The sequence below is a fragment of the Spermophilus citellus genome (genome assembly GCF_964194105.1).
Source record: "Spermophilus citellus genome assembly, chromosome: 2".
Taxonomy (NCBI): Eukaryota; Metazoa; Chordata; class Mammalia; order Rodentia; family Sciuridae; genus Spermophilus; species Spermophilus citellus.
The window spans coordinates 95,920,382-96,064,560 of record NC_138183.1 but is presented as its reverse complement, the minus strand read 5'-3'; the positions used below and the strand labels follow the sequence as shown (position 1 = coordinate 96,064,560).

At 39.8% G+C, this 144,179-nt stretch overlaps 1 protein-coding gene across 1 annotated transcript; it reads right to left on the bottom strand.

Moving 5' to 3' along the window:
* Positions 1-78,130: 78,130 nt before the first annotated feature.
* On the bottom strand, positions 78,131-139,332 carry LOC308641561 (RING finger protein 17-like; the record flags this gene model as incomplete). Its single annotated transcript, XM_081280245.1, is given in 19 exon segments — positions 78,131-78,283; positions 79,419-79,509; positions 85,392-85,510; positions 85,659-85,809; positions 86,809-87,036; positions 94,468-94,588; positions 97,370-97,490; positions 98,769-98,884; positions 101,776-101,925; positions 106,610-106,768; positions 108,168-108,257; positions 109,507-109,808; positions 114,157-114,231; positions 115,205-115,281; positions 117,342-117,431; positions 117,433-117,514; positions 136,549-136,649; positions 138,278-138,358; positions 139,327-139,332. Coding segments are annotated over 19 exon segments (2,313 nt in total).
* Between the last annotated feature and the right edge of the window lie 4,847 nt (positions 139,333-144,179).

The window sequence follows — 144,179 nt, the reverse complement described above, 5'->3', positions numbered from 1 at the left end:
AAGATGCCTGTACATAGAAGGGTCTGCTGGCTGCACCATGTCAGTCACAAGCCATTTGGAAGCCAATGGCAGATCCACATGGCCCCACCACAGATGTTTTATCCCACACCTGCACAGCACTGCTCTAGGCCCTCTACTCAGCAGGCCCCAACTTACTGGCATCTCTGTTTTACACCATTTTCATGAAACCCAGTCAATCAAGGCACTGTCTGGTACACTCATGATCAGCAACAGGACATCCAAAGGTTCTCCAGTGCCACCTGGTCATGGGAATTTCAAAAATTTCATGGTATGTATTTAAAGGATGAAGTTGGAGGCACTGTGGGTTTCCATTCCTTCAGGAACCATTAAATGGTGAGGAAGCTCATTTCAATGAAAGCTCTGGAGAACTCTCACAAACAAGGCTTCCCAAAGAGTGGCCAAAAGGTCACATGAAGCCAGGCCCATTGAGGTCTACAATGTGAGGTCCACGTGTGTTTGGACTCTCAACTATGGCTGCCAGGTCTTTAAGAATAAAATCATGTGATATCCGGGCTGAGATTCCCAGTGCTCTGTGGAAATCCAGCCTGGGCCTAGATCTCGGTTTCCAAGGGCGACTCTCATGCGTGGCCTCCTAAAATCCCAACACAATTCACGGCAATACTTCTCTGAGGTCAGTTCCAGAACTCAGTCTCCAAGGGGAATCACACCAGAGTCCAAGCCCAGGTGGACCCAGTCATCTCTTCCCACCGCCACACCAATGACCACAATTCAAACCAAAACACTGCCACATGGCCCTCATCTTCTTCCATATAGACACTCATCCTAACCTCTGGCTGGAGGTTTCCATGAGGGGCACAGCCCAAGACAGTGTCCACAATAAGCTCCCTTGCCTCTCATTTGCCTAATGTCAGGGTGGACTGGACACCCTTCCTGTGAACCTGGAGTGATCAAATAGGCCTGCTGTTAATACTGCTCTACTTCTCCAATTGGAGGCCTACTGACTGCCGGGTATAGATTCTTTGTGTGAACTGGAGTCATGAGAAAACCCAAGCACCTATGGGCTAGCCTCTGCAGGGCTTTGAAGAACTCCTTTGACACAAAGGATCCCTATTCTCACTTGATGGAGGTCAGGAACCTTACAGAGGAAGGCGAGAGACTTCATCCACAATGACTGCTTTGGTGCCACTTTGGCTTCGGATGCACACATGGGATCTTTCTTTGGATCCATCAGGTGCTGACAGTCTAAGCCACAGCCTCACACAGGGCCAAGAGGCTGATTCAGACACATCCCTTTGCAAAGCAATTAAGCAAAGAGCCACAGGTGATGCCCACTCATTTCCATTTGAAAACTGTTTTCTTCAGGCTTCCCAAAGGGGTGCCCTGAGGCAAAGGCCTTCCTGACATTCAGGGCAACAGAACAAAGGCCCAAAGCAGGGTTTCTCCAGGGAGACTTTACTGGTCACACTGATATCTGAGTTTTCTGAGATGCTCACCATTCCTTTCAACTATCCAGTACATGGCCATGTCACCGAGCTTGGAGGTGGTACATATCTTGGACACAAAACCATGAGCCTATTCTGGAGAGTGGCCAGAATTCAGGAAGAAAACAGGAACTTAGGAAGATAGTAGGTGTTGCCCATCCATAAGGCAAGCCGCAGTCCATTCATAAATTGGGCAGGATGAATGCTGGGAAGCTTTCTACTAGACAGGACACATCCATTGATGCATTCTCTTTTCTAATGTCTACAACCAGGGACACAGTGGGATACACAAACATAGAAACACTCGCCTTGTCAAAAGCCTTACTAGAAACAGTCCACTCCAAACCAAACAAACCGCCTTTCCTACCTATTCTCAGAACATGAGGCAAAACCACACACTCACACCCACACCCACAAAGGCACCTCCTTCCAAGTTGGTCTGTGACTACCCAGAGTGTCATCTGACTGGTGGGCCATACTATGTTCCCCCGAAAGGGCCTGTCCTGTCTCACATCTGGCCTCCTTGGCCAACTCTGTGAAGTTGTCAGGAGCCAGCGGTGAGCCACTACCTGCTTTCTCAGGAAAGGCCCCTCTGCAGAGCATTCCTGGCATTTGGCCATCCTCACATCAGTAGCTACCAAGAAAGACTGACTCTGTCCTTGGCAAATCCAAACAAGTGAGCCCACTGGGACTGGGACTGGGACTGGGACTGGCTCTGGGTGCCTGGCTTCCTGGATCCCAAGTTCAGAGAGTTCCATCACCAAGGAAGTGAGGTGAGGTCACTTCCTTCAGGAACTGAATGAGGTCACTGCCTTGGCAACCACTGTGTCCTAACAGTTGCTTCCAAGGCTCCCATGAGATGGAGGCTGCCCCTCCTTCCTGTGACACTTTCACAAGTTAGAATGGAATATCAACCATAGGCACCAAGGAACAGCTCTCCACACAGGCCTGCTTTGGTCCATCTTGTCTACATTAAGAAGAGAGAGGCTCATTCAGACACATCCCTTCATCCTGACCAGGTTGTTTGCCATGGAAGATGACTTCTGCTCTCTCAGGTCCTTCATAGCTGCCTACATCTTCTCCAGGGATCACTTCTGCATGGACCTTTGAGGTTCTCAGCAGGTGGAAGATCCCCCACATTCCTGTATTGTAAGACCAACTCTGTCCCTGCTCTTCTGTAAAGTTAGATTGAGGGAACAGTGTATGGTTAGGGTTAAGAACCTGTTTGATTTGGGTGAGGAATCACTCTGCTGGATGAAGAATGGTATTGGGAACCTGCGATATTTATAATAATATATAGGTGAAATATATGTATGAAAACAGAAATCCAAGTAAGAAAGATTTGAAGGCCAGAAGGGCATTGGGCCCTTGATTGGGATACTTAGCTTTGCATGACTTTCTGCACAGATGTCTCAGATAAATCGATATACAATGGCATAGGACCTTGTACCTTGGATGATTGAATGTAGAAGAGAACATCCAGTCCAAAAGGGATAGTAGGTAGGATTAGGAAGATAGTTGGTAGGTTTAGGAAGAAGAGTGAGTATACAATTTGGACCAAAAGTTCTTTAGCAATAGGGTGTCGGTTAGAGAGTGAATGTAAATGTCAGCACATGTGAAGAGTCAGTCACAATGATGAACTGGGGATCATATGTAGGAAAGCAGACATCAATAGAGACATGAGGAAATCAGGCAAAGTATAAAGTGAGTGAGAGGATTAGACATTTTCAACAGGGTTGAGGTGGAATATATCATCTTAGGAAGAAACAAATGTGTAGTCACCAATAGGATTGACATTTGAGAGCATTAGGCAACCTGGACAAGGATGTTTTTAGTAATCCATGCTCACTTTCCAATGAGGCTTTGGTACAATCATAAGTGTGACCTCTGCATTTTGTGTCCAGAATATCACTGTGATAAAATGTATGTGGAGATCAGGTGACATGAGTATTTCTTCCACCATTTCTGGGAGTAATATGTTGAAGACATATAAATTAGCCTTTGGGGGTACAAATAGGTGTACCCTGGGTCTATGAATACAGAGATAATGCATGAATAGACCATACTGTGAATCGATATTATAACAGGTTCCAATTTAAATAATGGATTGAGTTGATATCTGAAAATATATAGGAAATCTAATATTGATACACAACCATTCATTCCAACCAGTTATACATCTAATGGTGATATTAGGGTTATGGTTTACCATGAAGGGGGTGTGAGTCTTGCTTCACAAGGGATTATGGAAATGGAAAAGAATGTGTTTGGAAAGAAGACTCCTGAAAAGACCAGTCAAGAAACGTGGAGGAATGCATGTGTTCTGAAGCAGGAAGTGATTGAAAGGGAACCAAATGCCTAGAAATTTGTGAACTTGAGGATGAAATACATATCCTATGATGTGCATCAACTGAAGAAATAGTAATGTACCAGTGTTGAATAAAAATGAACGTCAAGATACACATCATGTCCCATAGGAATCAACTTGCATTGATGTTAAACTGGGTCAGTTACTGTAGAAACATTAGGATTTCAGCACTAGGAAACAAATATGTATTTCAGGTGGATGAATATTTCTGAGAATAATCTTGTGAAAGGTTGATTATAAATCCACATATATGAACATGAATGAATTTAGGGAGTGTATAATAAGACACATACATTTCAGATTTTGAAAAATCTGGAGAGTGTGTGTATGTGTGTATATATATATATATATATATACACACACACATATACACACACACACAGACATTAAAGAGTAGAAATATATATGCCAATCGAAATTCATCATGAAATATTTATCATCCACAGATCCAAAAATATTTATATTACTGAACATGTATTTATGTATCATGTTGTTCATGTAGGAAGCTCACCTGGAGGTTGAATTTTCAGTTCCAACAGCGTTTAGGAGGAGTGATCTCTTCTCACAATTTGTATCTGCCAAGTCAGCCACCTCACACGAATGTACGTGGGATAGGAGGTAGGATTCTGTATGTGCATGTAAAAATGCATGTTGCTGAATAGGCTACAGAGAAAGGGAGACAGGAATTCACATATTTGTTAACGTTCAAAACACATGGAGAACTATTTCTATTAAATTGGGCTAGATTTATAACACCTACCCTTTATACTGCAAAAGGCAAGTCCAACTATACACCAGGCCTCCTCTGAACTGCCTGTATTTCTATTCTGTTTGAGTTATTTTTCTCCATCATATTACTATTCATAGTCACAATCTAGTAGGGTATGGGTTAGTGTCAGGGATTCAGTATTTCGAATGGAAAATAGGAAAATGAATCCAATGTGTAGGCAAATATGTGCTACACAAAAATCTTCCCACTCTCATCCAGAACAATGCCTTGACATTACCTTCGCAGTAAGTAAGACACAATTTGAGGAGAAGAGTTAGAAAAGCTGTGAATACGTATGTGGAATGGAAAATGCTCAGGAGTTCACCACCTTGGAGGTGGTGGAGGAGTTTCCATGAGTAAGGGACAGGGTCAACACTCCACAAACATGGAGCTCTGCTGGCCTAAAGACTTTGTGAGAAACTGCCTCTGAGGTTGGGCACTTGAAATATATGTTGTTGTCAGGAGCTTTAGCTTCCTTTGTAGTGAGACCATCAAACCTGGTCTGCATCTATGTGACCTGGAGGACATGGTTTCTGATTTTCCAATGAACATGAGGCAGAAGTGCTGAATTCTCTCTTTGCAGGTAAACTGTGGCCACTGGGATCTAAGTGTCTCCCTGTGTGGACTGTGAAGCCATTTGGTGATCCTCCACTTTTCGTGGTGTTTCTTGCTGCCGCACTGGGAGTTTGGAATTTGCTTCAGGAAATACAAGGAGTTCAACTGGGACACAGTGCTGGAGGGAGTTCTGTCACGTGTGGTGGGTCAGGGACCTAGGAGAATGCACCAGCCAGGCTTCTATCCCACAGAGCTTGCCCCCTTGACCATAGCAACCTGATTCTGAACATTGCCCTGAAACCTCTCCATATAACAAGATGCCTGTACATAGAAGGGTCTGCTCGCTGCACCATGTCAGTCACAAGTCATTTGGAAGCCAATGGCAGATCCACATGGCCCCACCACAGATGTTTTATCCCACACCTGCACAGCACTGCTCTAGGCCCTCTACTCAGCAGGCCCCAACTTACTGGCATCTCTGTTTTACACCATTTTCATGAAACCCAGTCAATCAAGGCACTGTCTGGTACACTCATGATCAGCAACAGGACATCCAAAGGTTCTCCAGTGCCACCTGGTCATGGGAATTTCAAAAATTTCACGGTATTTATCTAGCTAGCCATTTTTAAAGGATGAAGTTGGAGGCACTGTGGGTTTCCATTCCTTCAGGAACCATTAAATGGTGAGGAAGCTCATTTCAATGAAAGCTCTGGAGAACTCTCACAAACAAGGCTTCCCAAAGAGTGGCCAAAAGGTCACATGAAGCCAGGCCCATTGAGGTCTACAATGTGAGGTCCACGTGTGTTTGGACTCTCAACTATGGCTGCCAGGTCTTTAAGAATAAAATCATGTGATATCCGGGCTGAGATTCCCAGTGCTCTGTGGAAAGCCAGCCTGGGCCTAGATCTCGGTTTCCAAGGGCGACTCTCATGCGTGGCCTCCTAAAATCCCAACACAATTCACGGCAATACTTCTCTGAGGTCAGTTCCAGAACTCAGTCTCCAAGGGGAATCACACCAGAGTCCAAGCCCAGGTGGACCCAGTCATCTCTTCCCACCGCCACACCAATGACCACAATTCAAACCAAAACACTGCCACATGGCCCTCATCTTCTTCCATATAGACACTCATCCTAACCTCTGGCTGGAGGTTTCCATGAGGGGCACAGCCCATGACAGTGTCCACAATAAGCTCCCTTGCCTCTCATTAGCCTAATGTCAGGGTGGACTGGACACCCTTCCTGTGAACCTGGAGTGATCAAATAGGCCTGCCGTTAATACTGCTCTACTTCTCCAATTGGAGGCCTACTGACTGTTGGGTATAGATTCTTTGTGTGAACTGGAGTCATGAGAAAACCCAAGCACCTATGGGCTAGCCTCTGCAGGGCTTTGAAGAACTCCTTTGACACAAAGGATCCCTATTCTCACTTGATGGAGGTCAGGAACCTTACAGAGGAAGGCGAGAGACTTCATCCACAATGACTGCTTTGGTGCCACTTTGGCTTCGGATGCACACATGGGATCTTTCTTTGGATCCATCAGGTGCTGACAGTCTAAGCCACAGCCTCACACAGGGCCAAGAGGCTGATTCAGACACATCCCTTTGCAAAGCAATTAAGCAAAGAGCCACAGGTGATGCCCACTTATTTCCATTTGAAAACTGTTTTCTTCAGGCTTCCCAAAGGGGTGCCCTGAGGCAAAGGCCTTCCTGACATTCAGGGCAACAGAACAAAGGCCCAAAGCAGGGTTTCTCCAGGGAGACTTTACTGGTCACACTGATATCTGAGTTTTCTGAGATCCTCACCATTCCTTTCAACTATCCAGTACATGGCCATGTCACCGAGCTTGGAGGTGGTACATATCTTGGACACAAAACCATGAGCCTATTCTGGAGAGTGGCCAGAATTCAGGAAGAAAACAGGAACTTAGGAAGATAGTAGGTGTTGCCCATCCATAAGGCAAGCCGCAGTCCATTCATAAATTGGGCAGGATGAATGCTGGGAAGCTTTCTACTAGACAGGACACATCCATTGATGCATTCTCTTTTCTAATGTCTACAACCAGGGACACAGTGGGATACACAAACATAGAAACACTCGCCTTGTCAAAAGCCTTACTAGAAACAGTCCACTCCAAACCAAACAAACCGCCTTTCCTACCTATTCTCAGAACATGAGGCAAAACCACACACTCACACCCACACCCACAAAGGCACCTCCTTCCAAGTTGGTCTGTGACTACCCAGAGTGTCATCTGACTGGTGGGCCATACTATGTTCCCCCGAAAGGGCCTGTCCTGTCTCACATCTGGCCTCCTTGGCCAACTCTGTGAAGTTGTCAGGAGCCAGCGGTGAGCCACTACCTGCTTTCTCAGGAAAGGCCCCTCTGCAGAGCTTTCCTGGCATTTGGCCATCCTCACATCAGTAGCTACCAAGAAAGACTGACTCTATCCTTGGCAAATCCAAACAAGTGAGCCCACTGGGACTGGGACTGGGACTGGGACTGGCTCTGGGTGCCTGGCTTCCTGGATCCCAAGTTCAGAGAGTTCCATCACCAAGGAAGTGAGGTGAGGTCACTTCCTTCAGGAACTGAATGAGGTCACTGCCTTGGCAACCACTGTGTCCTAACAGTTGCTTCCAAGGCTCCCATGAGATGGAGGCTGCCCCTCCTTCCTGTGACACTTTCACAAGTTAGAATGGAATATCAACCATAGGCACCAAGGAACAGCTCTCCACACAGGCCTGCTTTGGTCCATCTTGTCTACATTAAGAAGAGAGAGGCTCATTCAGACACATCCCTTCATCCTGACCAGGTTGTTTGCCATGGAAGATGACTTCTGCTCTCTCAGGTCCTTCATAGCTGCCTACATCTTCTCCAGGGATCACTTCTGCATGGACCTTTGAGGTTCTCAGCAGGTGGAAGATCCCCCACATTCCTGTATTGTAAGACCAACTCTGTCCCTGCTCTTCTGTAAAGTTAGATTGAGGGAACAGTGTATGGTTAGGGTTAAGAACCTGTTTGATTTGGGTGAGGAATCACTCTGCTGGATGAAGAATGGTATTGGGAACCTGCGATATTTATAATAATATATAGGTGAAATATATGTATGAAAACAGAAATCCAAGTAAGAAAGATTTGAAGGCCAGAAGGGCATTGGGCCCTTGATTGGGATACTTAGCTTTGCATGACTTTCTGCACAGATGTCTCAGATAAATCGATATACAATGGCATAGGACCTTGTACCTTGGATGATTGAATGTAGAAGAGAACATCCAGTCCAAAAGGGATAGTAGGTAGGATTAGGAAGATAGTTGGTAGGTTTAGGAAGAAGAGTGAGTATACAATTTGGACCAAAAGTTCTTTAGCAATAGGGTGTCGGTTAGAGAGTGAATGTAAATGTCAGCACATGTGAAGAGTCAGTCACAATGATGAACTGGGGATCATATGTAGGAAAGCAGACATCAATAGAGACATGAGGAAATCAGGCAAAGTATAAAGTGAGTGAGAGGATTAGACATTTTCAACAGGGTTGAGGTGGAATATATCATCTTAGGAAGAAACAAATGTGTAGTCACCAATAGGATTGACATTTGAGAGCATTAGGCAACCTGGACAAGGATGTTTTTAGTAATCCATGCTCACTTTCCAATGAGGCTTTGGTACAATCATAAGTGTGACCTCTGCATTTTGTGTCCAGAATATCACTGTGATAAAATGTATGTGGAGATCAGGTGACATGAGTATTTCTTCCACCATTTCTGGGAGTAATATGTTGAAGACATATAAATTAGCCTTTGGGGGTACAAATAGGTGTACCCTGGGTCTATGAATACAGAGATAATGCATGAATAGACCATACTGTGAATCGATATTATAACAGGTTCCAATTTAAATAATGGATTGAGTTGATATCTGAAAATATATAGGAAATCTAATATTGATACACAACCATTCATTCCAACCAGTTATACATCTAATGGTGATATTAGGGTTATGGTTTACCACGAAGGGGGTGTGAGTCTTGCTTCACAAGGGATTATGGAAATGGAAAAGAGTGTGTTTGGAAAGAAGACTCATGAAAAGACCAGTCAAGAAACGTGGAGGAATGCATGTGTTCTGAAGCAGGAAGTGATTGAAAGGGAACCAAATGCCTAGAAATTTGTGAACTTGAGGATGAAATACATATCCTATGATGTGCATCAACTGAAGAAATAGTAATGTACCAGTGTTGAATAAAAATGAACGTCAAGATACACATCATGTCCCATAGGAATCTACTTGCATTGATGTTAAACTGGGTCAGTTACTGTAGAAACATTAGGATTTCAGCACTAGGAAACAAATATGTATTTCAGGTGGATGAATATTTCTGAGAATAATCTTGTGAAAAGTTGATTATAAATCCACATATATGAACATGAATGAATTTAGGGAGTGTATAATAAGACACATACATTTCAGATTTTGAAAAATCTGGAGAGTGTGTGTATGTGTGTATATATATATATATATATATATACACACACATATACACACACACACAGACATTAAAGAGTAGAAATATATATGCCAATCGAAATTCATCATGAAATATTTATCATCCACAGATCCAAATATATTTATATTACTGAACATGTATTTATGTATCATGTTGTTCATGTAGGAAGCTCACCTGGAGGTTGAATTTTCAGTTCCAACAGCGTTTAGGAGGAGTGATCTCTTCTCACAATTTGTATCTGCCAAGTCAGCCACCTCACACGAATGTACGTGGGATAGGAGGTAGGATTCTGTATGTGCATGTAAAAATGCATGTTGCTGAATAGGCTACAGAGAAAGGGAGACAGGAATTCACATATTTGTTAACGTTCAAAACACATGGAGAACTATTTCTATTAAATTGGGCTAGATTTATAACACCTACCCTTTATACTGCAAAAGGCAAGTCCAACTATACACCAGGCCTCCTCTGAACTGCCTGTATTTCTATTCTGTTTGAGTTATTTTTCTCCATCATATTACTATTCATAGTCACAATCTAGTAGGGTATGGGTTAGTGTCAGGGATTCAGTATTTCGAATGGAAAATAGGAAAATGAATCCAATGTGTAGGCAAATATGTGCTACACAAAAATCTTCCCACTCTCATCCAGAACAATGCCTTGACATTACCTTCGCAGTAAGTAAGACACAATTTGAGGAGAAGAGTTAGAAAAGCTGTGAATACGTATGTGGAATGGAAAATGCTCAGGAGTTCACCACCTTGGAGGTGGTGGAGGAGTTTCCATGAGTAAGGGACAGGGTCAACACTCCACAAACATGGAGCTCTGCTGGCCTAAAGACTTTGTGAGAAACTGCCTCTGAGGTTGGGCACTTGAAATATATGTTGTTGTCAGGAGCTTTAGCTTCCTTTGTAGTGAGACCATCAAACCTGGTCTGCATCTATGTGACCTGGAGGACATGGTTTCTGATTTTCCAATGAACATGAGGCAGAAGTGCTGAATTCTCTCTTTGCAGGTAAACTGTGGCCACTGGGATCTAAGTGTCTCCCTGTGTGGACTGTGAAGCCATTTGGTGATCCTCCACTTTTCGTGGTGTTTCTTGCTGCTGCACTGGGAGTTTGGAATTTGCTTCAGGAAATACAAGGAGTTCAACTGGGACACAGTGCTGGAGGGAGTTCTGTCACGTGTGGTGGGTCAGGGACCTAGGAGAATGCACCAGCCAGGCTTCTATCCCACAGAGCTTGCCCCCTTGACCATAGCAACCTGATTCTGAACATTGCCCTGAAACCTCTCCATATAACAAGATGCCTGTACATAGAAGGGTCTGCTCGCTGCACCATGTCAGTCACAAGCCATTTGGAAGCCAATGGCAGATCCACATGGCCCCACCACAGATGTTTTATCCCACACCTGCACAGCACTGCTCTAGGCCCTCTACTCAGCAGGCCCCAACTTACTGGCATCTCTGTTTTACACCATTTTCATGAAACCCAGTCAATCGAGGAACTGTCTGGTACACTCATGATCAGCAACAGGACATCCAAAGGTTCTCCAGTGCCACCTGGTCATGGGAATTTCAAAAATTTCATGGTATGTATTTAAAGGATGAAGTTGGAGGCACTGTGGGTTTCCATTGCTTCAGGAACCATTAAATGGTGAGGAAGCTCATTTCAATGAAAGCTCTGGAGAACTCTCACAAACAAGGCTTCCCAAAGAGTGGCCAAAAGGTCACATGAAGCCAGGCCCATTGAGGTCTACAATGTGAGGTCCACGTGTGTTTGGACTCTCAACTATGGCTGCCAGGTCTTTAAGAATAAAATCATGTGATATCCGGGCTGAGATTCCCAGTGCTCTGTGGAAAGCCAGCCTGGGCCTAGATCTCGGTTTCCAAGGGCGACTCTCATGCGTGGCCTCCTAAAATCCCAACACAATTCACGGCAATACTTCTCTGAGGTCAGTTCCAGAACTCAGTCTCCAAGGGGAATCACACCAGAGTTCAAGCCCAGGTGGACCCAGTCATCTCTTCCCACCGCCACACCAATGACCACAATTCAAACCAAAACACTGCCACATGGCCCTCATCTTCTTCCATATAGACACTCATCCTAACCTCTGGCTGGAGGTTTCCATGAGGGGCACAGCCCAAGACAGTGTCCACAATAAGCTCCCTTGCCTCTCATTTGCCTAATGTCAGGGTGGACTGGACACCCTTCCTGTGAACCTGGAGTGATCAAATAGGCCTGCCGTTAATACTGCTCTACTTCTCCAATTGGAGGCCTACTGACTGCCGGGTATAGATTCTTTGTGTGAACTGGAGTCATGAGAAAACCCAAGCACCTATGGGCTAGCCTCTGCAGGGCTTTGAAGAACTCCTTTGACACAAAGGATCCCTATTCTCACTTGATGGAGGTCAGAAACCTTACAGAGGAAGGCGAGAGACTTCATCCACAATGACTGCCTTTGTGCCAATTTGGCTTCGGATGCACACATGGGATCTTTCTTTGGATCCATCAGGTGCTGACAATCTAAGCCACAGCCTCACACAGGGCCAAGAGGCTGATTCAGACACATCCCTTTGCAAAGCAATTAAGCAAAGAGCCACAGGTGATGCCCATTCATTTCCATTTGAAAACTGTTTTCTTCAGGCTTCACAAAGGGGTGCCCTGAGGCAAAGGCCTTCCTGACATTCAGGGCAACAGAACAAAGGCCCAAAGCAGGGTTTCTCCAGGGAGACTTTACTGGTCACACTGATATCTGAGTTTTCTGAGATACCCGCCATTCCTTTCAACTATCCAGTACATGGCCATGTCACCGAGCTTGGAGGTGGTACATATCTTGGACACAAAACCATGAGCCTATTCTGGAGAGTGGCCAGAATTCAGGAAGAAAACAGGAACTTAGGAAGATAGTAGGTGTTGCCCATCCATAAGGCAAGCCGCAGTCCATTCATAAATTGGGCAGGATGAATGCTGGGAAGCTTTCTACTAGACAGGACACATGCATTGATGCATTCTCTTTTCTAATGTCTACAACCAGGGACACAGTGGGATACACAAACATAGAAACACTCGCCTTGTCAAAAGCCTTACTAGAAACAGTCCACTCCAAACCAAACAAACCGCCTTTCCAACCTATTCTCAGAACATGAGGCAAAACCACACACTCACACCCACACCCACAAAGGCACCTCCTTCCAAGTTGGTCTGTGACTACCCAGAGTGTCATCTGACTGGTGGGCCATACTATGTTCCCCCGAAAGGGCCTGTCCTGTCTCACATCTGGCCTCCTTGGCCAACTCTGTGAAGTTGTCAGGAGCCAGCGGTGAGCCACTACCTGCTTTCTCAGGAAAGGCCCCTCTGCAGAGCTTTCCTGGCATTTGGCCATCCTCACATCAGTAGCTACCAAGAAAGACTGACTCTGTCCTTGGCAAATCCAAACAAGTGAGCCCACTGGGACTGGGACTGGGACTGGCTCTGGGTGCCTGGCTTCCTGGATCCCAAGTTCAGAGAGTTCCATCACCAAGGAAGTGAGGTGAGGTCACTTCCTTCAGGAACTGAATGAGGTCACTGCCTTGGCAACCACTGTGTCCTAACAGTTGCTTCCAAGGCTCCCATGAGATGGAGGCTTCCCCTCCTTCCTGTGACACTTTCACAAGTTAGAATGGAATATCAACCATAGGCACCAAGGAACAGCTCTCCACACAGGCCTGCTTTGGTCCATCTTGTCTACATTAAGAAGAGAGAGGCTCATTCAGACACATCCCTTCATCCTGACCAGGTTGTTTGCCATGGAAGATGACTTCTGCTCTCTCAGGTCCTTCATAGCTGCCTACATCTTCTCCAGGGATCATTTCTGCATGGACCTTTGGGGTTCTCAGCAGGTGGAAGATCCCCCACATTCCTGTATTGTAAGACCAACTCTGTCCCTGCTCTTCTGTAAAGTTAGATTGAGGGAACAGTGTATGGTTAGGGTTAAGAACCTGTTTGATTTGGGTGAGGAATCACTCTGCTGGATGAAGAATGGTATTGGGAACCTGCAATATTTATAATAATAAATAGGTGAAATATATGTATGAAAACAGAAATCCAAGTAAGTTAGATTTGAAGGCCAGAAGGGCATTGGGCCCTTGATTGGGATACTTAGCTTTGCATGACTTTCTGCACAGATGTCTCAGATAAATCGATATACAATGGCATAGGACCTTGTACCTTGGATGATTGAATGTAGAAGAGAACATCCAGTCCAAAAGGGATAGTAGGTAGGATTAGGAAGATAGTTGGTTGGTTTAGGAAGAAGAGTGAGTATACAATTTGGACCAAAAGTTCTTTAGCAATAGGGTGTCGGTTAGAGAGTGAATGTAAATGTCAGCACATGTGAAGAGTCAGTCACAATGATGAACTGGGGAACATATGTAGGAAAGCAGATATCAATAGGGACATGAGGAAATCAGGCAAAGTATAAAGTGAGTGAGAGGATTAGACATTTTCAACAGGGTTGAGGTGGAATATATCATCTTAGGAAGAAACAAATGTGTAGTCACCAATAGGATTGACATTTGAGAGCATTAGGCAACCTGGACAAGGATGTTTTTAGTAATCCATGCTCACTTTCCAATGAGGCTTTGGTACAATCATAAGTGTGACCTCTGCATTTTGTGTCCAGAATATCACTGTGATAAAATGTATGTGGAGATCAGGTGACATGAGTATTTCTTCCACCATTTCTGGGAGTAATATGTTGAAGACATATAAATTAGCCTTTGGGGGTACAAATAGGTGTACCCTGGGTCTATGAATACAGAGATAATGCATGAATAGACCATACTGTGAATCAATATTATAACAGGTTCCAATTTAAATAATGGATTGAGTTGATATCTGAAAATATATAGGAAATCTAATATTGATACACAACCATTCATTCCAACCAGTTATACATCTAATGGTGATATTAGGGTTATGGTTTACCATGAAGGGGGTGTGAGTCTTGCTTCACAAGGGATTATGGAAATGGAAAAGAATGTGTTTGGAAAGAAGACTCATGAAAAGACCAGTCAAGAAACGTGGAGGAATGCATGTGTTCTGAAGCAGGAAGTGATTGAAAGGGAACCAAATGCCTAGAAATTTGTGAACTTGAGGATGAAATACATATCCTATGATGTGCATCAACTGAAGAAATAGTAATGTACCAGTGTTGAATAAAAATGAACGTCAAGATACACATCATGTCCCATAGGAATCTACTTGCATTGATGTTAAACTGGGTCAGTTACTGTAGAAATATTAGGATTTCAGCACTAGGAAACAAATATGTATTTCAGGTGGATGAATATTTCTGAGAATAATCTTGTGAAAAGTTGATTATAAATCCACATATATGAACATGAATGAATTTAGGGAGTGTATAATAAGACACATACATTTCAGATTTTGAAAAATCTGGAGAGTGTGTGTATGTATATATGTATATATATATATATATATATATATACACACACACATACACACACACACACACACACACAAAACACACACACACAGACATTAAAGAGTAGAAATATATATGCCAATCGAAATTCATCATGAAATATTTATCATCCACAGATCCAAAAATATTTATATTACTGAACATGTATTTATGTATCATGTTGTTCAGGTGGGAAGCTCACCTGGAGGTTGAATTTTCAGTTCCAACAGCATTTAGGAGGAGTGATCTCTTCTCACAATTTGTATCTGCCAAGTCAGCCACCTCACAAGAATGTACGTGGGATAGGAGGTAGGATTCTGTATGTGCATGTAAAAATGCATGTTGCTGAATAGGCTACAGAGAAAGGGAGACAGGAATTCACATATTTGTTAACGTTCAAAACACATGGAGAACTATTTCTATTAAATTGGGCTAGATTTATAACACCTACCCTTTATAATGCAAAAGGCAAGTCCAACTATACACCAGGCCTCCTCTGAACTGCCTGTATTTCTATTCTGTTTGAGTTATTTTTCTCCATCATATTACTATTCATAGTCACAATCTAGTAGGGTATGGGTTAGTGTCAGGGATTCAGTATTTCGAATGGAAAATAGGAAAATGAATCCAATGTGTAGGCAAATATGGGCTACACAAAAATCTTCCCACTCTCATCCAGAACAATGCCTTGACATTACCTTCGCAGTAAGTAAGACACAATTTGAGGAGAAGAGTTAGAAAAGCTGTGAATACGTATGTGGAATGGAAAATGCTCAGGAGTTCACCACCTTGGAGGTGGTGGAGGAGTTTCCATGAGTAAGGGACAGGGTCAACACTCCACAAACATGGAGCTCTGCTGGCCTAAAGACTTTGTGAGAAACTGCCTCTGAGGTTGGGCACTTGAAATATATGTTGTTGTCAGGAGCTTTAGCTTCCTTTGTAGTGAGACCATCAAACCTGGTCTGCATCTATGTGACCTGGAGGACATGGTTTCTGATTTTCCAATGAACATGAGGCAGAAGTGCTGAATTCTCTCTTTGCAGGTAAACTGTGGCCACTGGGATCTAAGTGTCTCCCTGTGTGGACTGTGAAGCCATTTGGTGATCCTCCACTTTCCGTGGTGTTTCTTGCTGCCGCACTGGGAGTTTGGAATTTGCCTCAGGAAATACAAGGAGTTCAACTGGGACACAGTGCTGGAGGGAGTTCTGTCACGTGTGGTGGGTCAGGGACCTAGGAGAATGCACCAGCCAGGCTTCTATCCCACAGAGCTTGCCCCCTTGACCATAGCAACCTGATTCTGAACATTGCCCTGAAACCTCTCCATATAACAAGATGCCTGTACATAGAAGGGTCTGCTGGCTGCACCATGTCAGTCACAAGCCATTTGGAAGCCAATGGCAGATCCACATGGCCCCACCACAGATGTTTTATCCCACACCTGCACAGCACTGCTCTAGGCCCTCTACTCAGCAGGCCCCAACTTACTGGCATCTCTGTTTTACACCATTTTCATGAAACCCAGTCAATCAAGGCACTGTCTGGTACACTCATGATCAGCAACAGGACATCCAAAGGTTCTCCAGTGCCACCTGGTCATGGGAATTTCAAAAATTTCATGGTATGTATTTAAAGGATGAAGTTGGAGGCACTGTGGGTTTCCATTCCTTCAGGAACCATTAAATGGTGAGGAAGCTCATTTCAATGAAAGCTCTGGAGAACTCTCACAAACAAGGCTTCCCAAAGAGTGGCCAAAAGGTCACATGAAGCCAGGCCCATTGAGGTCTACAATGTGAGGTCCACGTGTGTTTGGACTCTCAACTATGGCTGCCAGGTCTTTAAGAATAAAATCATGTGATATCCGGGCTGAGATTCCCAGTGCTCTGTGGAAAGCCAGCCTGGGCCTAGATCTCGGTTTCCAAGGGCGACTCTCATGCGTGGCCTCCTAAAATCCCAACACAATTCACGGCAATACTTCTCTGAGGTCAGTTCCAGAACTCAGTCTCCAAGGGGAATCACACCAGAGTCCAAGCCCAGGTGGACCCAGTCATCTCTTCCCACCGCCACACCAATGACCACAATTCAAACCAAAACACTGCCACATGGCCCTCATCTTCTTCCATATAGACACTCATCCTAACCTCTGGCTGGAGGTTTCCATGAGGGGCACAGCCCAAGACAGTGTCCACAATAAGCTCCCTTGCCTCTCATTTGCCTAATGTCAGGGTGGACTGGACACCCTTCCTGTGAACCTGGAGTGATCAAATAGGCCTGCCGTTAATACTGCTCTACTTCTCCAATTGGAGGCCTACTGACTGCCGGGTATAGATTCTTTGTGTGAACTGGAGTCATGAGAAAACCCAAGCACCTATGGGCTAGCCTCTGCAGGGCTTTGAAGAACTCCTTTGACACAAAGGATCCCTATTCTCACTTGATGGAGGTCAGGAACCTTACAGAGGAAGGCGAGAGACTTCATCCACAATGACTGCTTTGGTGCCACTTTGGCTTCAGATGCACACATGGGATTTTTCTTTGGATCCATCAGGTGCTGACAGTCTAAGCCACAGCCTCACACAGGGCCAAGAGGCTGATTCAGACACATCCCTTTGCAAAGCAATTAAGCAAAGAGCCACAGGTGATGCCCACTCATTTCCATTTGAAAACTGTTTTCTTCAGGCTTCCCAAAGGGGTGCCCTGAGGCAAAGGCCTTCCTGACATTCAGGGCAACAGAACAAAGGCCCAAAGCAGGGTTTCTCCAGGGAGACTTTACTGGTCACACTGATATCTGAGTTTTCTGAGATGCTCACCATTCCTTTCAACTATCCAGTACATGGCCATGTCACCGAGCTTGGAGGTGGTACATATCTTGGACACAAAACCATGAGCCTATTCTGGAGAGTGGCCAGAATTCAGGAAGAAAACAGGAACTTAGGAAGATAGTAGGTGTTGCCCATCCATAAGGCAAGCCGCAGTCCATTCATAAATTGGGCAGGATGAATGCTGGGAAGCTTTCTACTAGACAGGACACATCCATTGATGCATTCTCTTTTCTAATGTCTACAACCAGGGACACAGTGGGATACACAAACATAGAAACACTCGCCTTGTCAAAAGCCTTACTAGAAACAGTCCACTCCAAACCAAACAAACCGCCTTTCCTACCTATTCTCAGAACATGAGGCAAAACCACACACTCACACCCACACCCACAAAGGCACCTCCTTCCAAGTTGGTCTGTGACTACCCAGAGTGTCATCTGACTGGTGGGCCATACTATGTTCCCCCGAAAGGGCCTGTCCTGTCTCACATCTGGCCTCCTTGGCCAACTCTGTGAAGTTGTCAGGAGCCAGCGGTGAGCCACTACCTGCTTTCTCAGGAAAGGCCCCTCTGCAGAGCTTTCCTGGCATTTGGCCATCCTCACATCAGTAGCTACCAAGAAAGACTGACTCTGTCCTTGGCAAATCCAAACAAGTGAGCCCACTGGGACTGGGACTGGGACTGGGACTGGCTCTGGGTGCCTGGCTTCCTGGATCCCAAGTTCAGAGAGTTCCATCACCAAGGAAGTGAGGTGAGGTCACTTCCTTCAGGAACTGAATGAGGTCACTGCCTTGGCAACCACTGTGTCCTAACAGTTGCTTCCAAGGCTCCCATGAGATGGAGGCTGCCCCTCCTTCCTGTGACAATTTCACAAGTTAGAATGGAATATCAACCATAGGCACCAAGGAACAGCTCTCCACACAGGCCTGCTTTGGTCCATCTTGTCTACATTAAGAAGAGAGAGGCTCATTCAGACACATCCCTTCATCCTGACCAGGTTGTTTGCCATGGAAGATGACTTCTGCTCTCTCAGGTCCTTCATAGCTGCCTACATCTTCTCCAGGGATCACTTCTGCATGGACCTTTGAGGTTCTCAGCAGGTGGAAGATCCCCCACATTCCTGTATTGTAAGACCAACTCTGTCCCTGCTCTTCTGTAAAGTTAGATTGAGGGAACAGTGTATGGTTAGGGTTAAGAACCTGTTTGATTTGGGTGAGGAATCACTCTGCTGGATGAAGAATGGTATTGGGAACCTGCGATATTTATAATAATATATAGGTGAAATATATGTATGAAAACAGAAATCCAAGTAAGAAAGATTTGAAGGCCAGAAGGGCATTGGGCCCTTGATTGGGATACTTAGCTTTGCATGACTTTCTGCACAGATGTCTCAGATAAATCGATATACAATGGCATAGGACCTTGTACCTTGGATGATTGAATGTAGAAGAGAACATCCAGTCCAAAAGGGATAGTAGGTAGGATTAGGAAGATAGTTGGTAGGTTTAGGAAGAAGAGTGAGTATACAATTTGGACCAAAAGTTCTTTAGCAATAGGGTGTCGGTTAGAGAGTGAATGTAAATGTCAGCACATGTGAAGAGTCAGTCACAATGATGAACTGGGGATCATATGTAGGAAAGCAGACATCAATAGAGACATGAGGAAATCAGGCAAAGTATAAAGTGAGTGAGAGGATTAGACATTTTCAACAGGGTTGAGGTGGAATATATCATCTTAGGAAGAAACAAATGTGTAGTCACCAATAGGATTGACATTTGAGAGCATTAGGCAACCTGGACAAGGATGTTTTTAGTAATCCATGCTCACTTTCCAATGAGGCTTTGGTACAATCATAAGTGTGACCTCTGCATTTTGTGTCCAGAATATCACTGTGATAAAATGTATGTGGAGATCAGGTGACATGAGTATTTCTTCCACCATTTCTGGGAGTAATATGTTGAAGACATATAAATTAGCCTTTGGGGGTACAAATAGGTGTACCCTGGGTCTATGAATACAGAGATAATGCATGAATAGACCATACTGTGAATCGATATTATAACAGGTTCCAATTTAAATAATGGATTGAGTTGATATCTGAAAATATATAGGAAATCTAATATTGATACACAACCATTCATTCCAACCAGTTATACATCTAATGGTGATATTAGGGTTATGGTTTACCATGAAGGGGGTGTGAGTCTTGCTTCACAAGGGATTATGGAAATGGAAAAGAATGTGTTTGGAAAGAAGACTCATGAAAAGACTAGTCAAGAAACGTGGAGGAATGCATGTGTTCTGAAGCAGGAAGTGATTGAAAGGGAACCAAATGCCTAGAAATTTGTGAACTTGAGGATGAAATACATATCCTATGATGTGCATCAACTGAAGAAATAGTAATGTACCAGTGTTGAATAAAAATGAACGTCAAGATACACATCATGTCCCATAGGAATCTACTTGCATTGATGTTAAACTGGGTCAGTTACTGTAGAAACATTAGGATTTCAGCACTAGGAAACAAATATGTATTTCAGGTGGATGAATATTTCTGAGAATAATCTTGTGAAAAGTTGATTATAAATCCACATATATGAACATGAATGAATTTAGGGAGTGTATAATAAGACACATACATTTCAGATTTTGAAAAATCTGGAGAGTGTGTGTATATGTGTGTATATATATATATATATATATATATATATATATATATATATATATATAAATATATATATATATATATATATATATATATATTTATATATATATATATATATATATATACACACACACATATACACACACACACAGACATTAAAGGGTAGAAATATATATGCCAATCGAAATTCATCATGAAATATTTATCATCCACAGATCCAAAAATATTTATATTACTGAACATGTATTTATGTATCATGTTGTTCATGTAGGAAGCTCACCTGGAGGTTGAATTTTCAGTTCCAACAGCGTTTAGGAGGAGTGATCTCTTCTCACAATTTGTATCTGCCAAGTCAGCCACCTCACACGAATGTACGTGGGATAGGAGGTAGGATTCTGTATGTGCATGTAAAAATGCATGTTGCTGAATAGGCTACAGAGAAAGGGAGACAGGAATTCACATATTTGTTAACGTTCAAAACACATGGAGAACTATTTCTATTAAATTGGGCTAGATTTATAACACCTACCCTTTATACTGCAAAAGGCAAGTCCAACTATACACCAGGCCTCCTCTGAACTGCCTGTATTTCTATTCTGTTTGAGTTATTTTTCTCCATCATATTACTATTCATAGTCACAATCTAGTAGGGTATGGGTTAGTGTCAGGGATTCAGTATTTCGAATGGAAAATAGGAAAATGAATCCAATGTGTAGGCAAATATGTGCTACACAAAAATCTTCCCACTCTCATCCAGAACAATGCCTTGACATTACCTTCGCAGTAAGTAAGACACAATTTGAGGAGAAGAGTTAGAAAAGCTGTGAATATGTATGTGGAATGGAAAATGCTCAGGAGTTCACCACCTTGGAGGTGGTGGAGGAGTTTCCATGAGTAAGGGACAGGGTCAACACTCCACAAACATGGAGCTCTGCTGGCCTAAAGACTTTGTGAGAAACTGCCTCTGAGGTTGGGCACTTGAAATATATGTTGTTGTCAGGAGCTTTAGCTTCCTTTGTAGTGAGACCATCAAACCTGGTCTGCATCTATGTGACCTGGAGGACATGGTTTCTGATTTTCCAATGAACATGAGGCAGAAGTGCTGAATTCTCTCTTTGCAGGTAAACTGTGGCCACTGGGATCTAAGTGTCTCCCTGTGTGGACTGTGAAGCCATTTGGTGATCCTCCACTTTCCGTGGTGTTTCTTGCTGCCGCACTGGGAGTTTGGAATTTTCCTCAGGAAATACAAGGAGTTCAACTGGGACACAGTCCTGGAGGGAGTTCTGTCACGTGTGGTGGGTCAGGGACCTAGGAGAATGCACCAGCCAGGCTTCTATCCCACAGAGCTTGCCCCCTTGACCATAGCAACCTGATTCTGAACATTGCCCTGAAACCTCTCCATATAACAAGATGCCTGTACATAGAAGGGTCTGCTCGCTGCACCATGTCAGTCACAAGCCATTTGGAAGCCAATGGCAGATCCACATGGCCCCACCACAGATGTTTTATCCCACACCTGCACAGCACTGCTCTAGGCCCTCTACTCAGCAGGCCCCAACTTACTGGCATCTCTGTTTTACACCATTTTCATGAAACCCAGTCAATCAAGGCACTGTCTGGTACACTCATGATCAGCAACAGGACATCCAAAGGTTCTCCAGTGCCACCTGGTCATGGGAATTTCAAAAATTTCATGGTATGTATTTAAAGGATGAAGTTGGAGGCACTGTGGGTTTCCATTCCTTCAGGAACCATTAAATGGTGAGGAAGCTCATTTCAATGAAAGCTCTGGAGAACTCTCACAAACAAGGCTTCCCAAAGAGTGGCCAAAAGGTCACATGAAGCCAGGCCCATTGAGGTCTACAATGTGAGGTCCACGTGTGTTTGGACTCTCAACTATGGCTGCCAGGTCTTTAAGAATAAAATCATGTGATATCCGGGCTGAGATTCCCAGTGCTCTGTGGAAAGCCAGCCTGGGCCTAGATCTCGGTTTCCAAGGGCGACTCTCATGCGTGGCCTCCTAAAATCCCAACACAATTCACGGCAATACTTCTCTGAGGTCAGTTCCAGAACTCAGTCTCCAAGGGGAATCACACCAGAGTCCAAGCCCAGGTGGACCCAGTCATCTCTTCCCACCGCCACACCAATGACCACAATTCAAACCAAAACACTGCCACATGGCCCTCATCTTCTTCCATATAGACACTCATCCTAACCTCTGGCTGGAGGTTTCCATGAGGGGCACAGCCCAAGACAGTGTCCACAATAAGCTCTCTTGCCTCTCATTTGCCTAATGTCAGGGTGGACTGGACACCCTTCCTGTGAACCTGGAGTGATCAAATAGGCCTGCCGTTAATACTGCTCTACTTCTCCAATTGGAGGCCTACTGACTGCCGGGTATAGATTCTTTGTGTGAACTGGAGTCATGAGAAAACCCAAGCACCTATGGGCTAGCCTCTGCAGGGCTTTGAAGAACTCCTTTGACACAAAGGATCCCTATTCTCACTTGATGGAGGTCAGGAACCTTACAGAGGAAGGCGAGAGACTTCATCCACAATGACTGCTTTGGTGCCACTTTGGCTTCGGATGCACACATGGGATCTTTCTTTGGATCCATCAGGTGCTGACAGTCTAAGCCACAGCCTCACACAGGGCCAAGAGGCTGATTCAGACACATCCCTTTGCAAAGCAATTAAGCAAAGAGCCACAGGTGATGCCCACTCATTTCCATTTGAAAACTGTTTTCTTCAGGCTTCCCAAAGGGGTGCCCTGAGGCAAAGGCCTTCCTGACATTCAGGGCAACAGAACAAAGGCCCAAAGCAGGGTTTCTCCAGGGAGACTTTACTGGTCACACTGATATCTGAGTTTTCTGAGATGCTCACCATTCCTTTCAACTATCCAGTACATGGCCATGTCACCGAGCTTGGAGGTGGTACATATCTTGGACACAAAACCATGAGCCTATTCTGGAGAGTGGCCAGAATTCAGGAAGAAAACAGGAACTTAGGAAGATAGCAGGTGTTGCCCATCCATAAGGCAAGCCGCAGTCCATTCATAAATTGGGCAGGATGAATGCTGGGAAGCTTTCTACTAGACAGGACACATCCATTGATGCATTCTCTTTTCTAATGTCTACAACCAGGGACACAGTGGGATACACAAACATAGAAACACTCGCCTTGTCAAAAGCCTTACTAGAAACAGTCCACTCCAAACCAAACAAACCGCCTTTCCTACCTATTCTCAGAACATGAGGCAAAACCACACACTCACACCCACACCCACAAAGGCACCTCCTTCCAAGTTGGTCTGTGACTACCCAGAGTGTCATCTGACTGGTGGGCCATACTATGTTCCCCCGAAAGGGCCTGTCCTGTCTCACATCTGGCCTCCTTGGCCAACTCTGTGAAGTTGTCAGGAGCCAGCGGTGAGCCACTACCTGCTTTCTCAGGAAAGGCCCCTCTGCAGAGCTTTCCTGGCATTTGGCCATCCTCACATCAGTAGCTACCAAGAAAGACTGACTCTGTCCTTGGCAAATCCAAACAAGTGAGCCCACTGGGACTGGGACTGGGACTGGGACTGGCTCTGGGTGCCTGGCTTCCTGGATCCCAAGTTCAGAGAGTTCCATCACCAAGGAAGTGAGGTGAGGTCACTTCCTTCAGGAACTGAATGAGGTCACTGCCTTGGCAACCACTGTGTCCTAACAGTTGCTTCCAAGGCTCCCATGAGATGGAGGCTGCCCCTCCTTCCTGTGACACTTTCACAAGTTAGAATGGAATATCAACCATAGGCACCAAGGAACAGCTCTCCACACAGGCCTGCTTTGGTCCATCTTGTCTACATTAAGAAGAGAGAGGCTCATTCAGACACATCCCTTCATCCTGACCAGGTTGTTTGCCATGGAAGATGACTTCTGCTCTCTCAGGTCCTTCATAGCTGCCTACATCTTCTCCAGGGATCACTTCTGCATGGACCTTTGAGGTTCTCAGCAGGTGGAAGATCCCCCACATTCCTGTATTGTAAGACCAACTCTGTCCCTGCTCTTCTGTAAAGTTAGATTGAGGGAACAGTGTATGGTTAGGGTTAAGAACCTGTTTGATTTGGGTGAGGAATCACTCTGCTGGATGAAGAATGGTATTGGGAACCTGCGATATTTATAATAATATATAGGTGAAATATATGTATGAAAACAGAAATCCAAGTAAGAAAGATTTGAAGGCCAGAAGGGCATTGGGCCCTTGATTGGGATACTTAGCTTTGCATGACTTTCTGCACAGATGTCTCAGATAAATCGATATACAATGGCATAGGACCTTGTACCTTGGATGATTGAATGTAGAAGAGAACATCCAGTCCAAAAGGGATAGTAGGTAGGATTAGGAAGATAGTTGGTAGGTTTAGGAAGAAGAGTGAGTATACAATTTGGACCAAAAGTTCTTTAGCAATAGGGTGTCGGTTAGAGAGTGAATGTAAATGTCAGCACGTGTGAAGAGTCAGTCACAATGATGAACTGGGGATCATATGTAGGAAAGCAGACATCAATAGAGACATGAGGAAATCAGGCAAAGTATAAAGTGAGTGAGAGGATTAGACATTTTCAACAGGGTTGAGGTGGAATATATCATCTTAGGAAGAAACAAATGTGTAGTCACCAATAGGATTGACATTTGAGAGCATTAGGCAACCTGGACAAGGATGTTTTTAGTAATCCATGCTCACTTTCCAATGAGGCTTTGGTACAATCATAAGTGTGACCTCTGCATTTTGTGTCCAGAATATCACTGTGATAAAATGTATGTGGAGATCAGGTGACATGAGTATTTCTTCCACCATTTCTGGGAGTAATATGTTGAAGACATATAAATTAGCCTTTGGGGGTACAAATAGGTGTACCCTGGGTCTATGAATACAGAGATAATGCATGAATAGACCATACTGTGAATCGATATTATAACAGGTTCCAATTTAAATAATGGATTGAGTTGATATCTGAAAATATATAGGAAATCTAATATTGATACACAACCATTCATTCCAACCAGTTATACATCTAATGGTGATATTAGGGTTATGGTTTACCACGAAGGGGGTGTGAGTCTTGCTTCACAAGGGATTATGGAAATGGAAAAGAATGTGTTTGGAAAGAAGACTCATGAAAAGACCAGTCAAGAAACGTGGAGGAATGCATGTGTTCTGAAGCAGGAAGTGATTGAAAGGGAACCAAATGCCTAGAAATTTGTGAACTTGAGGATGAAATACATATCCTATGATGTGCATCAACTGAAGAAATAGTAATGTACCAGTGTTGAATAAAAATGAACGTCAAGATACACATCATGTCCCATAGGAATCTACTTGCATTGATGTTAAACTGGGTCAGTTACTGTAGAAATATTAGGATTTCAGCACTAGGAAACAAATATGTATTTCAGGTGGATGAATATTTCTGAGAATAATCTTGTGAAAAGTTGATTATAAATCCACATATATGAACATGAATGAATTTAGGGAGTGTATAATAAGACACATACATTTCAGATTTTGAAAACTCTGGAAAGTGTGTGTATGTGTGTGTATATATATATATATATATATATATATATATATATATATATACACACACACATATACACACACACACAGACATTAAAGAGTAGAAATATATATGCCAATCGAAATTCATCATGAAATATTTATCATCCACAGATCCAAAAATATTTATATTACTGAACATGTATTTATGTATCATGTTGCTCATGTAGGAAGCTCACCTGGAGGTTGAATTTTCAGTTCCAACAGCGTTTAGGAGGAGTGATCTCTTCTCACAATTTGTATCTGCCAAGTCAGCCACCTCACACGAATGTACGTGGGATAGGAGGTAGGATTCTGTATGTGCATGTAAAAATGCATGTTGCTGAATAGGCTACAGAGAAAGGGAGACAGGAATTCACATATTTGTTAACGTTCAAAACACATGGAGAACTATTTCTATTAAATTGGGCTAGATTTATAACACCTACCCTTTATACTGCAAAAGGCAAGTCCAACTATACACCAGGCCTCCTCTGAACTGCCTGTATTTCTATTCTGTTTGAGTTATTTTTCTCCATCATATTACTATTCATAGTCACAATCTAGTAGGGTATGGGTTAGTGTCAGGGATTCAGTATTTCGAATGGAAAATAGGAAAATGAATCCAATGTGTAGGCAAATATGTGCTACACAAAAATCTTCCCACTCTCATCCAGAACAATGCCTTGACATTACCTTCGCAGTAAGTAAGACACAATTTGAGGAGAAGAGTTAGAAAAGCTGTGAATACGTATGTGGAATGGAAAATGCTCAGGAGTTCACCACCTTGGAGGTGGTGGAGGAGTTTCCATGAGTAAGGGACAGGGTCAACACTCCACAAACATGGAGCTCTGCTGGCCTAAAGACTTTGTGAGAAACTGCCTCTGAGGTTGGGCACTTGAAATATATGTTGTTGTCAGGAGCTTTAGCTTCCTTTGTAGTGAGACCATCAAACCTGGTCTGCATCTATGTGACCTGGAGGACATGGTTTCTGATTTTCCAATGAACATGAGGCAGAAGTGCTGAATTCTCTCTTTGCAGGTAAACTGTGGCCACTGGGATCTAAGTGTCTCCCTGTGTGGACTGTGAAGCCATTTGGTGATCCTCCACTTTTCGTGGTGTTTCTTGCTGCCGCACTGGGAGTTTGGAATTTGCTTCAGGAAATACAAGGAGTTCAACTGGGACACAGTGCTGGAGGGAGTTCTGTCACGTGTGGTGGGTCAGGGACCTAGGAGAATGCACCAGCCAGGCTTCTATCCCACAGAGCTTGCCCCCTTGACCATAGCAACCTGATTCTGAACATTGCCCTGAAACCTCTCCATATAACAAGATGCCTGTACATAGAAGGGTCTGCTGGCTGCACCATGTCAGTCACAAGCCATTTGGAAGCCAATGGCAGATCCACATGGCCCCACCACAGATGTTTTATCCCACACCTGCACAGCACTGCTCTAGGCCCTCTACTCAGCAGGCCCCAACTTACTGGCATCTCTGTTTTACACCATTTTCATGAAACCCAGTCAATCAAGGCACTGTCTGGTACACTCATGATCAGCAACAGGACATCCAAAGGTTCTCCAGTGCCACCTGGTCATGGGAATTTCAAAAATTTCATGGTATGTATTTAAAGGATGAAGTTGGAGGCACTGTGGGTTTCCATTCCTTCAGGAACCATTAAATGGTGAGGAAGCTCATTTCAATGAAAGCTCTGGAGAACTCTCACAAACAAGGCTTCCCAAAGAGTGGCCAAAAGGTCACATGAAGCCAGGCCCATTGAGGTCTACAATGTGAGGTCCACGTGTGTTTGGACTCTCAACTATGGCTGCCAGGTCTTTAAGAATAAAATCATGTGATATCCGGGCTGAGATTCCCAGTGCTCTGTGGAAAGCCAGCCTGGGCCTAGATCTCGGTTTCCAAGGGCGACTCTCATGCGTGGCCTCCTAAAATCCCAACACAATTCACGGCAATACTTCTCTGAGGTCAGTTCCAGAACTCAGTCTCCAAGGGGAATCACACCAGAGTCCAAGCCCAGGTGGACCCAGTCATCTCTTCCCACCGCCACACCAATGACCACAATTCAAACCAAAACACTGCCACATGGCCCTCATCTTCTTCCATATAGACACTCATCCTAACCTCTGGCTGGAGGTTTCCATGAGGGGCACAGCCCAAGACAGTGTCCACAATAAGCTCCCTTGCCTCTCATTTGCCTAATGTCAGGGTGGACTGGACACCCTTCCTGTGAACCTGGAGTGATCAAATAGGCCTGCCGTTAATACTGCTCTACTTCTCCAATTGGAGGCCTACTGACTGCCGGGTATAGATTCTTTGTGTGAACTGGAGTCATGAGAAAACCCAAGCACCTATGGGCTAGCCTCTGCAGGGCTTTGAAGAACTCCTTTGACACAAAGGATCCCTATTCTCACTTGATGGAGGTCAGGAACCTTACAGAGGAAGGCGAGAGACTTCATCCACAATGACTGCTTTGGTGCCACTTTGGCTTCGGATGCACACATGGGATCTTTCTTTGGATCCATCAGGTGCTGACAGTCTAAGCCACAGCCTCACACAGGGCCAAGAGGCTGATTCAGACACATCCCTTTGCAAAGCAATTAAGCAAAGAGCCACAGGTGATGCCCACTCATTTCCATTTGAAAACTGTTTTCTTCAGGCTTCCCAAAGGGGTGCCCTGAGGCAAAGGCCTTCCTGACATTCAGGGCAACAGAACAAAGGCCCAAAGCAGGGTTTCTCCAGGGAGACTTTACTGGTCACACTGATATCTGAGTTTTCTGAGATGCTCACCATTCCTTTCAACTATCCAGTACATGGCCATGTCACCGAGCTTGGAGGTGGTACATATCTTGGACACAAAACCATGAGCCTATTCTGGAGAGTGGCCAGAATTCAGGAAGAAAACAGGAACTTAGGAAGATAGCAGGTGTTGCCCATCCATAAGGCAAGCCGCAGTCCATTCATAAATTGGGCAGGATGAATGCTGGGAAGCTTTCTACTAGACAGGACACATCCATTGATGCATTCTCTTTTCTAATGTCTACAACCAGGGACACAGTGGGATACACAAACATAGAAACACTCGCCTTGTCAAAAGCCTTACTAGAAACAGTCCACTCCAAACCAAACAAACCGCCTTTCCTACCTATTCTCAGAACATGAGGCAAAACCACACACTCACACCCACACCCACAAAGGCACCTCCTTCCAAGTTGGTCTGTGACTACCCAGAGTGTCATCTGACTGGTGGGCCATACTATGTTCCCCCGAAAGGGCCTGTCCTGTCTCACATCTGGCCTCCTTGGCCAACTCTGTGAAGTTGTCAGGAGCCAGCGGTGAGCCACTACCTGCTTTCTCAGGAAAGGCCCCTCTGCAGAGCTTTCCTGGCATTTGGCCATCCTCACATCAGTAGCTACCAAGAAAGACTGACTCTGTCCTTGGCAAATCCAAACAAGTGAGCCCACTGGGACTGGGACTGGGACTGGGACTGGCTCTGGGTGCCTGGCTTCCTGGATCCCAAGTTCAGAGAGTTCCATCACCAAGGAAGTGAGGTGAGGTCACTTCCTTCAGGAACTGAATGAGGTCACTGCCTTGGCAACCACTGTGTCCTAACAGTTGCTTCCAAGGCTCCCATGAGATGGAGGCTGCGCCTCCTTCCTGTGACACTTTCACAAGTTAGAATGGAATATCAACCATAGGCACCAAGGAACAGCTCTCCACACAGGCCTGCTTTGGTCCATCTTGTCTACATTAAGAAGAGAGAGGCTCATTCAGACACATCCCTTCATCCTGACCAGGTTGTTTGCCATGGAAGATGACTTCTGCTCTCTCAGGTCCTTCATAGCTGCCTACATCTTCTCCAGGGATCACTTCTGCATGGACCTTTGAGGTTCTCAGCAGGTGGAAGATCCCCCACATTCCTGTATTGTAAGACCAACTCTGTCCCTGCTCTTCTGTAAAGTTAGATTGAGGGAACAGTGTATGGTTAGGGTTAAGAACCTGTTTGATTTGGGTGAGGAATCACTCTGCTGGATGAAGAATGGTATTGGGAACCTGCGATATTTATAATAATATATAGGTGAAATATATGTATGAAAACAGAAATCCAAGTAAGAAAGATTTGAAGGCCAGAAGGGCATTGGGCCCTTGATTGGGATACTTAGCTTTGCATGACTTTCTGCACAGATGTCTCAGATAAATCGATATACAATGGCATAGGACCTTGTACCTTGGATGATTGAATGTAGAAGAGAACATCCAGTCCAAAAGGGATAGTAGGTAGGATTAGGAAGATAGTTGGTAGGTTTAGGAAGAAGAGTGAGTATACAATTTGGACCAAAAGTTCTTTAGCAATAGGGTGTCGGTTAGAGAGTGAATGTAAATGTCAGCACGTGTGAAGAGTCAGTCACAATGATGAACTGGGGATCATATGTAGGAAAGCAGACATCAATAGAGACATGAGGAAATCAGGCAAAGTATAAAGTGAGTGAGAGGATTAGACATTTTCAACAGGGTTGAGGTGGAATATATCATCTTAGGAAGAAACAAATGTGTAGTCACCAATAGGATTGACATTTGAGAGCATTAGGCAACCTGGACAAGGATGTTTTTAGTAATCCATGCTCACTTTCCAATGAGGCTTTGGTACAATCATAAGTGTGACCTCTGCATTTTGTGTCCAGAATATCACTGTGATAAAATGTATGTGGAGATCAGGTGACATGAGTATTTCTTCCACCATTTCTGGGAGTAATATGTTGAAGACATATAAATTAGCCTTTGGGGGTACAAATAGGTGTACCCTGGGTCTATGAATACAGAGATAATGCATGAATAGACCATACTGTGAATCGATATTATAACAGGTTCCAATTTAAATAATGGATTGAGTTGATATCTGAAAATATATAGGAAATCTAATATTGATACACAACCATTCATTCCAACCAGTTATACATCTAATGGTGATATTAGGGTTATGGTTTACCACGAAGGGGGTGTGAGTCTTGCTTCACAAGGGATTATGGAAATGGAAAAGAATGTGTTTGGAAAGAAGACTCATGAAAAGACCAGTCAAGAAACGTGGAGGAATGCATGTGTTCTGAAGCAGGAAGTGATTGAAAGGGAACCAAATGCCTAGAAATTTGTGAACTTGAGGATGAAATACATATCCTATGATGTGCATCAACTGAAGAAATAGTAATGTACCAGTGTTGAATAAAAATGAACGTCAAGATACACATCATGTCCCATAGGAATCTACTTGCATTGATGTTAAACTGGGTCAGTTACTGTAGAAATATTAGGATTTCAGCACTAGGAAACAAATATGTATTTCAGGTGGATGAATATTTCTGAGAATAATCTTGTGAAAAGTTGATTATAAATCCACATATATGAACATGAATGAATTTAGGGAGTGTATAATAAGACACATACATTTCAGATTTTGAAAACTCTGGAAAGTGTGTGTATGTGTGTGTATATATATATATATATATATATATATATATATATATATATATATATATATACACACACACATATACACACACACACAGACATTAAAGAGTAGAAATATATATGCCAATCGAAATTCATCATGAAATATTTATCATCCACAGATCCAAAAATATTTATATTACTGAACATGTATTTATGTATCATGTTGCTCATGTAGGAAGCTCACCTGGAGGTTGAATTTTCAGTTCCAACAGCGTTTAGGAGGAGTGATCTCTTCTCACAATTTGTATCTGCCAAGTCAGCCACCTCACACGAATGTACGTGGGATAGGAGGTAGGATTCTGTATGTGCATGTAAAAATGCATGTTGCTGAATAGGCTACAGAGAAAGGGAGACAGGAATTCACATATTTGTTAACGTTCAAAACACATGGAGAACTATTTCTATTAAATTGGGCTAGATTTATAACACCTACCCTTTATACTGCAAAAGGCAAGTCCAACTATACACCAGGCCTCCTCTGAACTGCCTGTATTTCTATTCTGTTTGAGTTATTTTTCTCCATCATATTACTATTCATAGTCACAATCTAGTAGGGTATGGGTTAGTGTCAGGGATTCAGTATTTCGAATGGAAAATAGGAAAATGAATCCAATGTGTAGGCAAATATGTGCTACACAAAAATCTTCCCACTCTCATCCAGAACAATGCCTTGACATTACCTTCGCAGTAAGTAAGACACAATTTGAGGAGAAGAGTTAGAAAAGCTGTGAATACGTATGTGGAATGGAAAATGCTCAGGAGTTCACCACCTTGGAGGTGGTGGAGGAGTTTCCATGAGTAAGGGACAGGGTCAACACTCCACAAACATGGAGCTCTGCTGGCCTAAAGACTTTGTGAGAAACTGCCTCTGAGGTTGGGCACTTGAAATATATGTTGTTGTCAGGAGCTTTAGCTTCCTTTGTAGTGAGACCATCAAACCTGGTCTGCATCTATGTGACCTGGAGGACATGGTTTCTGATTTTCCAATGAACATGAGGCAGAAGTGCTGAATTCTCTCTTTGCAGGTAAACTGTGGCCACTGGGATCTAAGTGTCTCCCTGTGTGGACTGTGAAGCCATTTGGTGATCCTCCACTTTTCGTGGTGTTTCTTGCTGCCGCACTGGGAGTTTGGAATTTGCTTCAGGAAATACAAGGAGTTCAACTGGGACACAGTGCTGGAGGGAGTTCTGTCACGTGTGGTGGGTCAGGGACCTAGGAGAATGCACCAGCCAGGCTTCTATCCCACAGAGCTTGCCCCCTTGACCATAGCAACCTGATTCTGAACATTGCCCTGAAACCTCTCCATATAACAAGATGCCTGTACATAGAAGGGTCTGCTGGCTGCACCATGTCAGTCACAAGCCATTTGGAAGCCAATGGCAGATCCACATGGCCCCACCACAGATGTTTTATCCCACACCTGCACAGCACTGCTCTAGGCCCTCTACTCAGCAGGCCCCAACTTACTGGCATCTCTGTTTTACACCATTTTCATGAAACCCAGTCAATCAAGGCACTGTCTGGTACACTCATGATCAGCAACAGGACATCCAAAGGTTCTCCAGTGCCACCTGGTCATGGGAATTTCAAAAATTTCATGGTATGTATTTAAAGGATGAAGTTGGAGGCACTGTGGGTTTCCATTCCTTCAGGAACCATTAAATGGTGAGGAAGCTCATTTCAATGAAAGCTCTGGAGAACTCTCACAAACAAGGCTTCCCAAAGAGTGGCCAAAAGGTCACATGAAGCCAGGCCCATTGAGGTCTACAATGTGAGGTCCACGTGTGTTTGGACTCTCAACTATGGCTGCCAGGTCTTTAAGAATAAAATCATGTGATATCCGGGCTGAGATTCCCAGTGCTCTGTGGAAAGCCAGCCTGGGCCTAGATCTCGGTTTCCAAGGGCGACTCTCATGCGTGGCCTCCTAAAATCCCAACACAATTCACGGCAATACTTCTCTGAGGTCAGTTCCAGAACTCAGTCTCCAAGGGGAATCACACCAGAGTCCAAGCCCAGGTGGACCCAGTCATCTCTTCCCACCGCCACACCAATGACCACAATTCAAACCAAAACACTGCCACATGGCCCTCATCTTCTTCCATATAGACACTCATCCTAACCTCTGGCTGGAGGTTTCCATGAGGGGCACAGCCCAAGACAGTGTCCACAATAAGCTCCCTTGCCTCTCATTTGCCTAATGTCAGGGTGGACTGGACACCCTTCCTGTGAACCTGGAGTGATCAAATAGGCCTGCCGTTAATACTGCTCTACTTCTCCAATTGGAGGCCTACTGACTGCCGGGTATAGATTCTTTGTGTGAACTGGAGTCATGAGAAAACCCAAGCACCTATGGGCTAGCCTCTGCAGGGCTTTGAAGAACTCCTTTGACACAAAGGATCCCTATTCTCACTTGATGGAGGTCAGGAACCTTACAGAGGAAGGCGAGAGACTTCATCCACAATGACTGCTTTGGTGCCACTTTGGCTTCGGATGCACACATGGGATCTTTCTTTGGATCCATCAGGTGCTGACAGTCTAAGCCACAGCCTCACACAGGGCCAAGAGGCTGATTCAGACACATCCCTTTGCAAAGCAATTAAGCAAAGAGCCACAGGTGATGCCCACTCATTTCCATTTGAAAACTGTTTTCTTCAGGCTTCCCAAAGGGGTGCCCTGAGGCAAAGGCCTTCCTGACATTCAGGGCAACAGAACAAAGGCCCAAAGCAGGGTTTCTCCAGGGAGACTTTACTGGTCACACTGATATCTGAGTTTTCTGAGATGCTCACCATTCCTTTCAACTATCCAGTACATGGCCATGTCACCGAGCTTGGAGGTGGTACATATCTTGGACACAAAACCATGAGCCTATTCTGGAGAGTGGCCAGAATTCAGGAAGAAAACAGGAACTTAGGAAGATAGCAGGTGTTGCCCATCCATAAGGCAAGCCGCAGTCCATTCATAAATTGGGCAGGATGAATGCTGGGAAGCTTTCTACTAGACAGGACACATCCATTGATGCATTCTCTTTTCTAATGTCTACAACCAGGGACACAGTGGGATACACAAACATAGAAACACTCGCCTTGTCAAAAGCCTTACTAGAAACAGTCCACTCCAAACCAAACAAACCGCCTTTCCTACCTATTCTCAGAACATGAGGCAAAACCACACACTCACACCCACACCCACAAAGGCACCTCCTTCCAAGTTGGTCTGTGACTACCCAGAGTGTCATCTGACTGGTGGGCCATACTATGTTCCCCCGAAAGGGCCTGTCCTGTCTCACATCTGGCCTCCTTGGCCAACTCTGTGAAGTTGTCAGGAGCCAGCGGTGAGCCACTACCTGCTTTCTCAGGAAAGGCCCCTCTGCAGAGCTTTCCTGGCATTTGGCCATCCTCACATCAGTAGCTACCAAGAAAGACTGACTCTGTCCTTGGCAAATCCAAACAAGTGAGCCCACTGGGACTGGGACTGGGACTGGGACTGGCTCTGGGTGCCTGGCTTCCTGGATCCCAAGTTCAGAGAGTTCCATCACCAAGGAAGTGAGGTGAGGTCACTTCCTTCAGGAACTGAATGAGGTCACTGCCTTGGCAACCACTGTGTCCTAACAGTTGCTTCCAAGGCTCCCATGAGATGGAGGCTGCGCCTCCTTCCTGTGACACTTTCACAAGTTAGAATGGAATATCAACCATAGGCACCAAGGAACAGCTCTCCACACAGGCCTGCTTTGGTCCATCTTGTCTACATTAAGAAGAGAGAGGCTCATTCAGACACATCCCTTCATCCTGACCAGGTTGTTTGCCATGGAAGATGACTTCTGCTCTCTCAGGTCCTTCATAGCTGCCTACATCTTCTCCAGGGATCACTTCTGCATGGACCTTTGAGGTTCTCAGCAGGTGGAAGATCCCCCACATTCCTGTATTGTAAGACCAACTCTGTCCCTGCTCTTCTGTAAAGTTAGATTGAGGGAACAGTGTATGGTTAGGGTTAAGAACCTGTTTGATTTGGGTGAGGAATCACTCTGCTGGATGAAGAATGGTATTGGGAACCTGCGATATTTATAATAATATATAGGTGAAATATATGTATGAAATCAGAAATCCAAGTAAGAAAGATTTGAAGGCCAGAAGGGCATTGGGCCCTTGATTGGGATACTTAGCTTTGCATGACTTTCTGCACAGATGTCTCAGATAAATCGATATACAATGGCATAGGACCTTGTACCTTGGATGATTGAATGTAGAAGAGAACATCCAGTCCAAAAGGGATAGTAGGTAGGATTAGGAAGATAGTTGGTAGGTTTAGGAAGAAGAGTGAGTATACAATTTGGACCAAAAGTTCTTTAGCAATAGGGTGTCGGTTAGAGAGTGAATGTAAATGTCAGCACGTGTGAAGAGTCAGTCACAATGATGAACTGGGGATCATATGTAGGAAAGCAGACATCAATAGAGACATGAGGAAATCAGGCAAAGTATAAAGTGAGTGAGAGGATTAGACATTTTCAACAGGGTTGAGGTGGAATATATCATCTTAGGAAGAAACAAATGTGTAGTCACCAATAGGATTGACATTTGAGAGCATTAGGCAACCTGGACAAGGATGTTTTTAGTAATCCATGCTCACTTTCCAATGAGGCTTTGGTACAATCATAAGTGTGACCTCTGCATTTTGTGTCCAGAATATCACTGTGATAAAATGTATGTGGAGATCAGGTGACATGAGTATTTCTTCCACCATTTCTGGGAGTAATATGTTGAAGACATATAAATTAGCCTTTGGGGGTACAAATAGGTGTACCCTGGGTCTATGAATACAGAGATAATGCATGAATAGACCATACTGTGAATCGATATTATAACAGGTTCCAATTTAAATAATGGATTGAGTTGATATCTGAAAATATATAGGAAATCTAATATTGATACACAACCATTCATTCCAACCAGTTATACATCTAATGGTGATATTAGGGTTATGGTTTACCATGAAGGGGGTGTGAGTCTTGCTTCACAAGGGATTATGGAAATGGAAAAGAATGTGTTTGGAAAGAAGACTCATGAAAAGACCAGTCAAGAAACGTGGAGGAATGCATGTGTTCTGAAGCAGGAAGTGATTGAAAGGGAACCAAATGCCTAGAAATTTGTGAACTTGAGGATGAAATACATATCCTATGATGTGCATCAACTGAAGAAATAGTAATGTACCAGTGTTGAATAAAAATGAACGTCAAGATACACATCATGTCCCATAGGAATCTACTTGCATTGATGTTAAACTGGGTCAGTTACTGTAGAAACATTAGGATTTCAGCACTAGGAAACAAATATGTATTTCAGGTGGATGAATATTTCTGAGAATAATCTTGTGAAAAGTTGATTATAAATCCACATATATGAACATGAATGAATTTAGGGAGTGTATAATAAGACACATACATTTCAGATTTTGAAAAATCTGGAGAGTGTGTGTATGTGTGTGTGTATATATATATATATATATATATATATATATATACATATATATATATGTATATATATATATACACACATATACACACACACACAGACATTAAAGAGTAGAAATATATATGCCAATCGAAATTCATCATGAAATATTTATCATCCACAGATCCAAAAATATTTATATTACTGAACATGTATTTATGTATCATGTTGTTCATGTAGGAAGCTCACCTGGAGGTTGAATTTTCAGTTCCAACAGCGTTTAGGAGGAGTGATCTCTTCTCACAATTTGTATCTGCCAAGTCAGCCACCTCACACGAATGTACGTGGGATAGGAGGTAGGATTCTGTATGTGCATGTAAAAATGCATGTTGCTGAATAGGCTACAGAGAAAGGGAGACAGGAATTCACATATTTGTTAACGTTCAAAACACATGGAGAACTATTTCTATTAAATTGGGCTAGATTTATAACACCTACCCTTTATACTGCAAAAGGCAAGTCCAACTATACACCAGGCCTCCTCTGAACTGCCTGTATTTCTATTCTGTTTGAGTTATTTTTCTCCATCATATTACTATTCATAGTCACAATCTAGTAGGGTATGGGTGAGTGTCAGGGATTCAGTATTTCGAATGGAAAATAGGAAAATGAATCCAATGTGTAGGCAAATATGTGCTACACAAAAATCTTCCCACTCTCATCCAGAACAATGCCTTGACATTACCTTCGCAGTAAGTAAGACACAATTTGAGGAGAAGAGTTAGAAAAGCTGTGAATATGTATGTGGAATGGAAAATGCTCAGGAGTTCACCACCTTGGAGGTGGTGGAGGAGTTTCCATGAGTAAGGGACAGGGTCAACACTCCACAAACATGGAGCTCTGCTGGCCTAAAGACTTTGTGAGAAACTGCCTCTGAGGTTGGGCACTTGAAATATATGTTGTTGTCAGGAGCTTTAGCTTCCTTTGTAGTGAGACCATCAAACCTGGTCTGCATCTATGTGACCTGGAGGACATGGTTTCTGATTTTCCAATGAACATGAGGCAGAAGTGCTGAATTCTCTCTTTGCAGGTAAACTGTGGCCACTGGGATCTAAGTGTCTCCCTGTGTGGACTGTGAAGCCATTTGGTGATCCTCCACTTTCCGTGGTGTTTCTTGCTGCCGCATTGGGAGTTTGGAATTTGCCTCAGGAAATACAAGGAGTTCAACTGGGACACAGTCCTGGAGGGAGTTCTGTCACGTGTGGTGGGTCAGGGACCTAGGAGAATGCACCAGCCAGGCTTCTATCCCACAGAGCTTGCCCCCTTGACCATAGCAACCTGATTCTGAACATTGCCCTGAAACCTCTCCATATAACAAGATGCCTGTACATAGAAGGGTCTGCTCGCTGCACCATGTCAGTCACAAGCCATTTGGAAGCCAATGGCAGATCCACATGGCCCCACCACAGATGTTTTATCCCACACCTGCACAGCACTGCTCTAGGCCCTCTACTCAGCAGGCCCCAACTTACTGGCATCTCTGTTTTACACCATTTTCATGAAACCCAGTCAATCAAGGCACTGTCTGGTACACTCATGATCAGCAACAGGACATCCAAAGGTTCTCCAGTGCCACCTGGTCATGGGAATTTCAAAAATTTCATGGTATGTATTTAAAGGATGAAGTTGGAGGCACTGTGGGTTTCCATTCCTTCAGGAACCATTAAATGGTGAGGAAGCTCATTTCAATGAAAGCTCTGGAGAACTCTCACAAACAAGGCTTCCCAAAGAGTGGCCAAAAGGTCACATGAAGCCAGGCCCATTGAGGTCTACAATGTGAGGTCCACGTGTGTTTGGACTCTCAACTATGGCTGCCAGGTCTTTAAGAATAAAATCATGTGATATCCGGGCTGAGATTCCCAGTGCTCTGTGGAAAGCCAGCCTGGGCCTAGATCTCGGTTTCCAAGGGCGACTCTCATGCGTGGCCTCCTAAAATCCCAACACAATTCACGGCAATACTTCTCTGAGGTCAGTTCCAGAACTCAGTCTCCAAGGGGAATCACACCAGAGTCCAAGCCCAGGTGGACCCAGTCATCTCTTCCCACCGCCACACCAATGACCACAATTCAAACCAAAACACTGCCACATGGCCCTCATCTTCTTCCATATAGACACTCATCCTAACCTCTGGCTGGAGGTTTCCATGAGGGGCACAGCCCAAGACAGTGTCCACAATAAGCTCCCTTGCCTCTCATTTGCCTAATGTCAGGGTGGACTGGACACCCTTCCTGTGAACCTGGAGTGATCAAATAGGCCTGCCGTTAATACTGCTCTACTTCTCCAATTGGAGGCCTACTGACTGCCGGGTATAGATTCTTTGTGTGAACTGGAGTCATGAGAAAACCCAAGCACCTATGGGCTAGCCTCTGCAGGGCTTTGAAGAACTCCTTTGACACAAAGGATCCCTATTCTCACTTGATGGAGGTCAGGAACCTTACAGAGGAAGGCGAGAGACTTCATCCACAATGACTGCTTTGGTGCCACTTTGGCTTCGGATGCACACATGGGATCTTTCTTTGGATCCATCAGGTGCTGACAGTCTAAGCCACAGCCTCACACAGGGCCAAGAGGCTGATTCAGACACATCCCTTTGCAAAGCAATTAAGCAAAGAGCCACAGGTGATGCCCACTCATTTCCATTTGAAAACTGTTTTCTTCAGGCTTCCCAAAGGGGTGCCCTGAGGCAAAGGCCTTCCTGACATTCAGGGCAACAGAACAAAGGCCCAAAGCAGGGTTTCTCCAGGGAGACTTTACTGGTCACACTGATATCTGAGTTTTCTGAGATGCTCACCATTCCTTTCAACTATCCAGTACATGGCCATGTCACCGAGCTTGGAGGTGGTACATATCTTGGACACAAAACCATGAGCCTATTCTGGAGAGTGGCCAGAATTCAGGAAGAAAACAGGAACTTAGGAAGATAGCAGGTGTTGCCCATCCATAAGGCAAGCCGCAGTCCATTCATAAATTGGGCAGGATGAATGCTGGGAAGCTTTCTACTAGACAGGACACATCCATTGATGCATTCTCTTTTCTAATGTCTACAACCAGGGACACAGTGGGATACACAAACATAGAAACACTCGCCTTGTCAAAAGCCTTACTAGAAACAGTCCACTCCAAACCAAACAAACCGCCTTTCCTACCTATTCTCAGAACATGAGGCAAAACCACACACTCACACCCACACCCACAAAGGCACCTCCTTCCAAGTTGGTCTGTGACTACCCAGAGTGTCATCTGACTGGTGGGCCATACTATGTTCCCCCGAAAGGGCCTGTCCTGTCTCACATCTGGCCTCCTTGGCCAACTCTGTGAAGTTGTCAGGAGCCAGCGGTGAGCCACTACCTGCTTTCTCAGGAAAGGCCCCTCTGCAGAGCTTTCCTGGCATTTGGCCATCCTCACATCAGTAGCTACCAAGAAAGACTGACTCTGTCCTTGGCAAATCCAAACAAGTGAGCCCACTGGGACTGGGACTGGGACTGGGACTGGCTCTGGGTGCCTGGCTTCCTGGATCCCAAGTTCAGAGAGTTCCATCACCAAGGAAGTGAGGTGAGGTCACTTCCTTCAGGAACTGAATGAGGTCACTGCCTTGGCAACCACTGTGTCCTAACAGTTGCTTCCAAGGCTCCCATGAGATGGAGGCTGCCCCTCCTTCCTGTGACACTTTCACAAGTTAGAATGGAATATCAACCATAGGCACCAAGGAACAGCTCTCCACACAGGCCTGCTTTGGTCCATCTTGTCTACATTAAGAAGAGAGAGGCTCATTCAGACACATCCCTTCATCCTGACCAGGTTGTTTGCCATGGAAGATGACTTCTGCTCTCTCAGGTCCTTCATAGCTGCCTACATCTTCTCCAGGGATCACTTCTGCATGGACCTTTGAGGTTCTCAGCAGGTGGAAGATCCCCCACATTCCTGTATTGTAAGACCAACTCTGTCCCTGCTCTTCTGTAAAGTTAGATTGAGGGAACAGTGTATGGTTAGGGTTAAGAACCTGTTTGATTTGGGTGAGGAATCACTCTGCTGGATGAAGAATGGTATTGGGAACCTGCGATATTTATAATAATATATAGGTGAAATATATGTATGAAAACAGAAATCCAAGTAAGAAAGATTTGAAGGCCAGAAGGGCATTGGGCCCTTGATTGGGATACTTAGCTTTGCATGACTTTCTGCACAGATGTCTCAGATAAATCGATATACAATGGCATAGGACCTTGTACCTTGGATGATTGAATGTAGAAGAGAACATCCAGTCCAAAAGGGATAGTAGGTAGGATTAGGAAGATAGTTGGTAGGTTTAGGAAGAAGAGTGAGTATACAATTTGGACCAAAAGTTCTTTAGCAATAGGGTGTCGGTTAGAGAGTGAATGTAAATGTCAGCACGTGTGAAGAGTCAGTCACAATGATGAACTGGGGATCATATGTAGGAAAGCAGACATCAATAGAGACATGAGGAAATCAGGCAAAGTATAAAGTGAGTGAGAGGATTAGACATTTTCAACAGGGTTGAGGTGGAATATATCATCTTAGGAAGAAACAAATGTGTAGTCACCAATAGGATTGACATTTGAGAGCATTAGGCAACCTGGACAAGGATGTTTTTAGTAATCCATGCTCACTTTCCAATGAGGCTTTGGTACAATCATAAGTGTGACCTCTGCATTTTGTGTCCAGAATATCACTGTGATAAAATGTATGTGGAGATCAGGTGACATGAGTATTTCTTCCACCATTTCTGGGAGTAATATGTTGAAGACATATAAATTAGCCTTTGGGGGTACAAATAGGTGTACCCTGGGTCTATGAATACAGAGATAATGCATGAATAGACCATACTGTGAATCGATATTATAACAGGTTCCAATTTAAATAATGGATTGAGTTGATATCTGAAAATATATAGGAAATCTAATATTGATACACAACCATTCATTCCAACCAGTTATACATCTAATGGTGATATTAGGGTTATGGTTTACCACGAAGGGGGTGTGAGTCTTGCTTCACAAGGGATTATGGAAATGGAAAAGAATGTGTTTGGAAAGAAGACTCATGAAAAGACCAGTCAAGAAACGTGGAGGAATGCATGTGTTCTGAAGCAGGAAGTGATTGAAAGGGAACCAAATGCCTAGAAATTTGTGAACTTGAGGATGAAATACATATCCTATGATGTGCATCAACTGAAGAAATAGTAATGTACCAGTGTTGAATAAAAATGAACGTCAAGATACACATCATGTCCCATAGGAATCTACTTGCATTGATGTTAAACTGGGTCAGTTACTGTAGAAATATTAGGATTTCAGCACTAGGAAACAAATATGTATTTCAGGTGGATGAATATTTCTGAGAATAATCTTGTGAAAAGTTGATTATAAATCCACATATATGAACATGAATGAATTTAGGGAGTGTATAATAAGACACATACATTTCAGATTTTGAAAACTCTGGAAAGTGTGTGTATGTGTGTGTATATATATATATATATATATATATATATATATATATATATACACACACACATATACACACACACACAGACATTAAAGAGTAGAAATATATATGCCAATCGAAATTCATCATGAAATATTTATCATCCACAGATCCAAAAATATTTATATTACTGAACATGTATTTATGTATCATGTTGCTCATGTAGGAAGCTCACCTGGAGGTTGAATTTTCAGTTCCAACAGCGTTTAGGAGGAGTGATCTCTTCTCACAATTTGTATCTGCCAAGTCAGCCACCTCACACGAATGTACGTGGGATAGGAGGTAGGATTCTGTATGTGCATGTAAAAATGCATGTTGCTGAATAGGCTACAGAGAAAGGGAGACAGGAATTCACATATTTGTTAACGTTCAAAACACATGGAGAACTATTTCTATTAAATTGGGCTAGATTTATAACACCTACCCTTTATACTGCAAAAGGCAAGTCCAACTATACACCAGGCCTCCTCTGAACTGCCTGTATTTCTATTCTGTTTGAGTTATTTTTCTCCATCATATTACTATTCATAGTCACAATCTAGTAGGGTATGGGTTAGTGTCAGGGATTCAGTATTTCGAATGGAAAATAGGAAAATGAATCCAATGTGTAGGCAAATATGTGCTACACAAAAATCTTCCCACTCTCATCCAGAACAATGCCTTGACATTACCTTCGCAGTAAGTAAGACACAATTTGAGGAGAAGAGTTAGAAAAGCTGTGAATACGTATGTGGAATGGAAAATGCTCAGGAGTTCACCACCTTGGAGGTGGTGGAGGAGTTTCCATGAGTAAGGGACAGGGTCAACACTCCACAAACATGGAGCTCTGCTGGCCTAAAGACTTTGTGAGAAACTGCCTCTGAGGTTGGGCACTTGAAATATATGTTGTTGTCAGGAGCTTTAGCTTCCTTTGTAGTGAGACCATCAAACCTGGTCTGCATCTATGTGACTTGGAGGACATGGTTTCTGATTTTCCAATGAACATGAGGCAGAAGTGCTGAATTCTCTCTTTGCAGGTAAACTGTGGCCACTGGGATCTAAGTGTCTCCCTGTGTGGACTGTGAAGCCATTTGGTGATCCTCCACTTTTCGTGGTGTTTCTTGCTGCCGCACTGGGAGTTTGGAATTTGCTTCAGGAAATACAAGGAGTTCAACTGGGACACAGTGCTGGAGGGAGTTCTGTCACGTGTGGTGGGTCAGGGACCTAGGAGAATGCACCAGCCAGGCTTCTATCCCACAGAGCTTGCCCCCTTGACCATAGCAACCTGATTCTGAACATTGCCCTGAAACCTCTCCATATAACAAGATGCCTGTACATAGAAGGGTCTGCTGGCTGCACCATGTCAGTCACAAGCCATTTGGAAGCCAATGGCAGATCCACATGGCCCCACCACAGATGTTTTATCCCACACCTGCACAGCACTGCTCTAGGCCCTCTACTCAGCAGGCCCCAACTTACTGGCATCTCTGTTTTACACCATTTTCATGAAACCCAGTCAATCAAGGCACTGTCTGGTACACTCATGATCAGCAACAGGACATCCAAAGGTTCTCCAGTGCCACCTGGTCATGGGAATTTCAAAAATTTCATGGTATGTATTTAAAGGATGAAGTTGGAGGCACTGTGGGTTTCCATTCCTTCAGGAACCATTAAATGGTGAGGAAGCTCATTTCAATGAAAGCTCTGGAGAACTCTCACAAACAAGGCTTCCCAAAGAGTGGCCAAAAGGTCACATGAAGCCAGGCCCATTGAGGTCTACAATGTGAGGTCCACGTGTGTTTGGACTCTCAACTATGGCTGCCAGGTCTTTAAGAATAAAATCATGTGATATCCGGGCTGAGATTCCCAGTGCTCTGTGGAAAGCCAGCCTGGGCCTAGATCTCGGTTTCCAAGGGCGACTCTCATGCGTGGCCTCCTAAAATCCCAACACAATTCACGGCAATACTTCTCTGAGGTCAGTTCCAGAACTCAGTCTCCAAGGGGAATCACACCAGAGTCCAAGCCCAGGTGGACCCAGTCATCTCTTCCCACCGCCACACCAATGACCACAATTCAAACCAAAACACTGCCACATGGCCCTCATCTTCTTCCATATAGACACTCATCCTAACCTCTGGCTGGAGGTTTCCATGAGGGGCACAGCCCAAGACAGTGTCCACAATAAGCTCCCTTGCCTCTCATTTGCCTAATGTCAGGGTGGACTGGACACCCTTCCTGTGAACCTGGAGTGATCAAATAGGCCTGCCGTTAATACTGCTCTACTTCTCCAATTGGAGGCCTACTGACTGCCGGGTATAGATTCTTTGTGTGAACTGGAGTCATGAGAAAACCCAAGCACCTATGGGCTAGCCTCTGCAGGGCTTTGAAGAACTCCTTTGACACAAAGGATCCCTATTATCACTTGATGGAGGTCAGGAACCTTACAGAGGAAGGCGAGAGACTTCATCCACAATGACTGCTTTGGTGCCACTTTGGCTTCAGATGCACACATGGGATCTTTCTTTGGATCCATCAGGTGCTGACAGTCTAAGCCACAGCCTCACACAGGGCCAAGAGGCTGATTCAGACACATCCCTTTGCAAAGCAATTAAGCAAAGAGCCACAGGTGATTCCCACTCATTTCCATTTGAAAACTGTTTTCTTCAGGCTTCCCAAAGGGGTGCCCTGAGGCAAAGTCCTTCCTGACATTCAGGGCAACAGAACAAAGGCCCAAAGCAGGGTTTCTCCAGGGAGACTTTACTGGTCACACTGATATCTGAGTTTTCTGAGATGCTCACCATTCCTTTCAACTATCCAGTACATGGCCATGTCACCGAGCTTGGAGGTGGTACATATCTTGGACACAAAACCATGAGCCTATTCTGGAGAGTGGCCAGAATTCAGGAAGAAAACAGGAACTTAGGAAGATAGTAGGTGTTGCCCATCCATAAGGCAAGCCGCAGTCCATTCATAAATTGGGCAGGATGAATGCTGGGAAGCTTTCTACTAGACAGGACACATCCATTGATGCATTCTCTTTTCTAATGTCTACAACCAGGGACACAGTGGGATACACAAACATAGAAACACTCGCCTTGTCAAAAGCCTTACTAGAAACAGTCCACTCCAAACCAAACAAACCGCCTTTCCTACCTATTCTCAGAACATGAGGCAAAACCACACACTCACACCCAAACCCACAAAGGCACCTCCTTCCAAGTTGGTCTGTGACTACCCAGAGTGTCATCTGACTGGTGGGCCATACTATGTTCCCCCGAAAGGGCCTGTCCTGTCTCACATCTGGCCTCCTTGGCCAACTCTGTGAAGTTGTCAGGAGCCAGCGGTGAGCCACTACCTGCTTTCTCAGGAAAGGCCCCTCTGCAGAGCTTTCCTGGCATTTGGCCATCCTCACATCAGTAGCTACCAAGAAAGACTGACTCTGTCCTTGGCAAATCCAAACAAGTGAGCCCACTGGGACTGGGACTGGGACTGGGACTGGCTCTGGGTGCCTGGCTTCCTGGATCCCAAGTTCAGAGAGTTCCATCACCAAGGAAGTGAGGTGAGGTCACTTCCTTCAGGAACTGAATGAGGTCACTGCCTTGGCAACCACTGTGTCCTAACAGTTGCTTCCAAGGCTCCCATGAGATGGAGGCTGCGCCTCCTTCCTGTGACACTTTCACAAGTTAGAATGGAATATCAACCATAGGCACCAAGGAACAGCTCTCCACACAGGCCTGCTTTGGTCCATCTTGTCTACATTAAGAAGAGAGAGGCTCATTCAGACACATCCCTTCATCCTGACCAGGTTGTTTGCCATGGAAGATGACTTCTGCTCTCTCAGGTCCTTCATAGCTGCCTACATCTTCTCCAGGGATCACTTCTGCATGGACCTTTGAGGTTCTCAGCAGGTGGAAGATCCCCCACATTCCTGTATTGTAAGACCAACTCTGTCCCTGCTCTTCTGTAAAGTTAGATTGAGGGAACAGTGTATGGTTAGGGTTAAGAACCTGTTTGATTTGGGTGAGGAATCACTCTGCTGGATGAAGAATGGTATTGGGAACCTGCGATATTTATAATAATATATAGGTGAAATATATGTATGAAATCAGAAATCCAAGTAAGAAAGATTTGAAGGCCAGAAGGGCATTGGGCCCTTGATTGGGATACTTAGCTTTGCATGACTTTCTGCACAGATGTCTCAGATAAATCGATATACAATGGCATAGGACCTTGTACCTTGGATGATTGAATGTAGAAGAGAACATCCAGTCCAAAAGGGATAGTAGGTAGGATTAGGAAGATAGTTGGTAGGTTTAGGAAGAAGAGTGAGTATACAATTTGGACCAAAAGTTCTTTAGCAATAGGGTGTCGGTTAGAGAGTGAATGTAAATGTCAGCACGTGTGAAGAGTCAGTCACAATGATGAACTGGGGATCATATGTAGGAAAGCAGACATCAATAGAGACATGAGGAAATCAGGCAAAGTATAAAGTGAGTGAGAGGATTAGACATTTTCAACAGGGTTGAGGTGGAATATATCATCTTAGGAAGAAACAAATGTGTAGTCACCAATAGGATTGACATTTGAGAGCATTAGGCAACCTGGACAAGGATGTTTTTAGTAATCCATGCTCACTTTCCAATGAGGCTTTGGTACAATCATAAGTGTGACCTCTGCATTTTGTGTCCAGAATATCACTGTGATAAAATGTATGTGGAGATCAGGTGACATGAGTATTTCTTCCACCATTTCTGGGAGTAATATGTTGAAGACATATAAATTAGCCTTTGGGGGTACAAATAGGTGTACCCTGGGTCTATGAATACAGAGATAATGCATGAATAGACCATACTGTGAATCGATATTATAACAGGTTCCAATTTAAATAATGGATTGAGTTGATATCTGAAAATATATAGGAAATCTAATATTGATACACAACCATTCATTCCAACCAGTTATACATCTAATGGTGATATTAGGGTTATGGTTTACCATGAAGGGGGTGTGAGTCTTGCTTCACAAGGGATTATGGAAATGGAAAAGAATGTGTTTGGAAAGAAGACTCATGAAAAGACCAGTCAAGAAACGTGGAGGAATGCATGTGTTCTGAAGCAGGAAGTGATTGAAAGGGAACCAAATGCCTAGAAATTTGTGAACTTGAGGATGAAATACATATCCTATGATGTGCATCAACTGAAGAAATAGTAATGTACCAGTGTTGAATAAAAATGAACGTCAAGATACACATCATGTCCCATAGGAATCTACTTGCATTGATGTTAAACTGGGTCAGTTACTGTAGAAACATTAGGATTTCAGCACTAGGAAACAAATATGTATTTCAGGTGGATGAATATTTCTGAGAATAATCTTGTGAAAAGTTGATTATAAATCCACATATATGAACATGAATGAATTTAGGGAATTTAATAAGACACATACATTTCAGATTTTGAAAAATCTGGAGAGTGTGTGTATGTGTGTGTGTATATATATATATATATATATATATATATATATATATATATATATACATATATATATATATGTATATATATATATACACACATATACACACACACACAGACATTAAAGAGTAGAAATATATATGCCAATCGAAATTCATCATGAAATATTTATCATCCACAGATCCAAAAATATTTATATTACTGAACATGTATTTATGTATCATGTTGTTCATGTAGGAAGCTCACCTGGAGGTTGAATTTTCAGTTCCAACAGCGTTTAGGAGGAGTGATCTCTTCTCACAATTTGTATCTGCCAAGTCAGCCACCTCACACGAATGTACGTGGGATAGGAGGTAGGATTCTGTATGTGCATGTAAAAATGCATGTTGCTGAATAGGCTACAGAGAAAGGGAGACAGGAATTCACATATCTGTTAACGTTCAAAACACATGGAGAACTATTTCTATTAAATTCGGCTAGATTTATAACACCTACCCTTTATACTGCAAAAGGCAAGTCCAACTATACACCAGGCCTCCTCTGAACTGCCTGTATTTCTATTCTGTTTGAGTTATTTTTCTCCATCATATTACTATTCATAGTCACAATCTAGTAGGGTATGGGTTAGTGTCAGGGATTCAGTATTTCGAATGGAAAATAGGAAAATGAATCCAATGTGTAGGCAAATATGTGCTACACAAAAATCTTCCCACTCTCATCCAGAACAATGCCTTGACATTACCTTCGCAGTAAGTAAGACACAATTTGAGGAGAAGAGTTAGAAAAGCTGTGAATACGTATGTGGAATGGAAAATGCTCAGGAGTTCACCACCTTGGAGGTGGTGGAGGAGTTTCCATGAGTAAGGGACAGGGTCAACACTCCACAAACATGGAGCTCTGCTGGCCTAAAGACTTTGTGAGAAACTGCCTCTGAGGTTGGGCACTTGAAATATATGTTGTTGTCAGGAGCTTTAGCTTCCTTTGTAGTGAGACCATCAAACCTGGTCTGCATCTATGTGACCTGGAGGATGTGGTTTCTGATTTTCCAATGAACATGAGGCAGAAGTGCTGAATTCTCTCTTTGCAGGTAAACTGTGGCCACTGGGATCTAAGTGTCTCCCTGTGTGGACTGTGAAGCCATTTGGTGATCCTCCACTTTTCATGGTGTTTCTTGCTGCTGCACTGGGAGTTTGGAATTTGCTTCAGGAAATACAAGGAGTTCAACTGGGACACAGTGCTGGAGGGAGTTCTGTCACGTGTGGTGGGTCAGGGACCAAGGAGAATGCACCAGCCAGGCTTCTATCCCACAGAGCTTGCCCCCTTGACCATAGCAACCTGATTCTGAACATTGCCCTGAAACCTCTCCATATAACAAGATGCCTGTACATAGAAGGGTCTGCTCGCTGCACCATGTCAGTCACAAGCCATTTGGAAGCCAATGGCAGATCCACATGGCCCCACCACAGATGTTTTATCCCACACCTGCACAGCACTGCTCTAGGCCCTCTACTCAGCAGGCCCCAACTTACTGGCATCTCTGTTTTACACCATTTTCATGAAACCCAGTCAATCAAGGCACTGTCTGGTACACTCATGATCAGCAACAGGACATCCAAAGGTTCTCCAGTGCCACCTGGTCATGGGAATTTCAAAAATTTCACGGTATTTATCTAGCTAGCCATTTTTAAAGGATGAAGTTGGAGGCACTGTGGGTTTCCATTCCTTCAGGAACCATTAAATGGTGAGGAAGCTCATTTCAATGAAAGCTCTGGAGAACTCTCACAAACAAGGCTTCCCAAAGAGTGGCCAAAAGGTCACATGAAGCCAGGCCCATTGAGGTCTACAATGTGAGGTCCACGTGTGTTTGGACTCTCAACTATGGCTGCCAGGTCTTTAAGAATAAAATCATGTGATATCCGGGCTGAGATTCCCAGTGCTCTGTGGAAAGCCAGCCTGGGCCTAGATCTCGGTTTCCAAGGGCGACTCTCATGCGTGGCCTCCTAAAATCCCAACACAATTCACGGCAATACTTCTCTGAGGTCAGTTCCAGAACTCAGTCTCCAAGGGGAATCACACCAGAGTCCAAGCCCAGGTGGACCCAGTCATCTCTTCCCACCGCCACACCAATGACCACAATTCAAACCAAAACACTGCCACATGGCCCTCATCTTCTTCCATATAGACACTCATCCTAACCTCTGGCTGGAGGTTTCCATGAGGGGCACAGCCCAAGACAGTGTCCACAATAAGCTCCCTTGCCTCTCATTTGCCTAATGTCAGGGTGGACTGGACACCCTTCCTGTGAACCTGGAGTGATCAAATAGGCCTGCCGTTAATACTGCTCTACTTCTCCAATTGGAGGCCTACTGACTGCCGGGTATAGATTCTTTGTGTGAACTGGAGTCATGAGAAAACCCAAGCACCTATGGGCTAGCCTCTGCAGGGCTTTGAAGAACTCCTTTGACACAAAGGATCCCTATTCTCACTTGATGGAGGTCAGGAACCTTACAGAGGAAGGCGAGAGACTTCATCCACAATGACTGCTTTTGTGCCAATTTGGCTTCGGATGCACACATGGGATCTTTCTTTGGATCCATCAGGTGCTGACAATCTAAGCCACAGCCTCACACAGGGCCAAGAGGCTGATTCAGACACATCCCTTTGCAAAGCAATTAAGCAAAGAGCCACAGGTGATGCCCATTCATTTCCATTTGAAAACTGTTTTCTTCAGGCTTCCCAAAGGGGTGCCCTGAGGCAAAGGCCTTCCTGACATTCAGGGCAACAGAACAATAGGTAAGCCAAAGGCCCAAAGCAGGGTTTCTCCAGGGAGACTTTACTGGTCACACTGATATCTGAGTTTTCTGAGATGCTCACCATTCCTTTCAACTATCCAGTACATGGCCATGTCACCGAGCTTGGAGGTGGTACATATCTTGGACACAAAACCATGAGCCTATTCTGGAGAGTGGCCAGAATTCAGGAAGAAAACAGGAACTTAGGAAGATAGTAGTGTAAAGGTAGAATTTCTAAGCTGATTCTAAGCTGCAAAAGTCTATGTTAAAGTGTAAAAGACTAGGGCATTGTAAAGCTTCTAGATTACAAGGCCTGGGCTAAAAGGTAAAAGTCTATTGTTACAATTCCCCTGCTATCCCAGGAACCTTTTAATCTATGTAAAGTTGTTAGGACAATGCGGGAACTGCTCAGTAAATATCTCCATTGATCCCCTGGTTGTTTAATAGCTAAGGGCTCCAGGTAGCATAGCACGTAGGCATCCAGGCCCCAAAACCAATCAGTTTGAATGTGTACCCCCCTTAGAAGTGACCAATCACCCCTGCCCAAAGTGTTCCTGCCAATGAATGTACTAATCAAGTCTACGAATTATTGTTTGATTTTCCCGTGCCTCATGATGATTTGTTCTGATGTATGCAAAGCCCACCGCCCTCTCCAAAAAGTGTACTTAAGCTCTGCTTGACCTCTGCTCTAGGCTCTGGGCTGCTCTCCCTTCTTGAGTGAGCACAGAGCCCTAGCATGCTGGAACGGGTCCCTAATAAATCCCCCTTGCCATTGCATGAAGTTAGTCTTGTGTGGTCTCTCCTTCTCCGATGCTTCGCCGGACCCTTACATTTGGTGCGTTGGCCGGGAACTGCGCATCGCTGGACGGGGAGACCCAACGAAACTGCTTCGGGGGTAAGTAAGGCGCCTTTCTCTCTCTTTCTCTCTCTTTCCCCTCCTTCTTCTCCTTTTCTCCCCTTTGTTCTTCTTTCGCGCTCAGGTTCTGTCTCTGGCGGCTCTCAGAGCCTCAGGTGGGGTTGGCAGTATGTGTGTGTGGCTATCAGTGGAGAGCATAAGCTCCCCCTGGCGGTGACAGGCAGAAGTGCCTCTGGAGTCACAAGCCACCCCTCCGAAGAATGCTTTGGAGGGTTCGTGGGGACAAGAGTGCTCCCCATCAGGTAGAGGGGCGGATGAACCCTTGTCGGTGTATTTTGCTGCCAACCCGTCTGGTTTTGCCGGCAACTCTTTCTGTTGAATTTCCTGTCTGTCTGTAATTTTTGCTTCTGAACTTGTGTTAAATGTCTTACTGTGTGTCTGTGATTGCGTCTCGTTGCGTCTCATTTGTATTGTCTCGTCTCGGTCTCTGTTCAAGTAACTCCCAGTATGGGACAAAGCCATTCCACACCTCTGTCCCTGACCTTTGATCATTGGACGGATGTTCACTCAAGGGCCCAGAATCTCTCTTTTTCAGTGAAACGCAGGACCTGGCAGACACTCTGCACCTCAGAATGGCCCACCCTCGGAGTTGAGTGGCCTCCAGAAGGGTCTTTCCACCTCCCTTTAATCCGTAAAGTCAGAGATTCTGTTTTTCAGCCGGGGCCGTGTGGCCATCCAGACCAACAGCCATATGTTTTAACCTGGCAGGACCTCTGCGAGTTTCCTCCTATGTGGGTCAAGCCTTTTCTTATTCCTACGCCGGTTCCAATCTCTTCCCCTTCAATCCTTTCCCTCAAATCTTCTGCTCCTCCCCTTCGTCCCTTTGTTTTCCCTGAGTCGCAGGATTTAACTTTACTGGACACCACCCCCCCTCCTTATCCTTTACCCATGCTCCCAACTCCCCAATTTGCCCTAGGTGACCCTCCTGCCGCTGACTCGATCACCCCGCAGTTAGAGGTGACAGGGCCAGATCCAAGCCTGCCCGGGGACTTTCCCACGCCAGCTCCAGCGATGGCAGCAGCAGCAGCCCCTCCCCTACCGGAGGAATCCTGACCGGCTAAAGGAACCCAGACGGCAGATAATGGAAAACTTGGAAGCCCCGGTGATGCTTCCTCTTAGTCCCTATGGGCCCACAATAGATGATGGGCACGGGGGAGAGATGCAGGCTTATCAGTACTGGCCTTTCTCTTCCTCAGATCTTTACAACTGGAAAAATAACAATCCTCCTTTTTCTGAGGACCCCACTCGGCTTACAGGTCTAGTTGAGTTGCTGATGTTCTCGCACCAGCCCACTTGGGATGACTGCCAGCAGCTTTTGGGGACTCTCTTCACAACAGAGGAACGAGAGAGAATCCTCTTGGAAGCCAGAAAGAATATTCTTGGAGCAGACGGGAGACCAACCCAACTTCCTAACATCATCGAAGCTGGCTTCCCCTTAAACCGACCCAACTGGGACCCTAACACCTTTGAAGGTAGGAAGCATCTGTCCACCTATCGCCGGGCTCTTGTGGTGGGTCTCCGAGCGGCTGCTAGGCGGCCAACTAATTTGGCCAAGGTAAAAGAGATTATTCAGGGACCCAATGAATCTCCCTCCATGTTTCTGGAGAGGATTATGGAAGCATATAGGAGATATACTCCCTTTGATCCTCAGGCAGAGGACCAAAAGGCATCTGTTGCAATGGCTTTTATTGGGCAGGCTGCCCTAGATATTAAGAAAAAGTTACAACGTTTAGATGGATTACAAGATATGACCTTAAGAGATTTGGTCAAAGAGGCTGAGAAAGTATATTATAAGAGAGAAACTGAGGAAGAAAAGGAACAGAGGAGGGAGAAGGAAAGGGAACACAGGGAGGAAGAGAGAAACAGAAGGTAGACTAAAGCATTGGCTAAGGTCCTGGTCACAGCCACAAATAGGCCAAAAGCTGGAAGGCAGGGAGATAGAAAGGGATACCTGGGCCCACGCCAAAGGCTGCCCCTGGCCTCAGATCAATGTGCCTACTGCAAGGAAAAGGGACACTGGGCTAAGGAGTGCCCCAAAAAGAAACAGATGCGCCGGCCTGCCATGCTGACTCTAGAAGATGACTAAGAAAGTCGGGGCTCGGATCCCCTCCCCGAGCTCAGGGTAACTTTTGAAGTGGAGGGGACCCCAGTGAACTTTGAAGTAGATACAGGAGCAGTATATTCAGCCCTCAAGGCCCCACTGGGCCCTCTATCTAATAAAAGATCCTTAGTTCAAGGGGCTAATGGCAGTAAATATCGGGCTTGGACAACAAAGAGGACAATGGACCTAGGAAGGGGAAAAGTCCACCACTCTTTCCTAGTAATCCCAGAATGCCCGGCCCCATTAATGGGCAGGGACCTACTCACCAAGCTCCGGGCTAAAATAAACTTTAACCCTGATGGCCCCCAAGTGGAGTTTCTAAACCCTTCAGTAAAGGCCCCTATAGTCACGGCTCTGACTATGTCAGTAGAAGATGAACATCAACTCTTCACGGTCTCTGGGACTGATCAAACAGGTAGACTACCCCAGAGATGGATAAAGGATTATCCTGATGCCTGGGCAGAAACTGCTGGGTTAGGACTGGCTGTAAAACAACCTCCAATAGTAATAGAATTAAAAGCCTCTGCCTCTCCAATCAGTGTTGAGCAATATCCTCTGAGCAAAGAAGCCAGGGATGGGATAAGACCCCATATTGAGAAATACCTGGCTCTGGGGGTCCTCAGGCCCTGTCAATCGGCCTGGAACACCCCCGTTACCAGTAAGAAAGCCAGGAACTGGGGACTACCGTCCTGTTCAAGACCTGAGAGAGATCAACAACAGAGTGCAGGACATTCACCCCATGCTGCCTAATCCATACAATTTGCTTAGCACTCTGAATCCGGAGCGGATATGGTACACAGTGCTGGACTTAAAAGATGCTTTCTTCTGTTTGCCCCTACATAAGGACAGTCAGTTGTTGTTTCCTTTCGAATGGATAGACCCAGAAATAGGAACATCTGGCCAACTAACCTGGACTAGACTCCCACAGGGGTTCAAAAACTCCCCCACTCTCTTTGATGAAGCTCTCCACAGGGACCTCAACGGCTTCAGAACTGCACACCCCGAAGTCACCCTACTCCAATATGTGGATGATCTGCTGCTGGCAGCCAACACCAAGGAGAACTGTGAGTCTGGGACCCAAGCACTATTATCGGAGCTTGCTCGGCTCGGATATAGGGCTTCTGCCAAAAAGGCCCAAATTTGTCAACAAGAAGTAATCTTCCTGGGTTATTCTCTTAGGGGTGGAAAACGATGGCTTACTGAGTCTAGAAAACGAACTGTTGTGCAGATACCGCCCCCATCTGATAAGAGACAGCTCAGAGAGTTTCTTGGGACTGCCGGCTTTTGTAGGTTATGAATTCCTGAGTATGCGTCTTTGGCGGCCCCTTTATACCCACTGATAAAGGGAGATGTCCAATTCCAATGGACTCCTGAGCACCAACAGGCTTTTGATAATATCAAAAACGCGCTGTTATCTGCCCAGCCTTGGCACTCAAAGACGTAGAAAAACCCTTCACTCTCTACATCGAAGAAAAGAAAGGAATAGCGTGGGGAGTGCTCACTCACTCAGACTTTGGGACCCTGGAAAAGGCCGTTGGCATGCTTATCAAAGAAACTGGACCCAGTGGCTAGCGGATGGCCCCACTGTCTAAGGGCTATAGCAGCAGTAGCCCTTCTACTAAAGGATGCTGATAAATTAACATTGGGACAGAAGCTAACCATCATAGCCACCCATGCCTTGGAAAATATCATCCATCAGCCTCCAGACAGGTGGTTGTCAAATTCAAGAATAACTCATTACAAAAGTCACTTGCTTGACAAAGACAGAATAACGCTGGGACCCCCTGCTCCACTTTACCCAGCTACACTGCTGCCGGAAGAATCATCAGGACCTGTTGCTCATGATTGTCAACATATACTGGCAGAAGAGACCAGTGTACGCCAAGACCTAAAGAATCAGCCACTGCCCAACCCTGAGGTCGTATGGTTTACAGACTGAAGCAGCTTCCTCCAGGAAGGTAAGCAGCAGGCTGGAGCAGCAGTAGTTAGCAAAACTAATGTTATCTGGTCCTCTAGCCTCCCAGAAGGAACATCAGCTCAAAAAGCAGAACTAATTGCCCTGACGAAAGCACTGGAGCTAGCCTCAGGCAAAAGAGCCACCATATACACTGATAGCCGTCAAAATACACATCATGTCCCATAGGAATCTACTTGCATTGATGTTAAACTGGGTCAGTTACTGTAGAAATATTAGGATTTCTATGCACCATTCTCTGAAGTTAGTTTTCAGCACTAGGAAACAAATATGTATTTCAGGTGGATGAATATTTCTGAGAATAACCTTGTGAAAAGTTGATTATAAATCCACATATATGAACATGGATGAATTTAGGGAGTGTATAATAAGACACATATATTTCATATTTTAAAAATCTGGAGAGTTTGTGTATATTGTGTGTATATACACACACACACACACACACACACAAAACACACACAGACATTAAAAAGTAGAAATGTATATGCCAATCGAAATTCATCATGAAATATATATCATCTACAGATCCAAAAATATTTATTTTACTGAACATGGATTTATGTATCATGTTGTTCAATTAGGAAGCTCACCCGTAGGTTGAATTTTCAGTTCCAACAGCGTTTAGGAGGAGTGATCTCTTCTCACAATTTGTATCTGCCAAGTCAGCCACCTGACAAGAATGGACGTGGGATAGCAGGTAGGATTCTATATGTGCATGTAAAAATACATGTTGCTGAATAGGCTACAAAGAAAGGGAGACAGGAATTCACATATTTGTTAACTTTAAAAACACATGGAAAACTATTAATATTAAATTGGACAAGATTTATAACACCTACCCTTTATAATGCAATAGGCAAGTCCAACTATACATCATGCCTCCTCTGAACTGCCTGTATTTCTATTCTGTTTGGGTTATTTTTCTCCATCATATTCGGATTCGTAGTCAGAATCTAGTAGGGTATGGGTTAGTGTCAGGGATTCAGTATTTCGAACGGAAAATAGGAAAATGAATCCAATGTGTAGGCAAATATGTGCTACACAAAAATCTTCCCACTCTCATCCAGAACAATGCCTTGACATTACCTTCGCAAAAAGTAAGACGCAATTCGAGGAGAAGAGCTAGAAAAGCTGTGAATACGTATGTGGAATGGAAAATGCTCAGGAGTTCACAACCTTGGAGGTAGTAGAGGAGTTTCCATAAGTAAGGGACAGGGTAAACACTCCACAAACATGGAGCTCTGCTGGCCTAAAGACTTTGTGAGAAACTGCCTCTGAGGTTGGGCACTTGAAATATATGTTGTTGTCAGGATCTTTAGCTTCCTTTGTAGTGAGACCATCAAACCTGGTCTGCATCTAGGTGACCTGGAGGACATGGTTTCTGATTTTCCAATGAACATGAGGCAGAAGTGCTGAATTCTCTCTTTGCAGGTAAACTGTGGCCACTGGTGTCTAAATGTCTCCCTGTGTGGACTGTGAAGCCATTTGGTCATCCTCCACTTTTCGTGGTGATTCTTGCTGCGGCACTGGGAGTTTGGAATTTGCTTCAGAAATACAAGGAGTTCAATTGGGACACAGTGCTGGAGGGAGTTCTGTCTCGTGTGGTGGGACAAGGTCCTAGGAGAATGCACGAGCCAGGCTTCTATCCCACAGAGCTTGCCCCCTTGACCATAGCAACCTGATTCTGAACATTGCCCTGAAACCTCTCCATATAACAAGATGCCTTTACATAGAAGGGTCTGCTCACTGCACCATGTCAGTCACAAGCCATTTGGAAGCCAGTGGCAGATCCACATGGCCCCACCACAGATGTTTTATCACACACCTGCACACCACTGCTCTAGGCCCGCTACTCAGCAGGCCCCAACTTACTGGCATCTCTGTTTTACACCATTTTCATGAAACCCAGTCAATCAAGGCACTGTCTGGTACACTCATGATCAGCAACAGGACATCCAAAGGTTCTCCAGTGCCACCTGGTCATGGGAATTTCAAAAATTTCATAGTATTTATCTAGCTAGCCATTTTTAAAGGATGAAGTTGGAGGCACTGTGGTTTCCATTCCTTCAGGAACCATTAAATGGTGAGGAAGCTCATTTCAATGAAAGCTCTGGAGAACTCTCACAAACAAGGCTTCCCAAAGAGTGGCCAAAAGGTCACATGAAGCCAGGCCCATTGAGGTCTACAAATGTGAGGTCCATGTGTGTTTTGACTCTCAACTATGGCTGCCAGGCCTTTAAGAATAAAATCATGTGATATCCGGGCTGAGATTCCCAGTGCTCTGTGGAATTCCACTGACTGCCGGTTATAGATTCTTTGTGTGAACTGGAGTCATGAGAAAACCCAAGCACCTATGGGCTAGCCTCTGCAGGGCTTTGAAGAACTCCTTTGACACAAAGGATCCCTATTCTCACTTGATGGAGGTCAGGAACCTTACAGAGGAAGGCGAGAGACTTCATCCACAATGATTGCTTTTGTGCCAATTTGGCTTTGGATGCACACATGGGATCTTTCTTTGGATCCATCAGGTGCTGACAGTCTAAGCCACAGCCTCACACAGGGCCAAGAGGCTGATTCAGACACATCCATTTGCAAAGCAATTAAGCAAAGAGCCACAGGTGATGCCCATTCATTTCCATTTGAAAACTCTTTTCTTCAGGCTTCACAAAGGGGTGCCCTGAGGCAAAGGCCTTCCTGACATTCAGGGCAACAGAACAATAGGTAAGCCAAAGGCCCAAAGCAGGGTTTCTCCAGGGAGACTTTACTGGTCACATTGATATCTGAGTTTTCTGAGATGCTCACCATTCCTTTCAGCTATCCAGTAAATGGCCATGTCACCAAGCTTGGAGCTTTAGCATTACAAAGGGTAGGTGTTATAAATCTTGTCCAATTTAATAGAAGTAGTTCTCCATGTGTTTTGAAAGTTAACAAATATGTGAATTCCTGTCTCCCTTTCTCTGTAGCCTATTCAGCAACATGGATTTTTACATGCACATATAGAATCCTACCTGCTATCACAGGTACATTCTTGTGAGGTGGCCGACTTGGCAGATACAAATTGTGAGAAGAGATCACTCCTCCTAAACGCTGATGGAACTGAAAATTCAACCTCCAGGTGAGCTTCCTACATGAACAACATGATACATAAATCCATGTTCAGTAAAATAAATATTTTTGGATCTGGGGAAGATATATATTTCATAATGAATTTCAATTAGCATATATATTTCTACTTTTTAACGTCTGTGTGTTTTGTGTGTATGTGTGTATATATATATATATATATATATATATATATATATATATATATACATATATATATATATACACAAACACACACAATATACACAAACTCTCCAGATTTTTCAAAATATGAAATATATGTGTCTTATTATACACTCCCTAAATTCATTCATGTTTATATATGTGGATTTATAATCAACTTTTCACAAGATTATTCTCAGAAATATTCATCCACCTGAAATACATATTTGTTACCTAGTGCTGAAAACTAACTTCAGATAATGGTGCATAGAAATCCTAATATTTCTACAGTAACTGACCCAGTTTAACATCAATGCAAGTAGATTCCTATGGGACATGATGTGTATCTTGACGTTCATTTTTATTCAACACTGGTACATTACTATTTCTTCAGTTGATGCACATCATAGGATATGTATTTCATCCTCAAGGTCACAAATTTCTAGGCATTTGGTTCCCTTTCCATCACTTCCTGCTTCAGAACACATGTATTCCTCCACGTTTCTTGACTGGTCTTTCATGAGACTTCTTCCCAAACACATTATTTTCCTTTTCCATAATCCCTTGTGAAGCAAGACTCACACCCCCTTCATGGTAAACCATAACCCTAATATCACCATTAGATGTATAACTGGTTGGAATGAATGGTTGTGTATCAATATTAGATTTCCTATATATTTCCAGTTATCAATTCAATCCATTATTTAAATTGGAACCTGTTATAATATTTATTCACAGTATGGTCTATTCCTGCATTATCTCTATATTCATAGACCCAGGGTACACCTATTTGTACCCCCAAAGGCTAATTTATATGTCTTCAACATATTACTCCCAGAAATGGTGGAAGAAATACTCATGTCACCTGATCTCCACATACATTTTATCACAGTGATATTCTGGACACAAAATGCAAAGGTCACACTTCTGATTGTACCAAAGCCTCATTGGAAAGTGAGCATGGATTACTAAAAACATCCTTGTCCAGGTTGCCTAATGCTCTCAAATGTCAATCCTATTGGTGACTACACATTTGTTTCTTCCTAAGATGATATATTCCACCTCAACCCTGTTGAAAATGTCTAATCCTCTCACTCACTTTATACTTTGCCTGATTTCCTAATGTCTCTATTGATATCTGCTTTCCTACATATGTTCCCCAGTTCATCATGGTGACTGACTCTTCACATGTGCTGACATTTACATTCACTCTCTAACCGACACCCTATTGCTAAAGAACTTTTGGTCCAAATTTTATACTCACTCTTCTTCCTAAGGGGGAGTTGGGTCCAGGGAAGCAGGGCCCAGGAAGAGCAGAACCAGGGGGAGAAAGCCGTGGGTAGCAGGACTGGAGGGAGTAGGGCCCAGGGGAGCAAGGCCAGGGTGAGTGGGGCCAGGGGGACCATGGCCATTGGGAGCATGGCCCAAGGGAGCAGGGTCCAGGGAAGCAGGACTCAGGGGGAACAGGGCCAAGGGGAAGCAGGGCCCAGGGGGAGCAGAGCCCAGGGGGAGCAGAGCCCAGGGTGAAGCAGGGTCTGTGGAAGCATGGCAAGGAGGAGCAGAGCCCAGAGGGAGCAGGATCAGAGGGAGCATGGCCCAGGGGAGCAGGGCCAGGTGTAGCAGGACACAGGGGAAGGAGGGCCAGGGGATGCAGGGCCAGGGGGAGCAGGTCCTAGAGGAGCAGGGCCCAGGGGAGCAGAGCCAGTGGGAGCTGAGCTAGGGAGAAAAGGGCTAGGGGGAGCAGGGCTAGGTGGAGAAGGGCCCAAGGAGAGTGGAACCAGGGGGTGCAGGGCCTGGGGGAGCTGTCCCAGGGGAAGCAGGGCAAGGGGATGAAGGGCCAGGGGGAGCAGGGCCCAGGAGAAAAAGGGACAGGGGGAGAAGGGCCTGGGGGAGCAGGGCCCATGGGGAGCAAGTCCATGGGGAGCACGCTCAGGGAAAGAAGGGCCCAGCGGGAATAGGGCCCAGGAATACAGGGCCAAGGGGAACAGTGCCAGGGGAAGCAAGGCCAAGGAGAGCAAGGCACAGGGAAGCAGGACCAGGGGGAGCAGGGCTGAGGGGGAGCTGGGCCCAGTGGGAAGGGAGCCCAGGGGGAGCAGAACCAGGGGGAGGAAGTCCTGTGGGAGCAGGATCAGCGGGGAGCACGATGAGAGGGAGCAGGGCCTGGAGGAGAGGGTCCATTGTAATGCCTCAGGAAAATCTATTTGTTGTTTTCACATAACAAAGGGCTAGAGAAGTATTCCTGTTTCTTCACCCACATAGGTTCCTATTAAGGCATTATTTTATTTGCAGTTAGGGTGGGGGGGTCTAATGGGGATTGAACTTGACCACATCCCCGTCCGTATTTTGTATTTTTTAGAGATAGGTTCTCACATTGTTGAGTGCCTTGCTTTTGCTCAAGCCGGCTTTTTACTTGTGATCCTCCTGCATCAGCCTCCTGAGCCACTGGGATAACAGGCATTTGCCACCATGCTTGGCAACATTATTTGTCTTTTTCTTCTTCTTTTTTTTGTAGTTGCACCCAACACCTGTATTTTATTTATGTATTTTTATGGGTGCTCAGGATTGAACCCAGTGCCTTGCACGAGCTAGGCAAGCACTACTGCTGAGACACAACCCCAGCTGACATTATTTGTTTTCTTGGTTGCCATTCTTTTTTTTTTCTTGATTTTTTAAAAAAATAAATGACAATGGAATGCATTACAATTATTATTACACGTATACAGCACAATTGTTTATATCTCTGGTTGTATATAAAGTATGTTGACACCAATTTGTGTCTTCATACACAGACTTTGGATAATGATGTCTATCACATTCCAATGTCCTTGGTAATCCGCTGCCCCCTCCCTTTCCCTCTCACCCCTGTGCCCTATCTAGAATTTATCTATTCCTCCCATGCTCCACCTCCCTACTTCACTGTGAGTAAACCTCCTTATTTCAGAAAAAAACACTGGGCATTTTTTCTTTGGGGGGGTGGAGATTCACTAACTTCAATTAACATTATCTTCTCCAAATCCATCCATTTACCTGCAAATGCCAGGATTTTATTCTCTTTTATTGCTGAGTAAAATTCTATTGTGTATATTTGCCACATTTTTTTATCCATTCATCCACTGAAGGGCATCTAGGTTGGCTCCACAATTAAGATATTGTGAATTTTGCTGCTATAAACATTGATGTGGCTGTGTCGCTGTAGAATGCTGTTTTTTGTCTTTTAAGTATAGACTGAGGAGAGGTTGGTTGGTTCAAATGGTGGTTCCGTTCCCAGATTTCCAAGGAATCTCCATACTGCTTTCCATATTGGCTGAACCAATTTGCAGATCTACCAGCAAACTATGAGAGTGCCTTTTCCCCCACATTTTCAGCAACACTTATTGTTGTTTATCTTCATAATAGCTGCCATTCTGACTGGAGTGATACGATATCTTAGAGTAGTATAAGTTTTGAAAATGATTTCCAATTATCCTTTGTATTTCTGCAGTGTCTCTTATGATACTACCTTTTGCATTTCTCTAACTGCTAGAGATGATGAACATTTTTTCATATATTTGTTGGTCGATTGTATATCCTCTTCTGGGAAACGTCTGTTTAGGTCCTTATTGATTGGGTTATTTTTATTTTTTATTATTATTATTATTATTATTATTATTATTATTATTATTATTTTGTGTGTGTGTGTTTGTGTGTGCTTAGCATTTTGAGTTCTTTATATACCCTAGAGATTAGTGCTCTCTCTGCTGTGAGGGGTAAAAATTTACTCCCAGGTTGAAGGCTCTCTGTTCACCTCACAAATTGTTTTTTTCTTTCTGAGAAGAAACTTTTTTAGTTTGATTCCATCCCATTTATTGATTGGTTTTAATTCTTGTGCCATAGTAGTCTTACTAAGGAAATTGAGGCCTAATCCAACATGATAAATATTAGGGCCTACATTTTCTTCTGTTAGACACAGAATCTCTTGTTTAATTCCTAGGTTCTCGATCCACTTTGAGTTGAGTTTTGTGCATGGTGAGTGATAGGGGTTTAATTTCATTTTGTTACATATGGATTTCCAGTTTTCCTAGCACCATTTGCTGAAGATGGTATCTTTTCTCCAATGCTTGATTTTGGCACCTTTATCTAATATAATTTTAATTTTGTGGGATAGTCTCTGTGTCCTCTATTCTGTCCCATTGTTCTACCAGTCTATTTTGGTTCCATTACCATGCTGTTTTTGTTAGTATTGCTCTTTAGTATAGTTTAAGATCTGGTATTGCAATGCCACCTGCTTCACTCTTCCTGCTAAGGATTGCTTTACCTATTTTGGGTCTCTTATTTTTTTCAGAAAAAAAATTAATGATTGCTTTTTCTATTTCTATGAGGAGTGTCATTGGGATTTTGATCAGAATTGCATTAAATCTCTATAGTGCTTTTGGTAGTATAGTCATTTTGATAATATTAATTCTGCCTATACAAGAGCAAAATAGGCCTTTCCATATTCTTAGGTCTTCTTTGATTTCTTTGTTTAGGGTTCTGTAGTTTTCATTGTATAGATCTTTCACCTCTTCATTAAGTTGATACACAAGTATTTCATTTATTTATTTATTTTTTGAGGCTATTGTAAATGGGGCAGTTTCCCTCACTTCCCTTTCTGAGGATTTGTCACTGATATAAAGAAATGCCTTTGATTTATGGGTGTTGATTTTATATTCTGTTACTTCGCTGAATCCATTTACTCGTTCTAGAAGTTTTGTGGTGGAGCTTTATGGGTCTTCTAGGTATAGAATAATGTCTTCAGCAAATACTGCTAATTTAAGTTTTTCCTTTCCTGTACATAACCCTTTAATTTCTTTCATCTCTCTAATCACTTTAGCCTATGTTTCAAGAACTATGTTGAATAGAAGTGGTGAAAGAGGGCATACCTGTCTTGTTCCTGTTTCTGGAGGGAATGCCTTTAATTTTTTTTTCCCCATTTAGAATGTTGTTAGCCTGAGGCTTATCGTAGATAGCCTTTACAATATTGAGATATGTTCCTGTTATCCCTAGTTTTTCTAGTGTTTTGAACATAAAAGGGTGCTGTATTTTGTCAAATGCTTTTTCTGCATCTATTGAGATGATCATATGATTCTTATTTAAGAGTCTATTGATCTGTTGAATTACATTTATTAATTTCAGTCTGTTGAACCAACCTTGCGTCCCTGGGATGAATCCCACTTATTTGTAATGCATGATCTTTTTGATATGTTTTGTGTTCGATTTGCAACAATTTTATTGAGAATTTTTGCATCTATGTTCAATAGAGATATTGATCTGAAGTTTTCTTTCCTTGGTGTATCATTGCCTGATTTTAGAATCAGAGTGATATTGGCCTCAGAATGAGTTTGCAAGTGCTGCCTCTCTTTCTATTTTCTGAAACAAATTGAAGAGTATTGGTGTTAGTTCTTCTTTAAAGGTCTTGTAGAACTTGGCTGTGTATCCATCCTGTCCTGGTCATTTCTTGGTTGGTAGTCTTCTGATGGTGTCTTCTATTTAATCTTGGGAGATACAAATTGTGAGAAGAGATCACTCCTCCTGAACGCAGTTGGAACTGAAAATTCAACTTATGGGTGAGCTTCCTAGATGAACAACACTATACATAAATCCATGTTCAGTAAAATATATATTTATGGATCTGTGGATAATATATATTTCATGATGAATTTTTTTTTGTTTCTCTTGTCCTATTTTTTAGCCAAAGGATGTAATTTTTATTTTATTTATTTTTATTGTTGGTTGTTCAAAACATTACATAGTTCTTGATATATCATATTTCACACTTTGATTCAAGTGGGTTATGAACTCCCATTTTTACCCCGTATACAGATTGCAGAATCACATCAGTTACACTTCCATTGATTTACGTATTGACATACTCATGTCTGTTGTATTCTGCTGCCTTTCCTATCCTCTACTATCACCCCTCCCCTCCCCTCTTCTCTCTCTACCCCCTCTACTGTAATTCATTCCTCCCCCTTGTATTATTTTTCCCTTTCCCCTCACTTCCTCTTGTATGTAATTTTGTATAACCATGAGGGTCTCCTTGCATTTCCATGCAATTTCCCTTCTCTCTCCCTTACCCTCCCCCCTCTCATCCTTGTTTAATGTTGGTCTTCTTCTCGTGCTCTTCTTCCCTAGTCTGTTCTTAGTTACTCTCCTTATATCAAAGAAGACATTTGGCATTTGTTTTTTAGGGCTTGGCTAGCTTCACTTAGCATAATCTGCTCTAATGCCATCCATTTCCCTCCAAATTCTATGATTTTGTCATTTCTTAATGCAGAGTAATACTCCATTGTGTATAAATGCCACATTTTTTTATCCATTCGTCTATTGAAGGGCATCTAGGTTGGTTCCACAGTCTTGCTATTGTGAATTGTGCTGCTATGAACATCGATGTAGCAGTGTCCCTGTAGCATGCTCTTTGTAGGTCTTTAGGGAATAGACAGAGAAGGGGAATAGCTGGGTCAAATGGTGGTTCCATTCCCAGCTTTCCCAGAAATCTCCATACTGCTTTCCAAATTGGCTGCACCAATTTGCAATCCCACCAACAATGTACATGTGTACCCTTTTCCCCATATCCTCGCCAGCAGTTGTTGTTGTTTGACTTCATAATGGCTACCAATCTTACTGGAGTGACATGGTATCTTAGGGTGGTTTTGATTTGCATTTCTCTGACTGCTAGAGATGGTGAGCATTTTTCCATGTACTTGTTGATTGATTGTATGTCCTCCTCTGAGAAGTGTCTGTTCAGGTCCTTGGCCCATTTGTTGATTGTGTTATTTGTTATCTTATTGTCTAATTTTTTGAGTTCTTTATATACTCTGGATATTAGGGCTCTATCTGAAGTGTGAGGAGTAAAGATTTGTTCCCATGATGTAGGCTCCCTATTTACCTCTCTTATTGTTACTTTTGCTGAGAAAAAAACTTTTTAGTTTGAGTAAGTCCCATTTGTTGATTCTAGATGTTAACTCTTGTGCTATGGGTGTCCTATTGAGGAATTTGGAGCCCGACCCCACAGTATGTAGGTTGTAGCCAACTTTTTCTTCTATCAGATGCCGTGTCTCTGATTTGATTTCAAGCTCCTTGATCCATTTTGAGTTAACTTTTGTGCATGGCGAGAGAAAGGGATTCAGTTTCATTTTGTTGCATATGGATTTCCAGTTTTCCCAGCAATATTTGTTGAAGATGCTATCCTTCCTCCATTGCATGCTTTTAGCCCCTTTATCAAATATAAGAAAGTTGTAGTTTTGTGGGTTGGTTTCTGTGTCCTCTATTCTGTACCATTGGTCCACCCGCCTGTTTTGGTACCAATACCATGCTGTTTTGCTCTGTAATATAGTTTGAAATCTGGTATCGCTATACCACCGATTCACACTTCCTGCTTAGCATTGTTTTTGCTATTCTGGGTCTTTTATTTTTCCATATGAATTTCATGATTGCTTTCTCTATTTCTACAAGAAATGCCATTGGGATTTTGATTGGCATTGCATTAAACCTATAGAGAACTTTTGGTAATATCGCCATTTTGATGATGTTAGTTCTGCCTATTCATGAACAGGGTATATTTTTCCATCTTCTAAGATCTTCTTCAATTTCTCTCTTTAGGGTTCTGTAGTTTTCATTGTATAAGTCTTTCACCTCTTTTGTTAGGTTGATTACCAAGTATTTTATTGTTTTTGAGGATATTATGAATGGAGTGGTTGTCCTCATTTCCATTTCAGAGGATTTGTGGCTGATATACAGGAATGCCTTTGATTTATGCATGTTGATTTTATATCCTGCCACTTTGCTGAATTCATTTATTAGCTCTAATAGTTTATTTGTTGACACTTTTGGGTCTGCTAGGTATAGAATCATGTCGTCTGCAAATAGTGATAATTTAAGTTCTTCTTTTCCTATTTTTATGCCTTTAATGTCTTTCGACTGTCTAATTGCTCTGGCCAGTGTTTCGAGAACTATGTTGAACAGAAGTGGTGAGAGAGGGCATCCCTGTCTTGTTCCAGATTTTAGAGGGAATGCCTTCAATTTTTCTCCATTCAGAATGATGCTAGCCTGAGGCTTAGCATAGATTGCTTTTACAATGTTGAGGTATGTTCCTGTTATCCCTAGTTTTTCAAGAGTTTTGAACATAAAGGGATGCTGTACTTTGTCGAATGCTTTTTCCGCATCTATCGAGATGATCATATGGTTCTTATTTTTAAGTCTATTGATGTGGTGAATAACATTTATTGATTTCCGTATGTTGAACCAGCCTTGCATCCCAGGGATGAATCCTACTTGATCATGGTACACAATTTTTTTGATATGTTTTTGTATCCGATTCGCCAGAATTTTATTGAGGATTTTTGCATCTAGATTCATTAGAGATATTGGTCTGTAGTTTTCTTTCTTTGAAGTGTCTTTGTTTGGTTTAGGAATCAGGGTGATGTTGGCCTCGTAGAATGAATCTGGAAGTTCTCCCTCTTTTTCTCTTTCCTCAAATAGCTTGAAAATTGTTGGTATTAGTTTCTCTTTAAAGGTTTTGTAAAACTCTGCTGTATACCCATCCGGTCCTGGGTTTTTCATAGATGGTAATCTTTTGATGGTTTCTTCTATTTCCTCAATTGATATTGGTCTGTTTAGGTTGTCTATATCCTCCTGACTCAATCTGGGCAGATTATATGACTTAAGAAATTTATCGATGCCTTCACTATCTTCTATTTTATTGGAGTATAAGGATTCAAAATAATTTCTGATTATCTTCTGTATTCCTGAAGTGTCTGTTGTGATATTGCCTTTTTCATCCCGTATGCTAGTAATTTGAGTTCTCTCTCTTCTTCTCTTCATTAGCATGGCTAAGGGTCTGTTGATTTTATTTATTTTTTCAAAGAACCAACTTTTAGTTTTGTCAATTTTTTCAATTGTTCTTTTGTTTCAATTTCATTAATTTCAGCTCTGATTTTAATTATTTCTTGCCTTCTACTTCTTTTGCTGTTGTTTTGCTCTTCTTTTTCTAGGATTTTGAGATGAAGTATGAGATCATTTATTTGTTGGTTTTTTTCTTTTTTTAAGGAATGAACTCCAAGCAATGAGTTTTCCTCTTAGAACTGCTTTCAACATGTCCCATAGATTCCGATATGTTGTCTCTGTGTTTTCATTTGCCTCTAAGAAGTTTTTAATTTCCTCCTTGATGTCTTCTAAAACGCATTGATCATTCAGTAACCTATTGTTCATTCTCCAAGTGATGCATGATTTTTCCTTCCTTCTTTTATCGTTGATTTTCAGTTTCATTCCATTATGATCAGATAAGATGCATGGTATTATCTCTACTCCTTTATATTGTCTAAGAGTTGCCCTGTGACATAATATATGATCTATTTTTGAGAAGGATCCATGTGCTGCTGAGAAGAAAGTATAACTGCTTGATGTTGGGTGGTATATTCTATATATGTCAATTAAGTCTAGGTTGTTAATTGTGTTATTGAGTTCTATAGTTTCCTTATTCAACTTTTGTTTGGAAGATCTGTCCAGTGGTGAGAGAGGTGTGTTGAAGTCTCCCATGATTATTGTATGGAGGTCTATTAGACTCTTGAACTTGAGAAGAGTTTGCTTGATGAACATAGCAGCACCATTGTTTGGGACATATATATTTATGATTGTTATGTCTTGTTGGTGTATGGTTCCTTTCAGCAGTATGTAGTGTCCCTCTTTATCCCTTTTGATTAACTTTGGCTTGAAATCTATTTTATTTGATATGAGTATGGACACTCCTGCTTGTTTCCGCAGTCCATATGAGTGATATGATTTTTCCCAACCTTTCACCTTCAGTCTATGTATATCTTTTCCTATCAAATGCGTCTCCTGTAGGCAGCATATTGTTGGGTCTTCTTTTGTGATCCATTCAACTAGCCTGTGTCTCTTAATTGGTGAGTTTAAGCCTTTAACATTTAGGGTTATTATTGAGATATGGTTTGTTCTTCCAGCCATATTTGTCTATTAATGTTACTAAACCTGATTTGTTTTCCTCTTTGATTATTTTCCCCCGTTTACTGTCCTACCTCCCACTGTTGGTTTTCATTGTTATTTTGCATTTCCTCTTCCTGTAATGTTTTGCCAATGATTTTTTGAAGAGATGGTTTTCTAGCTGCAAATTCTTTTAACTTTTGTTTATCATGGAAGGTTTTAATTTCATCTTCCATCCTGAAGTTTAATTTCGCCGGATACACGATTTTTGGTTGGAACCCACTTTCTTTCAGTGTTTGAAATATGTTATTCCAGAATCTTCTAGCTTTCAGAGTCTGTGTTGAAAGATCAGCTGTTATCCTGATTGGTTTACCCCTAAATGTAATCTGCTTCCTTTCTCTTGTAGCTTTTAAAATTCTCTCCTTATTCTGTATGTTGGGCATCTTCATTATAATGTGTCTAGCTGTGGATCTCTTATGATTTTGCACATTCGGTGTCCTATAGGCTTCTAGGATTTGGGATTCTGTCTCATTCTTCAAGTCTGGGAAGTTTTCTCGTATTATTTCATTTAATAGATTGTTTATTCCTTTGGTTTGGACCTCTATGACTTCCTGTATCCCAATGACTCTTAAGTTTGCTCTCTTTATGTTATCCCATATTTCTTGGATGTTCTGCTCATGATTTCTTAACAGTCTTGCTGAGCTGTCTATGTTCTTTTCAAGTTGAAATACTTTGTCTTCATTGTCTGATGTTCTATCTTCTAAGTGTTCTACTATGCAGGTAGTATTCTGAATTGAATTTTTAAGTTTGTTTAATGCTTCCTGCATTTCTAGACTTCTATTTGTTTGTTTTTTATTACCTCTATCTCCCTTTGTAATTGATCTTTTGCTTCTTGGATTTGTTAACGTAATTCATTGTCAGAGTGATCTTTCATTGTCTGATTTTGCTGTCTGATGTCTTCCTTGAGACTCCAGATCATCTGAAGCATGTATATCCTGAATTCATTATTCTAACATTCCATCTCGCCTCGTCAAAAGACTTACTAGAAACAGTCCACTCCAAACCAAACAAACCACCTTTCCTACCTATTCTCAGAACATGAGACAAAACCACAAACTCACACCCACACCCACAAAGGCACCTCCTTCTTCCAAGTTGGTCTGTGACTACCCGGAGTGTCGTCTGACTGGTGGGCCATACTATGTTCCCCCGAAAGGGCCTGTCCTGTCTCACATCTGGCCTCCTTGGCCAACTCTGTGAAGTTGTCAGGAGCCAGCGGTGAGCCACTACCTGCTTTCTCAGGAAAGGCCCCTCTTCAGAGCTTTACTGGCATTTGGCCATCCTCACATCAGTAGCTACCAAGAAAGACTGACTCTGTCCTTGGCAAATCCAAACAAGTGAGCCCACTGGGACTGGGACTGGGACTGGGACTGGCTCTGGGTGCCTGGCTTCCTGGATCCCAAGTTCAGAGAGTTCCATCACCAAGGAAGTGAGGTGAGGTCACTTCCTTCAGGAACTGAATGAGGTCACTGCCTTGGCAACCACTGTGTCCTAACAGTTGCTTCCAAGGCTCCCATGAGATGGAGGCTGCCCCTCCTTCCTGTGACACTTTCACAAGTTAGAATGGAATATCAACCATAGGCACCAAGGAACAGCTCTCCACACAGGCCTGCTTTGGTCCATCTTGTCTACATTAAGAAGAGAGAGGCTCATTCAGACACATCCCTTCATCCTGACCAGGTTGTTTGCCATGGAAGATGACTTCTGCTCTCTCAGGTCCTTCATAGCTGCCTACATCTTCTCCAGGGATCACTTCTGCATGGACCTTTGAGGTTCTCAGCAGGTGGAAGATCCCCCATATTCCTGTATTGTAAGACCAACTCTGTCCCTGCTCTTCTGTAAAGTTAGATTGAGGGAACAGTGTATGGTTAGGGTTAAGAACCTGTTTGATTTGGGTGAGGAATCACTCTGCTGGATGAAGAATGGTATTGGGAACCTGCGATATTTATAATAATATATAGGTGAAATATATGTATGAAAACAGAAATCCAAGTAAGAAAGATTTGAAGGCCAGAAGGGCATTGGGCCCTTGATTGGGATACTTAGCTTTGAATGACTTTCTGCACAGATGTCTCAGATAAATCGATATACAATGGCATAGGACCTTGTACCTTGGATGATCGAATGTAGAAGAGAACATCCAGTCCAAAAGGGATAGTAGGTAGGATTAGGAAGATAGTTGGTAGGTTTAGGAAGAAGAGTGAGTATACAATTTGGACCAAAAGTTCTTTAGCAATAGGGTGTCGGTTAGAGAGTGAATGTAAATGTCAGCACATGTGAAGAGTCAGTCACCATGATGAACTGGGGAACATATGTAGGAAAGCAGATATCAATAGAGACATGAGGAAATCAGGCAAAGTATAAAGTGAGTGAGAGGATTAGACATTTTCAATAGGGTTGAGGTGGAATATATCATCTTAGGAAGAAACAAATGTGTAGTCACCAATAGGATTGACATTTGAGACCATTAGGCAACTTGGACAAGGATGTTTTTAGTAATCCATGCTCACTTTCCAATGAGGCTTTGGTACAATCATAAGTGTGACCTTTGCATTTTGTGTCCAGAATATCACTGTGATAAAATGTATATGTAGATCAGGTGACATGAGTATTTCTTCCACCATTTCTGGGAGTACTATGTAGAAGACGTATAAATTAGCCTTTGGGGGTACAAATAGGTGTACCCTGGGTCTATGAATATAGAGATAATGCATGAATAGACCATACTGTGAATAAATATTATAACTGTTTCCAATTTAAATAATGGATTGAATTGATATCTGAAAATATATAGGAAATCTAATATTGATACACAACCATTCATTCCAACCAGTTATACATCTAATGGTGATATTAGGGTTTTGGTTTACCATGAAGGGGGTGTGAGTTTTGCTTCACAAGGGATTATGGAAAAGGAAAATAATGTGTGTGGGAAGAAGTCTCATGAAAAGACCACTCAAGAAACGTGGAGGAATACATGTGTTCTGAAGCAGGAAGTGATGGAAAGTGAACCAAATACCTAGAATATGTGAACTTGATGATGAAATACATATCCTATGATGTGCATCAACTGAAGAAATAGTAATGTACTAGTGTTGAATAAAAATGAACGTCAAAATACACACCATGTCCCATAGGAATCTACTTGCATTGATGTTAAACTGGGTCAGTTACTGTAGAAATATTAGGATTTCTATGCACCATTCTCTGAAGTTAGTTTTCAGCACTAGGAAACATATGTATTTCAGGTGGATGAATATTTCTGAGAATAATCTTGTGAAAATTTGATTATAAACCCACATATATGAACATGAATGAATTTAGAGAGTGCATAATAAGACACATATATTTCATATTTTGAAAAATCTGGAGAGTTTGTGTATATTGAGTGTGTGTGTGTATGTGTGTGTGTGTGTATATATATATACACACACACACACACACACACACACAAAACACACACACAGATGTTAAAAAGTAGAAATATATATGCCAATCGAAATTCATCATGAAATATATATCATCCACAGATCCAAAAATATTTATTTTACTGAACATGGATTTATGTATCATGTTGTTCAAGTAGGAAGCTCACCTGGACGTTGAATTTTCAGTTCCAACAGCGTTTAGGAGGAGTGATCTCTTCTCACAATTTGTATCTGCCAAGTCAGCCACCTCACAAGAATGTACGTGGGATAGCAGGTAGGATTCTATATGTGCATGTAAAAATACATGTTGCTGAATGGGCTTCAGAGAAAGGGAGACAGGAATTCACATATTTGTCAACTTTCAAAACACATGGAGAACTACTTCTATTAAACTGGACAAGATTTATAACACCTACCCTTTGTAATGCTAAAGGCAAGTCCAACTATATACCATGCCTCCTCTGAACTGCCTGTATTTCTATTCTGTTTGGGTTATTTTTCTCCATCATATTAGGATTCGTAGTCAGAATCTAGTAGGGTATGGGTTAGTGTCAGGGATTCAGTATTTCAAATGGAAAATAGGAAAATGAATCCAATGTGTAGGCAAATATGTGCTACACAAAAATCTTCCCACTCTCATCCAGAACAATGCCTTGACATTACCTTCGCAACAAGTAAGACACAATTCGAGGAGAAGAGTTAGAAAAGCTGTGAATACGGATGTGGAATGGAAATGGTCATGAGTTTACAACCTTGGAGGTGGTAGAGGAGTTTCCATAAGTAAGGGACAGGGTAAACACTCCACAAACATGGAGCTCTGCTGGCCTAAAGACTTCGTGAGAAACTGCCTCTGAGGTTGGGCACTTGAAATATATGTTGTTGTCAGGAGCTTTAGCTTCCTTTGTAGTGAGACCATCAAACCTGGGTCTGCATCTATGTGACCTGGAGGACATGGTATCTGATTTTCCAATGAACATGAGGCAGAAGTGCTGAATTCTCTCTTTGCAGGTAAACTGTGGCCACTGGGGTCTAAGTGTCTCCCTGTGTGGACTGTGAAGCCATTTGGTCATCCTCGACTTTTCGTGCTCCATTTGGCCCTCCTCCCTCTGGCTGTGCTCCCCCTAGCCCTGCTCCCCTGGGCCCTGCTCACCTAGGCCCTGCTCCCTCTGGTCCTGCTTTCCTGGGCCTTGCTCCCTCAGGCCCTTCTCCCTTGGGCCATGCTCTCCTGGGCCTGCTTCTCCTGGACCTGCTCTGCTGGGCCCTGCTTCTGCTGAGCCCTGCTCTTCTGAGCCCTGCTCCCCCTGGTCCCTTCTCTCCCTGGGCCCTGCTCCCCCAGGCCCTTAACCCCTTACTCTGCTTCTCCAGGGCCCTGTTCCCCCTGGCCCTGCTCCCCCTGGCCCTGCTCCCCCTTTCCCTGCTTCTCCTGGGCCTGCTTCCCCAGGCCTTGGTCCCCTTGGAAGTGCTCTCCCTGGGACCTTCTCCTCTGACCCTGCTCCCCCTGTCCCTTGTATCCCTGGCTCTACTCCCTCTGGTTCTGCTCCCCTGGACCCTGCTCCTCTGCAACCTGCTCGCCCTGTCCCTGCTACCCTGGGCCCTGCTCCCCCTGAGTATTTCTCCCCCTGGCCCTGCACCCCTGTGCCCAGCAACTCCTGTGTCCTGCTTCCCCTGTCCCTGCTCCCCATGGGCCCTGCTCTTCCTGGCCCTAATCCCCTGGCCCTGCTCGCCCTCGCCCTGCTCTCCTGGGCCCTGCTTCCCCTGTCCCTGCTCCCCTGGGCCATGCTCCTTCTGGGCCCTGCTTCCCTGTGCCCTACTCCCCATGGACCCTTCTTCCCTTGGGCCCTTCTCCCCCGGTCTTGCTCCTCATGGGCCCTGCTCACCGGGCCCTGTTCCCCCTGGCCCTGGTCCCTGGGCCTTAATCCCCTGTGCCGTCCTCCCCACCGCCCCCCCCAGCACTACTCCTCTGGGCCATGTTCCCTCTTATCCTGCTCCCCCCTCGGCCTTGCTCCTCTGGGCCCTGCTCCCGTCTGTGCTCCACTCCCTCTCGGTGCTGCTCCCCCTTGATCCTGTTCCCCGTGGCTCTGTTCCCCTGGGCCATGATTCCTCTGGTCTTTCTTTCCTGGGCCCTGCTCCCCCTGGCCCTGCTCCCTGTGAGCCCTGCTCTTCCTGGCCCTAATCCTCTGGCCATTCTCCCCTGGGCCTTGCTCCCCTGGGTGCTTGTCTACTGATCCCTGCTTCCCCTGGGCCTGCTCTGCTGGGCCCTGCTCCCCATCGGTTCTGCTCTTCTGCGCCCTGATCCCCCTAGGCCCTTATACCCCTGGGCCCTGTTCCCGCTGGTCTTGCTCCCCATGGGCCCTGCTCCCGTGGGCCCTTCTCCCCATGTTCCCTGTTTCTCCTTTCCCTGATACCCCTGTCCTTGCTCCCCCTTTCCCTGAATCTATGGGCCTGCTCCTTGAGACCTGCTCCCACTGGTACTGCTCTCACTGGGTCCTTGTCCCCTGGTCTGCTCCCCCTGGCCCTTTCCTCCATGACTCTGCTCCCCCTGGCTCTAATTCCCTGGACACTGCTCCTCTGTGACCTGCTTTCCCTGGCCCTACTCCCTGTGGGCCCTGCTACCCCTAGTCCACCTATCCTGGGCCCTGCTCCCCCCTGGATTTCCTTTCCCTGGGCCCTGCTCCACCTGGTCCTTCTCCTCCCCAGCCCTGCTCTCCCTGTCCCTGTTACCCTGGGCCCAACTCCCCCCAGTCTGCTCGCCTGGGCCCTGCACGCCTGCTCCCTTGTGCCCTGTTCTCCTGGACCCTGCTCTCCTGGGCCCTGCTCCCCTCGCCCTTCTCCCCTGGGCTCTGCTCCCACTGGCCCTGATCCCCCTGGTCCTTTTCTCCTGGCACTGCTACCCCTGTCTCTGCTGCCTTGGGCCCTGCTCCCCTGGGACCTGCTCTCCCTTGTCCTGATCCCTTGGGCCCTGTTCCCCCTATCTGGTCTCCTTGGCCTTGCTCGCCTGAGCCCTGCTCCCACTGTGTCCTGCTCCCCCTGGCCCTGCTACCCTGGGATGTTCTCCTTCTGGTCCTGCTCCCCATGGGCACTGCACCTCCTGGCCCTGCTACCCTGGGCCATGCTCTCCCTCTGGTCCTGCTTTCCTGGGCCTTGCTCCCCCTGGCACTGCTCCCCATGGGCCCTACTCCCCCTGTCCCTAATCCCCTGGTCCTGCTCTCCTTGGGCCCTGCTCCACCTAGTCCTGCTACCCATGGCCCTGCTCCCCTGGGCCCTGCTCATGCTGGACCCAGCTCCACGGCACCCTGCTTCCCCTGGGCCCTTCCCCCCCTGGGCCCTGCTCCACATGGGCCGTGCTACCCTGGGCCCAGCTCCCCCTGTTCTCTGTTTCTCCTGGGCCCTGCTCCCCCTGACCCTGCTACCCCTTTCCCTGCTTCCCCTGTGCCTACTTCCCCGGGTTCTGCTCTCCCTGAAACTGCTCTCCCTGGGCCCTGCTCCCACTGTGTCCTGCTCCCCTGGGACCTGCTTCCCTGAGCCATGCACCCATGTGTCCTACCCCCCTTGGTCCTCATCCCCTGAGTCCTGCTCCCCCATGGCCGTGCTCCTTGGGCCCTGCTTCCATGGTTCTGCTCCGCCTGGGCCCTGGTTTCACTTTGCCTCTCTCCCCCTGGGCCCGGCTCCCCTTAGGCCCTGCTCACCCTGGTTCTGTACCCATGGGCCCTGCTCGCTGGCCCTGCTGCCCCGGCTTTACTCCCTGTGGGTTCTGCTCCTCCTATCCTTGCTCTCCTGGGCCCTTCTCCCCTTAGGCCTCCTGTCCTTTGGCCCTGCTGCTCCTGGTCCTGCTCCTCCTTGGCCCTGCTCCTCTGGGGCCTACTCACCTAGTCCTGCTAACCTGGGCCCTACTCCCCCTAGCCCTGCTCCCCTGGGTCCTGCTTCCCCTGGCCCTGCTCTCCCTGGCCCTTTTCTCCTTGCTCTGCTCCCCTGGGAACTACTCTCCCTGGCCCTGCTCCCCTGGGCCCTACGCCCTGTGTGCCCTTCTCCCCCGGCCCTGCTCTACCTGGCCCTGCTCCCCTGGGCTGTTCTCCCTCTGGTCCTGCTCCCCCAGGGCTCTGTTCCATCTGGCCATGCTCTCCTGGGCCCTGCTCCCCCATGGGCTCTGCTAGCCCAGAGCCCTGTTCCCACTTGGCCCTGCTCCCCCTGGTCCTACTTCCCCAGGACCCACTCCCTCTGGCCCTGCTTCCCCTGGACCTGTTCCTCCTGGCTCTGCTCACCTGGGTCTTGCTCCCCTGGGCCCTTCTCTCTCTGGTCCTGCTTCCCTGGGCCCTGCTCCTCCTAGCCCTGCTCTCCTGGGCCCTACTCCCTCCTGGCCCTGCTCCCTGGGCCCTGCTCCCCCATGGCCCTACTCCCCTGGGTCCTGTTCCTCTAGGCTGTGTTCCCTCTGGTCTTGCTTTCTTGGTCCCTGCTCCCCATGGCACTGCTCCCTATGGGCTCTGCTCCCTGTGGCCCTAATACCTTTCCTGCTCTCCTTGTGACCTGCTCCCCCTGGCCCTAATCCCCTTTCCTGCTCTCCTTGGGACCTGCTCCACCTGGTCCTGATAACCATGGCCCTGTTCCCCATGGGCCCTGCTCCCCCTTTCCCTGCTTCTCCTGGGCCTGCTTCCCCGGGCCCTGCTCCCCCTGGTACTGCTCACCCTGGGCCCTTCTCCCCCTGGCCCTGCTCCCTCTGGCCCTTTTCTCTCTGGATCTGCTCCCCTGGCTCTGCTTCCTTGGGTGTTGCTCCTCTGGCATCTTATCTCCCTGGTCCTACTACACTGGGCCCTGCTCCCACTGTGTACTCTTCCCCCTGTACCTACTCTATGTATGGCACAAAAGTGGCTGCTTGAAACATATCTGCAATTTCGACCTACTTCCACAACTGGAAGGAAGATAAAGGAATAAGCTAGGGTTGTAGTAATATCCCAATCCTTCTCCCTGTGACCCAAAGTTGCTTAAACCTCAAACTTAGACCCAAAAGGATCTTTAAATGTAAATGTTGTTCAATTACTTTTTTGCTATTTGTTTCTATTTTACATAAATATATATTGTATATACCTACTACCACTTCTAACACAAAGCTCAAAGATTTCTGTCTAACCAAAGCATGCCAAGGGGCTCAGTCAGATCTGGTACCTACTATATTTTTGTTCCCTTTTCCTTTGGTTTAGAATGTAAATATCAAAGAAAAAGAGAAAGTACAAAAGCCAGAACATATGCAAGCTGTTTGACCTGAATAGAGAAATAAATAATTCTGAAGAAATTGTTGTCTCCTCAGAGATTAATTTTTAAATTATCTTTAAGAGCAAATAAGATACAATTTAGATTTCTATTTTTCTGAACTAGGGATTGAACCCAGGCCCTTGCACATGCTAGGCTAGTGCTCTACTACTGAGTTACATCCACAGCCCTGCAATTCATATTTGAAAGCACACCTATATAAAAACTTACACAGGTAAATAAGAAGTATCTATCACAAACTGATATCAAAAATTTGAAAAAGTCTGTACCTTCTTTCTCTCAAAGCCAAACCTTTTTTAATCAGATATTTAGAAACATCGACACGCTCTCCTTTTTCATCTCTGCAGAAAATTTTCACAGGTAATGGCCATGTTGTGTTGCTTTCCTGTAGTGATTTAAGAGTACAGTAAATAAAAGACACAAAGAAAAATATTTTGATAAATAGTGTACTTTTCTCAGGCATTTCTTCTATTTTTCTCTAAGCAAGCCAAAGAAGTTTCTGAACTGAGTAAAGATATGTTGATATCTAAATATATCGAGGAAAAATAGCATGGGAAAGATCAATGGGGACAGATATTTGTTTTATGAAATATATGAGGAATATAAATTTTACTGCCAAGGTAAAATTTAACTAAAGAAATGAAAAAAAAAGAGAAACAAAATGAAAAAAAAATTTTCCAACTCAAACGAGGGGGAAAGACACCACCACTTAAAATGTTTTTATATTCCCCTAAACTCTTTGTCAATTATAGAATTAAAATATACTTTCCAAGGTGTGCCTTTTTTCCTACAGAAAGCAAAATATCTACAAGCCATAAATTCTGTTTCATATGGAAAAAGTTATAAAAATGAGGGAATTAGGAGCTCTGTAATTCCAGCAGTTCGGTAGGCTGAGGCAGTAGGATCACAGGTTCAAAGCCAGCCTCAGCAAAAGCAAGGTGCTAAGCAACTCGGACTCTGTCTCTAAATAAAATACAAAATAGGGCTGGGGATAGGGCTCAGTGGTCTGTCAATCCCTGGTACTCCACAAAAAATTATACACAGAAAAAGTTAACATGGAAAAATGATAAAATTCTGATAATTAATGCAGCAAAACATTTAAATTAGAAAAAAGAAGGGAATACAAAGAATATTTTTAAGTATTCTGAAAAAATAAGTGCTTATTCTCAATTCCATACTCAAAAATATATATTTTATGACTTACAGTGAATTTTGACTTATCTAGAAGCCCGATTTTCCACTTTAATAAAATATTAGAAGACTTCAGAAATATGCTCTAGCATAAACATGTTATATTTTATCATGCAAATTATCAACTTAATATTACTTTAGAAATATCTTGATTTATTTATATAATCATTTGTGTATATCTACTATCAAATAGGCATTGTACCTTGAAATAAGACCAACAAAGTTCACTACAAAATCCAAAAAAGCATTTTCTCAAGAAAATTGATGAAAACATTAATGAAATGATTAATCAATATATATCCATTGTAACTGTTAACCTTACTACCCACCTGTAAAGTTATGGTTGCTATTGCTCCAGTGAGGTACAATGAAAGACAGTCACAAGCTGTTGCTGTCCACTTGTCACTCCCACCAGTTGGTCTAAAACAAAAATTAATGACAACTTGTTTTATAATAGTATACAATATTGATATATACAAGAAATATTATACATAAGCACATAGTTTGAACCAACTGAATATGTAGTAAGAAATAAATTTGAACATGGATTCATATTATCTTCACAATTATTTTCCCTATTTTCATAGCCTTTTGTTCATCCCTCTACTTAGAATCCATGCTACATGCTAACTTATTTTTGTATACCTGGTTCTACAGTTTAACTGAAGATATCTAAAAGTCGATAACATTTTAAATATTCTTCATCATTAAATATTCAGGTGTGTGAACTAGATGAGACATCAGGGATGGTGTACTCTTCCATCATATTCCCTAACATCTAGCACAGTGCCTGGCACACAGAAAGTGCTCTGGAAATATTTAATAAAACAAAAACAAAAACATTCCTTTGCAATGATGATTATGCTGTCCACTTTGGGAAGTATTCTGTAATTCAGTTTGAATCACTACCCATAAATATGAACCTCAACAGTTTATAAAATTTTACTTTTAATCGCAGTTTTTAATTGTTGACTTATTGATTCAACAAAATTACTCAAATTGATATAGTCATGCAATTTCGAATGACTAGAAATATCATAATTTTGGACATAAATGGCAAAATAATGTATACTAAAATATGCTCAATAACGTTTTAGCAAATAAATGAAAAGCAGGGTATATAACATCATCACTCATTTTAGTTTGCAGAATTAAAACTGAGTGACTTTTGAAGTTTCTAACCATCAAGTCTACCCCCAAGAATAAGGAAGAGATTATATGTAAATCAGGCAGGATCCTAAACATAGTTTCTAAATCCAGAATCTCAATGAACTGAACTTAGTTGATGAATTGAGTAAATAACATGGTCAGTTTTATCATGGTAAATGGTTTATAAAAGTGAACTCACCCGTCAACTGGACATGGGGCTTTATAAAATTGGAGTTGGTAAGTATGCCAACACTTAATTTATTAAGACCAACCAGTGTTATGAGCTAAGAAGCTTAAACTATTAGTAACTCCCAGAATTAGTTATGTTTTAATATTTACAATTGCACTGCCAGGAACAGTGGTGCATGCCTGTAAGCCTGGTGAATTGGTAGGCTTAGGCAGGAGGATCACGTTTGTGGCCAGCCTCAGCAATTTAGCAAGATCCTGTCTCAAAAAATAATAAGGGCTGGGGATGTCACTCAATGATAAAAGCACCCCTGGGTTCAATCAATCCCAAGTACTGCCCCTTGCTATTCATGGGGGGTTGATTCCAGGACTCCTGCAGAAACCAAAACCCTAGAGACCACAGCTCCACTTCTTTACGCCATCTTTTAACCTCTGGTTCTAGAAACCCTAATTAAAAATCAATTCTGTGTTTTGTAGTAAATCTGACAGTAATTCTATCTCCAGTGGCAGTGGCAAGATGAATAGTATGCACAAGCCTCTTATGTCAAATGGTATATTATCTAACATACCCCCATATTTACTTTAAACATCTCAAGATGACTTAAAATAGCAATGTATAATGTAAATGTTATGCAGCTGTTAGACTGTATTGTTTAGGGAATGAAAAGAAAAAAATCTGTACATGTTCTGTATAGATACTATTTTTTTATAACATTTCAATCTGAAGTTGTGGAACCTGCAGATATGCAGGGCCAACTCTATTATTATTAATATATATATATATATATATATATATATATATATATATATATATATATATATAAAATCAGTGTATTATTAAGGTTTTCCTATTATTTTTTTAATGTTAATTTTTTAGTTATAGGCGGACACAATATCTTTATATTTATGTGGTTGCTGAGGATCAAACCCAGTGCCTCACGAATGCTAGGCTCTACCTCTGAGCCACAACCCCAGCCCCTATTATTATTATTATTTTTAATGTATTTTTTAGTTGTAGATGGACACAATACCATTATTTATTTATTAATTTTTATGTGCTGAGGATCGAGCCCAGTGCCTCACATGTGCTAGGCAAGCACCCTACCACTGAGCCATAACCCCAGCCCACAACACCTTTATTTTTATGTGGTGCTGGGGATTGAAACCAGTGTCTCACAAGTACTCTACCACCGAGCCACAACCCAGCCCTATTATTTATTTATTTATTTATTTTTTAAAAGATAGAGAGAGAGAGAGAGTTTTTTTTTTTTTTAGAGAGAGAGAGAGAGAGAGAGAGAAAGGGAGAATTTTTTAATATTTATTTTTTAGTTCTCGGTGGACACAACATCTTTGTTTGTATGTGGTGCTGAGGATCGAACCCGGGCCGCACGCATACCAGGCGAGCACGCTACCACTTGAGCCACATCCCCAGCCCTATTATTTATTATTGATACACATAAATATTAGCTTTTGAACATCTGAAGGTATTTACTATAATACTTAAAAAAAGTAGGGATGTGGAATTTCATTTGGGGAAGACAAAAATTTTCAGGAGATGGATGGTGATAAAAGTTATACAGCAATGTGAATTTTAAGATTAGAAAACTGTACACTTAAAAATGGTAAAAAGGGCAAATTTTATGTGATGCCATTTTATTACAATTTAAAAAAACTACAGAAAAAATATTTCTTGGAATAGCAGCAAAACATAGTGGGGCCAGAGTTTCAGTTCTAAATCAGATCCTGTTTATAATTCTAGCTCAACAATTGAATTGATGTTTTAATTGGATAATAAAATATTTAACCTCTGAAGATTTGATTTCCTTATCTATAGTTTAAGGTGTGTTGTCAACAATCACTAGAATTCTCAATGATAACATTATTCTATCCAAGTCCATAAGATATTATTAAAAGGTATGTCAGGAACTGTCTATAAGATTAGGTACAATCAGGAGATTGCTAGAATTCTGTTCAATAACAATATTCTAATTGAACCTAATTTAAGGGAGAAGTGAAAACTAGTAATAGGATTTATATACTATGTAGTCTTGAGTTTTCCAATCCAGGATATTGAAAAAACTTGTAGATATATAATTGTATAGCCACTACCAGTAAATACATAAAATAGAAGTGCTCATAAGATTGAAGAAATACTCTGTGCAGACAGGTGGACTATAGAAACTATTACTAATAAACTCTTCAAGAACATTAAACATGATGGTCCATGAGTAATCAGAACAGAAAGGGTCACTAGGGTACCTTATTCTAATCTCAATTTTAAATATCAGGTTTTAAAACATACTAAACCAATTTAGACTTATAGATTAACTTTCGACAAGTAACTTAATTTCTTGGTGTCAGTTGCTTCAATTATAATGTAGGAATAATAATAGTTCCCATGTCAGTTTTGTGAGAACTAAATGAACCAGTATGTGTAAAGCACATTATAAATGTAGACAATGCTGATGTATAGTAACTATACTTCACATATATCTATAATATATCTATATATGTATGTATGTATCTATCTATCTATCTAATACCCAAGGTTTTTGCATGAGGTCCTTGTGGGTAAGATCATAGGCAAGGGAAACCAATATAATTTATTCATTAAAAAAAATCAGATGGGTACAGTGGACATGCCTATGATCCCAGTGACTTGGGAGGCTGAGGCAGGAGGACTGCAAGTTCAAGGCCAGCCTCAGCAACTTAGTGAGACCCTAAGCAACATAGTGAAACCTTGTTTCAAAATAAAAAATAAAAAAATTAAATATCACAGAGTTCATTGAAGTTTTTATAGTAATGCTAAAAGGATCTTTAGTTTTTTTAAGTTTTGTGAACAAATTTTTATTATTCCTATTTATATCAATGTCTGTAAAATCTATACACATATATGTGCTTATATGTATACATACATCTTTTAGCCAAATAGTAAGCAAGTGGCTTCAAATTAGGGAGTAAATTCAATACAGTACAAAATTATAAGCTGTCTTAAGTGATTTGGTTAATTTTGAGTAGCACAAAAAAATCACAGGAATTGATGTTAGTAGGTTTCATTAATGATGGAGCTGCTACTCATATGTAAAATGATATCCAGTATTCTAAAGTGAATAGGAGCTAAGATTTATTTAATACAGGTTGTAGACTATTTTGAACTTCCAGAGGGAAGGCCAATTGTTTTTGGCAGCACTATTTCTTCAGTGATTAGTTACTGTGATTTTTGACAAAAGTCAGAAATTCAAGTTTTAATGTGACATCTATGGTTTAAAAATGCAAATATTTCAAAATTTAAAAATGATGCTATCAGCCAAATATATGGTTGGATTTAGCCTACACACAGTGGACACAGAAGTATGCTTTCAAATTTACAAATACAAATTTTTACATTATTAGAGTACTACCTAGGTGCTGAATAATATCAGTATTTGAATTTCAAAACCAATTAGATGAAACATGACAAGAAGAACTATAAATTCTATATTTAGGTAAAAAAAATCAATTATCTGTGTACATAAAATAGGTTCAAATGAAAAATAGCAAACGCCACTGAGTGGAAGCCCTTCTGAGTAAAAATGCTTAGGAAGGACACTGGGCTTACATTGTTCCTCCAGTTCAGGGCTGGAGCTTTGGCTGCAAATGCTAATCTGTTTCACCTGGCAATACCTTCTTCTCTGGGGGTACATGAGGCAAGATAATTCTAGTACAGTCAACAAGTGGACTGATATGCCTGGGCTCTTTTAAAGAATTATCCTTTAGGGCTGGGGATGTGGCTCAAGCGGTAGCGCGCTAGCCTGGCATGCGTGTGGCCCGGGTTGGATCCTCAGCACCACATACAAACAAAGATGTGTGTCCGCCGAAAACTGAAAAATATTAAAATTCTCTCCCTCTCTCTCTCTAAAAAAAAAAAAAAGAATTATCCTTTAGTAAACTGAAAATTCAATGGCATTAAGAGCTGAGATCACTATATTTTTAACTTTTATAATGTGCAGAAGCTTAATGGGAGTTCAATGTGAGATGTTGTCCCTTTGCTCCATGATTCAATCTGGATCTTTTCTTTCCTTTGCTGCTGTCTTGCTCAAATTAAACTCTAGGCCCAGCAGCTTCTCCTCAGTGTATGGTATGGAAAGAAATGTCAGTTTACTCTAAAGAGTTATACGGTTAAAAAAGGGAACTATGACACATCATAGACTTCTTGATTTTAGTTATGAATTCCACCCTGTATTACTTCCCTTCTCAGATTAGCTTGCATGCTCCCATTAAATACTCTTGCAGATTTCTATTCTTAGAACCTTCAGAATCCCAGTCTGCCTTTCCTCTATCTCCTCCCATACAAACTGATTACTGAAGGTCTTGGTGCATAGAATTTCCCACTTGCTGATATTTGGGAGGTCATAGGAGTCATTTGTCACCACCTTTTTTTTTCAGATAATCAGTATTCACAGTATTTAGTTTTACTATCCAAGCTGCACTACTTGTACTGTAGGATTCTAGATTAAAAAATTATACTATGACATTTTTCCAGAATCTTCTATAATCTACTTTTTTGGTAATATATTTTTAGCTTTCCTTGCAATTCTAAATTTACAAAGTATATTTATTTCTATTTGCTTTTGTTGTTCCTCAAAGCTTTTTATATTTGCAGTTTGATTTCTACCTAGATACCATTCATACTCACCTATAATATATTTCCTTAATGTCACTAAATTTATGTGCTCCAAATAGTTATCTTTCCTCCTGTTGACACCTGAGTTAGCTAGATTTTATAAAAATTTCAGGACATGTTAACTAATTTAATACTGATAAGAACCCATTCAAAAAAGAGAAATATTTATTTATTTATTTTTTGTGGTGCTGGGGATTGGTCCCAGGGCCTTATGCATGCAAGACAAGCACCCTACCAACTGAGGAGAAATATTTAAAATGATAACATTCAATGGATAAAATGAATTTATTCAGCTAAAAACTACCTTATATCGACTAGAGAGCATTCCAAAGATAATCTTCCCATTGTCTTTAGATTTTCTTGAAGTTCTCTTAAACAGTTAATATTCACTACTAGTTCAACACCCACGTCATACAGCAATACCTATGAAAACAGCAATTTTAATATGGAAAGACAACATTTCAAAAACATTTTTGCAAATATTGAAAGCATAACAAAAACTGGATTAAATAACTGCAGTAAAAGTCCAAAAACGCATTCATTTTCACAATTTATTTATAATTGCATTTACCTCTACTAGTGTGTCTGTGATCATCCTGATGATCTGGCCTCTTCGCCACTGATTTTTATCTGGGACCTTAACAGCACAGTGCATATCATTTTCCCATTTAATAGGTTCCCATTCTTTGTTTTCATAAGCAGTTATCATCTTTTCTTCTAAACTATATAAGAATTAAAAATGTTTGACTTTCAAAAGTTAAAAACATTTTTTTTCTCTGACAACATGTTTTCTACTGTCCCCCTTGGTCATTCCACTTCAGCCAAACTGTTCTTCCCTAAATATACCAAGCATATTTCCACCTCGGGCCACGTAACTAGCTCTTCCCTTTGCCTCAGATAAACTTTCCTTAGATTTTTAGGGGGTTATTCCCTCCTACCTCTTTCAAGGCCCATTTCAAAAGTGAATTTCATGCATCTTTGAGGTTTTCCTTTTAAAAATTACCTTGCTCCCCAAATGCTTTATTTTCTCTATCACCTGTAACATACTTGCAATACTAAGTTTTATTTGTTCATCATCTCTCCCTCTGTTATAATTTAAGCTCCATGACAGCAAAGACCTATATTCTTTACCACTGTTATCCCCAACTTCTATATGCACACTGCCATGAGTAGGTGCTCAATAATTTGTGGGGTAAATAAATCCTAATATAGTAAAAATAATTAACAAATATACTATTAAAATTTTTAGTTTACTTTAGTTCAAATAATTTTGCTATTTTAATGAAACCATGTCATTTGCAGAAAAATGGACAGAACTAGAGACCATTATGTTAAGTGAAATAAGTCAAACTCAGAAGATCAATGGTCAATTATTTCCTCTTATATGTGGAAGCTAGAGATGAAAAAGAAAAAGGAGGTGGTGGGGATGATCTCATTAAAATCAAAGGGAGCTCAATAGAGGAAAGGGACCAAGGGGTGTAGAGTGGGCAGGCAAGTACTGGAAAATGATACCAAACAAATTATACTGTTATACTGTGTGCATGTACAAACATGTGACAACAAATTCCATCATTAATACAACTTTAGTGCACCAATAAAAAATGTGAAAAAAATTAAAATTAAGTAGATAAAAAAATTTTGCTATTTTAAAAATTCTACATTTAAAACTTCTGTTATCTTTGAAACAGTATAGGAAGAATGTTTTCCATATAATAGTATACCTATTAAGTAAGTTTTCTGTTAACAACCACTGAACATAAATCTTCTCAGGAGGTATTACATTACAGATATGCACAGGCAATTCCTTATTATAAAGTGACTGGAAATTCTCATTAGGTAGAGATTTTACAGACATAGGACTTAAGTTGTTTACTTCATTTGAAATAATTTCTTCTGGAGAAGGATCCCATACTTCTATATGCTTTTTAGAATTATCTTTGAGGGTATATCTGAAAAATAACAAATGTCAGCAAAAAGAATATAGCAAAACATTCATGTTTGCATTTGCTTAGGCTTAGAGATGAATAAGTTTTAGCAACTTCCAGTTTTGATATTAATAATAACTAAATTTAGTCATTTAAAAAATGTTCTGAACCAACACCAAAGTAAGTACAAGAAGAAAACAAAAACTAAAAATTAAATTTTCTATTTTTAAACACACGGTTATAAATAACAACTTTGCTTATAAGTTCAATGCTTGGCACTGATATTCTGCACTCCAAAGGAACAGAAGAATTCATACTTTGACAACTTGAATATTTATCTTTGACTAAAATATATCAATCCATTTACCATGAAGAATACAAGTTGGAAAATAATTACTATTATCAAAGTACTAAGAAGCAAAATCACTGAATGAAGTGATTTTGAAGTAATGTTTAAAAGATCAGACTAACTGTAGATGACTAGATGTTGTTTTTATCTGAATAAACATTGAATTTTTTTCACCATAAGCTAAGATTACACTCACCAAGGTTACTAACAATGTTTGTTGTTAAATCCAATGGACAGTTTTCAGTTCTTTCTTGAACTCTCAGCACTAGCTACTCTTTCCCTTCTTTAAATATTATTTTCTTTTGGTTCCTTGTTGTACTTCAGCTTCAAGCTCTTTTGGACCTCTCTTTCTTTCCCATAAGTGATCATTTACATGCTGCACTCCTCCACTTAAATTACATAACCAGGTTTGTCTTCTGAACTCCAGATTGACAGATTTATTTCCTCCATTCAGCTAATATTTATTGGATATGTACTGTGAGCCAGCAAGCATAGTGCTAGGTATGGCAGTGAAGAAAATAGATAGGGTTCTTATCCTCAGAAGATTATAGTTGTCATGCCATATCCTAGGTGGAAATGTTTCAAGCCCCCAATGGATGGTACCAAGCCAAATATATACTGAATTATAATTTGTGAATTTAAATAACAAAATAGAATTTTAATAATATAATAAATTTATTTAAAACATATTATTTCTCAAAGTTTCTGTTTAATACTTTCAGACTGCAGTTAACCACAGGTTAACAAACCATGGAAAGCAAAACCATGGATGGGGGGACTACTGTATGGTGTTACTAAAAAATTAAGTAAATAAGAAATTTTATATAATACAAACAAGAGTTACAAAGGAAAAGAACAAGAACACGGGCCAACAAAATCTAATGTAGTGTAAGAGTTGGGACTGATTATCTGATATATCAGCTGAGACTTAAAATAAGTAGGAGTTAGCTAGGTATTCCAGGAACTGAAAGAAAACATGTAGTTTTGATATAGTAAGTAAAAAAAAAATGGTGTGGGATTTGTAGTAGGCAGGGGTCAGACTATTTAGGGAACATTACTTTTATTTTATAAAGGATGGTGGGCATGATATGGTTAAGTGTAGGGAGGCTAAGGCAGGAGTATTGCCAAATTCAAGGCCAACTTCAGCAATTTACAAGACTCTCAATTAAAAAATAAAAAGGACCAGGGATGTAGCTCCATGGATGAGCACCCTTAAGTTCAATTGAAAGGAAGAAAGAGTAGTAGGTTGTGGAAATTCTTTTTCTTTTGTTCTCAGTCCTCAGGCTATCAGGAAAGTCACTCATCAAGGGAAACTCATGTTTTAATTTGAGCATGGGCAATAGACACAGTAAAAACAGTGGGTCAGATAACAGAAATCTGGGTTTGTGAGGGCACTGGGAGTTGTTGGGGTTGCTGGAGCACCAGAGGTAGATTTACTCAAATGGAATTTAAGCTTCTGGACCATGAGTGCCCTGGGACGGGCCAAAGCAATGTTTTTTGTTTTTTTTTTTTTTTTTTTGAAAAATTTCCCAAAGAATAAAAATTTAATTATCTTTCCAATTTTTAAAACTGTTCTAAATGTGTAAAATCTAAAATTTACTATCATAACCATTTTAAATGTACATTTCAGGTCATTAAGTAGGTGTATTATTTTGCATCCATCACCACCATCTCTCTTTTTACTTTGCAAAGCTGAAACTCCTCTATTTATACTCACTAAACACTAACTCACTTCCCATTTCTTCCTACCTCCACAGTCACTGGCAACAACCATTATTTCTGTCTTAAACTACTATAATCATTCCTTATAAATGGCAACATATAGTATTTGTATTTTATGTGATGGCTTATTTTAATATAACAAAGGTTCATCCAGTATGGTACCGTATATCAGAATTTTTTTTTCTTTTTTGTGGTAATAGGATTGAACCTTGGGAGCTTTACCACTGAGCTATATCCCCAATCTGTTTTAATTTTTGAGACATGGTCTTGCTACATTGCTGAGGCTGGCCTCAAACTTGTGATCCTCCTGCCTCAGCCTCCTGAGTTGTTGGGATTACACCTGGTTGTCTCTTTTTTTTAATTTATTTAGTTGTAAATACATATAGTATCTTATTTATTTTTATGTGGTGCTGAGGATCAAACCCAATGCCTCACACATGTCAGGCAAATGCTCTACCACTGAGCTACAGCCCCAGCTCCTAGCTCTTTTTAATTGCTGAATAATATTCTATTTTATTACAAAGTACATTTTGCTTATCTATTCATTTACAAGGACATCTGGGTCACTTCCATGTTTTATCTAATGAAAATAGTGCGATTATAAAAATGAATGTACAAATATCTCTTTGAGACTCTGATTTTAATTCTTTTGAGTATATACCCAGAAGTAGATATGCTGGATCAAATGGGAATTCTATTTTTAATTTTTTGAGGAACTGCCATACTGTTTTCCATAGTGGAAACCAACAGATACAATTTCTCTACATCCTTAACATTTTTTTCCTAGTAGCCATCCTAATGGATATGAAGTAGTATTTTACAATAGTTTTAATATGCATTTCTCTAATAGTTAGTGATGTTGAATATTTTTTCATGTGCTTATTGGCCTATTGTATATCTTCTTTAGATAATGTCTATTCAACTCCTTTGCCATTTTTTGTATTGAGTGTTCTGTTATTTGAGATTCAGTAGTCTTCTACATATTCTAGATATTAATACTTTAACAACATATGCTTTGAAAATGTTTTCTCTTATTCTGTGGGTTGCCTTTATATTCTGTAGAGAATACCTTCAGATGTACACAAGTTTTACATTTTCATGAAGTTTAGTTTGTGTTTTTTAAACTGCCTATGCACTTGATTTTCTTTTTTTTAAAATTTATGTACTAGGGACTGAACTCAGGGACACTTTCCCACTGAGTTATGTCCCTGATCCTATTTGTGTACTTTTGTATTTAAAAATTTTTTTTGTTATATATGACAGCAGAATGCATTACAAATTACTACTTTTTATTTTTTTAAATAGGGCTTTGAAAGTTGCTTAGGGCCTTGCTAAATTGCTAAGGCTGGTCTTGAACATGGTGAGTTCCCTGCCTCAGTCTCCCAGGTTGCTGGGATTACAGGTGTGTGCCACTCTGCCTGGTTGGGCACTTGATATCAACAAAATCACTGCCGAATCCAGTGTATGAAGCTTTTTGTCCAACATTATCTTTTATTGTTTTAGGTCTTACATTGAGGCCACAGATCCATTGTTAGTTTTTGTATGTGGTGTTAGGTGAGGGTTCAACTTCATTCTTTCGCATATGGATGTGCATGTTTCCCCAGCACCTTTTGTTAAAAATTGTTCTTCCCTTACTAAATGATCCTGACACTTTGGTTAAAGATCAACTTACCTATATGACAGTGTTTGTTTCTGGATTCTAGATTCTACTCTGTTGGTCTGTATGTCTATCATTCTGTTGGTTTGACATTGTTTTGATTATAGTAGTTTATAGTAAGTTTTGAAATCACAATGTGTAAAATACTCCATGTTATCCTATTTCAGGATTGTTGTGGCTACTCAGGACCCCTGGAAATTTCATATGAATTTTAGAATGGGTTTTTCTATTTCTGTAAAAAATGTAATTGGGATTCTGATGGGGAACAACACTAATCTTCTGATTACTTAGGTGGGAATGACATCTTAACAATATCAAGTCTTCTAATCTATAAATATAGAATGTCTTTCCATTCATTTGTCTACTTTAATGTCTTTCAAAAATGTTTTCTAGTTTTCACTGTATAAATCTTTCACTTTCTTAATTCTTAAAGTACTTCATTCTTATAGGTGCTATTGTATAAATATAAATGTTTTCTTAATTTTCCTTTTAGATTGCTTACTGTCAGGATGTAAAAATTAAACTAATTTTTTGACTTTGTATCCTCCTATTTTGATCAATTCACTTATTAATTCTAATAGTTTGTAAAGTCTCTTAGGTTTTCTAATATAAGCTCATACCATCTGCATCTCTTCCTTTCCACATTGGATGCCACATTTTTTTCTTGCCTTTTTGATTATTCATAATCTACGTTCATAAGGGATACCGGCCTGTAATTTTCTTTTCTTGTTCTCTTCTTTTCCAGCTCTGGTGTCAGGATAATGCTGGCTTCACGATTTTGGAAGTGTTCCCTTTAATTTTTTTTTAGGAGAATTTGAGAAGGACTGGCATTAATTCTTCTTTAAATATTTGGTAGAATTCAGTAATGAAGCCAAAATATTCTGGGCTTTCATTTGATGGGAGACTTTTTTTAAAAAGCTAATCCGATCTCTTCATTATTGAACTCTTTGGACTCTTTCCTCGTGATTCAAACTTGGAAGATTATGTTTTAGGAATTTATCTACTTCTAGATTATTCAATTTGTTGGAATAGTAAGTATAACATGTAAGTTGCTTTATGATCCTTTGTATTTCTGTGATACAGTTATAAAGTTCTTTCCTTTATAGAGTTTTCTTTTTGGTGAGTCTGGTTAGTCTGGATAAAAATTTGTTCATTTTGCTTGTCTTTTAAAAAAAATCACTTCTTAGTTTCAATGCTGTTTTAGTCAGCTTTCTATCACTATATGGGAATGTCTGAGAACAAATTAACTTATAAAGAGTAAAGATTTATTTTGGCTCACTCTCTTGAAGGTTTCACTACATAACTGACTGGTCACAGAGCTTTGGGCCTGTGGCAAAGCAGTACATGATGGCAGGAGTATATGATAGAGTAAAACCATTCATTTCATAGTCAAGAAGCAAAAAAGAGATAGGAAGGGGTTGGAGTCTCATAATCCTCTTCAAGGGCACACCCCAGTGACCTTTTAACTTCCCACAAGGCACCACCTTCTAAATTTCCACAGCATCTCTCAATAGTGCCACCTTGGGACCGAAACCTTTAACAAATGGGACTTTTAGAGACATTAAACATCTTAATAATAGCAACTGCTTTTTTCCTACCGTTTTTCTAGTCTCTTTTCATTTATTTCTGCTATAATTGTTATTATTTATGCTGATTTTGGGCTTAGTTTGTTCTTTTTCAGGTTCACTGAGGTGAACAGTTAAGTTGTTCTGAGATCTTCCGAAACTTCCCTCTTAGAACTGTTTTTGCTTTGTTTTATAAGTTTTAGTATGTTGTGTTTCCATTTTCATTTGTCCCAGGATATTTTTTTAAATTTCCTTTTTGATTTCTACTTTGGCCCACTAGTGTGCAGGAGTGTGTTTGTACTCACAGAAAGCATTTAAGAACAATTCCCCTACCATTTTTCATTAGGAAGTTATTACCAATCTTTAATAACTTCATAACTTAAATAATATAAAGAATTAAAAACAAGTCCCTTGATAATAGGACTTCCATAAAAATCTAATTCAGTCAATAGCTTTTATGTGTTTCAAACTATATGACTAACAGCATGTAACAATTATTCTGATTTTTATATATATTTTCTGAGCATAAACATCATAAACCATCATTTGGCTGGTGTTACAAAGTTAAAACTACACTTATCTTACAACCAGCAGTCCAAAAGAAAATAATACATATGTTGACACAAAGACCTGTGCCCAAATGTTTATAATAGCTTCATTTGTGGAACTGCCCCAAACGAGAAATAATCTAAAAGCTCATTAGTTGGTAAATGAATAAATCTGGTGCATCTGTAAAATGGAATACTAGTTAGCAATAAAAAGAAACAAACTACTGGTATATGCAATATATATATGCATATGCAACAGCATGGAAGAATCTCAAAAGTGTTATGCTAAATGAAAGAAGCCAGACACAAAAGGCAATATACTATATTATTCTGTTTAATGAAGTTGCGGAAAGTTAGAATTATAGAGACAGAAATTAGGTGGTTGCTAAATGTTACTATAGAGGAAGGGGACTGACTACCGGGGGCATAAGGGAACATGTGACATTCTGTGTCTCTAATTCTTTCTTTTTTGGTCCTGGGGATTAAACCCAGGGTGCTTCAACTACATCCCTAGCACTTTCTATATTTTGGGGATAGGATCTCACTAAGTTGCTTAGGGCCTTATTATGTTGCCAAGGCTAGTCTCAAATTGACAATCCTCCTACTTCAGACTCCCAAGTCACTGGGATTACAGGCATGCACCACTGCACCCAGTGACATTCTGTATCTTGACTGGGATAACATTTATATGACTCTATATGTTGGTCAAAATCATTTAACTGCGTACCTAAACAGTGACATTTTACTACATACCTTTACTACTATGCCTTAATAATTCTGACTTCAAAAAGAAAAAAAAAACTTAGTTCAATACAGTTTAAATGTTTACTCTCCTTTCTTTTCCTCCTTCACTTGCAATTAGACTGCTAAAAGGACAGGCCTTTCTTCTTCTGCTTCTAGTTCCTCCAGCGTTAAGGTAGGTAGGGAGAGCAAGACCACAGATCATAATACTAACAGGAGTCATAGCAGGTCTCTGTTAGGTGTCCTTGTTATGCCAATAGAAATTATGTGTGGGTGATATCAAAATATTGGGTTTCTTAAGGGCTACGTATGGAAATTCTTTAGAAGACTCTGCAGAGTCTATTCCTTTTGTAAAAGTTTCTGTTGTGGAAGAATTCTTGGTCTTGACTGCCAAATCTTTATATTCAACCTTACCAGTACTCTGTTCTTCTGCTTCTTGGGTCACCTATACCACTGGTTAGTCTTTGATGGTTATGAACAAAATGGTTTAAGCTTAGTTACTTTAAACCTAAACCTAGGAAAATTCACGTTTCTCCAAATGGGAATACCACAATGCTTTTTCTCTATTTTGCCATATCTTCTCCCAATTCCCTTTCTAAAATAGGTAAAGGGGGCTGCCTAAGCAGACATTCCATTTAGAAATAAAATGCCAGTCTCTTTTTCTAAGAAACAACTTTGATCTTGAGAAGCTTTTCTTTGGGTTTTAAAGTTCCTTAGGAATGAGGGTAAAAAGTCATTCTACTTCCTTAGACTAACAACTCAATTATTTTCCCACTATTTTTTTCTGATGTAGGAACAGGAAATTCCAGTTTCCCTTCTTGTGTTTGAAATTTTACATATAAACTAACAGTAAAAGTTTACCTGTGTACTTACCCTACTTCATAAGATGCTAAGCCTTCTTTCACAAGCTGGTCATTAATACTAGTAGGAGTCATTCCAGGAGCAGCAAAAGAATCAAAAAGCTCAACTAAGAGCACATTATCTTCTAAAATTTCTGTAAAAACACAAAAACTAGTTTGGGGAAAGAAAGAAATATATTGCAAAATAGACTAAATGAGAATTTTTTTTTAACTGGAAACAATTTCTTTTTTTGGCATACATGAGATTTCTTGCTGAATATGTCACAGCCTCTGTCTAGAAATTATAGTAGTATTTTGCAGTCATAATGAATTGTCAATGTTACCTGGAGCATATATAAATTAGTAAAAATTCTATTTTAGGTTATTGTATGCCACTGATTCTATAACAAAACCAAATAAGCTTAACCCTTTTGGATTCAGAATAACACAAATTAATATTTACTCAACAGAAATATTCAGTAGTATATTTATACTGGTTTGTGTAATTCAATCAAGTTCCAAAAGCACACAAGTGAATGAAATTTAACTCAGGACAGTGAGTCATTATTTGTGAAGGTTTACAGCTTTTTTTTCTTTCTTTGTTTTGAGTCTTATTGTGTTGACCAGGTGATCTTCCTGCCTCAGGTTCTTGATAAATACCTGGAATTATAGGCCTGCACCACCACACCTAAGGTTTATAGCTTTTATAAGTATGGTACAAAGTTTAAAATGACAAAAACTCAATCTAGAACTCTCAATTAACTGGAATATTTTTCTTATCTCTTCATGTATTAGGACAAACCATTTAATTTTTCTTTTAGAAAACTAAAATTTATTACTTGATCGATCTGATTCTTAAACTACAGTAGGAACTGAGGGTATAATTTACATCTTATATGCCTATTTTCTTTATTTATGGTCACAGAAAAGGGAACTTGATAAAGAGGAATTTATTTAGGAAACACACATCTCTAAAATATGCACCGAGATCAATGTATGTCTACAGTTTTTATACAATAGTAGCTAGTAGAAGCTGGTCAGAATGATGATTCCAAAAAAAAAACCAATCATTGCTGGGCATGGGGGCACATGCCTGTAATCTTAGTTCCTGGGAAGGCTGAAGCAGGAGGATTGCAAGTTTGAGGACACTCTCAGCAACTCAGTAAAATCCTTAACAACTAAGCAAGACCTTGTCTCAAAATAGAAAACAAAAGAGATGTAGTGCAGTGGTACAGTGCCCCTGCATTCAATCCCTAGTATAAAAACAAAGTCTAAAAAAACCCATATCAGCAATAATATCCTACATTACCCAGTTATAAGAGTACATACACAATAGAAAAATTGTTTCAAGAACTGAAAAAAACAATCCTGGCTACTCTTCAGTGGCCCAGATGAGTTACCTAGAAACAAAAGGCTAAGCAATGCAAAGTAAACTTTGATCCTTTTACTTTCTATCTCTTATGTCCCTTTAGTTTTTTGGTTTCATACTTCTCATTCATGAAGTTCTTTGTTCCAATAGGGGCAACTTTCTCTGTGTTCTGTACCTTTACCATCTTCCCTGCTTTCCTCCAAATTTAATTTGAATGTCCCTTTCCTTAGAAAGTGATGATATATACACACACACACACACACACACACACACACACACACACACACATATATATATATCTCCCATTTTCATCTGTGGTAATTTACTTTATTAGATATGTTACAACTAGTGCTAGATGTAATTGGCATACCAAATAAGTAAACAAGAGGAATCCAGAACAAATGCTATGTTTTGATGTATTATCCATGGGAAGATTCTCAAGGAGGGAGCTAAAAACCAATAGAACACAATGTCAAAAGAAAGTTGGAAAGTTATCCGGCTCAAAATGAGTGGAGGCTGCTGAAGAACTAGCAGGCCTTTTAGTTTGTTCATTTCAGAGAAGCCAGATATAAAAATCCTATAGACTAAGGATACAGTTTCTATAATCATATTCCTCTTAAACTCAACTATTTATTCTAAACAATTTCTTGAATTAATACAGTGAATAAATTATCAGAGAAACTCCATCATTTATAAGTTATATAAACTTTAGCAGTTCATTTTTGAGCTTCAATTTTCTCACTAGAACAGGCTAATCATCTTATAATGGAGGGATCATTTAATGGCAGTGTGATAAAAATGAAAAGCAGGTGTAATAAAACTATCCTTGAAAGTGCTAAGTAAATATGGTCTATGTATCCCCTATAAGGACTCATTGAAATAGTGTTTATTGTAGTTTTGGAATATATCAAAACACATCCCCAATACTCCCGTTCAAAACTCTTGGGACTAGATTGTTTCAGAATTCAAAGTTCCTCAGTCTGAGAAAAACTACATAGTACACAAACTTCATACTCAGTCAATACCTACCAATGGAGTATGAGGCAGAAGCCCACTGATATTACTACCTTGAAATAGAATGTACAAATATTTACTGCAAAAGAGATAAAGACTATATCTCATATAAATTCAGGATCAGATTCTGCCAGAACTAATGTTATAAAATAGTGGACTAATAGCTTTGGGGCTTTGAAGGGGTCACGTCAAGGGTGTCTTGTTTTTTAAGATGAGGTCTTGCTATGTTTCCCAGGCAGGCCTTGAACTACTAGGCTCAAGTGATACTCCTGCTTCAACCCTCCAAGTAGCTGAGACTACAGGTATGCACCACCACACTCATCAGAAAAGTGACTTGGTCTTTAGTGGTAATTTTTACCTCAAGGGCCAATTTAGACTCTAAAGCATGCAGAAAATATAATCTCATTATACAGTCTCAATGTTACTTCTCACTACTACTCCTCCTCCTCACGGCACATTGAATTTACTCTAAGATATGACAAAAGTTATGTAATGTTAATCTTATTTAAAATAATTTATGATTATATAGTAAATAAAAATGGAAATAACTTACTAATAACTGAACATGTCATAAATTTATCTTGAGCCTTTTCTTCAAATTTTTCTTTAGCTTTTTTGGACCACTGCATCATCCTTTTACATGGCTCAATACGTGCCAGTTTACATTTAATTGCCTGTGCCAAACAAAATACCGCCATTAAGAAAATAAACTTAATTTCTGGTTATTTTATAGTTAAAATAAAGTTTTATTTATATGTAGAAAACTAATGTTTATGTAACTCAGTGCAGTTGATGAAAGTATGTTTGAGGCCCTGGGTTTGATACCAACACTGCAAAAAACAAAAAACAAAAAAACAAACAAAAAAAAAAACCCAAAAAATAAAACCTCCCAAAACAAAAAACAATCTTTGTGTCTGAATTTATAAATAATAAAGGTATCTATAAAAGTACTTTTTAAAAAATATTTATTTTTTAGTTGTAGTTGGACACAATACCTTTATTTTATTTATTTATATATGGTGCTGAGGATCAAACCCATGGTCTCGCATGTGCTAGGTAAGTGCTCTACCGCAATCCTCGCCCTCTATAAATTACTTCATAAATTGAAATAATTGGAATAAACTGAGTATTTGGACATTAGTTATCCATGTACTTGAATAATAAGCATCTGTTTAAAAAGTTAAATAGTCATGATACATTTTGTAAGTGAGAAAAGCAGGCTTTCTAGACTATTTATAGTCTAATTCTATAATTCTTAAAACAAAAGATGATGGGCAGTGGTAGAGAACGTGCGTAGCACATGTGAGGCACTGGGTTCAATCCTCAGCACCACATAAAAATAAAGGTATTTTTTCTGTCTACAACTGAAAAAAAAAATGCATCTTACTAGTACATATACCAAAAATGTTGAACAATATTTTTTAGTGATTAACTTCTTTTGCTTACCTGTATTTTCAAGTTTCTTTTTCTATAATATTGCCCATTATTCAAAATGAAAAATACAGCTTACTAACAATTTAATTAACATAGAAGAATATAAATTTAGAAATAATTCAGCTGGGTTTGGTGGTGCACGCCTGTAATCCCAGCAGCTAGGGAGGCTGAGGCAGGAGGAACATGAGTTCAAAGCCAGCCTCAGCAAAAGCATGGGGCTAAGCAACTCAGTGAGACCATGTCTCTAAATAAAATACAAAAAATAGGGCTGGGGATGCGGCTCAGTGTTCAATCCCTGGTACCAAAACAAACAAATAAGAAATAATCCTTCGTATCCTTTTCTAGTCATCAGTTACTACAATCAGTTACTGTAGCAATACTTATTTATAGTTCTTATATCAGAAAACATTTATAGACAAAATAGTTATTACCAGAGCATTTCTGTTAAAAACAACTTCAAAAATACTTTCATATTTGTGTTAACATTCCAACTCTAGAGTTCATAACAAGTAGATTACCTTCTCTGGGTGATTCAGAAACTCATCTTTTATTTTACGCATTTCCTTAAGTGTTATTTTTGCAGTATTACCAAAGTCCACATATTTAACTTCAACTTCCCGACGGCCAGGCAATCCTTTAAAAGTTATGAAATCAGAAATTGCAAACTCACAGACTTCTATGTCAATCTAAGTCACTAAGCTTTAAAGAAATTTTTGGAAGGTTCAAACAGAAGTTTAAATAAAGCCCTACTGCACACTGACCTTTGTGAAATCATTCAAAATATATGGTTGACTTTAGTCTTTCTCAGCACATTATGTAGAGTGGTATTAAACTTTTTGTTATCATTTTCAAATTTAAGGACAAATACAAGTATATGTCATTTCAATATGGAAACTAGTCCAGCATTCTCTGCTCCAAACAAGTGGAAGCAGATGGCATAGTATTGGTACTCAAAATAACACTTCACACAACTTAGAACCTATGGTTGTGGATATCTGTGATAACTGAGAAAGCACAGGCTATTAAAAGTATAAGGCTAATGAAATGTGGAGGAATTTCTCCCTGTTTCCATTGCAATCTTCAGGCTAGAAGAATATGCTCAGCTGTACCAAAGCCACCCTTTCCTCAATGGAGATGTGATTTTAAACAAGCAGATGAATATGGAATAGAATTTAAAGAAACTTATTTTTTTTTCTTACCCAAATTATCAGTCACATATGAGAACAGATCAAATAGACAATGGAAGGTCTCAAATTTACATTTTTATTCTTTCTGAGGAAACTATAGAAGGTGGCTCCATCAAAATAAATGAATAAACTGAAGAGGTAAACATGGGATTCAGAAAACAAGGAACCATGACAGAACAATGAAGTGTATTGTGTATTGCTAAGTGAAAAAAAATTTCCAAACTAGCAAATGTATAGTAAGCACTCCATTTGAAGGAAACAGTATGCTTCCAACTAAGACTATCTGAAAAGTCTAATAATGTGATAAATTGTTTTGAAGTATTAGAAAAAAGTGGCCACAAATTAAGACAATAACACAAGTGAAAAATTATCACAATTATTAACTCAAAATAGTGTTAAAGTATACTTTATGGTTCAGCAGTGAACGTATTTACACAATATGGATTTAACTAATAATTGTGGTACAAGTATAGGGAAAGGGAAAGAAGGAAAAAAAGGCTATGAAGAGATTTGAAACTTTTTATCTCACAGAGTAACAAGTAAATAGATAATATCTAAACCTGAAGCATCAACTGAATATTACATATTATTAGAATAAACAGTACAGGTACATACCAAAAGAATACCTGAAAATATGAAAAGTAACTGCAACAGAGGAGGTGGAGATGACTAAATCTTTTAGTATTGTTTAGTTTTTAAATGAGGCTGACTTTAGAAAACAAAACAAACCAACAAAAATCTACCAAGTATGATCTTCATGATGGAGTTCTATAGGGCTACTGAAGATACAGGAAGATAGGCCAACTGAGTCACACATGTGTTTCCTTTACACACTCAAAGTCACCTTGGAAACTGTACCAAATGTTACTACTCAAATAATTCAGAAGCCTTATTGTTCATCAAATGCATGTTTTAAAGCCAATAATTCTAATCTGAAAAGTATTTGCAAAGTCCTTAAGTGACATGAAAAATGGCTTTATCTCTTCCATTGACATTTATCAAAAGATGCACTGCTTGTCTGCTGCAGTGGTGCACACTTGCAATCCCAGTACTGGGAGGCTGAAGCAGAAAATCACAAGTTTGAGGCCAGCCTTGGCAACCTAGCAAGCCCATCAGCAACTTAGCAATACTCTGTCTCAAAAAATAAAAATGAACAGGGGATGTACTGGTATATACTACTATCTTGCTATGTTTGAATGTTTTCGTCCTCTTCAAAATTCATTGAAATTTAATCCCTAATACAACATTTTATTAAGAGATGTGGCCTCTTAGAGGTGACCAAGTTATGAGAGCTCTCCCTACCCATACACAGGATTCAGTGCCCATGTAAAAAGGCTCAACAGAGGAAAGTTTACTCCTTTTGTGCCCTTATGCCATATGAGTACATGGCATTTGTTTTTCTGGATGATGCAGCATTCTGGAAGCAGAAAGACCAGGCCCTTAACCAGTGCCCTTAACTTGGACTTCCTAGCTTCCAGAACTGTGAGAATAATTTTCTACTGTTTTAAATAGAACATACCAGCCTGTAGTATTTTGGTAAATCAGCACAAACAGACTAAGATGTTTATGAAAACTATATTTGAAAAAACTTAAGCTAGTTTGACACTCACCCCTAAGGAATTAAAATCAATGACAAATAATTAAGATAGAAAATTTAGGTTGGAAGTTTAAATAGTTTTGAAAAAAGATCTGGAACTTTAGTAATGGGAAAAATTTTAAACAGTATCAAACTAAACTTCACCTTGTAAATAAAAAGCTACATGTCTACAAATTAGGAAGCATGTAAAAGGAACAGAACTTAGTCCACTGTCAGTTGCTATGGCAGAATACTTGATGCTGGGTAATTTACAGAGGAAAGTGGTATATTTTGGTTCACAGTTCTAGAGACTTGGAAACCTTAGATTCTGGCACCAGCATCTTTTCAGTTTCTGGTAAGGACTTTGTGCTACTTCCTTCAACTGATGGTGGAAAGTAGAAAGGCAGGTGGGCGAAGGTGAGAGATAAAACTTGGGGGCAGCCTCACTTCATAACAATCTGCTAAAAATAGTAATACAGTCCTGACAGCAAGAACTGCTCTATAAGAAAGGCATTTATCTGTTCATGAATGCTCACCCCCATGACCCCATACTTCTCACTAGTCCCACCTCTCAACACTGCTGAATTTTGTTGCAGATGAATGCCTTTCCTGTCAAAGTGAGTTCTTGGATTATTTAATAGATAGAAGAGTAAATGGTCAAATCAAATAATACTATCTCCAAGATTTAATTTGTATCAACTCAAAACAATACTAGTCTTAAAGTGTAACCTTCCTTTGTGGAAACAGTGTATACTTTCCTACCAGTGACTTTAGCTTGGTACCAAACTCCATCTTCAAATTTAGCTACACATGCTTGATCTTGAACTGGACAGACAATTTCCAGATTTTCTCCATCGTCACTTTTGTAGAATTCCTCAATGGTTTTTAAAAGAAATAAAAAATCCAGGTTTTCTATCTAAGAAATAAAGGGATAAAGCACTGTAGTTGGCTAGAAACTTAAAATTTTAAGTATGTTTTAGGTATTGTTTATAAAATTATAAAACATTAAAACTGGCTTGAGTTATAAATAAATTATGTGTTATATAATTTACTTTAGGAACTGTTTTTTGTAGATGCAGTATGAAATTCTCCAAAGTAAACATAACAAAAAATAAAATCACATTCTGCTAGATAACTTAATGTATATTCTAGGTTTTTTGGACACTTACACTCTCTCCAACTTTTGTTTCTACCAAAACTAGACCATACAATACATACAATTCAGTAACCTACACTTTTCTATCAATTCTGTTTCACTAAGTGTGCCTATTAGTACTTCTAGACCATATTCAGTATTTTGTAACTGATCAAATAAGTATCCAATCTCAAGATTACACATTGCTTTTATTTATCTCTGTAACTCCTTTGTTTTTGTGGTACTGGGGATTGAAACCAGGGCTTCATGCATACCAAATGAGTGCTCTACCAAGGAACTATATCCCTAGCCCTCCATGACTCTTATAATCTAGCAGAGTCAGTCCTCTTTTAAAAAAGACCTCGAGGGCTGGGATTGTGGCTGAGTGGTAGAGCATGCATGATGCACTGGGTTTGATCCTCAGCACCACATAAAAATAAATAAATAAAGATATTGTGTCCATCTACAACTAAAAAAATACTAAAAAAAAATACCTTGAGATATTGAAAGTCAGATGAGGAATAGGTGAGCCATACTAGAAACAACTACATGTGGACAGAAACTTTTAAATAGGCCAAAGGTGATAATGGAACAAGTAGGTTTAAAATAATTTGTGTCAGGCCTAAGTATGAATGCCAAGGCATAAATTTATGACAAAAGGATTATACATAAAAATCTAGTGGGATTTATTCCTGGAATACAAAGATGACCCAACATATGAAAAGCAATGAAATAAACCACACTGACAGAATGAAGGGAAAAAAGAACAAAATATGACAATCTCAAATACTGCAAAAGAGCATTTAAAAAGCTGAACACTCTTTTATGAAAAAGATATTCAGAATAAACTAAGAAAGAAATTTACTGTACATCACAAAGGTCATATAAGAAAAACTCAAGAGAATATCATATGCTTGGTGAAAGACAAAAGCTTCTTTCCCAAGACAGAAATAAGATAAGGATGACTACTTTTGCATCTTGTATTCAACATGGTATCAGAAGTTCTAGCCAGAGATATTAGGCAAGAAAATGACAGAAGTCATTCAAATTGGAGAAGTAGTAGTAAAATTATGTCTATTCACAGATAATGTGATCTTATAAGAAAACCCCATACACTCCACAAAAACAAAACAAAAAAAACACCAAACCTGTTAGAACAAATTTAACAAAGTTGATGGGCACAAAATCCACACACAAAAATAAAAATAAAAATCAGGGGGTTGAACTTGTGGCTCGGGGTAGAGCACTCCTGGCATGTGTGAGGCCCTGAGTTCAATTCTCAGCATTGCATATAAATAAATAAAATAAGAGATCAATTGACAACTAAAAAATATTTTTTAAAAAATCACCCATATTTCAAAATGTCAGCAAAGAGTATTCTGAAGAGAAAATTAAGAAAGTGCTTCCATTCGCAATAGCATCTAAAAGATAAAATTAAGAGTAGATCTAACCAAGGAAATGAAAGACTTTTGCACTGAAAACTAAACAAAATCACAAAAGTATATTAAATAAGATCTAAATAAATGGGAACAAAAACACAACCTGTGTTCATGGATAAGAAGATTTAAAATTGTTAAGATGTTAATTCTATCCAAAGTGATCTACAAAGTAATGTAATCCCTATCAAAATCCCAATGACATTTCTTGCACAAACAGAAAACTTTATCCTAAAATTCATAGAGAATCTAAGAGTAATTGAATAGCAAAATAATTTTGAAAAAGAACAAATCCAGGGCCAGAGTTATAGCTCAGTGATAAAGTACTTTCGTGTGGTTTGGGGGCTCAAAAATATCTTCAACTTGGACAAGCTGAGCTAAGAAACAGAATCAAGGTGTCTTAGGTAGATGCAGTGGTGCACCAATATAATCCCAGCTACTCCAAAGGCTGGGGATGTAGCTCAGTGGTAAGGCACCCCTAATACCTAAAAATCCATAATACCTAAAAAATAAAAATAAAAATAAATCAAGGTCTCTAACTGTCCCTTATTTTTCCCTCAAGTGCTGGAAGGGACTCTCTCTAAAATTACCTTATCTGATTTGAGAAAATTTCTCTTTGTAATCTTATCAGATAATCAGGAAAGATTAATCATCAGAAAAGAGAGGAGATTAAGTCATCACCTTGCCCAGCCAGGCTTTTCATTATTGTTTGGAGGACAGGTCCCAAAGATTAACTGGGAGACTCTGCATAATAAAACACCCTCTGTTGCAACTGTTCCTCATTTGGTCCTTTCATTGAGCTTCATGTTTTGCACAGCTACCTTGTACATATGCATATTAATAAATTTGTTATGCTTTTCTCTAGTAAACCTGTCTTTGGTTCTTTTGTTTTTTGAGGTACTGGGAATTAAACCCAGGGTGCTCTACCACTGAGTTAGTCCTTTACATTTTAAGAAAAGGTCTCAGAAGTTGCCCAAACTAGCCTTCAGCCTCAGCCTCCCAAGTTGCTGGAATTACAGGCATGTATCACCATGCCCAGCTAATCTGTCTTTCATTTTATGGGTATTGGTCATCATCATTTATGATAGACAGGAAAGGAACTGCCCCCTTTTCTACCTATCCAGAGGCAGAGTGGTTGCTATCCAAACATAGCAACCACTTGGTTATTTATACAAGGTAGCAAACAGAAACCTGGTAGTCCTGAATCCCAGTCTCTTAACAACTAAGCTACAAATTGATAAGCCTTGGTCATTCATTATATACAGAAGAATGCTGTATTCCTCTCTATATATGTTATAAAAACAAGATGGCTGAAAGGCACATTGGGGTATCCATGTAATTTTATTTAAGTTTTCCTAAAACATTTGTTTGGCCTTCAGATTGTCAGTGATCCTTCTCTTATTTTGATGCAATCAATATTCTTTTAGTTTGAAAATATATTTTATACTATGCAATCAATATTCTTTTAGTTTGAATATATATATATATATATATATATATATATATATATATATATATATATATATATTTATTTTTATTGTTGGTCGTTCAAAACATTACATAGTTCTTAATATATCATATTTCACAGTTTGATTCAAGTGGGTTATGAACTCCCATTTTTACCCCGTATACAGATTGCTGTATCACATCAGTTACACTTCCATTGATTTACATATTGCCATTCTAGTGTCTGATGTATTCTGTTGTCTATCCTATTCTCTACTATCCCCCCTCCCCTCCTCTCCCCTCCCTTCCCCTTTTCTCTCTCTACCCCCTCTACTGTAAATCATTTCTTCCACTTGTATTATTCTTCTCTTACCCTTCATTTCCTCTTATATGTAATTTTGTAAAACCCTGAGGATCACCTTCCATTTCCATGTGATTTCCCTTCTCACTCCCTTTCCCTCCCACCTCTCATCCCTGTTTAATGATATGAAAATATATTTTATGAAACTATTTTTGCAACAGATAAAATGTCAAGAAAATGTTTGCTATTCTTCATCATAAGGTTCACATGTAGACCAAAAGATATTCTTACTTGCTAAAGCCCCACCACATTTATTTCCTTTCACTAATTTCTCCAAGCATAAACAAAGACTCAAGTCAACTATATATATTTTGCAAATAATTATCATTAATACCTTAAAGATGAAGGTTTTGGTTTTCTTAGAATATTTTTTGAATCTAAACTGCATTCTTTTGGACATGTATGAAATTTTAGAGAAATATATATAATTATGAAAGCTAAGCTTAATACTATATTTCCTTTCTCTTAGATACCAAAAATGAAGGGATTTTTAAGTTTTAAAAGTATTCATTTTTGTCAGAGAAGTATATGATGATACTATATTTCTGATATTCTGAAAAGGTATAGAAACAAGCTGAGAAGTAGTGACCATTTAAAAGAACCATTATAAGGCTACACAGATAATACTTTTTTTTTGATATTGGTCACCTATAGGCATTGAAAAAAAATGGTCCAGTAATATATCAAAGAAATCAGAAGAGTATAATAAACAAATTCAATCATCAATGTTACTAGGAAAATACTTGTAAGGGAAGCCTAAAGCATGGCAAATTCAACTATGTTTAGAATTAAATAAACTGTGTTTACTAATTACCCTCTGAAGGGCCCTAGGAAAGAATGCCACACAGGCCTCTTGAATCCTACTGAAGTGTTCAATGTTAACTCCAACATGCATGCATACAAAGCAAGGAACTAAAACAACAAAGAATCAACTTAAACTAAAAGGGCAACCTACATAACCTGTTGTGGGTCTTGTAAATTAAAAAGCAATTCATTCAATTACACAATAGAGGTTTTATATATATCTCACTCTACAAATGTGCCAACATCCAATTTAAATCTTTGGCTAACTTACCTAAATAATTTATGTTAAGTAATTCCCAAACTTTTATGCTTAACTTGAAGCTCAAATCTTTTATAGCAGGTCAGTGTGGGTTGAGCAAATATGACAATATTTACATAAACTTAATATTTTAACTTATAGTGATATTTGATTACCTAGCTCCAAAATGTCTGAAGGATCAAGATGTAAATTCTTATTGCAAATTTGATTCACCTTCTTCTCCAATACTGTTGCATCTTTTATTTGTGAATATTTTCGAATATAGAAGTGGCAAGGATGTATTACATGGCTAACAAAAACTAGCTCTGGACAACCTGAATACAAATCAATATTTAAAAAACATTATTAAAACATGAAGCTGGAAGAGAATTCATAAAATGTGAACAACTGCCATGTCCGCTAAAGGACGATGTGTTTACAGGCACTGAAAATCTAGAATACTTGGGCCCCATTAGAGAGTCTAAATCCAAAATGCCTCACAGAACAAATGGATCACTTTCAACAATGAATTCTTTAGCAACCTGAACTGCAAATACTTTATTCAACTTGCAAAATATGTGCTTTAAGTGAAATCATAGTTCATATGGTAGGCTGATTCTAAAATCATAGCCTGTTCTGTAAATTCACTTTATTATAAAACTTCATAGTTTATTTATGAACCTACCTGAAACTTAGAACCTTATTAATAATGATTAGATTACTAGGCTAGCCTACAAAAGCCAGATCAATCCATACCATACCTAAAACACCAGTATAGCTCACAGCACCCTGAATCCTAAATCATATGAAATAGGTTAGAGAGAGATGTAATAATGTCTGGTCAAAGTACTGAGCAGCATTTAGGGAACTATAGGAGAGCTTTGGTAAAGGTTAAACAGATAAAGGTAATGACACTGAACACATTTTTCTATAAATAGAAGCAATTAAATCAAGTGTTTCTACTGATACAAAAAGATCTCTGAAGGAGCTGGGTGTGGTTGCACATGCCTGTAATCCCAGCTATTTGGAAGAGTATAAGGGAGGAGGATTGAAAGTTAGAAGCCAGCCTAGGCAATTTAGCAAGACTCTGTCTCAAAATAAAAAAGGATGGAGATATTTCTCAGTAATAAAAAATTTGTCTAGCATGTGTTAAGGCCTTGGGTTCACTCAGCAGTATTGGAAAAAAGAGAAGAAAAGCAAGAAAAAAATATCTAAAGTGTAATGTTAAGGGAGCAATACCCAAAACAGCATGTATAGTATGCTATGTCTTGTGTGTACTACTTTTGTATGCATTAAAAAACGACAGAAGGAAAAGAGGAACTGAATAAAATAGGAATAGGGTATGGCAAAGTGTCACAAAAATAGTTTTATTTATAAGGATTATGTTTTTGGAATGAATTAATGTATGATTTTTTAAAACAGACTAGAAGGCATGGAATTGAAGAGAGGTAAATACATTTTAATCCTTGGCTAACTTACCTAAATAATTTATGTTAAGTAATTCCTAAACTTTTATGCTTAACTTGAAGCATATATATAACAGAAATTTAAAAATATATAAATTTTAACTTTGTAACATAGCTTACCAAGAACAATACACATATTAAGGATAGGATAAAGGAGATAAATATATATATATATATATATATATGTATAACTGGGGTGACAGCTGTAAAATAAGAGTTACCACACATAGAGCAAACTACTCCATTAAGCTCAGACTTGTTACAATACCTGTTTTTGATCCAAAAGAAACAGTTGACTCTTTCTGAAGAGGTTTTTTGGGATATCTAGGAGTCTCCGTAAGATCATCTGTAAAGCAAGCTTTATCAAAATAGGTAAAGACAATTGTACTAATTTTGTTAACAGTGACCTGCTAGTGTTTAAAAAGCTGTAATTAAATTGGCTAAATACTTGAATCCCTTGTATAAGTAAATAAAACCATGATACGCTTTTAGAATTCACTGATATTTCAGTGATAATAATACAGCAGAAAGAAGAATGTGTGCACTGTTTTTTTTGATATTTATTTTTTCATAGTTGTAGGTGGACATAATACCTTTATTTTATATTTATGTGGTACTGAGGATTGAACCCAGGGCCTCACACATGCCAGGCAAGTGCTCCACCCCTGAGCCACAACCCCAGGCCGTACTATTGAGGTTTAAAAAAATTTTTTTTTTTTTAGTTGTATATGGACACTACTTATTTATTTATTTTCTTACATGTGGTTCTGAGGATCAAACCCAGCGCCTCACACATATGAGGCATGGGCGAATACCAACACTGAAATCTAATCAAACAATTGTGATAGATTTAAGTTATAAAATAGTTGACATAAGCTGTGTATCTAGCTCAGTAGTAGGGTGGTTGGTTGCCTAGTATTTGAGAGGCCCTGGGTTTGATCCCTAGCATAAATTAATAAATAAATAATAGAATAAAATATAAAATAGATGGCATGACACTCATCATAGCTCATCCTAAACAGATTAGATTCCAAGATTTGAGAGGAGCTGATCTTAATTCAAGGACAAAGTAATGAAACTATGCCCCCAATTTACCCCTCTTATTCATTTATATTTGTATCATTCATATAAAGTTTATATGTGGAACACTGAAAAGGTCAAATATCCTAACCTGATCAAATATTAAATTTGCATCCCAGAGATTAGCTATATTATTTTATTAAAAATAAAAATTACCCTAACTTTGGAAAATGTGTAATCAATAGGTTTAACTCATAATGTGCATATGAGGAAAAAGATTATGGTGGCCGGGCGTAGTGGCATGCACCTGCAATCTAGCTACAGAAGAAGCTTAGGCAAGAGGTTCACAAGTTTGAGGATATCCTGGGCAACTTACCAAAACCCATCTCAAAATCAAACAAAAAGGGCTGTAACTCAATGGTAGAGCACTTGCCGGGCATGTGCAAAAGCACTGGGTCCATTCCCCAGTTACCCCCCACCCCCATATACACAAATACCTTTCCTGCTAAGTATATTCAATTGTTTCTAATTTAAGAGAAAAGATCCCTTCCTCCCCCTCCCCAAGGTTTGTTATATTCTCAACTCACGTTCTGGGTTTTCTTCAATAATTTCTTCAATTATCAAATCAGGACTAGGGCCCATTTGAGGGAGCACAGCAATGGTTTTAGAGGCTGTGACTGCAATGACCTCTTTCTGTGGCTGGACAATCTCTTCTGAATGGACACCACTGGTCTCCAGTTGTAAAGGAGGTGCTGGCGCTTCACTGGTTAGGACAGACACATCAATCTTTTTGTTTTCTAGTGATGAGTATGTAACATAAGAAAGTTCCTTTTTAGTATTATATTTCTTTTGAACACTCTGTCCAACTTCATTTTCTTGGGGATAATATCTGTACAAAAATACAGAGGACGACTACTTTAATATTCACCTTCAAGCCATTTCCTTTCCACATGACAACTGATTCTGAGACACAAAAAAAATTTAGTGATTTTTAGTAAATTTATTGAGTTACACAACCACTGCCACAAACTAATGTTAGAACACTTCATCACCCAAAAAGAAACCTTTGCCTGTTCCAAGCCTCAACCAAGCTCCAGAGTTTTAAAAGGTCAAGAAGAGATATATATAATTATTGAGAAGCTGAAAAAAACTTCATATAGTTATGTCATAATAATCTGATTCCTCAAGAACAGTGTTTTTTTTACACATTTTTAAAAGAAGTTGTTTTGATTTAGCTCAAATGTTTGATATAAATTATGTTAAGATGATTTCTTTTTCATTAACTGGCTTAAAAACAAAGTGTAAGAAAGCATGCAGGATACAAGCCTGAGCAAATTACCAGAAACTTCCTCCAAGGCTAATAATTACTATTAATCCGAATCCTATGGGTATGATTATTTCTAGCCACTAACCCACAGCTGATTATCCATACTATTCAGTATTTTTCTATATTCTCCACATATTCAGATGATTTAAGGCTATCAAATCTATTACTATAAATTTTTAAAATGAGATGAGACTGACTCTCATAAAGCTTATATTTAGTTAATCCATGATGGTTCTAACTTCTTCATAGAACATAAGGACCAAAAAATCCACTCTGATTTAGCTATGACACACTTATCTGTCTCTTCCAAAAAAGGGCATGAATTTAACATTAAAAGTATAATTACTATACAATGAATAAAGGTACACCTTTTGAGAAACACCTATATGTAAACAACACCCCTTTTCAGACCTTATTGAGATTTTTTAACACTAGCTATAGCTTATAGAACACTACTTTGTTTTATTCTCTTTCAACCTGTGCCTATGCCACCTCACTTTAGTTTTTTGTACTGCTTTAAATTTTTAATATATTTCCCAACTTATTTCAATACCTGCTCTCACTGGGCAAACCCATGGCTGAGTTACCACCAATAATTAGGAGAGATAACTTACAGTGGTATAAAATCAATACAAGATCACCTAGTTTTTAAAAATACCTTTATTTATTTTTATGTGGTGCTGAGGATAGAACCCAGTACCTCACACGTGCAAGGCAAGTGCTCTATTACTGAGCTACAACGCGGCCCCATCAACTAGTTTTTAAGTTGTAAAAAAATATTTGAAGTAACCACATTCAAGGTACGTGAATATCTAAGGAACTATTGAATGTTAAAGTTGATGATTATCCATGGGAGCAGAAAAAGAGGCAAATAAGGGGCAGGGAACAGCTTTGTAGCTCCTCATTCCACTAAAATCTTGGAAGACAGGCTGGCCAGGAGCTACGTTTGCTCAAAGCCAGTCTTGAGGGAGATAAAGGAGACCTTTCTGTCTCAATTCTACATTTTGCAGGGCAGAGTTGGTGGGCTCAGGGGCATGGAAATATTTTATAAGAGAAGGCAGAGTGGGGCAAAAGGCAGGAATACACACACACACACACACACACACACACACACACACACACAGATTTAACTAACCAGCAAATATGTCAGCTCAGCTTTCTTGATGTCTGTTCTCATCAGAAAGAAGTAGGGGATGCAGAAAAAGTTATCAGGAAGTTGTTTTTAATTTCAAAGGGGTCTGTTTCAGGGTCACCCAAGCACTGTTTGGGGGAAGATGCTATTGGTCAAAGGACTGATGTTCCAGTTCCTCTTGCAAGGTATAGAGAACCCACCCTCTGATGTAGAGGACTGTGGTAGGCTATCTCAACCTAATGCTGTTGAACTACTCATTTTTTTTTCCTTTTATTTCAAAGGAAATTGCAAACAATAAAACTTCTGATAATTTGGTTTCTCACTTCTGTCTTGGTGTTGTAAAAAAATGTCAACATAAATATTCTAGTTTGTATTGGTAATTACATTTGCTCATTAAGTTAACAAACTGGCAGTCTGACTATATGTCAGTTTTGTGAACTTCACTAATGTAAATTCATCAGATTTAGTGTTAGATATGCTTGTTTTCCCAGCCTCCAGGACTGTGGACCAGATATTTATGTTCCCTCAGTAGTGAATGTAATACTTTTTTTGGTGGGGTGAGGGGATTGAACTCAGGGGCACTCTACCACTGAGCCACATCCCCAGCCCTATTTTGTATTTTATTTAGAGGCAGGATCTAACAAGTTGCTTAGCACCTCGCCCTTGCTGAAGCTGGCTTTCAACTTGTGATCCTCCTGCCTTAGCCTCCTGAGCCTCTAGGATTATAGGGGTGCACTACCACGCCTGGCTATTATGATGCTTTTTAGGGGAACATCTTCCTTGAAGACAAACCACCTACAAATGATTAAATTTATTTTCTTTTAGGGAGTTTCTAATAGTTTGACTGTTACTAAACCCAGAATCAAACCAACATCTCTTCTTAGATTTCAGCACATGTACCCAAATGCCTTCTAAACTTTTCTCCTTAGAAGTTTGGTGAATAGAAACTCAACGTTTATCTACTGTTTATCCCCTTCCTACTTACTTTTGTTCCTGTATTCTTAATCTTGGTGAATAAAATCACAAAAAATCAATTTAGTCACCAGGGCCAAACCTATGAACTATTGGTGAGGCTTCCTTTTCCCTTGTTCCTCACATTCAAACATTAATGTTTTACAAATAATCTCTATTTAGCATTTTCATAATCTATTCTCAATCCTGATCCGGTGCTACTACTTAAGTGTGGGTCCTCATTATCTGCTGAATCTACTGATGCAACTGCATAACCGATCTTTCTCTGCACTTCATATTCTCCCAAATAATCCCCTAAATGGCTACCACAGTTATTTTTCACAAAAATAATCTAATTATTTTTACTTTCATGCTTAAAATCTTCTAAAGGTTTTCTACTGTCTAAAGCTGACTTTCCAACAGTACTTTTGGTAATAGTGGAAATGTGCTGCAGTGCTTAATATGGTAGTGCTATGGTATGAAGGTCAGCTCCAAAATTTGTGTTGAAACTTAATCCTCATTATGGTTGGGGAAGTGATTAAATCATTAAATCTCCGCCCTCTTGAATGAAATTGTGCCTTATTAAAGGTCTAGAGGGAACCAGCTTAGCTCCTGCCCTGCCCCCTTTTTCCTTTCTTGCCATGCACAGACACAGCATTTGTTCCTTTTTGGCCTCCTGTCCTTTCTGCCTTGTGAGGACACAACATTCAAGGTACCATCTTGGAGGCAGAGACCAAGATGCTCTTTTTTTTTAATATTTATTTTTCTTTAGTTGTAGTTGGATACAATACCTTAATTTTATTTATTTATTTATTTATTTATTTATTTGTTTGTTTGTTTATTTATTTTTATGTGGTGCTAAGGATCAATCCCAGGGCCTCACACATGTGAGGCAAGCACTCTATTGCTGAGCCATAACCCCAGCTCCCCAAGACTCTGAACTAGAGTCTAAATCGACCAGTGCCTTGACTTTGAACTTCCTAGCCTCCATAAATATGAGAAAATAAATTTCTATTTATAAATTACCTACGCTCTCAAGTATTTTGTAATTTCAGCATGAATGGGTGAAGACAGGTAGCCATTAGTACATGTGGCCAGCAAACACTTAGAATCTGGCTTGTACAACCAAGGAACTGAGTTTATAGTTTTAATTAATTTATGCTTAAATTTAAGTAGCTCACATGGTTAGTGGCAATCACGCTAGGTATGCAGAGATCTAAAAAATAAAGTTCAAATACTATCATATAGCATACAAAGTCCTTAGAATTCAGTTCCTATGTATCTGGGGATATACAGAATGAAATTGTGTGCAGTTGTCTCAAAGTAGGATTTTTTCTTTTATGTTTACCTCCTTTTGTCCTTTCTACTTGCTGTTCATTTTTTTTCTACAGATAAGGGAAAATAAAATCTCCAAGTCCTCTGTTACCCCTTCCTTTGCAACTCACTAGCTTTTGCATACACTGTCAAAGAAATCACACATTTGATCTTTTACATGTCTGCTTTATGCACTATAATTTATCCAACATTTATCTCAATATTTGGGATGTTAGCACCTAGCACAAAAATCAATGTTCAATGCTTACTGACATTAATAATGAATCTTACAAATAAAACTTAAACACATATATCATTGAATACTGATCCTTTTTAGGTCTAGGTCTAGGTCTTTAAAAAATATTATACATATAAGTTAATTGTAGAAACTCTCTTAGCTCTTTATTTTGCAGCTTTTTAAAATCATACTACTCTAAACATTAATTTTCCTCTTAGATAACACAGGTACTATTAGACAGTAATGACATGTTGCCATTCTTAAAAAATACTTACTTTGTTGAGTCCTCAAAGTCAAACTTTCCCATATTGTTGAACATGCACATAATCTCACTACAATTCATATTCAACCTAAAATAAAACATTAGCATATAAATAAATGATCTCTTCCAAGTTTATTACGTTTCCTAAACAGAAGTCCATTGCTGACATTAAAATAACTAATTTCAAATAAAACACTCAAGTCAAGTGTTATGGTTTAGATGTGAGGTGTTCCCCAAAAGCCCATGTGTGAGACAAAGTAAGAAAGTTTAGAAGAGAAATGATTGGGTTAGGAAAGCCTTAACCCAATCAGTGAATCAATCCCCTGATGGGATTAATTGAGTGGTAGATTAAGGATGTTGCTGGAGGAGGTAGGCATTGTGGGACGTACTTTTAGGGTCTATATTTTGTAGCTGGTTAGTGGAGTGTCTCTCTCTCTCTCTCTCTCTCTCTCTCTCTCTCTCTCTCTCTCTCTGCTTTCTGATTATCATGTGAGCTCTTTCCCTCTGCCATACTCTTCCACCATGATGTCCTGCCTCACCTCAAACCCCAAACCCCGAGGAATGGAGCTTATGCTTACGGACTGAGACCTCAGAAATTGTGAGCCCTAAAATAAACTTTTCTCCCCTTAAAATTGTTCTAGTTAGATCTTTTAGTCACAGCAACAAAAAAGCTGACTAAAACACCAAAGTGTAGTGGCACATACCTATAATCTCAGCTACTCAGAAGGCTGAGGCAGGAGGATCACAAGTTTGAAGCCAGCCTGCAATTTATGGAAGCACTATCTCAAGATAAAATATAAATGTGCTAGGGATGTAGCTCAGTGGTAGAGTGCTTACCTAGAATACCTCAGGGGGTTCAATCCCCAGTACCACAAAAAAGGAAAAAAATAACATTTAAATAATGTTTTAATATTTAAAGTTATAATTATTTTAATTTTGTTGCTAACTTGGGAATCATTCTGACCCAAAATTTCAAATTATAATTGCTTGCTATTTTGGTAAATTCAGTCTCTAATGCATTTTTACACTTATTATAGTCTCCTGAACCATGACTTATTCACCTGGGAGGGTTCCTTGGTTTTAAAGAACTAACTTGTGACAATTCACTCTCAGATGTTAACTTCAAAGTCCGGATAATCTACAATCAAAAAAGAAGTGTTGTTATTCATGTGTGAACTTTCTTTTGTCACAAATACTGCTTAAAGAGTAAGATTTTAGAAGGAAAACTTAGTTATTTCTTAAATGTATTCAAGGCTTGATTTTGGGTACTTGAAGGAAAGAATGCAAGAAAACGTTTTTCACTTCTACCCTAAAGAAATTTAAATTTTTCTGAAAGTATTTATTAAAAGATAACAATACCAGGTGCTGGCTAATAAATGGGATACAGCTATACAATTTCTGCTCAGACTTGTTTTGTATTTGTGTTGTTATTTTCAAGCATTCTCTCTCTGTTCTTTCCTTCATCTTCCTAACTAAACTAAGAGGAAAGACCAAATTTTATCACTTTTTTCACCACCTAGTGCCTCATGTGTAACACACAGGAAATTAATATTGTTGTTTTCAGAATTATAGCTGGAGGAAGGCCAGGCCAAGTTAGATGGTGGCAAACTCTTCAACTTTCTTTTAAACTTAGAGACGTTGGAAGCAGGTAAACCAATGGCTTCTATACCTCAATTGAGTCAAAATATTTGATTATATATGGGAAATGAGACCTGATGACTCAAAGATTGATAGAGCAGGATCTATACCCTTAGAGAATGATGCAGAAATCAGCAAAGAGGATATATGGTGAATCTTTTTCTGTCAAAATATCTTAAAAGAAGATGTTTCTATTTTTGCCCAATTCTGCCCCCTAGGTACAAGATTAGATGACAGAAGATAGCTGATGCAACTTGTCTCCTGACTTACACATTCTGGGAGAATTAAGGGAAAAAAATTAATATGATTTTAAGATAAATTTTAAGATAAGACTACAATCTGGGCTGGGGGTGTAGCTTAGTGGTAGAGCGCTTGCTTAACATGCATGAGGCACTGGGTTTGATCCTCAGCACCACATAAAAACAAATAAATAAAATAAAAGTATTGTGTCCATCTACAACTAAAAAACTTTAAGAGTACATCCATACCTATAATGTTTATGAAAAGAAAATAGAGTTTCATTTAGTTTACTTATCCTATTTATTCTTATTTTTTATTCAGGTGTCCTAGAAATCTCGCTATAGTTTTGACCTTAAGTGTCTCCCAAAGGTCCATGTGATAAAGGATTGATCCCCAGTGTAGCACTGGAGAACCTAAAGGAGAACCTAAAGGGAGATTTTAGGTCAATGGGGGTGTGCAGTCAAAGGAAACAGCTTAACCACTTTCTCTCTTATCCTTCCTGGCCATGCAATGAGTAAGGTTTTGATTTGCCATGTGTTCTCATGGTGATCTGCCACCATAGGTCCAAAAGCAATGATACCAACCAATCATGGACTTAAATCTTCAGAACTCTCAGCCAAAATACAACTTTTTTCTTTATAAGTTTGATTAACTCAGTTATTATCATAGTGACAGAAAGTTAACACAAACCTTGACTTGCATCTCAATGTTATGCTAACTTGCTCTCAGATCATTTGCTATGAAGACCTTATTGTCCTATTTTCCTAAGTGATTAAAAAATAATAATAAAATGCTAAAAAAATAAAAGGTTAATTGTTTATCTTAAGAGTTCAAATACCTAAGAATTCTAAATCCATGACAATATAGATGGTCCTTGACTTTGGACAGTTTGACTTGTGAATTTTCAACTTTAGTGTGAAAGACAATATACATTCAATAAAAACCATAGTTTGATTTTTAAAATTTGGATCTTTTCCCTAGGCTAACAATATGTGATCAGATTCTCTCTCACAACGTGGGGCAGTGACAGAAAGTCCCGAAGTGATGAGAATAAGCAATCAACATTCTATAGTGTACTATGTTGCTTAGCTGCACTGTTCAGTCAGGTTAATTTAAAAACATTTTTGACTTATGATATTTTCAATTTAGGATGAGTTTATTAGGATGTAACCCCATTGTAAATAATCCCATCGTAAATTGAGGAGCATCTGTATAGGCTAGGATAATCTGAAAAACAAATTTAAATCTTAAACACCATATTTCAAAGCATGTAAAGTAAGTTGCACAGAACTAATTCAGATTCTAAATTATTAAAATTACCTGATTCAGGTCACAGTATGTCCTCAGAGAAGGTGCTGATTTTAACTCTTTTGCTATCTTCATAGCTGCATCCAAATCATTTTTTTTTCTCTTCAATGTAGCTTTTAGCCATTATTAAATTTGATAAATAATCATCTGTACTTCTTACAAGTTCTTCACACCAGTTCTTTTTCCTTCATTTAAGACATCAGAGTTATTTCACAATATTTCATAAAAATTAAAAGTGAATTTTATAAAGACTGAACAGCATTTGAAAGGGTAATTTCACTAGGTGATGAATTTAAATAAAATAACATGGTTAAATGAGGCATATAATAACTGAACAGTGTCTAAAAGGGTAATTTTATTGATAAAACAACATAATAGCATGGTCAAATAAGGTACTTAAATCAACTGAAATGTATTCTAGTTGAACAATATGGACATGTAGAGAAAAAAGAAGGGTTTTTAAAAGAATATAATTATTATGTCACAAATGGATCTGTCACAGAATTAGAGGTATAAGAAACTCTAGGACCCTCTGCCTAACACTAAGAGAAATCCTCACTGAATCTATCCTGTAGTCTGTTGGGCCCTTACAAAGATTATCTATACTCACTTTTCACAAGGATATTCCAGCACATTTAAAAATTTCCAACAAAAGATACAAATTACATGAATATAAAATACAGCTTTAAAACAGATATCACCAAAGTAGAATTTAGTTATCAATCAACTATAATGTCCAAAAATAATCAGGAAGATTATATAGTTAATTCTTCATTACTTATAACTCATTACTCAAACCCATGTCTGTACTTATGGTATAATTTTATTGTGGCTAAAAAGATCATTGAAAATTGTAGTGCTTAACCTATCAATCATTTCATTCATTAAACATAAAATAACTTCTCATTATTTTCCCCCAAATCAAATCTGGCCCCTAACAAAACAGTTGGCCAGCACCAAACAGATTCTATCTAATAAAGGCTTAGAAGGTAAAGAGATATTTCAAAAACCTTTTGGTAATTGTATATCTAATCTTTGTAAGTAATTTTCTTAGAGGAAAAATGGTCATTTAGCTAAATTACAGTATGTTTCTAAAAACTCATGCACATGGAATGACATCAGCAAAATGGTATACTAGGAAGCCCTCATTACCCCAAGGAAACATGGAAAATAAAAACAACAAAAAGGGCTGGAGTTGTGCCTGGCATGTGTGAGGCACTGGATTTGATTCTCAGCACCACATATAAATAAGTAAAGTCAAGTTCCACTGACAACTAAAACAAATATAAAACAACAACAAAAACAACCCCCAAAACGAAAACTGGCTAAAATAATCTAACAGGAACTCTAGAAAACAGTCAAAGGTCTACAGCAACCAAGAGAATGCCTAATTAAGAAAAAGTCACATTCAAAATGGTAGGAAATTCTGTGGCATTTTTACTTTCCTTTGATCATCATCTCAATATAGAAGCCGACTGGAGGGAGGACAGCAGACCTTTTTGTAAAGGTCTAGCCTGTTTGATGTTACTTGGAGAACTGGTATGTTTTGCCTTAGTTCTTAGACAGGGGAGAAGGACTAGGTGGGAGCAAAGATTGGGAGAGGTAGCTATTTTTTCAAATGCCCAAATTTCAACAAAAACATCACTAGACATACAATGGAACAACCATAAAAATAAGGCCCATTCAAAGGAAGAAAATAGAGTGGTGAAAACTATTTGTAAAGAAGAGGAGACAATGGGCTCAGTGGTAGAGTGCTTGCCTAGCACGTGTGAGGCACTGGGTTTGATCCTCAGCATCACATAAAAATAAATAAATAAATAAATAAAATAAAGGTTAAAAAAAAAAAAGAGCAGTTACTGGACTCAAATCTGAAACAAATGTCTTAAATATGCTTGAAGCATTAAAGGAAACCATAAACAAAGAACTAGAGAGGAAAATGACACAATAATAAAATGGATAATAGAGTATAAAAAGAATCCAAACCAAAATTCTGTTCTAAAAAGTACAATTACTGAAGAACAAAAAAATTCACTATATAGATTTAATCAGCAAACTTGAAGATAGGACAATTAAAATAATACTGTCTGAAGAACAGAAAAGAAAAGAATAAAAGTGAACAGAACTATGTTGATAGGTTCCTAATACATAAATACGTAATTTACAACATAAAAGAATAAATAAAGGGAGTGAACATACAAAGCAGAATTTTTCTATGCAACTGAAGCTATCAACTCAAAACAGATGGTTAATAATAGTATTTATATATATTCTAATGGGTAACCACAAGAAACTATCTACAGAATATGCACAAAAAAGAAGTGAGAAGGCAATTAAAATGCATCACTACCAAAAAAAAATCAAGTAAACACAAGGCAGGCAGTGATGGAGGAAATTAAAGACAATAAAAAAGCTATAAATCAGAAAACAAAACAGCAAAAATTATTATTAGCTATTACTTTAAATGTAACTAGAATGACTTCCCAATCAAAAGTTATAGATTTTAAGTGTAAAAACCATGACACAATGGGCTGGGAATATGGCTCAAGTGGTAGCGTGCTCGCCTGGCATGCGTGCGGCCCGGGTTCGATCCTCAGCACTATATACAAACAAAGATGTTGTGTCCGCCAAAAAACTAAAAAATAAATATTAAAAAATTCTCTCTCTTGTTTGATTTTTTTTTATAACCTCTATCTCCTGATAAAGATGTTTAACTTCTTCTTTTATCTGTTTTTGTAATTCCTTTTCAATGTGATCTTTAAGGTTCCTTTCCATCTGTCTAAGGTGTTCCTTGAGTTCTTTATATGGCCATTTTTCTGATGACTCCAGGTCCTCCTGAATATTTAGGCTGTCTTTCATTGTTTGTACTCCTTTTCTTCCTTGCTTTTTTATGCTCATGATACTTCTTGTTCTGTTTGACTGTTGAGTTACTGTTTACTCTTATAAGTTTATTTGATGCTTGGGAGGAGAGGTATTAGAAGGGAAGGGAAGAAGTCACTAAAGAGAGCAAGTGTAGGCAGGTGGAGTTCAAGAGAGGGGGAATAAGAAAGTTGAAAAGAAATGAAAAGACAAAAGAAAAAAAGTGAGAAGAAAGAGAGAAAAAACGAAAAAATAAAAAATTTAAAACAAACGGAAAAAAATTATAATGGTAATAAAAAATGGAAATTGAAGTTTAAAAAAATAATAGTAATAATAATAGGATAAGAAAAATTAACAAAAAAATTGAAACCATTTGTAAGAAAGTTAAAGAACACAACAACGTCAACTACAAAAAGTGAGAATAAAAAAAAAAATACTAATAATACTCATTAAGAAAATAAAAAAAAAATACTAATAATAAATGCAGTCATAAAGCTCGATTGACTTCTCTTCCAGTGGGTGGAGCTATGCCCACTGGGCCAGGCTTCTCCTCTTGATAGGTGGGAGCCAATCACTGTGCCTCAGCTTTTCTTCCCAGACTGTGCGAGTCTCCAGTCCTGAATGTCTGGGTCCTTCTCTTGTGGTTCCTCAATCCAGGCCCCACTCACCTGTGATGCTTACCACATTACTGTCTACACGTCGGGTCTGCTGCACCTGGGAGCCCTGTTTTCATGGATGTCTGGGCACACCCTTTCTGTTTGCCTCCCTCAGGCCCTAAGTTTGTAGGGTTTGGGGCTGAGGACCCCCAGCGAATTTGTTTGCCCTCAGGTAGCAACTCCCCTGGTAGGTGGTGCAAGGGACCTCTGTTGTCGGCCCTGGTGGGGGCGATAGCCGGGAATTCTGTGCCGCTAATCCCACATCACTTCTGATTCCCTGGGTCTGGCTATGGTGCTCTGTTTTTTTTTTTTTTTTTTTTACCTCTGTGAGATCATGTGGGCCGACTAGTTATTTCAGCTGGGTCGTTAGTGCTGAGTCACGAGAAGCAGGCGATCCGGGGCTTAAACGCAGCAGATACGTGCTCAGTGTGTGTTTTCTGAGGGGCCCAAAGTGTACGCCCTAGCTCCACGTCAGCTCAGCATTGCCTAGTGATCCTGAGCAAATAGGCTTTAGATAGCAGCGCCGCCGCGGCCTCCGCTGTTCCTCGGCCCGGTGCCTAGCTCCTGGGGCCCAAGCGGCTGCCGCCGCGGCTCTCCAACCGCCTCCTCCGGAGCACGGGTCCTCTCGCAGGGGGATGCCGAATGACCCAGCCTTCGGAGGACAGGGCTCGGCACGCAGCCCAGTTCTAGTCTCTAGAAGCGGCAGCTAGACCGTGTAGACAGGGCCCTCAAGACAGCGTGCCGAAAGCAAATGGCAGCTCCAGCGGAGTGGATTTTCGGCCCCGAAACCCCAGCCCAGCCAACAATTTCAGTCCATTAATTCTCCCTGTATAGTCATTATTAAAAAAAAAAAAAAAAAAAAAAAAAAAAAAGGGCGGGGGTGTACTAAGCTTTCTTAGCCTCAGGTACTTAGGATCCACTGCTGATTACCCATTCAGCTTCTCTGCAGGGAGTGAAGTGGAAGAGGAATAGATGGGCGCAAAGCGTGGCTCTGAGCAGAAAATCGTCAGGGAGCCAAGCGTCCTCTTTTTCAATCTCTTTGTTTTTTTTTTTTTTTTTTTCTCCCGCTTGGCCGGGTGGTCCACTACAGACTAATGGTGAAAGGCGCTCTAACAAGCTGCGCAAAGTCTCGATTAAAGCCTCTGCTCCGAGCTCCAGGCTCAGCACTTCAGCCACCCCCGTACGCAGCCCAGTTCGCTATTTCATAGAGGCTTGGTTAGATTCCCTTCACGTCGCCTCCTGGGCTGGGCGGGCGGGGGGCTGTTTGATGAGCGGGCGGAGACCCTTCTCGCAGCGCCAGGTCCCGCAGTCGGCGGTAACCCTTCTCGCTGCGCCAGTTCCCGCCTCCGGGGGCCGTTTACAAAACCGGGCAGGCAGCTCCGGCTGCCGTTTGGCGGCGGCTGGCAGCGGAACTAGTCCTCTGCACCGCGTGGCCAAGATTCACTCATCTGGGACAAACTGTCACCTCTAATCAACTTACTAATTTCCGGCAGGTCTCTTTTCAGCGGAGTTTTGCTCGAAGTACCTCAGTAGGTAGAATCTGGGTGTATTAATGGATCTTTTTGATCCCGTTACTGTAGAGATAGTGAACGTGCTGCTTACTCGCCGGCCGCCATCTTAGCTCCATTCGCAATATCCTCAAAAAAAATAAAGTACTTGGGAATCAACCTAACAAAAGAGGTGAAGGACCTATACAATGAAAACTACAGAACCCTAAAGAAAGAAATAGAAGAGGATCTTAGAAGATGGAAAAATATACCCTGTTCATGGTTAGGCAGAACTAACATCATCAAAATGGCGATATTACCAAAAGTTCTCTATAGGTTCAACGCAATGCCAATCAAAATCCCAATGGCATTTCTTGTAGAAATAGATAAAGCAATCATGAAATTCATATGGAAAAACAAAAGACCCAGAATAGCAAAAACAATTCTAAGCAGGAAGTGTGAATCAGGTGGTATAGCGATACCAGACTTCAAACTATACTACAGAGCAATAGTAATAAAAACAGCATGGTACTGGTACCAGAACAGGCGGGTGGACCAATGGTACAGAATAGAGGACACAGAGACTAATCCACAAAGCTACAACTATCTTATATTTGATAAAGGAGCTAAAAACATGCAATGGAGAAAGGATAGCATCTTCAACAAATGGTGTTGGGAAAACTGGAAATCCATATGCAACAAAATGAAACTAAATCCCCTCCTCTCGCCACGCACAAAAGTCAACTCAAAGTGGATAAAGGAGCTAGATATCAAATCAGAGACTCTCCGTCTGATAGAAGAAAAAGTTGGCTCCGATCTACAGATTGTGGGGACGGGCTCTAAATTCCTTAATAGGACACCCATAGCACAAGAGTTAATAACAAGAATCAACAAATGGGACTTTCTTAAACTGAAAAGTTTTTTCTCAGCAAGAGAAACAATAAGAGAGGTAAATAGGGAGCCTACATCCTGGGAACAAATTTTTACTCCTCACACCTCAGATAGAGCCCTAATATCCAGAGTATACAAAGAACTCAAAAAATTAGACAATAAGATAACAAATAACCCAATCAACAAATGGGCCAAGGACCTGAACAGACACTTCTCAGAGGAGGACATACAATCAATCAATAAGTACATGAAAAAATGCTCACCATCTCTAGCAGTCAAGGAAATGCAAATCAAAACCACCCTAAGATACCACCTCACCCCAGTAAGATTGGCAGCCATGATGAAGTCAAACAACAACAAGTGCTGGCGAGGATGTGGGGAAAAGGGTACTCTTGTACACTGCTGGTGGGACTGCAAACGGGTGCGGCTAATTTGGAAAGCAGTATGGAGATTCCTGGGAAAGCTGGGAATGGAACCACCATTTGACCCAGCTATTGCCCTACTCGGACTATTTCCTGAAGACCTTAAAAGAGCACACTACAGGGATACTGCCACATCGATGTTCATAGCAGCACAATTCACAATTGCTAGACTGTGGAATCAACCCAGATGCCCTTCAATAGATGAATGGATAAAAAAAATGTGGCATTTATATACCATGGAATATTACGCAGCACTAAAAAATGACAAAATCACGGAATTTGCAGGGAAATGGATGGCACTAGAGCAGATTATGCTTAGTGAAGCTAGCCAATCCCTAAAAAACAAATACCAAATGTCTTCTTTGATATAATGAGAACAACTAAGAGCAGAACAGTGAGGCTGAGCAGGAAGAAAAGACTAGCATTAAACAGAGACATGAGGCGGGAGGGAAAGGGAGAAAAAAAAAAGGGAAATCACATGGAAATGGAGGGAGACACTCATTGTTATACAAAATTATATATAAGAGTATACGAGGGGAATGGGATAACAAACATGGAGGGAAATGAATTTCAATAGATGGGGTAGAGAGAGAAGATGGGAGGGAAGGGGAGGGGGGATATTAGAGGATAGTAAAGGTAGCAGAATACAACAGTCACTAATATGGCAGTATGTAAAAATGTGATGTGTAGCCGATGTGATTCTGCAATCTGTATTTGGGGTAAAAATGGGAGTTCATAACCCAATTGATTCTAATCTATGAAATATGATTTGTCATGAGCTTTGTAATGTTGTGAACATCCAATAAAAAAAAAAAAAAAAAAGCAAAAAAAAAAAAAAAAAAAAAAAAAAAAAAAAAAAATTCTCTCTCTCTTTTTTTTTTTTAAAAAAAAAAAACCATGACACAAGTGTATACTGTTGCAAATAACTAGTTAGTTTTTTGGTACTGGGGATTGAACCTGGAGGCACTTGACCACTGAGCTACATATCCTTGGTCCTTTTTTAGACAGGGTCTCACAACTGCCCAGGCTGGCTTCAAATCTGCAATCCTCCTGCCTCAGCCTCCCAAATTGCTGGGATTACAGGTATGTTCCCCCACACAGCTAGAAACTCATTTTAGATCCAAAGACACACATAGGTTGAAAGTGAAGACAGAAAAAGATATCTCTTTCAGAGAGTAACCAAAAGAGCTGGGTTATGTATACTAACATCAGACAAAACATACTTTAATATTACAATTATAAACATACACACCCCAAACATCAGAACCCTAAATATATAAAGAAAGATTACAGAATTATACACTTATTCTTTTATTTTCATAAACTGGCAGATTATAGACAAATAATAAAATAATAATTGGAGACTTCAATACCCGAACTTCAATAATGCATAAAAAAAATCCAAACAGAATCAGTAAAGAAATAGATCATTTCAGCAAAGATGTAAACCAACTGGACCTAACAGATATTCAGAACACCTCACCCAGCAATAGGAGAAATTCCTTCCTTCCTTCCTATCAAACTACCACTAAGCTACATCCCCAGTCCTGTTCATTATTTATTTATTTATTTTGTGTTGCTGGGGATTGAATCCAGGGCCTTGTGTATGTGAGGCATGCACTCTACCAATTGAGCTATATTCCCTAGCCCCCTGTTCATTTTTAATTTTGAGACAGAGCCTAAGTTGCAGAGGCTGGTCTCCTCTTGCTTCAACCTACTGAGTTGCTGGGATTATAAGGATGTGCCATTGCACCTGGATGAGAAACACATTTTCAAGTGTACATGTAACATTTTCCAAGATAGATTCTGTTAGGCTATATCACAAGTCTTACTATACTTAAAAGATTAAAATCATACAAAAAATCTTTTCTGATTATTACTAATGAAACTAGAAACAATTAAACAGGAAGACCACCACAGATATGTAAATATTACAGAATATGCTTCTAAACCTCAATGGGTAAAAGAAGAAATTCCAAGGGAAATTAGGAAATAATGCTGAAACAAATGAAGTAAAAACACAAAATATTCATAGTTTTGAGATGGACATTTATAGCTATAAATAATTATATTTTCAAAGTCTAAGGATATAGTTCAAAGTACATTGCCTTACCTGGCATGTGCATGGCCCTGGATTCAATCCCCAGAATCACAAAAAATAAAATAATTAAAAATTAAATTAAAAAGAGCTTTCAAATTGGTCCTGATGGCACATGCCTGTAATCCCAGCTACTGAAGAGGCTGAGGAACCACAAATTTGAGGGTTGGAAATTTAGTGAGATCCATTCTCAAAAAGAAAATAAAAAGGGTTGGGATGTAACTCAGTGATAGAGTACCACTCTGTTCAACTCCCAGTACCTTGCAAAAAAAAAAAAAAAAAAAAAAAAAAACTTTGAAAAGCACAATCTAAACTTTATATTCCATAAAGAACTACAAAAAGAACAAACTAAACTCAAAGATGGTAGGAGGAGGGAAATAAAGATTACAGCAGAGATAAAATGGAGAACTGTCAGTCATGGTGGAACACACCTGCAATCCCAACTAATCATGAGGCTGACACAGGAGGATTACAAGTTTGAGGGTAGTGTGGACAACTTAGTGAGGTCCTGTTTCAAAATAAATATTTTTTTTAAAGGCTGGAGATGTAGCCAACTGGTAGAGTGCTTAAGTGTGAAGCCCTAATTTTAATCCCTAGCCCCACACAAAACAAAAATAAAACAAAAAAAAAAGGAAAGGGAAAAATAAAAGAGCAACAGAGAAAATGAACTAAAAATATGATTCTAAAAATTAAAAGTGACAAATCTAGCTATACTAAAAAAAGAGAAGTATCAAATTACTAAAATCAGAAAGAAAATGAGCACTTACTACCAATTTTACAGAAATAAAAAGGATTATGAGACTATTACTAATGAAGCTGACAAATTCCTAGAAACATAACCTATCAAGACTCACTCATAAAGAATTACAAAATATGAACAGACTAATAAAGAGAGAATCAGTAATCAAAAATTTCCCCAGAAATAAAAGCCTTGTGCCAGATGGCATCATTATTATATTAGCTTCATGCTATAATGAAATACCTGACAAAGGCTACTTATGAAATAAAGACGGTTTATTTTGGTCAAGAATTATGGAGGTTCAAGCCCAAGATTGGGAGGCTCTACTGTATTTGGGTCTTTGGTGAGGGCTGCACATCATAGTGGGAGTGAATAGTCATATCTTGAATGGGACGGGCAGAGGATGGGTAGAAAATAGGTTTTGGGTTCTGTAATCCTCTGATTTTTTTGGTTTTGCTTTTTTTTTTTTTTTTTGGCAGTACTGGGGATTCAACTCAAGGATACTCTACTGCTGAGTTACATCCTGAGCCCTTTTTATTTTGAGACACTATCCAGAGAGGAGTTCACCAAGACACATAATAATTAAACTATCAACAAAAAATTCTAAGAGCAGCAAGAGAAAAGACATACATTACTTATAAAGGATTCTCAACACAAATAACAACAGATTTCTCAGCAGAAATCATGTAGGTCGGGAGAATGGATGATATATTCAAAGTACTTGAGGAAAAAAAGCCAACCAAGAATACTGACAAAGCTATCCTTTAAAAACAGAAGAGAGATAAAGACATTCCTAGACAAACAAAAGCTGAGGAAATTCATTAACATCAGACCTGTCTTGTGAGTAATGCTTAAGGAAGTACTTAAAACTGAAAAGAGCATTAATATGTAACACAAAGCTTATGAAAATATAAAATTCATAGGTAATAGTAAACATTCACATAAAATTTTTTAAAAACTGTGTAATACCACAATCCCAAGGAATAAACCACTTATACCCCACATAGGAAGATTAAAAGACAAAAAATAAAAATGAAAATAATAATCACAGAATGTCAATGGATAGGCAATATAAAAAGATGTAAACTGAAAATATTAAAAATTCAAAATGTGGGGAGAAAAGGAGTTATAATATACAGTTTTTCCTTTCTTTCTGTGATCAATGTCAAGTAGACATTTGTTCAAATAATGTGTTATAACTACGTTTCTAATAAGCCCCATTGTAACCTCTAAACTAAAACATATAAGTAGTACACTAAAATTAAAAAGCAAAAAATCAAGTGATGAAAAAAAGGAAAAGAACAAAGGGTCTACAAAACAACTATAAATCAAGCAATAAGCAACAAAATGGCAGCAGGAAGTCCTTACCTATCAATAATTACTTTGGATGTGAATGGATTAAAATTCTCCAACTAAAGGGCACAAAGTGACAGAACAGATTTTAAAACAAAGATCCAACTATGCCACCTAAAATCGATATTTGTTTCTTTAGTAAGGACATACACAGACCAAAAGGGAATGGAGAGAAAAGATAGTCCAAGGAAATGGAAACCAAAAAGGATCAAGAGAAGTTGTATTTCTTTCAGAGAAAATAGACTTTAAAGTCAAAAACTATAGAAACAGGCAAACAATGATAAAAGAGCCAATATAACAAGAAAATAAAAACAATTATAAAATATAAGCACCTAACACTGGAGCACCTAAATATGTAAAACAAACATTAACAAATCTTAAGGGACAGACTGCAGTACAAAGTAATAGTAGGGGGCTCAACACCCTGCTTACATCAATGAATAGATCATCCAGAAATAAAATTAACAAAGAAACATGGGATTTAAACTATATGTTTGGGGCTGGAGTTGTGGCTCATCTAGCATGTGCAAGGCCCTGGGTTCAATCCTCACCACCATATAAAATAAATAAATAAATATATGTTAGACCAAAGAGACTTAATAGATATTTATAGAACATTCTATCCAACAGTTATGCAATACATATTCTTTTCAACTGCAGGAGAGCTCATGTGTTAGGCAATTAAACAAGTCTTAACGAAAAAGAACATCCAAGTTTTTTTTTTTTTTTTCTGAACACAAAAGAATGAAACTGAAAGTCAATGACTCTGGAAACAATATAAATACATGGAGATTAAACAACATGCTCCTGAACAACAAGAGTCATTAAAGAAATTAAATATAGGGATTAGGGCTGTGGCTCAGTAGTAGAGCGCTAGCCTAGCATTTGTGAGGTCCTGGGTTCAATCCTCAGCACCACATAAAGATAGATAAATAAAGGTATTGTGTCCATCTACAACTAAAATATATTTTAAAAAAATAAATTAAATATAAATATAAATTTCCTGACACAAATGAAAATAGAAACACAATACATCAAAATGTCTGGACTATAGCTAATACAGTTCTAAAAGAGAAGTTCATAAGTAACAAATGCTTAAATTAAAAAAGAAAAAAATCTTTCAAGTTAACAACTGAACAATGTATTTTTTTTTTTTTTTAAAGAGAGAGTGAGAGAGGGGAGAGAGAGAGAGAGAGAGAGAATTTTTTTTAATATTTATTATTTTTAGTTCTCGGCGGACACAACATCTTTGTTGGTATGTGGTGCTGAGGATCGAACCCGGGCCGCACGCATGCCAGGCGAGCGCGCTACCACTTGAGCCACATCCCCAGCCCCAACAATGTATTTTTTATAATTTTTTTTAGTTGTATATGGATGCAATATCTTTATTTATTTTTATGTGGTGCTGAGGATCGAACCTAATGCCTCATGCATTTGAGGCAAGTGCTCTACCACTGAGCCACAACCCTAGCCCCTGAACAATGTATCTTAAGCAACTAGAAAAACAAGAACAAACTCCAACCCCAAATTAGCAGAAGTATATAGAAATAAAGATCAGAATAGAAATCAAAAAAATAGAGACAAAAAAGTACAAAAAAATCAATGAAACAAAAATATTTTTTTCAAAAAATAAACACAGTTGACAAATCTTTAGCTAGACTAAGAATAATAGAAGATTCAAAATAAATAGGATCAGATATGAAAATGAAGACATTACAACTGATACCACAACAATATAAAAGATCAATAGAAGTTATTATAAACAAATTGGAAAACCTGTGAGAAATGGATAAATTCCTTAACACATTAAAAACTACCAAAATTAAGTCCTCAAGAAAGGTAGGATTGCGAGTTCAAAGCCAACTCAGGGGAAAGGGGGGAAAAAAAAAAAGAGATCTGTGGATGTGGCTCAATGGTTAAGCACCCTTTCAAATCCCTGGTACAACAACAACAACAAAAATCTCCAGCAAAGAAAAGCTCAGGACCTGATGGCTTACGAAGAATTCTATAAAACATTTAAAGAGGAATTAATATCAATTATTCTATTAAAAAAATTAAAGAGGAAGAAATCCTTCCAAACTCTTTCTATGAGGTCAGTGTTATCCTGGTATCAAAACCAGACAAGGACTTGACAAAAAAAAAAAAAAAATACAGGCCAATATCCCTGATGGACATATAGGCAAAAACATCAACAAAAAGTACCAAACAATTCAAAGGTGCATTAAAAAGATTATTTATTAGTATCAACCAGGATTCATCCCCTCGATGCAAGGATGTTTGAATAAATGTGATACTTTCAGAATCAAGCAAGAGATACAGAAAAACATTTGATAAAATTCAACATCCCTTTATGGTATCAACAAATTAGATACTGTGCTAGCTTTCCATTATGGTGACAAATACCTATATCATCACTTAAAATGAGGAAAGATTTACTGTGGCTTAGTTTTGGAAATTTCAGTTCATGTTTGATTAGTCCCATTGCTTTTGAGCCTGTGACAAGACAATACATAATGGCAGGAATGTGTGGCAGAGGAAACAGTTCTCATGATGGCCACTGGGAAGCATAGAGAAAGGAATAGAAGGGACCAAGACGTCAGTATCCCTTTCATGGGAACAACCTCAGTGGCCAAACTTCCTTCCACATCTTCTCAAGGCCCCATCTTCTCAAGGTTCTACCACCTCTCAATAATGCTGGCTGAGGCCGGCATGGGGATGCATACCTCTACTCCAAGCAACTCAGGAGGCCAAGGAAGGAGGATTGCAAATTTGAGGCAAGCCTCAACAACCTAGTGAGACCTTTTTCAAAATTAAAAAAGAAAAGGTCTGGGGATGTAACTCATTGGTAAAGTACTCCTGGGTGCAATCCTTAGTACGTACAGACAGACACACACACAAATAGGACTGGGGATGCAGTTCAGGGGTAAAGTGCCCTTCAGTTTAAAGTTCAATCCCTAGTACAAAAACCAAAAAAAAAAAATCACTGGTTGGGGACCAAGCCTTCAGCACATGGATCCTTGGGGGGCATTCAAGATCAAAAGACCATAGCAGGTATATAGGGAATGTACCTCAACACAGTAAAGGCCACATATGACAAACCCACAGCTGGTATCATATTGAATAGAGAAAAATTAAAAACTTATTCCTAAGATGTGGAACAAGACAAGGGTGTCCATTTTCATGACTTTTATTGAACATGGTACTGGAAATCCTAGACAGATCTATTAGGCAAGAGAAAAATAAAGGGCACTGGGCACAGTGTCATGCCTGTAATCCCATTAGCTTGGGAGGCTATGGGAAGAAGATTCAACTTCAAGGTCAGCCTCAGCAACTCAGTGAGGACTCAAAATAAAAAATGAAAAGGACTGGGGATACCGCTCAGTGGTAAAGTACACCTGGGTTCGATCCCTAGTACAAGAAAGAAAGGAGGGAGGGAGGGAGGGAGGACATCCCAAATGGAAAAGTAGGAAGTCAAACTGTCCTTGTTTTTAGGTGACAAAACTTAAAATATTCTACTAAAAAAGTAGGAAGTCAAACTGTCCTTGTTTTCAGGTATACAAAACTTAAAGACTCCACTAAAAAACTGTTGGAATAAATTCAATAAGGCTGTAGGATACAAAACCAACACAAAAAAATCACAAACATTTCTATCCTCTAACATTCAGTTATTTGAAAAATTAAAAGAATAATCCCATTTATAATAGCAAAAAACAAACAAACAAAAACCCACTACCACCACCACCACCCTTTTTATTAAAAATAAAAAGGGCTGAGGATAAGGCTCAGCAATAAAAAGACTCTGGGTTCAATTCCAACAACAACAAAAAAAGCCCAAAGCGGGGTATATTGGCACACACCTTTAATCACAGTGACTTGGAGGGCTGAGGCAAGAGGATTTGAGACCAGCCTCAGCAACTTAGTGAGACCCTATCTCAAAATAAAAAATAAAAAGGACTGGGATATAGTTCAATGTCAAGTGCCCCTTGGTCCCTGGGTTCAATCCCCAATGAAGGAAAGAAGGAAGGAGGAAAGAAACCCCCAAACTTTAAAAAACCAAACAAAACCCCAGGGATAAATTCAACTAAAGAAGTGAAAGATCTCAATAATGAAAATTATACAAAACTGATGAAATAAACTGAAGAGGATAAATAAATAGAAAAATATCCTACATATGGATTGACAATATTGTTAAAAAAAAGCTTATATAACCAAAAGTGATCTACAAATTCAATTGAACTCCCATGAAAATATCAATGCCATTTTTCATAGAATTAGAAAAAAATCATAAAATTCATATGAAATTGCAGAAGACTGACTAGCCAAAGCAATCCTGAGCAAAAAAAAAAAAAAAAAAAAAAAAAAAAAAAAGCTGGAGCTATCACAGTACAGACCTCAAAATATACCTCAAAGCATACAGAATCAAACAGTATGGTACTGACATTTAAAACAAACAAAAGATGCACAAACCAATGTGTAAGAATACAGAGCCAAAACACTCCCTCACCTTACATCTAATTTTTGTTGTTTTTGTTGTTACATAGGAGCCAAGAACACATGTAGGGAAAGAAAGATCTCTTTAATAAATGGGGATATTCACAAGCAGAAGAATGGAAGTAGACCACATTTCTCACCAGTAATAAAAATCAACTGAAAATAGATAATGTAAAACCTCAAACTATGAAACTACTAGGAAAAAAACACAAGGGAAATACTTCAGGACAGTGGCCTGGGTAATGATTTTTTTAAAAATATAATTAAAAATGTACAGGCAACAAAAACAAAAAATTGACAAATGCAACTCTAATAATCTAAAGGGCTTCTGTACAGGAAAGAATATAATCAAAGAACAAAGAAACAGCCTACAGAATAGAAGAAAATATTTATAAACATGCTTGACAAGGGTTAACATCCAGAATAAATAGGGAACTCAAATTCAATAGCAAAACAAAACAAATAACCCTATTAAAAAATGGGCTAAATATCTAAATAGAATCTGGGCACAGTAGCACAAATCTGTAATCCCAGAGACTTGAGAGGCTGAAGCAGGAGGATCAAAAGTTTAAGACCATCCTCAGCAATCTAGCAAGACTGTTTCAAAGTTAAAAATAAAAAGGGCTGAGGATATGGCTCAGGAATAAAAAAGACTCTGGGTTCAATCCCTGGTACCAAAAAAAAAAAACAAAACAAAAACAAAAACCACCTGTAAACCAGGCTCAGTAGAGCATGCCTGTAATCCCAGCAATTTGGGAGGGTGAAGCAGGAGGATCAAAAGTTTGAGGCTAGCCTAAATAATTCAGTGAGACACTGTCTCAAAACAAAAACAAGAACAAAAACACCTCAAACTGGACACAGTGGCACATCACATTCCCAATGACTTGGGAAGCTAAGGCAAGAGGATCACAAGTTCAAGGCCAGCCTTGGCACTCTAACAAGATCCTGTTTCAAAATAAAAAATAAAAAGGGATGGGAATATATTTCAGTGGTTAGAGTGCTCTGGAGCTCAACCCCCAGTACTGAAAACAACCACCAACCAATCAACTACCTGTTCACCTGTGTTTACCATAGCACTATTCACAATAGCCAGAATATAGAATCAACCTAAATGTTCATCAATGGAAGAAAGGCTAAAGAAAATGTGATATGTATCTGAATAGAAGCTGAGCACAAATAATTTAGCACAAATAATTCCAGAGACTGGAATATATCGATATAGATACACACACACACACACACACACACAATAGAATACTATTCAACTATACAAAGCAAAATATTTTGTTATTTCTGGCGATATGGATGGACCTGGAGGACCTTATGTTAAGTGAAAAAAATCAATTACATAAAGACAAATATCAAATGATCTTACTCATGAATTACTCATAATGAGAATATTAAAAAAAAAACAGATCCCACAGAAGTTGAGAGCAGAATAGTGGTTCCTAGTGACCAGTGAAAATAAAAGGGGAGAGAAAAGAAAGTATAAATCAACATGTACAATGTTATCATTCATATGCGGCACAGTAGAGTGAATATAGTAAAGGATACAATCAACAGAACAAAGAGACAGCCTACAGAACAGGAGAAAGTATTTATAAACATACATTTGATAAGAGTTAATATACAGAATAAATAAGGAACTTTAATACCTCAATAGCAAAACAAAAACCCACCTAAAAAACTGGTCTAAAGATCTGAATAGAAGCTAGAAAATAGCTAGAAGAGAGTAATTTTAATATAGTTGCCAAAAGAAGTGATAAAGTGATGATATGCTAATTATCATAAATTGACCACTACTCATGAGTGTACAAATATTATGTCTCAAACATGAAATAAAACAAAAAGATCAAAATTACTTACTAAACAACCAAGAAGGAAAAGACTTGTATACCATATACTACACAAAATTGCTTAAAGAAATTAAGAATATAACTAAATGGGCAGTGTGATGGGACATGCCTATAATCCCAGGATTTATCTCATTATTAGTGGCATTTCATTTTCAGATTCATACTACCAAGCTGTGAAGTTCCTGGAAGATATTTGTATATTCTCCACTTCCTAGCACCATGCCTGGCAGATAGAAGGAACCTGATAAATGTGTGCTAAAAGTAAGATAAAAATAAATCAGAGCCATGTGCCGTGGTGCACACTTGTAATCCCAGTGACTCTGGAGGCAGAGACAGAAGAATTGCAAGTTTGAGGCCAGCACTGGCAATTTAGTGAGATTCAGTTTCAAAAAAAAACCCCCCAAAAACAAAAGACAAATAAATTAATTAAAATAAATAAATAAAAGGGCTGGGGATGTAGCTCAGTGGTAGAGCACCCTTGAATTCAATCCCTAGTATGCACCCCCCACCACACACAAGTCAATACTATCCAAAGTGATCTACCAATAAATATAATCCCTATAAAATCCAAATGACTTTCTTGCAGTAATAGAAAATCCCATCCTAAAAGTTGTCTTAATGAGTTCCTGAATAATCAAAACAATTTCAAAAAGAACAAATATGAAAGATGCACATTCAGATTTAAGAACTTACTACTAAGATACAGTAATGGAAATAGTATGGTATTGACACAAAGACACAGATCAATAGCATAAAACAGAAATTAAACTAAATCTTAAACTAACTAAATCTTAACATATAGTTTGACCTAATTTTTTATAAAGGTGCCAAGACCATTCAATGTGGAAAAGACAGTCTTGTTCAAGAAATGGTGCTGGGAAAATTGAATGTGCAATTCAAAAGAATGAAGTTGGACCCTTATCTTATACTATAAACAAAAATTACAAAACAGATCAAAGATCAAAATATAAGAATTACAACTACAAAATTCTTGAAGAAAACATAGCACCATGATGTTGGATCTGGCAATTTTTTTTTTTAATATGACACCAAAAGCACAAGCAAAAAAGAATAATAAACCGGACTTTTATTGCTGGGTGCGGTGGTGCATGCCTGTAATCCCAGAGTTTAGGGAAGCTGAGACAGGAGGATCGTGAGTTCAAAACTAGCCTCAACAAAAGTGAGGCACTAAGCAACTCAGTGAGACCCTGTCTCTAAATAAAATACAAAATAGGGCTGGAGATGAGGCTCAGTGGTTGAGTGCCCCTGAGTTCAATCCCTGGTACCAAAAAAAAAAAAAAAATTCATCAATTAAGAGACACTAACAAGGGCAAGGGACATACCTCATGATATAGCACCTGCCTACTAGCATGCATAGGCCCTGGACTCAATCATCAGTAAATATACATACATAGACACTGTCAAGATAGTGAAAATTAATTAACTCAGGGAGACCATCTCAAAATACAGAGATCTGGGGATGTTGCTCAATGGTAAAGTACTTGCCTAGCATGTGTGTAATCCAAACTACTTGGGAGAATGAAGCAGAAGGATTACAAACTGGAGAAAAGCCTGAGTAACTCAATAATGTGAGGGTTTTGGTGTGATTTTTTTTTTTTTTTTTGTACTGGGGATTGAGCCCAGAAGCATTCTACCATGAGGCTACTCTAGCATTCTAGCACTAAGCTACATCTCCAACCCTTTTAATTTTGACACAGGGTCTCGCTGAATTGCTGAAGCTGGCCTGGAATTTTCTATCCTTTAGCCTCAGTTTCCTGAGTTGCTGGGATTACAGGCATAAGCTTTTATTTTTCTGTGCAAATTGCTTTAAGTAAAAAGCTTGTTAATTTTAAATTAGCTTCGGGACCAGAAGTAAATAGCTAAAATTAAAAAAAAAAAAAGTACAAGCTAGGCACAGTGGCAGAGGCAGGATGATCACAAGTTACAGGTCAGTCTCAGCAATTTAGTAAAACTGTGTCTCAGAGTTTTAAAAAATGGGGCTGGAGATATAGCTCAGTGGCACAGAACTCCTGGTTAAATCCCTGACACTGTCAAAAAAGAAAAAAGTACCAATTTCATTTTTAAGTTCTCAAAATCAGTCTATAGGGGCTGGGGTTGTGGCTCAGTGGTAGAGTGCTTGCCAGGAATGTGTGAGGCACTGGGTTCTATCCTCAGCACCACTGAAAAATAAATAAAATGAAGCTATTGTGTCCATCTTCAACTAAAACTATATATATTTTTAAAAATCAGCCTACAGAGACCACACATTCCAAACTTGTTTGAAAGTTATTCATTACTTCATCTAAACAAAAGAAAAAAATGGCGTTAGTATTAAAAAACTTCGGTTTCATTGTGTTTGTATTTTATTACCTGGAATCAAGAGAAGCAACAAGTTTATCAAATTGTTTCTCCAAAACTTCTATAAGATTATGTGTCTCCTCTTTTGTTTGATTCTCTATGCGTTCAAGCATCTGGGAAAAACAATTCAAAGATCTAATTTGGTATATTTACTTTGCCCAAGTAGAACTGTCAATATATTTTTGAAAGTAACAGGTACTTTCTAAACTTTTCAAAATAGTGCAAGAGGTGATTAGATGATAATAAACAGTAAAATTGAAACAAAGTTCAATTTTAAGTCCTGGTACTTGTAAGACCACCCCTTGTTGGCATTTTGTACTAATAATCTGGCAAAAAGACCTAAAAAAATTTATTGGTAAGTTTTCTAATTTTTTTCCTTAATTCTTTTATAATTACAGGACACAAGTCATTTTAGGTAGTTGCATTTCTCTATGGCATGATTCCCTAAATAAAAACAAAAACAACAAAACCAAAAAACTTAGAAATCACACTTGAAGTTAGCTTTTCCATAAATTTATTTTTATTATTTTTGTTTTTTGGTATTGGGGATTAAACTCGGAAATGCTTTACACTGAGCTGCATCCCCATTCCTTTTTTTTTTTTTTTTAACTCTGAGATATGGTCTCATTAGTTGAGAGGCTGGCTTGGCCTCAAACTTGAAATCTTCCTATCTCGACCTCCCAAGTCACCGAGATTACATATGTGTTCCTATGCCTGGTGCTTCTTTGCATTTTTGAATTGCTTTTAAAACTGTTGATAGGATCCATGACCCTCTCTTTTTCTTCTAATTTCAACACTCTGGAATGAGAATGTCTATCCTTATGCCTGTCCACCAAAGTGCTTTTAGTGCTTTCTTGTGTAGATTACCGGTGGAAAGGAATTTTACCCCAGTATGAATCATATTGAGTCTCACCTATAACTCAGAAGATATTTAGATGAGATTTTGTATTTAAGAGTTGATGTTGAAATAGGTATCAAGATTCTGGGGATGTTGAGATGGTGCAAATATATTTTGCATTGTATAAGACAGGAATATTCGGTAGAGGGAGCAGAAAGCCACCTGTTGCCTGTTTGGGGTTGAAGTGTTCCCCCTCCTAAGTTCAGATGGTGAATTTCTAGCCCCAGTTTATTATAGATTTGCTTTTCTTATTATTCTAATACTGATTTTATAACTGTTTCTCAGTTATCATTCTCTTTTGCCTTCTTTGCTCAATGTTTTTACAATTCTTGTATCTCACTACTTTTATCATAGTTCTCATTACTTTTGAGAAATTTGGCTGTCTGCCAATTAAAAATGTCCTATCTTCTATGCAAAAAAGCATCCACAGCATAATCTAACTCCCTACTTGTAATTTTGTTGTTATTGGGTGCTTAAGAACTTCTTTATTGACATCAAATGAGTAAGTCTCTCCTTTGCCAGAAGAGCAGGGAGAAAAGAAAATAAACTTCTCTCATTTGGGGGATATTGCCAAACAATATGCAAATATCGAAAAGATGAGCAGGGATGCTTATGAGACAAATATAGCTCACAGCAAGTTCCTAGTATAACAAGACTGCTACAAGTCCAATCCTGGCAGGCCATGGGAGAAATTTTCCCTTCTTTTGTGATTCTCTATTATTAGATTATCAGCTTAATAACTCATTGCTAAACTCAAAGCTCTGTGATAACGCATCTAAATGTACACATTTAAAGAGGACATGCTTCACTTCTTGATAGAATTTAATCATATAAAATGCTTACTTTTACAGCAATATTTAATTGTTCAAAATTATAGCCTGCTATCTTCAATGATTCATCAATTTCTTCTGTAGTTTTAGTCTCCTAAGGAGGGTGGGGAACCACATACATATATAAAATTAGATGCTTAGATACATTATATTATAATTGCAAAAACTTCAAAATATTTTGATTACAAAACAAAAATAACACTTTTACTCTTGCTTATCCAGAGATAAATACCATTTCAGATTTTTGGCAATAAGCATTCTAGATTTTTTCCCATAGATATATTTTTACAAACCAGGATGATGCTGTTACCATTTTTCAACTATCATGCACAATTTATCATGGCACACAAAAATTATAAACAGTTTTTAAGGAAAATAAGATTATTTATTAAGATTTCAACTTGAGGTCTGGGGCTGTAGCTCAGTGGTAGAGCTTGCCTCGCACAGATGAAGCACTGGGTTCGGTCCTCAGCACCACATAAAAATAAATAAATAAAGATACTGTGTCCATCTACAACTAGAAAAAATACTAAAACAAACGAACAAACAAACAAACAAAAAAAAAAACCCAAAACCAAAAAAACAAGACTTCAACTTGAAGCAAAGAACGAAGATTTAAGTACTTGTTCCCCTCTCCTAGCCCATTAATGATCTCTAGTACTACAAAAAAAAAAAAAGTTCAATCTTCAACAATAACATCATTATCTTCAATTACAAATTCAGTTAGGCATTTTGGTTGCCATTAAAGTAACTGGAAAAACCACATACAGAATTTAGAAACTTGTACTTTGTATGTATTTCATAGAATCTGGTTTCAGTAATTAGGTTCAAAGGGAAGAAGCTACGTACAAATAGGAAGAAAAGAGAATTGTTTAAGAATAGTTTAGACTTATTCATGCCCAGAGTAAACAGGAAATTCAAGTAAGGAAAGTGGGTTTATCTGTTACCTTTGTTTCCAAAAGAATCTGAAATTATGGGAACTTTGTGAGAAGAAAGGTAAGCTACCAAAGAAAAAGCCAAATGTTTGGTTTTATTTTACTTCATGACTAGTATTTCTCATACCGACATCACAGCTGATGAGCTTGAAACAGTCCTGTGAATGGAGGTTGAATGTTCTAAACCAACAGTTAGCTGATCAGCTGGCTTTTTAAAGTTTGGAGAACAATTCTTTATCCTAGAAAATATGAAGTACATTATTTTAAATGTTAACATGAATATAAGGGTTTTAAACTTCTATTTTGATTTTTATCTCGTTGAAAATAATTTATATGATTCATAAGAACATGTGCAGTGGGTTCTCAATTACCTCTAAAAGATAAGAGAAAGGGCTGGGGATGTGGCTCAAGAGGTAATGCGCTGGCCTGGCATGCGCGGGGCGCTGGGTTTGAGCCTCAACACCACATAAAAATAAAGATGTTGTGTCCACCAAAAACTATAAAATAAATATTAAAAATTCTCTCTCTCTCTCTCAAAAAAAAAAAAAAGATAAGAGAAAAAAACATGAGTAAATATGCTCTCATAGAAACTTAATCAAGAATCCAATTGCTTGCTGGGTACAGTGCTGCATGCTTGTAATCCCAGCAGTTTGGGAGGCTGAGGCAGGAGGATCATAAGTTGGAGGCCAGCCTCAGAAACTTAGTAATACCCTGTCTTAAAATGAAAAATAAAAACGGCTGGGAATGTAGCTCAGTGGTGAAATGCCTCTGAATTAAATCCCTGGTATAAAAAATAAAAATAAAAATTACAATTTCTTCCTGGGTGAAGTTGTGCACACCTGTAATAACATCTATTTGGGAATCTCAGGTAGGATGATCCCAAATTTGAGGTGAGCTTGGGCAACTTCGTGAGACTCCATCACAAAATAAAAAATAAAAAAAGGATATGGGTGTCATTCAGTGGTAGAGTATTCCTGGGTTCAGTCCTTGGTACTTAAAAATAAACAGAAAGTAGATTAAAAAGGAACTGGGGATGTAGCTTAGTAGTAGAATACCCCTGGGTTTAATTCCCAGTATGGCACCCCCCAAAATAAATAAACAAAATAAAAATAAATAAATAAATACAATTCAATTTCTTAACACATCCCTGAAAAGAATATCTGAAAGTATATATTGAATTTTCTTTCTTTTCTTTTTTTTTTTTTTTTGGTGATGCTGGGGTTTGAACCCAGGGCCTTATACATGCTAGGTAAGCAATGTACCAACTGAGCTATATCCCCAGCCCAGTGTTTTCATTTCTTAAGTCACCTCTCCTTACCTGGTGTTTTTGGTAGAGATGTTGATAATGAAATGTTGTAAATTCATGAATTAAAATAAGTACTTGTACCCCCAAATTAGAAGCACATATACACAAAAATGCTATTTAAAATTACATTGATAAGCTTAGAAAATTTAAAGAAAGGTAATAAATTTAATTAAGTAATTGAAACAAAAATATTAGTTGCTTTCTCTTGTCTATGAATTTTTTTTTACTAATTTTTATCTTTATAGCTTTTTTCTGTATTGGCTAGCACATAGTAAGCATTTACATGTTTGCCAAGTTAACCATAAGCTTATAGTTTATGGAAGAAACTATGGTATTCAAATGTTACTTTTACAGAAAGAAATATAAAACCAAATAATTTATAAACATTCTATTATTGTGAAATGTAAATATTCATGTTTTAAAAATATATATGAGTACATAGTCCTAAAGAGTAAGTTTCTCAATTCTTGCTTCAAAATATATAGATAAAACAGATAAAATATAGATAAAAATGAGTCAACAAATATTACAATTTAAAAATTTACAATTACTTTATATTGTACTTAAATTAGAAACTTAAAGAGTTTCTGACGTAAATATATATGGGAAATTCAACTTAAAATGGCATTTTGGAAAAATTTGGGAACTTTCTGGATTAATCTACCTCTGTAAGTAACTTTTCATTTTGCAAACCTACTAGATATTACACATATCTAGTCAAGAGTACAATCTGATTTGACTTGCAAGGTGTTTTAAGTCACAAAATTTTACAGAGAAGTACAGATCTTTAGTTTGTCTTTGGGGAAAGGATATGGCAACATTTGGTTGGTCTTGCAGGGTCTGCCTTCTTTGTCAGAGGTGAGCCCTCTTATGTACCACAATCATTACTACCCACTGTTTAAACTCAGCCTATCTCACTTTTTAAGTCACCTGCTTGGCTATGTAAGTGTGTGTTGCTAGAATTTGATCCCAGGGATACTATAACACTGTGCACTCCCAGTTCTTTTTATATTGAGACAGAGACTTGCTAAATTATTCAGGCTGGCCTCCAACTGGCAATCCTCCTGCTTCAGTCTCCCAAGCCTCTGGGATTATGATGTGCCAGTATGCTTGGCTCTGTTCAACTCTCATAGGTATTCAAATCTGGAAGCCCTAACTCTGATAAAATGACTACTTCATGGAGGTAAGACTTATGGCCACTATGTCACAATAAGCCAGAAGGATTCCTGAATATTTACTTTAATCACTCTACACAGAGCTCAAGGAGGAAGTGACTAGTGAGCTACATTTATAGGAGCTGGGAAAAGTACTGGCATTCAATATGTTTCAGTTGAAATCAGCTACCAGATTTTAGCTAATTTTTTTTTTTTTTGTACCTGGGATTGAACTTTGGGGCACTTGACCACTGAGTCACATCCCCAGCCCTATCTTGTATTTTATTTAGACATAGGGTCTCACGGAGTGGCTTAGTGCCTCACTTTCACTGAGGCTGGCTTTGAACTTTTGATTCAGCCTCCCAAACTGCTGGGATTACAGTTGTGCACCACAGAGCCCAGCAGCTAAATGATTTTCTATCCCCCAAATAACTATACCCACTCTTTTGGTGCCTTTGGAAGCACTCTTAAGTCTGAAAAGACACGCTGCGGCATAATGTGAAAATTTAAGAATACTACTTTAAAGAATCTTTAAAATCTTTAAATCTTTAAAGAGATTTTAACTGGATAGCACAAGAAAGAGCCTGGAAGAGGTAAGAAGTAGACAAAAGAGAACAAGAGAATTACATAGGGTAGTAGCAACAGAAGACATGTTATGGATATAGGAGATATTGTGAAAGTTAGAATCTGCAGGAGGTAAAATGAATTGCAATATGAGAAACTGGGATGATTGACTAGGTACCATTTACAAGATTAGAAAGTTCCAAATGAGACTGTTCCCTGACAGTACCCTGTATTTCTCTTTATGTCTAGCACAGTCTACTATCATATTAAATATGTTTAAGAAGGCATGGACTAGGGATGTGGCTCAAGCAGTAATGCGCTCGCCTGGCATGCGTGGGGCACTGGGTTCGATCCTCAGCACCACATAAAAATAAAATAAAGATGTTGTGTCCACCAACAACTGAAAACTATTTAAAAAATTCTCTCTCTCCTCTCTCTCTAAAAAAAAATAAGTCATATAAGAGTATAATTACCAACTAAGTAGAACCCCAGAAAACTGAAAAAAAAATTCTTTATATCTTAAAAAGTTTTTCCCATGATCTAGCACATAACCAATCTAGATGAGCTGGGATTGAGATATGACTTCAGAAAATACAGCAAATGTAAAAATATTAGTTTTTAAAAAATCTAATAAACATTTACTACATGTTTACTCTGTGTCTTTCACTAAGGACATAGTGAGAAATAAAATGGGATACCCTAAGAGGGGCTTACAGACTAGCAGATAACATAAATCTAAATAAATGTAATAAAAAGTAATATAATGCCTCTCTCTAGCTCAAATCTGTTTTTAAAAATCTATGTAATACTAACTCAAAGAGAACATTTATTAATAGACACATGTGCCAAGTCTTATGGAAGAAAGGAAAAATGAATAAACCCAAAATTATTATTTTTTATAAATTACCTCTAAACCATTTCTTCCCAATGTCCTCTATCATACTATATTCATGATACTTTTAAGAACAGCAGAGACTATATACATTTTTTTCTCTGTAACTTCCTCTCATCCAACAGCAATAACTTTAGCTAGTCTCAGTGTCTCACTCTGATGTGGTAATCCTTGAATTATTTTCTTATTTTTAAAAAGACAAAATAATGCTGCTTTTTAGGAGCTGGACTCTGCATTCTACTAACAGTGATGACAAATTATAAACTCAAAGATCATTCTATAAACAAAAGGTTAGAAACACAGTTCTAAGAATATTTTATCAATAATTCTAAAAATTGTTTCAGAAATACATATAATTTAAAATGCTAAAATAAGTGCACATATAACATACGTTTTAGGATGCAAATTTTCCATAAGAGAATCTTCTTTAATACATCCATCTATTGGGTAGTATCCTTCTTTCGTATTAACAGTTGTAACAACCTTAGGACAAAATAAGATAAAACAGAGGGGGAAAAAAGCACAAAGTCATTCAATAAATTCAACTTAACTAGGATCCAACTAGTAAATATGCCATTCATAGAAAAATCTGCTGATAACATTAGAAATCCTAAAATTCCCTTTAAATCAAGAAGAGTACTATGTGATGTTTTTACTCTGAGTTTTTGAAAAAAAATCTGTAATCTGACAACTATCAATTAAACAGAACAATAACCAAAGCACCTCATTCTACTATGATTCTAAAGGAAACATGTACAACAATACTTTGAAAAATTGCTTTGAAAAATTTACAGTGATATCTTAAAATGTGTTCAAAACTAAAAAATATTTAGGAATAAATGTAACAAGAAAAATAAAAAAATAAGCTAAAAAATTTATTAGCACTAAATAGAGAACCATACCAGGTTCCTAGAGACCAAAAAAAAAAATCCTAGAATCTATCTAATGTAAAATTAATATAATTCTGAGTTTCATATGGAAAAATAAATATTGTTACTATTAGAAAATATTTAATATATGGTTCAGTAGAGATTATCCTACCAGATAGTCTATTATGAAGCTAT